Source organism: Dipodomys merriami, unplaced genomic scaffold (assembly GCF_024711535.1).
Source record: "Dipodomys merriami isolate MVZ:Mamm:240054 unplaced genomic scaffold, mDipMer1.0.p SCAF_49, whole genome shotgun sequence".
Lineage (NCBI taxonomy): Eukaryota > Metazoa > Chordata > Mammalia > Rodentia > Heteromyidae > Dipodomys > Dipodomys merriami.
In genome coordinates, this window is record NW_027206057.1 from 990,684 (window position 1) to 1,113,394 (window position 122,711).

Consider the following 122,711-nt stretch of genomic DNA (forward strand, 5'->3'; position numbering starts at 1 on the left):
TCACAATAAAAAAACATTTAAAAAGTAAATATCTCTAGGAGAGTTTGTATAGTTATTTGTAGTTTTCAATATGCGTTCAGATTTTTTCTAATAACTATGCATGTATAGTTATTATGGACATTGCATGTCAACTCAATCCCAAAGTTCCAGTACCTATGCATATGTACGTACATGTGTGAACACATACCTTCCTCAAAGAAGGTATCTGTGAACTTTTAATTTTATTTGATTTTGATAGTCCACTTATGTTTGCCTTTAACTTCTTCAGTTTATTTTCTTCTTTTTTATTGTGACAATACCGTACAGAGAAGTTACAATTACATGGGCAAGATAACGAGTACATTTCTTATCAAGCATTGTTGCCTCCTCTTTGTTTCCCCTTCCCATCCCTTCCTATACTCCTCCCACTTCCCCCTACCTGATCCTCCCCCCTCCCCACCAAAGCTGTACAGTTCATTTTTCGACATAAGACTTGTACATCTCCTTGTTGCATTGGGTCCACCTGTATCCCTATTTAAATGATTTGTTTTTTCCCTTCCCCTCCACAAATTATACCAACATCAAATACAGTGAAAGCAGGGGTTATACTGTGGGGGAGGGACATACAAAGCAACAAAGAAATCATCTTATAGATATGTTAGAAACAATTGCATGAAAGAGAAAAAAATGTTTGAGTCCTTATCTTGGGGTTCATTCCCCTAACATCAACTTACCTGACCTTTTCTGCTTGACTCAGACATATACTAGTTATTGTGTCTACCTGATCCTCCATCTGTTCGCTGTGAGTTTCTACTTTTCCATTCACAATGTTTCCTTCTGATGGCCAGTGATAAAATGCAGGCTCAACATCTGATTTCCCCTGGTCATGAGGCATGCTTTTAAAATAATCTATTTTGTATTCTCCTCAGCATTAGGATAAGTCCATCCTTTGGTGGGGACAAACAATAATGGAATTCTAGGAAGTCATATTAGAAAACATCACTGTTTTGACTAATTTAAAATAGCAAATGAAAAACATCTAGACTATAATTGTCAGTTTATAAGGATGTAGGGTATCATTAAATGAGTTTAGTAGTTGTTTCATTGTACCAATTACTTTAGACATGTCTAATTTGTTTTTCCTTTTCATGTGCAATCTGTTGCTTTTAAAGTCAATGTAGACTGATATAGAGTGATGATTAATTGTGTGTCAGACCTTCATAGGCTGGACCATCTAAGTTGAAGTCGAAATACTAGGTTATGAAAGGTTCACATTTATGTCATAGCAATCCTGTCTGAACTGCTTAAAAAAGACACCATTACAGGCAGTTGATCATCTTAAACAGAATTATAGTCATAGCAAGTTAAATGTATTCATCTACCTACTGTGAGCTTATCCTGAGCTGGTGATTGAATAGTTAGAAAATAATCCATATTAAAACATCAGGAAAATTGCATTCAATTGATTTGAATCTTTCTTTGGTTATGCTATCTGGTCCCAAGGGAAAAAAAAAATCTGTCATAGTATCTCCTTTCAAGTTGTTCACATTTTAAAAGTACAAGTATATGATAACTCTTGGGGTTTCCTTTGTTCACATATTTGAGAGGCTGCCATTTGTCTCCATTTTTTTCACATAACTAGACAGAATATAAAAGCATCATAAAATTTATATGCCTCAGAAATGCACTAATTGTACCTTTTGACCAAATTAACTAATTGAAGTCTTCATATAGATCAAAATAATTAATGCTTTCAGTTTTCTGGGTACAAACTTGCTACACAACTAATTTTAAAAGTTGAATCATAGATATAAACCATCAGTTGAACATATAAAAGAGCAGGTAGCCATTTCTAAAGTATGTTTATAAAAATTACTGATCAAAACATCTGACAAATTTCCATTTTCTTTTTTATATGTATGTCCAGATTAACTGTGAGTGTAAATACTATTCAAACTGTATAACTCTGTTACTCCCTCAAGATAAAGGAAATATCTCCACTGGAATCCAATGACTTTAAAATTAAAAGGGGAAAGAAGAGTTTGTCTTAATAGTAATAACAATGTTGCATAGTTTTCAGATATGTTATCTGAGGTGATTGGAATCAAATATAAGAAAATACTAAAAATATCGGTGTTATGTAATGAGTTCTCAAATGAAGATTCCTCCAGGGAAATGATTTGTTGCTAGCAGTATTTTATGTGTTAATTTTAACCCAGATAAAAGATGTGATGGTTTCTTCATTCTCTACGGTAGTTGTATCTCGAAATGTATCTATATTCACATTTCATTAAAGAAATATATACATCAAGGTAAATACAAGTATTGAACCTAAACATTCATCTCATTTCTGCTTTTAAAAATTTAATATATAACCTAGTACAAGTGTCTCACACACTGTTAATTTCAAAGGCTGAGGTTGAATTCTTTATCAAGCCTAATCCAGGAAAAATAGTTCTCAAGACTCCTTCTTAAAAGCTGTATTGGAAGCTGGGTGCCAGTGGCTCACATCTGTACTCCTAGCTACTCAGGGGGCAGAGATATGAGGATTATGGATCAAGGCCAACCTGGACAGGAAAGTCTGGGAGATGCTTTCCTTCAATTAACCACCAAAAATCTAGAAGTGTAGCTGTGTTCAAGTGGAAGAGTACTAGTGTTGAGAAAAGAAGCTCAGGGAAAGTGCACAAACCCTGAGGACCAGGACCAGCACCAAATCAAACAAATAAAAATAACCAATATGAGAGTGCAGTGGCATTTGCCTGTCATCTCAGTTAGTAGGATGCTGAAACTGGAAGGATGGATCTCAGTTCCAGGCCAGCCTGGACAGAAAGCCCAACGGACTCCATCTCAACAGCAAAGCTGGGTGTGGTGTTGTGCACATTTCATCCCAGCTACTACAGGAAGCATAGAACAGGAATATCGTGGTCTGGGCACACACCCTGGCAGTAAGCTAGATCCTATCTCAAAAATAACCAATTCAATGGCAGAGTGCCTGCCTAGTAAGTGCAAGACCCAGAGTTCACTCCCTAGGACCCAATCCCAACAGCAACAACAACAAAAATAGCTATTATAAAAGTATACACAGTGTGCACAATTGTAGGGGCCAGCTATTTGGGAGACTGAAGCAGAAGAGTCACTTAATCCCTGGAGTTGGAGACTACTCTGAGCAACATAGACCTCAACATACATGTACATACAAACACACACATATATTAAAGTTATATTATGTAAAATGAAACCACTGAAATATCTTAATGATTGAGTCTCCCATATTTTTGAGAGTTGCATCAAGAAATATAATTCCTATTTATAGGATATTATTCATTGTAGATTAGGGCCCACCCTTTTTCTTTATTCGTAACTAAGTCCATATACACAGATCTGCTTTCTAACTAAGGTCAAACTTTAAGGTGTTGGGGCTGGGGCTACAATGTCAACATATGAATTTTGAGGAGAACTATTCAGTTCATATTGTTATGGTCCTTAGGTCACAGTTTTAAACATTCATTGAGTGATGGGACCATCCTTCTGTCTGAGACTTTAAAATATATAAAATTAAAAAGATTAGTAATCAAAAATGCAACAATGATTCCACTAACCAATTAAACAGCCCACTGCCAGCCAGGAATTCTAATTCTCAGTAGACACATTGAGTGAGACAGCCTTCATTCCATAAGCACAGATACAGAACTGATCATCTCTTATACAGAGTTCAGTCAGTTTCAATGTAGAAACTAACTTCTAAAAAGAGAGAGAAAAGTAAAAGGAAAAAATGCAAAATCTTCAGATTTTATTAACTAGGAAACTGTGAAGTCAACACCCATCCTGCATTCTATGGAATTATTCCAATGTTACTGGGGAAATATTACATCCTGTAAACTTCACTTTCAAATCTGAGTAAATGCTTCATATTTCTAGAGCAGTAAAACAAGTTATTTCATGATGAGAATCTATTATATGTAGAAATGTAATGCACCATTGTCTAGCTGTCAAACATGAAGAATGTCTAAGTATAGAATTTTTTTATTAAAGAAAATTGTTGGAAACAGTACAATTGTTGCTTTCCACATCCTCCGGATATCTTCCTGCTTACCTGCACTCTCAGTAGTCTACTTGCAGCCAAGCAAGAACTGAGGGCAAAGGTTTTAATTATCTCTCAACAAATTTGAGAGAAGGAAAACAGCAGGGAGTCACCCATGTGGAGGTGGAAGAAATCATCTCTGTTTGGGGGTGATGGTTCTTGAGAGCAAGTGGAAAGGCCCAATATGAGACAAAGAACAGGAGATAAGCAAAAGCTGTACCCTCTGGAAAATGGGTGGCTTCTGTATTTCATGTCTGAACTACATAGTAAACGTCATTATGTTTTTATGAGTTATCATAAATTTCTAATATGCTACACATACCTTAAAAGTCTTAAATACATTCCAGAGACACGTGCAACCATATAATCATCTCTTAATTATTCCTGTTAATGGGGCGGTAAAGATAACTCAGAATATCTTTTTAAGTATTATTTTAATTGAGCTGTGGATAACCTAGCACCAACATATAATATGAATAGTTGATGAGCAGTAAATAAAAAAAAAAGTACCACCTCAGGATTGCTATTGGGAGCTGTCACACTCAGTCTTTCTGGAAGTTTATACATAGTGTTGATGAAAACTAAAGAGATATAATGCCTCCCCAAATAAGTTAATGCATGAGGGAGTATGAAAGTTGAGAAATAGCTATTCCTAGAATCAAGTGTCTGAGAGACAAGGAAGTTAACAGGCAATCACTTGATTATCTGTCTCATAGAAAAGGAAAAAGGAATTTTCTAAGAACTTTTGATCTTCAAAGTCAGAAATTAACATAACATAAAGTTAAGACAGGAAGCAAACAAGGAGAACACCAGATGGCAAGCACCAACTGGCTTAGAATCAAGTGGCTCAAGAGCACAGGACCATTTCAAATTAAAGAGAAAAGAAGATTTAAAACACTGATTGATAGCAAATCTACCTGTTAATAATTTACTATGTGAAAATTTCCAAAAGAAAATTTCTATGCATTCATATGGAAAGGCCCATAATATCACTTAAATATTCACACACACGTTTTTAGTGTGTGACAAACCAATATTCTAAGCAAATACAAACATATGTATGCAGCATATATGATGGCAAATGACAAATTTACAGGCTACAGTCAGGGTAAAACCAAGAGCTGTTTGCCCTTTCCAGAATTAATCCTGTGGGCAGTTATGGGATTAGAGGAATGGCTATGACCTTTGTTTCTTTGGGTTTTTGTTTGTTTGTTTCTTCTGGTGATATTGTCACTTGAATTCAAGGCTTTGTGTTTTCTAGGCTGATGCAACATTGCTGAGCCACACTTCCAGCCCTTATTTTAACTTAATATTCTTAGAATTGGGTCTCACTTCCCAAGCCAGCAGTTGCTGTGATCTGCCTATTTTTAGGTTTCCAATTGTGACTGTTTTCACAGGAACATACCACCATATCCAGCTTGCCTCCATGAAGATGAAATTTCATGTACTTCTCTGCTTGGGCTTGCCAAGATACAAGACGCTTACAATTTCAGCCCTCCCTGTAACTTTGGATGACAAACATGTGCCACTGAGCCCAGCGATGGGTTAACAAGTATTGTACACTTTTCTGCCCAGACTGTGTTTGAACAGTGATCTTCCTGTTCTCAGTCTCCCAAGTAGCTAGGATAGTAAGTGTAAACCATCAATGCCCTGCTGCTCTGAGTTTTTCTGAAGACAGAAAGTAAGTTTATTCATCTTTGGAAATCCAGCACCTATTAATAGTGCTCAATACATAGTCACTACCCAATAGATGTTGATTAATTTTTAAATACCACAGATTAAAATTCAAATTATGTTAGCAACTTGTTCTGTTTTAAGGCAAATCTCAGTCACAAGATACAGAGAAGCTAAGTTTGTTGTTGTTGTTGTTTTTTTGGTTTTTTTTGGGTCCGGTCGTGGGGCCTGAACTCTGGGCCTGGGTGCTGTCCCTCAGCTCTTCAGCTCAAGGCTAGCGCTCTACCACTTGAGCCACAGAGCCGCTTCCGGCTTTTTTCTTTTTGCTTATGTGGTGCTGAGGAATCGAACCCAGGGTCTCAGGCATGCAAGGCAAGCGTTCTACCACTGAGCCACCTTCCCAGCCCCGAGAAGCTAAGTTTTGAATTGGGAGTCTTTATTGGAAAGTTAGTGGCTGAAGGTGGACTCTTGTCACAATGACCTGCAGCTCCTCCAATACACTTAACACTGTCAGAATACTGAGCCATGACAGCAGGTGAGGAAAGAAAGAGCAGAAAAACGATACCAACAAACCAGACAAACCCCAATGGAGAGTTAACGTGGGACGTCATGGTGACTGGAGGAAAGCCAGAAGACAGGAGACACAGGAACAGGAGGCATGTCGTAATGGCATCTGGCCTTAATAGTGTCAGGGTCAGGGGTCAAGGTCACAGGAAACGAGAGTCTCCCAAGTTCAAGGCATAGGACCCACAAGTCCAGTTACCTATCATCTAAATCCAGACCGCTGCTTCTAGGAATTCAGGCATACCCATCCCCTGGGAGATGGGACTTCACCTTCCTCTACTGTGAAGACAAGATGGCGCCAGTTAAACCTGATTTCCTATACACCACGTGGCTAAGATGGCATTAGCTAGACTTAGTCTCCCCATTTCAGTTCTGGGAACTTGAACGATTCAGTTCCTGTTCATTTGGTGATCTAGGAAAGAAACTGCCAGTTTCGATATTTGATTTGTTCCATGTGCATTGAAGTCCTCTTTTATGAACGAGACCTAAATGACTGCTATTAACAAAAGAAGTTGTTCTTTATATAAATGCCAAAATATTCCTCATCCTCACACTTGAAAGAACTTCCAATCATTGCAAATTAGTCCTAATTTTTTTCTACAGTCGTAACATATTTCTAACTATTGTTCATTATTTTACCCACTTTCTGTAATTCTAATTTTTATTATCTTTGCCTTAACTCTTGCCTTTCTGCATATCAATAAAATATTTACAGTGAAAAAGTTATTAAGTAGAAGAAAAGAATATAGTTGGTGTTTAGACTCAATTTTAACTTCAAGGTATGATTTTAACTCTACTTATTGAATCCAGACTCAGAGAAACATGAAGAAACTTTTCAGCATTATACAAAGAATTACTATGTCTGGATCATCACTAGCTCAGGAAACATGCTCATTTCTAATGCTTACATGACCAGAATCTCCAAACATCCATGTTCAGTGATTTAAATAAAGAAAAAAAGAAAAACTTAAGTCCTCAGGAGTTTCTTAATTTGTTTTCCACTCTGGTAATAGAAGTGTGCCAACAGGTGATACTCGGTCTCCTCCACTTCCTTTCTTTTCTATTGCAATAATGGACTTAATGAAAATATTATCTATAAAACTTAGTGTACTGTTGCTTAATGAGGGCTAAGATTGAGAGGATCACAGATCCAGGTTAGTCTGAGGTCAAATGTCCCCAAAATTCCATCTCAATAAGAAAAGCTGGGTTTAATGTGTATGATTGTCATCCAAGCTATGATGGGCAACAAAATAGGAGGATAGCAGGCCAGATGCATGCCAAGATGCATGCTTAAAAATACCACTGCTGCTGGGTGCCAGTGGCTTACACCTGTCATCATAGCTAGTCATGAAGCTGAGCGCTGAGGATCATCACTTGAAGCCAGTCCAGCAGGAAAGAAAGTCCATGAGGCTCTTATACTCAATTAACCACTCCAAGACCAGAAATGACGTGGTGGCTAAAAATGGTAGAGGTAGAACACTAGCCTTGAGCAAAAGAGCTTAGGTTCAGCACCCATGCCCTGAGTTCAAGCCCTACAACCAACCAAAGTGTGTGTGTGGGTGCAGGATGGGGGGAAGAACCACTGCTTAAGAAAGCTGGAGATGTGGCTCTAAATAAAATCTGCTGTGTATGCTTAGGCCTTGACTGCCAACCACAAAAAACTAATGAGCAACTGATAGAGACCACTCATAAGTTATAACTTTCTGATATAAATTTTCTAGAACATACATGAATTAATTTGCATGAGTTCCTTCAGGTTGTCTATATTTATAGAATCTCATCAGTTAAGGTCTTCAAATGCATTTGAAATTTCACATAAAAGGATGCATCACATTTGTATTTAATAAAATTAAAACCTTCCATTATTTTTCATTTTTATGTGTTCTCTATCCAGTGTGCTTTCTCAAATGTTTTGTAAGAATGAGGGTCATAGACAGGCTTTTCCACATTGTTAACAGTCAATAAATTACTCTCCAGTGTGAATTTGTTTGTGGTTTCCAAATACACTGGGCAATTGAGGACCTATAAACATGTATATACTTTTTCTTCTATGCCCTCAAAAAGTTGTGCAATCACTGACAGCTTTCTCATTGCTCACATATAATTTCTAGAATATTTCTGTTTTTCACAAGTGGAGAACTCCAAGTTTTCTCACGTTTTAGACTTACAGAGCTTCTCTCACTGAGTCTTTTTCAAATCTTCAAAGGAAAATGAGAGGTCTGGGAATATGGCTTAGTGGTAGAGTGCTTGCCTAGCATGCATGAAGCCCTGGGTTCGATTCCTCATTACCACTTACACAGAAAAAGCCAGAAGTGGCGCTGTAGCTCAAGTAGTAGAGCACTAGCCTTGAACAAAAAGAAGCTCAGGGACAGTGCTCTGAGGTCAAGCCCAGGACTGGGAAAGAGAAAGAAAGAAAGAAAGAAAGAAAGAAAGAAAGAAAGAAAGAAAGAAAGAAAGAAAGAAAAAAAGAAAGAAAGAAAGAAAGAAAGAAAGAAAGAAAGAAAGGAAGGAAGGAAGGAAGGAAGGAAGGAAGGAAGGGAAGAAGGGAAGAAAGAAAGAAGGGAAGACAGAAGGGAAGGAAGGAAAATGAGAGAAATGAAAGCTTACCACTTTGTTTTTTTATTTGTTTGTTTGTTTTTTTTTGGGGGGGGTGGAAGGTCCGGTCATGGGGCCTGAACTCTGGGCCTGGGAGCTGTCCCTCAGCTCTTCAGCTCAAGGCTAGCACTCTACCACTTGAGCCATAGCACCACTTCTGGCTTTTTTCTTTTTGCTTATGTGGTGCTGAGGAATCGAACCCAGGGCCTCAGGCATGCAAGGCAAGCACTCTACCACTGAGCCACCTTCCCAGCCCTTGGTTTTTTTTAAAGTTAAGTTCTTGCATATATTTGAAGGAAAGGGAGTACTTGAATGTTTTACCTACTGTATTGTTGACATTCATTTCTTTCCAGTGTGAGCCTTTCCAGGCATTTGAAAGGAGGCGCAACTGAAGGCTTTCCCACACTGCTTATGTTCATAGCGCTTCTTGCCAGTGAGACCTTTCATGTTTTTGAAAGAAACTGAAACAATGGAAGGTCTTGCCACACTGTTTATACTCATAAGGCTTCGCTCCAATGTGTATGTTTTCAAGTACTAGAACAGAACTAGAATAAAGACTCAGCCTTAATGTTGACATTGATGGGGGTTGATGAGAGTCCTTTCATAAATACAAAAGGAACTAGAACAAGCAAAGGATTTCCCACACTGTTTATATCCACAGAGCTTTCCCCCAGTGTAGTCTCTCATGAATTTGAAATGAACTGGGATAATCAAATTCTTTCCCTCATTCTTTATATCCACAAGGCCCATTTCTATTATGTATTACCACGTGTTTTCCAACGCTCCTTATGTTCCTTTTCAGTATTCTTGCATGTTTTGATAGGAAGTAGGAAATTGAAGGCTTTGTCACATTTCTATGTTATAGGGTTCTTCTTGACTGTGGACCCTTTCACTACTTCAGAAGGATGCGAGACAACTGAGGGTTTTACTGCATTGCTCAGACTTTTCTCTATAATAACGTCTATGTTTAAAATGTTTAATAATATCTGCAAGCTTTTCCATATGGTTTACACTCATATGATTTCTCTCCACAATTAGTTCTTCCATGGTTTCAAAATGAATCAAATTGACCACAAGTTTTTCCACATTCTTTGCATTTATGTAGTTTTTTTCTCCTGATGTATTATCCTGTGTCCTCTAATGGTTATATGATATGAAGACTTTACACATCCCTTACACTCTTGTGCATTTGACATGAATTTCAGAAGTTGAATGGTTTCCCACGTTCCTTATACTCCTACAATTTCTCTTCATATTTGTGGCACTCATCCAGTTCTTGCTTAGTATGAGATTATATGTACATTTTAACAGATGTAGGACACCTGTAAACTTTTCCATACACAGTGCATTCATAGTGTTTCACTCCAGGAATCTTCTAGTTCAGATCTGGAAACTAGATGGTTTCCCCACATTTCAGTCTCTCATTTATACGGCTTCTTACATAGCTCCACTGTTTTTGCACTAGTTTTCGAAATCCTGGTCTTTCCCCCTAGAGAGAAGTAAAGTGAGAGAACATTTCCTGTGTCCCATCTCTGCACATCCCATCCTTCCTAAGAATAACTTGCAATAACATCATCAAAGGCTAGCAAATCCATTTCCTGGCTCCCTGCTCTGCTCCCATAGATGGGCCCATGTTCCTGTGCCAGCTCAGTCCCTCCATTAATGGTAAGACTTCTACACTTCTGCTACTTAAATCCAAGTCAGTACTAGCATTTAAGGCATATTCAGTTGTCTTTCTGAGCATTACTTGTTACTAATGCACACTAAGGTCTTGCTCAGAATTTGGATAAACCTACTTGCCTTCACTGCTAAAGACAAAGATGCTGAGATAACACCAAAGAAGGCAAAAGGTAATAGTAGATTGTAGAAGTGATTATGTCTTACAAATTCTTTATGAAGAGGTGTTGATTTCTAAGTCCTACTCTAAAGTAATGACAACTTTGAAATAAAAACATTTATGTGTAAGCATGAAACAAAGAATTTGAAAAAGTTGAGAGGATTATTTGAAATTTTAAAAGCACTGAGTATATATTTTCATTTCATAACAGTTAAAAATAGGCCATGTGCTATGGCTTATACCTGTAATCCTAGCTACTCAGAAGGAGATCAGCAGGATTATATCGTAAGGCCAACCTAAGCAAAAACAAAACCAAGAAAAGTTCACAAGACCCCTTCTCAACCAATAGCTAGGTTTGTTGGTACACACCAACACACCTGTGATGTACCTGTCATCCCAGATACGTGAGAGTCAGAGACTGGGAAGATCACAATTCTAGGTCAGTCCAGGCAAAAACTTCATGAGATTCCCATTTCAACCGAAGAAGCTGCTTACCTGTCATCCCAAACATGGAAGGAAGCCTTAATAGTTGGATTGTGGTCCAGGCCTACCTGAGTAAAACAACAAGACCCTACCTTAAAAACAGCCAGTGCAAAAAGGGGCAGGGCATGGCATGGCAGCAGAGCACCTTCCCAGCAAATACTAAGCCTGAAGTTCAAACTCCAGTACCACACACAAAAAGAAAATTGTATGACTGATAAAAATAAAAGCAACCTCCACCATCTCTAGTTCCATTTTTCTTTTATATTAGAATAATTTCCCCAAAAGTATATTTCTAAAAGACAAACTATTCATAAAGCTTTACTTTGTTAGTTTTAAAGCATGTTTTGTTATGCTTAAAATGTTTTTGGGCTGGGTGCTGGTGGCTTACACCCGTAATCCTAGCTACTCAAGAGACTGAGATCCAAGGATCATGGTTCAAAGCCAGCCCAGGCAAGAAAGTCCATATTCTCTCATCTCCAATTAATCATAGAAAATGCTAGAAGTGGTGCTGTGGTTCCAAGTAGAGGAAACTAGCCTTAAGTGAAAAGGAGCTCAAGGACAGTGCCCAAGCCCAGAGTTTGAGCCCAAGGACTGGCAAAAATAATAAATAAATTAAGTAAGTAAGTAAGTTTTGTAAAGTTCACACTTCTTTTTTAATTTTTAATTTTTTTATTGTCAAGGTAATGTACAGAGGGGTTACAGTTACATAAGTAAGGTAATAAGTAAATTTTTGTCAAACTTGTTATCCCTTCCCTCATTTTTGTCCTACTTTCCCTTCCCCTATGTATAGATCATTTCCAACATATTGTCATGTGTATATTGCTATTGCATTGGTTCTTCCTTTGTCCTTTGTCTCACCAATCTGTTGTTCCCCTTCTCCTTCCCTTCCCTAATTCACATAAATGTGTATACAATACCAGGGTATCAAATACAGTGACAACAAGGGACAAACATACAAAAGTACATGACACAAGATTTTTATTTGTTGTTGTTGTTTTTAATGTACTATGTGATTTTTTTGTTTCTTTTAAGTTCATACTTCTTATACAGACACAATTTACTTCAATAAGTAATGATGGAGTATCTTCTATAGACAAGAGATATATCCACACCAGAGAAATCACAAAGAAGATGAACACACAGATTATACTCCATGAAAGACCTTAGAGCCGGGGGCCAGTGGCTCATGCCTTTAATCCTAGCTACTCAGGAGGCTGAGATGTGAGGATCATGGTTCAAAGCCTTCCCAGGCAGGAAAGTCCATAAGACTCTAATCTCCAATAAACCACTAGAAAACCGGAAGTGGTGCTGTGGCTCAAGTGGTAGAGTGCTAGCCTTGAGCTGAGGAACTGAGGAACAGCACCCAGGCCCAGAGTTCAAGCCCCACGACAGACAAAAAAAAAAAAAGACCTTAGAAAGAGTGGGTATTTGTACTGGGCTTATGGAAGGCTGGGTTATGAAGTCAAGTAAATGTCAAGTAAAGATTAAAGGAAAATGTATAAAAAACAGTTACTTTTATTATATCATCCATGCACTGTCGTTTTCTTTATAAGTTTTTATAGATTAATTTGATGTCTATATTGATGCTGCCAACTATTAATACATTGTAATTATATCACAAAAATAGCTGGCTTTACTATTTGGGGACAAAATTCCCCCAAAACAATAAATATTGAAATACTTTGCAATTCTCAACGTCACATAAAATTGTACTTTAAGTGCTATTTAAGTACATTTATTTTAGTATTCTTTCATTTTTATTTTACAAAATAATGTTTTAGTATAACATTTAATACATGTGTATGACATTCATATTTGCACACATTACTTCATTACTTCTATTACTTACCTCCGTTACTTGCTCCTCCTGATGGTTCTATTCCTCTTTCCTAAACATCCCTCCATCCACTTTCATGTCTTCATTTTTACATTCAATGTACATTTCACATATGAGAGAAAACATGGCATTTGTCTTTGTGAGCCTTGCTTATTTGGATTAACATGATGAGCTCCAGTTCTACGTATTTTCCTACAAAATAATAAATGACATAATTTCGTTCTTCTTCATGTCTGAATAATACTTCATTGTATATATGTCCCACCTTTTCTTTGTCCATTTCTGTGCTGACAGGCACATAGGTCTGTTTCATAACTTGGCTATGGCTTCACTGGTTTTTAACAAGGAAAAAAAAACATCTTATATCTCATTTAGTCCTGATAAATTATTATTTTTTAAAAATTACTAATGATTCATGGTGCACTTCACAAACTTGATTATTATATGTATAGATTCTGAAAGTAAACATAATAATAAGCTCTTGGCTTCTGCATAGACACAGCATCAAAATTATAGGATTGTTTAGGCTTCAGGTCAGGAGTGTAACTCAGACTCTTGCCCTAGAAAGCCAGGGACAAAGCTGTTAATAAAAATAAAAAACAATCACAGTAACAAAATTCCTCTCTCCCTACATGGGAATACATTGTGACTGGTTATTAGCCAGTCCTGAGAAGACAGATTTTGTTTATAAAATAAGAGGTCTAAAGAAACATAGGTCCCATGGTTTCCCTTATTTGCAATAGCTAGTATATGTCTGAGACAAGCAGAAATGGTCAGATAAGGTGATGTTAGGCGAAATGAACCCTAAGTTAAGGATTCAAATGTTTTTTCTTTCTTGCTATTGTGTCTAACATATTTATAAGATGATTTCTTTGTTGCTTTGTATGTCTCTCCCCCACGGTATAACCCCTGTTTTCACTGTATTTGATGCTGGTATAATTTGTGGAGGGGAAAGAAAAAACAAATAGTTTAAATAGGGATACAGGTGGACCCATTGCACCAATGATATGTACAAGATGTTATGTCGAAAATGAACTTTACAACTTTGGGGTGGGGGTAGGGGGGAGTGAAATGGGGGGAGGAGGGGAGGGTGGAGATGGGAAGGGGAAACAATGGAGGAGGCAACAATGCTTGATAAGAAATGCACTCATTACCTTGCCCATGTAATTGTAACCCCTCTGTACGGTATTGTCACAATAAAAAAAAAAAAAAAGTTCTTCAAATTTTACCCAAGTGGGAGGATAATCAATTTACTCTTTTGGAATATATGAATAATCTGTACTAGAGGCAAAGATTGATTTCTACTCACTGAAACAATCTCTAAATAGATAAACTTGGAATTTGCCAAATTTGTAGTTTGTCAGTTTTCTGAAAATATTTATCATTCTGAAGTTATAATAATTTTGAATATTTTATGCCAAGGTATAAAGACCCAAAAATCATGGTTATATGTCTGGCTTCCCCAAGCTAAGATCAAGTAACTTTAACAGGTTATTTCAATATAGGCTTAAATATTAAATAAGTTACTCAAGAAAAACTGATCTATGTGGCATTTAATATGTGGTTTTAATATTATTTGAGTATTGAGATACCTATTTTCAGTACTCTGTCTTTTAATATTAATGTTCAAAGCAAAGATTCTAGATGACATACATTGCTTGGGATGAGTGGAATTACAAAATAGGTGAAATTATTAGTGTTTTTTATGTTTATTTTTTGCATGTCATGGGGCTTGAACTCAGGACCTGGGTGCTGTCCCTGAGTTTTTGTGCTCAAGGCTAGCAGCACCATTTCCAGTTTTCTGATTAATTGGAGATAAGAATCTGATGGACTTTCCTGTCCTGGCTAGCTTCCAATTTCCATCCTCAAATCTCAGCTACCTTAGTAGCTAGGATTAGAGGTGTGAGCCACCAGTGCCTACCTTTAAAAAATATTTTTAAGTGAAAAAGAATGGGAAAAAGATCACATTTATGACATCTAAAATACCAGAGATCCCTTCAGGCTTATGATTAAAACCAGAGCTTGAGCTGCCCTCATTAGTTACCCAGCTGTCATGTAACCTGGTAGATATATCTCACATTTATTTCTAGGTCCATTGCAGACACAAGAGATAGAGACTGGAGTATGGGGTAATGCTCGATTAGAAAGATGGTCTGTATTTGGTTGTGGCTTTCACATATAGGATATTTCAGTATTCACAAATACTGCACAACCTGATAATTAAGGACTACTCCATGCATACAATTCTTAATCTCTCTCCCTCCTAAATTGATTATCACTAAAAGGCCCCCCTTTTTTATTTAACAAAATAACTTGTTTCCTTCAAAAATTTCTTTGCAAATAAAAATTAATGGCTTATATTCTAGAGGGAAACTAGCAAAGTTATCAATAAAGGCAGTCAATTATAACAATCTCCTTTTCCCAGAGATAGAATTTCTATCCACCAAGGCTAACAAGTATAGAGGAAGTCAGACAGAGATGATTGAAAGTTGATCCAAAAAATCTATGCCCATATCAAGGTATGCATCTTCTCTTTCTCTTTCCCATCTCCTGTCTCTACCTTCTCCCCCCCCACTCTCTCTCTCTTCCTCCCCCTTTCTCTCTTTTTCTTTTTTCCTCTCTCTCTCTCCCTTCCTCCCTTCCCCTTTCCCAGTTCTAAGTGTCTATCTTGATTTAATACTTTGAGCTGATCAGGTAAAACTGATTTCAGCAGAAATGAAGGAGAGCCTACTAAATTAGTGTTTTCAAAGTTCAATTTTCACACCAAAGAGGTTATTTAAACCTTTCCAAGTCTTGCCTTGCCAATTGAAATAATTATTTTTCTGCTTAATTTCTCTCAACTCAGAGGCAGATTTTTTTTATTGTGAAAATACAGTATAGAGGCATTACACTTACATGGGAAAGGTAATGAGTACATTTATTATCAAGCATTGTTGCCTCCTCCTTTGTTTCCCCTTCCCATCCCTTCCTATCTCCTCCCCCTACCCTCCAACCCCCAACCCCCAACCCCCCCCACCCCCCAGCCAAAGTTGTATAGTTCGTTTTTAGACGTAACGACTTGTACATCTCCTTGTTGCAATGGGTCCACCTGTATCCCTATTTAAATCATTTGTTTTTCCCTTCCCCTCCACAAATTATACCAGCATCAAATACAATGAAAGCAGGGGTTATAAGGTGGGGGGGGGGACATACAAAGCAAAAAAGAAATATCTTATAAATATGTTAGAAACAATCGCAAGAAAGAAAAAAACACTTGAATACTTATCTTGGGGTTCATTTTCACCTAACATCAACTTATCTGACCTTTTCTGCTTGTCTCAGACATATGCTAGTTATTGCAAATAAGGGAAACCATGGGACCTGTGTTTCTTTGGGCTTGGCTTACTTCACTTAATATAATTTTTTCCAAGTCTTTCCATTTCCTAACAAATGGGGCAATGTCATTCTTTCTGATGGAGGCATAGAATTCCATTGTGTATATATACACATTTTCTTGATTCATTCACCTACTGAGGGGTATCTGGGTTGGTTCCATATCTTAGCTAGGGTAAATAATGCTGCAATAAACATAGTTGTGCTGGTAGCCTTAGTGTGGTCTTGTTTGTGATCATCTGGGTGAATGCCCAAAAGTGGGATTGCTGGGTCATAGGGGAGCTCTATATGGAGTCTTTTGAGGAACCTCCATACTACTTTCCAAAGTGGTTGAACAAGTTTACACTCCCACCAACAATGCAATAAGGTTCAACAAATTATTTCCATCAATGAGGGAATGTTTAAATTTATATTCTAAAAATAATTCTGTAAATCAAATTGAATCATAAATTCTTTCATCCCCAGGAAGATTCACAAGAGTTCACATTGATGTTGTCAATAGTTTGCTTTCCAATGCAAAACTTTTGACAGTTAACATGGTAGGCTCAGAGGGTTTGGTTGGTAGTTTGTTTTTCTGTGATTAGTTTTGTTTATTTTCATCTTAAATAACTCAATAGAAATAACAAAATGTAAATAATGAACTACAAATCATCTCTTTGAATTGACTGATTCAATCATGAATGTAGTCAAATACAGTGCATGATGCTCATGTTGAGAATTAAATTTACTCATAAGTATGGGAGCTTAGGAATATAACTACACATACATACTGCCTATATAAAGCAAAATAGGTATATCATTAGTAATGCACCATTGTTGGTCAAGAAGGTAGTAATACTGGAGATGTTTAAGTAACCTGAAAATACAGTGTGCTTTTAAAAGCACTGAATACATGGAACTGTACAGAATAATATTTATCTTACTGAACAATGTGTAACAAGGTGTGGCTCTTGATACCACACCATAATTGTTATTTAGGTTTCTGAGCTTGTTCAGACACCTACCGTCACTTAAAAGTATCAGAAGAGAAGCCAGGCTGAATCATAGCAAGCTGCTACACAGCCAGCCAGAATATCAAATGGGTTGAACTGTCTTCCGGAGTTCCACTTTGCTTGGCCTTGCCTAGATGTTTCTGCCATATATGCTCTGCAAGTATACCCCCATGTACTTCCTCCCTATCAAACCAGGCTCCCTTCCTCCTCAGCATAGGCTGCTCCAGGAAATGATGGGACAGACTCACTTTCATGTACAAAGAGTTGGCAAACACTCATTTGTTAACATTCCTTAAATTTTAGCTAAGCAAAAAACAAGCAAGGAATAATTTTCTAATTTCAGGATCCAAAGGAAGGATTTTTGTTGGAAGGCAGAGAACAAGGATACTCTTCCTAGCATAAGGGATCGTAGGAGCTTGATAACTTCAAATTATTTTTTCAGAATTATTGTATCAAATGTGACCTTGTATCAGGTGAAACATAAAATGTAGCTGCTAGTATTTGCTTATATGGAGTAGCTGAATAGAAGTTCAATTTATGTCTTGGTAACTTTAGCTAGAATTACATATGCAACTCATTTTCTTCCTTTTCCTTAGTTTCCTCTAAATTACTATAGTGTGTGAAAAAATAAGATTGCTCACTGCAGATGGATAGGGATCTGGTGACCTTTCACTGCTCCTATTGCCTGTTTTACCCAGGCAATGCTGAAACAGGTTATGCCTTGTCTCATACACAGAAGAATTCAATTTTCTCATTAGAATATTAAGAAAAATGTCTAAGCAAGGAATATAATGTGAGACAAAGGACATGATGATTGCCATGAAATTAAGATTAAAGTTTCCAACTATCATAATGCTATTTGCTCAATCTTTAGAATAGAGCATTACTCCATCACTCAATCTCTTATCATTTGTGTCTGCAATGGACATAGAAATCAGTGTGAGAGGTTTCGTGGCATCTGGGTAACTAATGAGGGATGTTCACACCCTGGGGCAGCTCAAGATCTGGTTTTAATCATGAGCCTGAAGGTCACTAGCATTGTAGATTTCATGATGTGATGTAGGTTTCCCCCTATTCTTTTTCATTTATAAATACTTTCTAAAGCCGGGTGCTGGTGAGTCACGCCTCTAATCCTAGCTACTCAGGAGGATCCTAGCTACTCATCTGAGGATGGTAGCTTGAAGCCAGCCGGGACAGCAACTCTTATCTCCAATTAACCACAAGAAAACTTGAAGTGGTGCTGTGGTTCAGAGTGGTAGAGTGCTAGCCTTGAGCACAGAAGCTCAGGGACAGCACCCAGGTCCTGAGTTCAAGCACCATAACAAAAAAAATTCTATATTCTTGATTTCAATAATCTTCACTTACTGGCCACTCAATGATCCTTACTGTGTTACTCAAGAAAAGCCATATAAGTGGGCAAAGGAGGACAGTCATAGGAATAAATCAGAGATACCAAAGGCATCATCATGAAATACTTACAAGGAAATATAATTGTTGACTTTTCACTTGTGATTTTAGAGTTGCTCTCCACTTTTAAAAATCAAGTTTATTCTGTTTTATCTGATTAGCACTTGCTCTTATTTTGTAAGGCTGAAAATGTGTACCAAATACTTTGTAAGGTTGATGTTAAAGATTAAAGGCTACATTGCCACTTCAAGCTGTTTCAGTCTGATTATTTACCAACAAAAAATTTAAAAATTTATGGTCATTTGTTTGTCTACTTTTTAGAAGTTGAATCATTTAAAAATAACTATGTATAGAATTGAACAGGGAAACACATAAAGGCTCAAGAGAGTAACAACAATATTACTATAGGGCTAGTCTTTTTTATATTTCTCATTAGCATCAATTAGCTGTACAATGGGTTTCATTTTGTATCTTAATCAGACTCACTATCTCCTTCACTTTCCCCTCTCCCTTCCCAAATCAATGCCAACAAGCTTCATTGTTCCATTTTCACACATGTACATAATGTATTCTGCCTTTATGGCTGCTGTTGCTCAAATTCCTGTAATCAAGAAAAGAATAGGATAATCAGCCAGCCCTCTGTATCTGCATGTTCTTATCTGTGGATGTAGCCACAATTAAATTAAATAAAGAAGCCCTGCATTTGTTTTTTTTTTTTTTTGGCTGGTCATGGGACCTGAACTCTGGGCCTGGGCGCTGTCCCTCAGCTCTTCAGCTCAAGGCCAGCGCCCTACCACTTGAGCCACAGCACCACTTCCAGCTTTTTCTGCTTATGTGGTGCTAAGGAATCGAACCCAGGGCCTCATGCATGCAAGGCAAGCACTCTACCACTGAGCCACCTTCCCAGCCCCGAAGCCCTGCATTTGTATTGAACATGTATAGATAGATAGGTAGATAGATAGATAATTTTTCTTTGTTGTTCTCTCTCTCTCTCTCTCTCTCTCTCTCTCTCTCTCTCTCTCTCTCTATATATATATATATATATATATATATATATATATATATATACACACACACACACACACCATTGTTCTTAGGTACTTCATGATTTATAAGTCATCTTTAAGGCTTCATTGTCAAAGTAGCAGGCCTAAGAAGCCTATTCTTAGATGTTTATTTTTTTTCCAATTCTTTGTAGACAGAAGGGTTTAAGAGTCAAAAAAAATGACCAATTCTTAGGGAAAGAAGGGGGAGAAAAATGAAGGATTTAAATGAATGATTCTGTGTCCTTTGTTATAAAGCACAGTATGTTTAAAGTGAATGTATGTATACTTTAAATACACATACAAACTCTTAACTGATTTTTTGTTTTTGAGGCTATGTATACCAGTCTGGCTTTGGACTAGAAATCCTTCTGCCTCAGCCTCTCAAATGCTGAAATTGCAGGTTTGTGCCACCATGCCTGGCATGAACTGATGTTTTAAGTACTTCCTGTAAATAGTATGATTTAGAACTTTTTTAAATAAGATTTTTATGTACCACTAATCTCCATAATAAACCATCAAAAGCATAAGTGAATCAGAACAAAATCAGCTATTATTAAGTAAAGTGGCAGCCTTCCTTTCCTTCCCAGTGTGCCTACACACTCTACACAACACTGAGATAGGGGGTGGTGCCACCACCCAACTCTCAAACCACGAATGTGCTGGCACGGAGAGAAGCTACACAGCATGGAGCTAAAGGGAAATATTTGCTTTAGATGCCTTATTGACCTTTTAGACAAGTGAGGTAAGATCTGAATTCTTCATAACTTAACAGAAAAAGGGTCATTATCTATATTAATACTAGGATTTAGGATTATTATATTAATAATAATATTATTAATTATATTAATAATTATATATTATATTAATACTAGGATTTATAATAATTTATATTAATATTAGGATTCAGATTCTGTCTTATTATCTCAAACAAGAAAATTATTATGTCCACATGCCCAAACAAAAAGAGACAAAATGGCCTACCTTTTTTTGTGGGAGGATATTATGATCTCAATTAAATATAATGGATCAGAGTCTCATCACAAATGAATTACAAATCAAATCAGTTATTTTTCATCAGATATAGTTTATATACACATAATTATAATACTGAAATATATACACATAATTATAATTATATATACTTCCTTTTCTTGCTTCCTCCAAAATAATTTTTCAGAAGATTAAGAAATTAGCAGGGGGGAAATAATTCCTACTGTGTTAATTCAGTAAAATTAATTTTGTTTCGATGTGCCAAACTTTGCATGTAAAATTACAGACCAAATTATATAGACTACATTTAATTTTTTAAATTTTGCTGCATAAACATACTTTAATTGTAATTACATGATTTTTGACATTAATATATGCTGTTAGAATTTGAGGAATCATAAGGACTCATTTCCCAGTTCAATATCTGTATATCCACATGTACATTTCCACCTCCATAACTGCCTTTCAAACCCAAACTTTAATGAAATTACAGTAGAAATAGTGGTAAAATTGTCATTGGCAATAAGAGAATTAAGAACCAAAGTTCTGGCTCTTAATCAGAGGATGCTTCAACCTATAGCTGTAGGATAAACATTTAACACAAGGTATAGAGATTTATAGAAACAAAGGCAAAGGAAAATGTATCAAATCTAAAGGGTAACTGTGTAAGCTTTCATGATACTACATACCTCTAATCTCAGTTATTTGGGAGTCAGAGTCAGGAGTATCATAGTTCAAAGCTAGTCTGCGCAGATTTAAAGCAAAATCCTATCTGAGAAACAAGTTAAAAGCTAAAGAACTCACCAATCCTTTCACTCAAGTGGTAGAGCACTAACCTAGAAAGTTTAAGACCCTGAGTTAATCTCCTGTACTGCAAAATTAATTGATTACTACATTAAAATGTAATTGAACTCAGCAGTAGACTGACAGAGCTCAAGGGGAAAAAGAGCCAATTAGAAATATCACCTGACTGAGCATGGAGTGGTGCCCTAGAAACAATTTAGTACCTACCTGCCTTAATATTTCCATAGAATGTAAAAGATACTGCGTCCTCATTTGGGTGCTGTGAGAAAGATGAAGTTTCAACATGGAGTATATGGTTTGATGCCCAATGACACTGAAGAAAGAAGAAGGCTAAAAAAATAAATAAATAAAAACAAAAGACAAATGACAACACAGCAGACAAGACTCAAGGAACTCCCAAACATACCCAAAAGGAAACTGAGTTTCTTGTGAACACATTTTATTTGTTAATGGGAAGGACAGCCCCAGAAGGCTTGAAGAATATGAAGCACTGCAGTTACACTGTATTAACTAAAGCCCTCGACTTACAGATATGAGTTTCATTCCTTCTCAATGAATCAAAAACTTAATCATGACTGAGTAATTTTATAGAACTGTGACACATGACAACTTAGGAAATATGGAAAGGATCAAGAAGATAATTCACATGTTTTAAGTCCTACAAGGTTCCAAGTGTTTTATAAACACTGTGCACACTAAATGCATGAATACTGTTTTATCAAACAAGAAATTAGGGTACAAAGTTAACTCTCTTGCCCAGTACCACATGGTGTTTCTTATGCTTGAATGCACCCCTTTCATAAAAGTTTCATGAAAAATGTGTCCAAAATTCTGTATTAAAACATGTTGCTTTGGAATAGGTTATCAAAGAACCTTTCAATTATGGATAATCATCGTAAAAATACACTTATGTACAACAAATAATAATTGTAAATATTATCACTGAACTGAAGATACACACAAATGTAAACACAATCAAGAAAAATTCAATAAATTTCAATAAACTTTTGAAAAACATAATAATTCAGCCATCAATAAGAAGGTGCAACTATCATTTTTAAAATAAATAGAATGTGAGATTATTGGAACTCATTTTTAAGTTTGCTATCTATAACCACATTGAAAACACATATTCTTCATTTTTCATTGGCACCCAAATGTCTACAATGTATAATTGAGTTTTTGCAAAGCTTTGCCAAAATAGGTCAGCCTAAAAGATCAAAATTATGATCCCTTCATACTGTATAAAGCCATTATTTTTGGAACTAATTTCCTCTAAGATACTTCCTGCTTCCCAAGCATGTTCAACAAGTGTGAATAATCTTAGATCCTTGATGACATGATCTGATCCTTCTGACTCACGGTATACCTTATATCACATTTTTTAACAGATGTGTTACAATTGGCTCTCTTTATATCTCATGCTTCAAAAACAATTTCATATATTAAGTCCAGGAGACAAGCCTAAGTCTAAAAACAAATGAAGCCTTCCAAACAGGAATTTCCTTTATCTCAGAAACTGCAAAACTACTTTAAAAGATGTGATTTGGCAGTCTTCCAAGGACTACAATATTTGGACTGGGGAAAGGGAATGAATATATATGATTAAAAAATAGTCATGGGATAACTTTAGAAACTAGAGGTGGAGGGAAGCCTGAACTTTTTTGTTTTCCAATGGGAAAGAGCTTGTTGTGAAACTACAGAAACATGAGCTTTGTATAGCAAAATGGGAAATATCCTTCACAGTTTCTAAGAGAATGTTTTCTTTTTTTTTTCTTTCTTTCTTTTTTTTTTTTTTTTTTCGGTCATGGGGCCTGAACTCTGGGTCTGGGCGCTGTCCCTCAGCTCTTCAGCTCAAGGTTAGTGCTCTACCACTGGAGCCACAGTGCCACTTCCGGCTTATTCTGTTTATGTGGTGCTGAGGAATCGAACCCAGGGCCTCATGCTTGCAAGGCATGCACTCTACCGCTGAGCTACCTTCCCAGCCCCCTAAGAGAATGTTTTCGATTGCTTTTCATCTATTTTGTATTATCGTAGTATTCTCTGTGTTGCTTTATTACTGTTTTATTTCTAGCTTTAGAGGCCTTTGTCTAAATGTATCAGTTCAAATACATGGTGCCAGCAAAAGAAAGAAGAAAAAGAAAACTAAACTATAGGGGGTGGTATTTTTATTATTATAAAGATGATGTACAGAGGGGTTACAGTTTCATAAGGAGTACATTTCTTTTTTGACAATGTCACCCCTTCCTTCCCTCTCTCCCAGTTTTTCCCTCCAATTCCCACTCACAAATTGTATCATTCATTTTCAGCATAGTGTCTGACCAGTACCACTGCTGCAAACAACAGTGTTTTTCCCCCCTCACTATTCATTGCTGAGCCAGCAGTTTGCATGAGTTCCATGCCAGGGAAACCGGAAGGAAGCATGTGGCGAGGAGGGCTTGCACCAGGGCTCACATATGCCTGCAGGCATGGCGGCCTTCAAACTAAAGTGATTGCATGTCACTACTGGAAGTAGGTCTTACTGGCTCCAGCTGAAAAGAAAAAGGAGAGTGTGTTATACATGACCCTTTATCTTCTATCTAGAGAACAGAATGTATATTAAATAAGCTCATAGATGATATTTCATCATTTCATAAAACCCAATAGAGAAATTTTCAAAACATATAAAAATATAATAATATCTATGTACTATTAAGTTAGTTAAAAAGATAAAACTGTCCCCCTCCCCCTTGATACTAAATCTAACATGTCAGTGACTAAGTTGTTTTCTGTTTCAGGTGTGTTTGTTTTTGACCACTATGAGTCTGCAGTTCTTTCCGGCATTAAGGCCACTATCTGGTTCAGGTCACTGCCTGGGTCAGATACTGAGGGCCCCAAGCTTGCCAGGCCATGCAGGGTTGTGATTTCTCTTTGCCTTCTGCCAGTCAGAACACTTCCTGCAATTTTTTCCAACTGGGATTCTTTGTTGTTTTGCAAGTATTGACCAAAAGTGTCAAGATTGTTACCTCAAATCACAAAATATCTGTGCCCTTAAACAGAACATACACCATTTCTACAAGAGAAATAACAGAATTAATGGCAAATTTTGTTATATAGCCATTTCTTCCCAGGGAATGGTAGCTTCCTTGATAAAACAACTGAAGGAAAAACTTGATAATGTATTGGAGAATCAGGTCATTATAATTTGAATAAGACTGATAAATCAACAAACTGACACATCAAATTCACAACTCTTTTACATTAAGATAGAAATAACATTCTCACTTCACTGGCCCTCTCTCTCCTTTCCTCACATATGAGTCATTTATAAGAAACTTACAAATGTTTGTTTCCTCAAGTAAAATCTTCAGGACAGTTTTTTTCTTTTCACCAGAAAAGGCAGACGACTCTAATGTAAGATGAAGTTTCACGTGGAAACACAATGAAGTATCAAACCAGGAGCTAGCTCTAAATGAGATTTTGAAGTGTGCATGTTTTTTGCACACATCTTTTCCTAGTGCATTTTCTTACCTGCAATTTCCAATCCACTTGATACAACCCATTCCTTCCCTCCCAAATACTAGGAAGTATCATCTATTTCCTGTACACCACAGCCTTCTCCACAGCTACTCTAGAGGTGAGTATAAAATCACAGTACTGTTACAAGAATCATGCACACTGGAAAGGCAAAGAGAACAGATGTCCAGCATCATAGCAACTAAATACATTCAATATGATCTTATATACATTTTTTAACATTTGTTAACATATTTTGCCAAAGATACCAAGGATTTTTGCCAAAAAGTTGTCCAAAAGGAAACTAGTTTGATCACAGATACTCAAGGATTCTTAAGCCTGGCCTTAAATCTGTCTGAAAAGATTGCATGAAACAGGCTTAGGCTACATGACGTTTCCTCCTTGAGACTGCTCATATTAATGCCCACTTAATACAGAGAGGAAACAATCCCTTTGTCAGGTGTTCTTGAGTGAGAAACCATAATTACCACTTGCAATGGTGATAAATTACAGTGGCTTCCTTATACAGAAAAGACTGAAAGGCTTAGGTGGGTTATATATTAAAATAGTTGGATTAAAAATGTTTTGATTTATTATCCTGTTGTTTCTTTAATGCCACAAAATTTTTATTGCCTATTATTCAGTTGTTTTTGGTTACTGTTCATTTTCTGAAGTAGAAAGAATTTTTCTCAGTTCTTTAGTTATAGATAATCCTGAAATTCAATTTTGCTCTTTTTTAAGTGCTGTAATTAAAGGATAGAGCAGAACTCCAAAAATATTGTACCATTATAACTTTATTATCATAAAATGATAATAAAATGACTTTTACAAAGTCATTGTTTGTTGGGGAATTAAAACAGAGTGAACTTTTATTTTCTAGAATTATCTGGAGCTACTCTCTACACAGAGAATGTATTGAGTAGGCTAAGGAGTCCTGTATAATATTGTGGTCCAAAGAGTCTGACTAGATTTCTCAAATGATAAAATGTTAGTCAGTGACTGATAAATTATATAAAATTATACATGGTGGCAGATCTTAGCAATATATTTTTTATTGTGAGAATACCATACAGAGGAGTTACAATTACATGGGCAAGATAACGAGTACATTTCTTATAAAGCATTGTTGCCTCCTCATTGTTTCTTTTTCTGTCATTATCATTTAAAGTATAAAATATGTTCTGACTTACTCTTGCTGTACCAAACCTGGCCCACTAATTTTCAGCTCCTTTAGAGCACGGACCCTGTCTCTTATCTTACCACAGAACAAGTCTTACACACCACGATCATATAACTAGTTTTACAATTCCTAGTGATAAATCCATATTTCCATCTAATACTGTAGATCTTCTACATGCACTTCCTTTGACATTTCTTATATGTGTCTGCTAAAAGTAAATTATTTCTACTTTTATATGCTATATTTTATTTATATTTTTAATGAATGCACTCTCAGAATGTTTTAAATCAAGATCTGACATGGATTCTTTAAGAGTTTGAAAAAATATAATGTGGCTAATCTGATGGGTATTATGAATTAGGTCAGTTCACATTTAATGAGGTGGAATAAAACATAGACTTGAAAAGATTGGATATGTTACATATCTGTAACTCTAAATTATATGTTAGATATTCTCATTTAAGATTCTATATTTCTTACCTTCTGTTCTAATTTCCTACATTTTTAGGTATTTAAGCAACATGTTATATCATCATTTAATTACAATTCATGAATTTTCTATTGAATTTTATTTTATGAAAATATTTATATATGTTTTTCCTATTTTTGCAGCTCTAGTGGTAAGGCTAATTCTTCATATCTATTCATAATGTGTTAAACATTATTCTTGAACTGCCATGTCTTCTTATTGTCAGTAAATAGACATACTTTATAATAATCACTAATTCAGAAAGACATACAAATTGAACTGGACGGTATCCATTATTTTGTTTATATAAACAATCTAAGATACATTTTTTAAAATTTTTTGTTGGTTGCGGGGGCTGAACTCAGGGCCTGCGTGCTGTCCCTCAGCTCTTCAGCTCAAGGCTAGCTAGCGCCCTACCACTTGAGCCACAGTGTCACTTCCCACTTTTTTTCTGCTTATGTGGTTCTGAGGAATCGAAGCCAGAGCCTCATGAATGCAGGGCAAGCACTCTACCACTGAGCCAACTTCCCAACCTTAAGATACATTATTTTATTAAGATAATTTGACTTGGTTCAGAATTCCATATTTTATTTATTTACACTATAATTTTATTATATCTTTCTATTTTGAAATTGCTTTCCATTTGACAAAGGTAATAAAAGTAGAATGACATTAAAGTCTAACATGATGTTCAGCACTTAGTAAAAGCTCAAAAATATATTTGAGTTAATGAGTACTGTTACATTAAATACGCTAACAGAAATTCATAGTAGAAAAATTATTGAGCTGTTTTCCCCAAAATTAAAAACTGTTTCTGTGAAGCCAGGCATGCCTTAATCTCAGCACTGGGGAGACTAAGGCAGGAGAATTAGGGGATTGAGTTCAACCTAGGTTACATTGTGAAGCTTTGTTATAAGGAATAAACAACAACACACTCTGAAAATAATATAAAAATGCACATTTAAAAATTATATTTGAAGATGGGTTAATATTTTACTATAATAATAGGAGCTTATTGGTATCAATTGTCTCTTTGCTATTCTCTTCTCACCTAACCTTTCCATGAGCACTTGATACCACCATAGCACCTGCAGGAAAGAAGAATTTCTGAGACGAGATGATGCTCCTATTGTGACAGGCTGGTTAATTAGCACCATCTCTAACTATTCCAAGTAAGTCTTTTCAGTTTAAAGCAGCATATGGATAGTGAACTCAGTTTGATTTCGACTCATCTTCCTTGATAGAAAGAATGAATTTCTGCTGTTTGGGTTACTAATTTGAAAATTAGTAGCTTAAGGAGAAAAGGAAAGGAGGAAAGCAGGAAGGGAGAGAATGAAGGAACAAAAGATGATAGGAAGGGAAGGAAGGAAAATAATATTGAGAATTTTCATAAAGGTGAAATAAACATATAAACTCTAGATAAGTTCTCAAAGTGATTTTATATAATTTAAGCTATTTAAAGTGTAATTTTGTTGTTGTCATTAAATATTCAAAAATATATGATATACATTTCAAACTAGTTTGTTGTTTTTGAGATTTCTAAAATGAGTTTCGTTGCTTCAATTAACAACCTGTACTTTGAAATTTAAGAATCCAAGAAGAAAAAAGTGAAATCCATTTGTGTGGAAAATATAGTTAAAAATGAAAACAATACTTATTTTAAGAGTAATTTCAAGAGTAATTATTAATAGCTTCTGATATGAACTGTTTTTTTGGTTGTGGGGTTTGAACTCTGGGGCCTGGGTGCTGTCCCTGAGCTCTTCAGCTCAAGGTGCACTCTGCCACTTGAGCCACAGTACCACTTCCGGTTTTCTGGTGGTTTATTGGAGATAAGTGTTTCATGGACTTCCCTGTCCAGGCTAGCTTTGAACCATGATCCTCAGATCTCAGCCTCCTGAGTAGCTAGAATTACAGGATTGAGCCACCAGCGCCTGGCCTTGATATGATTAATTTTAAACTGTGGGTCAATCCAACATATTTAATTATAATTCTTTTAACTATCATTTATTGAAATCTATTATATGTCAGATTCTGTAGTAGGCATTTGGGAATACTGGAACAGACTAGACAGATGTAAATCTCTGCCACAGTCTTATGTTCCAAAAGGAGAAAACAGAAATTAACATATATATCATATGTTGTTGTAAGGTGATAAAAGTAACATAAAAATGAAAGGAAGAAGGAGATACTCAGAAAAATCACTAAGGAAAAGCTTACATTTGAATGAAAAGCTGAATACACATTTATATTCATCCACAGTCTAGACATTTCGAGTGAAGTGACACTTATTTTACAAAACAACACAAAGGGCAACTCTTCCATTAAGGTGGCATCACCCAGCTTTTGACCAGCTGGCAAAAGCCAATGAATGGTATCCTGTGAAGCCTTCCTAGACTCATGACTCTCAGGCAGAATTAATCACCTCTCCTTTGGCTGCTGACTCTTCATTATGCACGGACACACCAGGCTTTCCTCCCTAGTAAATTGTAGGCTCCTTGAGGTTTTATTTGGTTCTCTTTCTACCTTCATAGTCCAAAGACCTACTCATTCTAGATATTGTTTGGGTGATATGGGCACTGAAGCTTTTCACTCAAGGCTAATGCTCTACACTTAGGCCACCCTTTCAGTCCCGCATTTTGTCATTAATTAAAGTCTATCAAACTTTTCTGCTTGGGCTACTTTTGAAACATCAGACTTCTGAGAAGCTAGGATGATAGGCATAAGCCACTGGCACCTGGCTGACATACATTTAAAACAACAACTATATACAATTGTATAGTTAAGAGACATCAATAGTAAACACAACTGTCAAATAAACATCTCACTATCCAGTCAGTTCTCACTTATAATTTTTTTCAAGGACTTCCCATGGCCTAAAATGTACAGAGACAACAACCAGGCATGAAGCTCTACAGCAGTGGAGCTTCACCCAGTTTCTCTCGTCTTCACTCCCCTAAACCACACCTGCCTCGTCTCCTTTAAAAACCATGCCTTTGCCTCCCTGTAGAGGCCATGCCCTCTACCTGAAGGCTGTTGTTCACCTTCTATATTTCTAGTTTCATTTCAACTTTTTTCCTGAAAAGCTTTCCTGCATTTCCTTAGGAAGAGTTATCTATCCTCTGCGCTCCTTTATTTCCATGTGTTGGCTATAATATTTATTACAATGTGCTATAATTGTTTCTTTATCTGCCTTCTCCATTGGATGGAAGGTTTTTGAAAATAAGGAACATTTTTATCATTTTTGTACCATCAGTGGGTAGCAACAGTACCAAACTGCTGTTAATAAATCTCAGTTGAATAGATTTTAAATGCTTGCTTACATTCAATGAAACACTACTACCCGAGATATTCAAAAACAAATCTACAGTGTACTTTCTCCCATGTACTATTCTGTATATGAAGTAAGTGGCTTATTTTTTTATTGGCGTTGTTCTTAGATTATTTTGTTGCTTGATTGTTTTGAGACAAAACAAACTTCCTGTATAGCCTTAAACTCACTATTATAACCCAGACCTGTAATTCTTCTTCCTTTATCTTCCAAGTGTTGAGATTACAGTTGGCACCACCATAACATTTTCAAAAGAATACAAAGCTAAACAAGTAAACCATGTATGTAGTATGCTCTATCTCATATGGCTTTAAAATCTTTAAATACATTCAGTATTAACAATGGGAATAACTAACTAGGAATTGTTATGCAAATAGCTCTAACTGGGAATAATTTTGATCCTTATGAGTCATTTGGTAATGTCTACAACTATTTTGAGTTGCCCAAACTTGGAAGTTGGGGCTGCTACTGGCACCTAGTGGGTAAAGGCCAGGAATGCAGCAAAACATCTACAAAGCATAGAACATCCACCACAACAAAGAATTACTGGCCGCAAATGTCAATAGTACTTAGGTTAAAACTCTGACCTAACTCTTTTATATCAAGAAACTATTATTTTACAAGTTACTATAATGCCATTGGAAGTTATAATGAGCTCTTATGTAGCTATGACTGTTTCACTAGTCAGCTTGTAGGAACGCACAACTTCTAAAGGGAACTATAAAACATTGTACTATGACCTAAGGGAACTATCAATCCCAGGAAAAGTGGAGGGCTGGGTTTTGTGTTCTATAATTGATCAATAGCAATTTGAACCCTGCTAAAATAATTAGATAACATAGTCAATCTCAGAAACATTTTGATGAATTATTAATGAGCATTAAAGTAGTAATGCTGATAAAAATGGATGATGACTATGGAAAGAATCACTAGACTACTTAGCAACCAGATTACCAACCTTTGTAACATTTTAGGGTTTGCATACACAAGTAGGATAGTTTAACAAATCATGTTAATACAAACCTATAGTACTTGGAGCAGCTAAGGCAGGAAGACCTAGAGTTCAATGGCAGCTTGGGCACAAAAACAAAAAACAGAATAAGATAGATTACAAACAGGAAATGGCCAGGCAGAGTGGCTAACGCCTGTAATCCTCATTACTTAGGAGGCTGAAATCTGAGGATCTCAGTTCAAAGCCAGCTCAGGTAGAAAAGTTCATGAGATTCTTACCTGCAATTACCCACCAAAAAGCTGAAAGTGGAGCTGTGGATCAAATGGTGGAGTGCTAGTCTTGAGCAAAAAAGCTCAGTGCCTAGGCCTTGAGTTTAATCCCCCCCCCCCCCACAAATATATAACCAGGAATTAGTGCCAAGCATGGTGATCATTCCTATAATCCCAGCACTAGGTGGCTAAAGCAACGGGGCCATGAGTCCAAGGGCAGCCTGTGCTACCTAGAGAGACCTTGTCTCAAAAAAAATGAAGCCAAGAAAAAAGTCAGAAAATACATCAACATAGAATCAGAAAATGTGAAAATTACTTACATACTCTGGCCCCCAAATATAGGTCAATAATTCGGTGAGAGTAGGGATACTACACATTTAGCTACTTTATGCTTATGACAAAACATTACTTCCATCTCCAGTTTCTTACTGACTATATTTTGGTGACCTATAGGTGAGCTTCATTTAGATTTATCTTTGACATGTATACACTTAACATTTCAAAAGATAAGCTGACCATTTGTCATTTTTCCCATAACAAGATGATAATGCCTATGTTCTTTTCAGTAGTATAACCCAAATTATGAGTATCTTGGGCCACAACTTAATTATCTCCCATTTTACTCTCTTACTCTTCAGCATTAATATCCAACATTCACGTGATCTGGATAATTCAATGGTTTTTGGATTTCATCACTTGCTCCATGCATTCCCCTTTATTCACTACCTTATTGAAAGTTCTTTTTTTTCCAAAAGATTTATTCTCTGACTGCAACCTCAAGTAGTCTCTTTGGTGTCTCCCTCACACCAAGTGACTCACATAAGTGTCATTTATAATAGTAACCACACAATAATACTAATGACAATTCTAGGCTGCTATAACTTGAGGGTTTACAACTCGAGTAAGATTGCCTGTATTCCACTTCAGTATATTAACTCACTCAAAATTTAATATCCATACCTTATGACATAGCTACTATGATTATCCTCATTTTATGAATGAGAAAGTTCAAGTGTAGAAATTGGAAATTATTTGCCCTAGATCACACATCTAGAAAGCACTGAGCCAGGATTCAGTCCCAGTCAGTGCAGCTTTATTGGTTAAGCCCTTAACTCCTTAGTATGCTACCCCATATACTCCTGTTTCTTATCACCAAGTATTTGGCAAGTCCTCTGTCCATTCCAGAAGGTGATACTCTGTATACTGACTATACAATCAGCTCAGTTTCTCTTGCAGTTTCACTCTTCCACATGCAGCTAGTTACCTTTGTTTTAATTTACATAGTAATGAATTATTTTACTCTACTTATGTGGTAGTGAATTGGTTTGCAATTGTTCTCAAGTAGTTCATTTGTTTTTATTTTGTCTCTTTATTTGGTTTAAGTTCTTTTAACCTAACACTAAAGAGTTTCTAAAGAGCTTTTCAAAGATTCTTATTATACTACATTCTCCCAAGTACTTCTTATAGTACCACTGAGTATTAAGTACTTTAAGAGTACTCTTTTACTTACACAAAAATTCTTTACAAATATAATAATAAATGTAAGTGACTAATTCTAAGTCCAGTATTTTTATTTACAATATTACTTTCTAGAATTTAGTTATTAATGGTGGGCCACGGTCCAAAACATATCAGAAAAATCTCAGAAATAATTCATAAGGATTAAATGGAACACAGTTCTCAGTAGCATGAAGAATGCTTAAACTATTCCATTCTGTATCACCTAAGATGTGAATCACTCTCTGGTCCATAGTATCCACATTGTAGGTCTAGTTTGTTATTCACTAGTAGTCAGTTTGGTTGTCACACACACTATCATGCCATTGCAGTGCTTACATAGATATCAGCATTAACCTTAGTTTTAGGTACATTAGAGATCTCCAGAGGCAGTCGGGAGACTGTTGTACTATGATGAATTCAAAAACTAAGTTGGAGACCCATAACAGCATTTCCTAAGAGATAATCAGAACCAGCTAGATTTTCAGATCCTGAAGATGATTTTTTAAAAAAATCTTTAAGCTAAATTTGTTAATGCCAAAGATTTGAGGGGAGGAAAATAACAGACTTTTTTTCAGCTAATATAACTGGAGGAAAGTTTCAGAATACCGCCCAGGTGAGGACATAAAACTTCCCAATACTTTAACTGAGATTATAATTAAGATTGGACATCTTCAGAAGTGAAGTTTTACTGTCCAGTTTATACAAATTCTTGCATTTTAGCAAGAATCTTGGGGCGAATGGATTAACCCCTTGTTCCAAAAACTATCAATATCACAACGGTAGCATCCTTTGGAAACTCCATTACCATTCAGAAATCTTTAAGTGGACTGACAGTTCCAACAAGTCTTTGGTTTGACTTGTCCATTTGCAGAAAATGAAAGTATAAGAAGTTTAAATCAATAAATATAAGCTCAGCCTATGTTCACTGCAGTTTGCAATTTGCCTGACTAGTGTAACTACAACAGAACTGGCTCATTTAGGCAGTTTATTTGTCAATGAATGGGTTCATAAATTTTCATCCATTTACATGACAGTAATAATAGCAATATCTACATATTGTATTAATATAATGAGGTGGTTCAAAATGTCTCTCTCACATGGTAACTGGTGGCTATTGCCTCCAGGTACTTCACTCAAGCTGAGGCCAAGTAGTAAAATTCGTGAAACTCTTCTTTTTTGTGTGTGCTTACACTGGAGCTTGAACTCAGGGGCTTGCGCTCTTGCTTGACATTTTCCTCAAGGCTGGTACTCTACCACTTGGGCCACATCTCTACCTCTGACCTTTTTGTGGTTAATTGCAGAAAACAGTTTCATGGAATTGTTTGTCCACGCTGGCTTTCAACATTGATCCTCAAATATCAGCCTCCTAAGTATCAAGGAATACAAGAGTCAGCCTGGCATGAAGTCCTTTTTAACCTAATACAGGCTGCAGTGGCATGAGCCTGTCATACATGAAGCCTAGATTAAAATGATCACAGTTCCAGGACAGCATGGGAAAGAAAAACATGAGATTCCATTTGAGTTGAGAGAAGGTGGGCATTGTGATATGCATCTGCCATTCCAGCTCTGACAGGAAGCTTAAAATAAGCAAGGGATGATCCAGGCATGTTGCTGGGCAGGAAGCTAGATTAAATCTTAAAAAAAAAAACAAACTAGCTCAAATAAGGTCTGAACGCATAGCTGAATGGTACAAAATCTGCCTAGCCATTATGAGGCCCTGAGTTCCAACCCCAACAGCACCACTACCAACCACAAAAGTATCTCTCTAGATCAGACTGTCTGAATACACATACCTGCTCATACGGTAAAGAGGAAAATAAATGCTGTCCATTTAGAATCATATGATACATATTAAGTGCTCTACAAATCTTAGCTATCTTGCGTGTCCTACTCTAAACCAGTCAACTAACCTTAACACAACTGACATTTGATATATTGATTTCTTTGTAGTGGAGGGCTGTCAGCACATTGTAAGATGTTTAGTATTTTCACAGCCTCTACCCATCAGATCTCAGTAGCATTTTCCCAGTCATAACAAACATGAGTCAGAAGCAAAATCATCCCTGGTTGATAGGCACTGCATTGAACTGTCCTTTTTACAAATAACTACTGATTCATTAAAATAATCTAACAAGCGTGCTAATTGCATATCTTCTATTTTACATATAAAAAAACTGAAATTCAGATATATTACCACCTTTCCAAGGTGACCCAACTTCCCCAGGTTCAGCTGATTCCATACTTTTGACTTAATTACCAAGTCTCTAATATAAGTGATGGTTGTTTACATGCCTTCCTTTGGTTTCTCTCTACCTTTAGGCAGAGGGTGTAGGACCCACAGAGGATAATAGTGAGTAATTCTTACCTCTCCAGAGTTTTGAGATGACCTCAGAAGTCTTCATTTTATGCCCATGAGCTTTAAACCACAACATGATTATTCAAGGCAAGTTTTGGTACATCCTACCTGGGATGGGTTAATAGGCAAAATATCATTATCATGAAAATATGGTCAGTCATATGATTTAAAATGGATAAGGGACCATCTTAAGTCTTCCCTCTTGGGAAGAGGGATGTTCTCTCACTCAGTTTTCTTTTGTTTCTACAAACAACTTATCTCTGGCCTTCACCAAAGCTCTTCCATGTCATAGAATGTCCCTCTCTGTATGCAAATCTTGTTCCTACAGCATCCTGCCAACAGGTCATTCTTCTACAATTAGTAAATTCCTGCCCCTGCAACTCTTCACTATCTACATATTTGCTGAATGAACGCCTGTTTCTCTGAGCTTCTCAGCCATATGTCTTCCTTTTCTGGGTCTCTTAGTTAAAATCCTGGCACCTCTTTCAGGCCCAGATTAGCTGAAGCTTCTGAACAACGCATTCTCACAAAGCATTTGCCTCACCAAAGCCCTTCTATTTTAAGATGTTACAGTCCTTATAGTCTATCTCATACCACCTGTATCTTACTTTAAATTCTCTGGTGTCTTCTGGAGTCTCATGTTTCTCAAATGGATCATCATTATAATGCCCTGTTGCATGCTAGTACTATACCTTAATGCTTATGAATGTGCCAAAGAATGTCCTCAATGCATCCTTATATATGGACTGCATTGTCCAGCTGCTGCTAGGAATAGGTGGAATACTTCAAAGAAAAATGTTCCTTTCTCTGATATTATCTTTATATCTTGGGTGCTATCCAATATGAGGTTACCTCATATTCACTGCTACTTGGAAATAGCACCACCAGTACACCTGCTTTTTGTCAACTCATTTCCAACTAGGTCCCTGTACTGACACTTAGCTTTCAAGTCCTTAGTCTCTTTTTCTTATCAGCACACCTTGCCTTACTCCTGCACCATGGTCTTTGGCATTGACTTTCTTCCTTGGGTGTACACACAAATCACTATGCTGATGTCGGCTCTTAATGGCCTTTTTGTACTGGCATCTTTGAAGATGGAAATTATGACATCATCTAATCCAATGATTCCCAAACATAACTAAAGATAAGATCACTAGCAAGCCTATGAAACATTCCAGCACCTAGGCCTTGCTCCAAACCTACAGGAATCTAATTAGAATGTTCAAAAAGGCCTAGGAGCTAGAGTAACTAACATTCATCCTAGGTGATTCTTATGAGAAGATGACCAAGGGCATACTAATGTAAGTCAGTGGCCAATATTTTACCAAGTGATCCAGTAAGATATTCAGGTTTAGTCTCCAGTGTAAATTTAAGTATATTGGGAAAAGAGACTATTTTAGAGAATTAGCAGCATTCTTCCTTACCAATTCCTATTTTCTAGCTATTAATATAGGGAATTATACTACTATACCACTAATATACAAAGTAGCTATTTTATATTGGACTATCTACACAAAATCTCACAACTTTAATTTTGCCACTTACAAGCTTTTGAAAGGGAGAGTGGACCAGATCTCTAGTAATTTTCTTTTGTGGGTATTTATTAGAATTACTTACAGAAATTTTAAAACATACCATCTCCAAGAATTGTATTTTATTTGAGCCAAAGTAATTAAGATTAAAATAAAATGAACGGGTAATTGTAAAGATTCCTTCCAGCTCTGAAATAACTCTTTGATTTAATGATTATATCATTAAAAAATTCCTGTGTCACCTGGAACTGGTGGCTCACACTGTAATCCTAGCTACTTCTGCTATCTGAGGATCACAGTTTCTAGCCAGCTCAGACAGGAATGTCCATGAGACTTTTATCTCCAATAAAGTAACAAAAAGCTGGAAGTTGAGCTGTGGCCTAAAAGAAAGTGTTCAATTTGAGCAGAAAGCTCAAAGACAGTGCTCAGGTCCTGAGTTCAAGCCACAGAACCTGTATTCGTGCAGGCACGTGCATGCTACAATCACACACACACACACACACACACACACACACACACACACACACACACATACCCATGTCAATGCTAGACACTTATTTTATGGATAATGTGCTCTTTTATTTTACTTTTTCAATATCATGTTTTAGACAGTTGATGCTCATGTGGCAAAGACAATAATTCTCAACTGTTTTATGAGTCACAGTAACATGTAAAAATATTTGAGAATGCAATGAAGTTATAAAATCTATAGGCTGAAAGACATTAAAGGCAATAGCCAACTACTAATTAAACAAAGATGGGCACATAATTATCCATTTCTCCAATGTTTCAAGTAATATTTATTGTTGAATGTCTTCTATCTAGCAGCTCCTGTGCTAATTACTATGGATATGTCAATGAATTAACAAAATATTACAAATCTTCTTGGAAAGATAAACATAAGGCCATATTACAAACATGATATCGACCAAGAAGAAATACAGGGAGCTATAGCATATGTAAAACCTACTCTATTCAGAAAAGGCATGTAGGAGCAAGTGGTATTTGGGATAAAACCTAAAAATTGAATTGGAATTAAATTTGTGTCTGGACCAGAATGGAGAGCATATTGCAACAGAGACTGAGATGGAAAGAGCTTGAGGAATATGAGAAATCAAAAGAACTCAAAAAGACCTGGAATTTCTAAGTGAAGGGAAAAAATAGTACAAGTGAGAACCATGTAGGATCAAGTAAGAATGTTCAGCATTTACTTCAAGAGCACTGAAGTATGGACTGTTTTAAGCAAGGTGCTACAGTGAAGACTTACATGCTTAAAGGTTCCCATGGTGCTGGAGTGTAGAGATGCCTGAGTGAGAAGAGAGAAAACAGGCTGTTCCAATAGTCAAAAGAATTAAAGAGTAGAATAATGGCAGCAGAGATGAGAAAAGGCCAGTATACTCAAGATATCCATTTTAGTAAACTCAGAAGACCCTGTGTTCCATAGGCAAAAGATGAGAAACATAAAAAAAATCAACATTTCATATTTAACTGAGTTGATGCTTATGCTGTTTACTGATAAGGGAACCTGAAAGAGAGCTTCCATTTTCAGTGGGAAAATGATAGGTTCAGTGACTGGTTCACACTTAGCATGAAAATGTATGTAAGTTAAACACTAAAGAACATGAGATGTTCTGTTGGGAATGGAAACTAGTGGGAAGAGGGTGGGTGAACATAGAGGGAAAAGAAGGTGAATATGGTTAAGTATTGTGTGTGTGTTTGTGTATGTGTGTGTGTGTGTGTGTGTGTGTGTGTGTGTGTGTGTGAAAATAGGACAATTAAACCTGATGTAATTGTTTTAAGAAAGAGGAAAGAAGAATAACAAAGAGGGTAAGTTGATTCAGGGGAAATTGTATACAATTATGGAAACATGAAAATGAAACATCCTTGTAAAGCAATATATTCTAATAGAATCCTTTATAAAACCTAAATGAGAAACGTAACACCTGTGAGTTAACCTAGTAGAGATCTTGAGTAAAACTTGGGCTTGAGACTCAAAAGAGAGAACTAGGATAAATTTACAAATTGTGAGTTTTCAGAATATAAGCAATCATGGAAGTCACCGAAGATGAATGATATTACCTACTATATGCTGGGAGTATAGACATCTCTGTGGCTATCTATTCACGGTGGCATACATCCCAATACATACAATTATGTATGTACCAGGCTAGAATTTTAGTTCAGATGACATGAACACTGCACTGGAAATTCTTATTATAGATCATGGTAGGTATGTCCCATGTTTGTCCTCCCCTTTAGAGGTTTATCTGCCAATTCAACCCACTTTGTTCTAAAACACACACACACACACACACACACACACACACACACACACATACACACACATACACACACACACAAAGGGAACTTCAATGAAAAGTATCTTTTAACCAACTTACTAAGAAATTTAACTTAAATTTTAAAGTGAAATATACAAATGAATATCACAATATTTTAAATGTCATTGATCAAAACAATTCAAGGAGCAAATTGCATATTTTTGCTGTTACTCTCATGATAAGGTGAACTTTATAGTTTACACATCTGTGATCACAAAGCCCAAGCTTACTATTAGGTCCGTGCCACACATAAAGAAGTCCAATGTCTAAGGGGTTCTTGGGACATGATTTACTTTTAAAATGTACTTTGTGAAAAAAATGCTCTTTTAAAACATAAAGAGCATTGCATTAAATACCTCACTTCTCTGTTTGACGGTTCAGGTGACAGCATAATTTAACTATTAACCTAATGAAGACTGACGTTTCTGAGGTTTGATCTTTGTTATTTCTCTTCTTTCCTCCCATGCTTTTACTTTCTTCCATCAGTTTTTCATCCACTTATTCTTCCCTTTCTTCATTCCTTGTCTCCCTTTTCTCTCCTGTTTTCTTTAATTTCCCCTTTGTTCTCCATAGTTTTTTCCCTTGAAGCTTTGATGGAATGAGACAGTAGATACATATAAACCTAAATACCACATACAACATTGTATGTTTTGCAAAGCACTGTTATAAAACTATACTGTTAACACTGTTAACACTAGAAATGGATTACTTTGTATTAATCATCTTATCCAATGTACTCATTTTACAAATCAAAAAAGAAAAATTTCAATTCTACTGATGTATGTGAAAAACATCTTAAAGTTTATTTGACCATGAAGTTAGATTTCATACAAGAATGACAGATCTCCATTTTATTAGTTTACTGGGTCAGCGGGCCTAGAACTGATTGACTTAGTAGTTGCCTGATAGCCTATATGGTAATAGGCCTTTGAAATACAGTAAGTCTGAATTGAGATGTGCCATAAGTGTAAAATACATAGCAAATTTTGAAGACAGAATTTAAAATGTGAAAATATCTCATGATTTTTATATTTATTACATGGTGAAATAGTATTTTGAATATGTTGGGTTCAATAAAACATATTATTTAAACTAATTTTATGTGTTTCTGCTTACTTTGCAATGTAGCTACTGAAAAAAATTTAATATATATTTTTATTGTAAAGATACTGTGCAAAGGGGTTACAGTTACATGAGTAAGGTAAGAAATTTTAAATATGTAAGTCACATTTTTTAATTTCTTATAAGTTTACAGAACAGGATAGGATGTTTCTGACAAATGGTATAATGTTATTAAGTTTGGTTAGGTTACATTTCAGACCTTTGAAAATTCCTAAGTTCATCTACTATTGATAAAGAAAAGAATTCACCTACCAAAAAAGTGGATTATTCTTGGAGGATATTAAGAATATACTGTCATAGATAAGTACTGCTCCAAAATGCAATGGTCTGTCCAAAGTCATGTAGCTTATTAGTTCAGAAGTTCTACCAGGTTCTAGGACTATTCACTTGCTCATTGGCATTTTCTCAGAGAATCCATGGCCAAAATTATAAAGTGTGTCTGTGTCTGTGTGTGCTGGTCCTGGGGCTTGAACTCAGCACCTGGCACTGTCACTAAGCTCTTTTACTCAAGGTTAATACCCTACTGCTTGAACCACAGCTTGATTTCTGGCTTTTTAGTAGTTAATTGGAGATTCTCACAGACTTCTTCCCAGGCTGTCTTCAAACTGCAATCCTCAGATTTCAATCTACGGAGTAACTAGGATTACAGGTGTGGGCCACCAGTGCCTGGCTATGAAATAGTTTTCAATGGCTGAAAAACTGGTTTTAGTGAAATTCAACAAGTATTTGAGTACCTAATAATAGGTATTCAATAGGTATTTTGCTAGGTAGTAGTTACTGGAAGGATTTCAGTTGTGGGGGCTGAACTCTGGGCCTGGTGCTATCCCTCAGCTCTTCAGCTCAAAGCTAGTGCTCTACCACTTGAACCACAGCACCACTTCCGGCTTTTTTCTGCTTATGTGGTGGTGAGGAATCAAACCTAGGGCCTCATGCATGGGAGGCAAGCACTCTACCACTGAGCCAACTTCCTAGCCCAGAAGGATTAAATTTTATAATTTTAATATCATATGAACTTTGCTTGCGTTCTAAATAAAAACAAGTACTTTCATCATATTTCCTTCTATTCGTAATTTAAGTTGACCATAACTATGAAAGGGCTAAGGTCCCTTAATTCTAAAATTCTAAGCCACATATTTTAATCATGTGAAAAAAGTGGTTAAAGTTTCTGTTAATTAATAGATGAGCATATTTCATAACTAAAATGTGAACATTTTTATCTGTGTGTTGGTGGTTCACCCTTGTAATCCTTGCTATTCAGAGAGCAGAGATATGAGGACTGCAGTTTGAAGCCAACATGGGCAGAAAAGTCTAAGCTCTAAGCCAGAAGTGGGACTGTAGCTCAAATGGTAGAGCACTAGCTTTGAGCACAAAAGCTCAGGGGCAATCCAGGACCAGCACACACACACACACACACACACACACACACACACACACACACACACACACACACACACACACACACACACACACACACACACACACTGAAATTTTTAATAAAAATTTGTTAAATGCTATTGTTAATCTAAAACATAAGTTTTGGCCAACATGTTGGTACACAGCTAGCTAAAAAGGACCACAGGTGTGCATACGCTCAAGTGGTAGAGTACCTGATTATCAAATACAAGAGCATGAGCTCAATCCATAGTACTGTAGAAAAGAAACAAGCAAAAACAAAACGACCAAAAAAAAAAACCCAAAACAAAAACCCAACCACTTTGACTTCTACAAATATGCTTTAAAACCATTCTCAAAAATTTTCCCAGGGCTGGGAAGGTGGCTCAGTGGTAGAGTGCTTGCCTTGCATGCTTGAGGTCCTGGGTTTTCCAGCAGAAAAAGCTGGAAGTGGCACTCTGGCTCAAGTGGTAGAGCGCTAGCCTTGAGCTGAAGAGTTGAGGGACAGAACACAGGCCCAGAGTTCAGGGCCCACAACCAAAAGAAAGAGAAAAAAAGAAAAAGAAAAAAAATTCTCAAAGCTTTTCTTTTAATTAAAAAGAAAAGTCAATTCTGAATCTAAACCTCTAACTTTTTTTTTTTTTTTGGGTCCAGTCGTGGGGCCTGAACTCTGGGCCTGGGCGCTGTCCCTCAGCTCTTCAGCTCAAGGCTAGCGCTCTACCACTTGAGCCACAGCGCCACTTCAGGCTTTTTTGTTTTTGCTTATGTGGTGCTGAGGAATCGAACCCAGAGCCTCAGGCATGCAAGGCAAGAGCTCTACCACTGAGCCACCTTCCCAGCCCTAAACCTCTAACTTTTAACTATTTTAAAGAAATATAGAAGGCATTCTTAAATTCTGTAAAATAATCTTGTTACTTATCAAATACATTATGAAAGTGAAATAAGAAATTAAAGAAGGTATTAGGGATGGAGAAGCCCTACCTATTTAAAGAGTTAAGTACCACGTAAAATAATCTGAGATAACCAAGAAAATATGGAATATAATTTTGACATATTAATACATTATAATTTTAGCATAATTATTATAGTTATAATTTTAATTATTGTGTCACTATATATTTATGTTAAATAACATAACATTATTGTATTTTATAAAAATTCCTTATTTTTTAAATGCATAATTAATTTTTAAAGACACAATGAGGTGCTTGGGTGAATTTTGAGGATTGAGGGAGAGGAAAACTAGGTGGAGATATCTATGAAATAATCCAATAATTGATAATTATTGAAGCTGAGCTGAGAATATATTCATTATCCTCTTTCTGTTTTTGTATGTGTTTGAAAGTTTTAAGAGGGGACACCAAATGCCTACTAAAATGAAAAGCTAATGCTTGGAAGCAAATGGGAGTGGTATATTTTTCAAAATGTAATCCAATGACCATATGCCTCTTCTCCACTTCCAGAATAATCTCCAAAACACAGGCTTCTTGAAAATCTATAACTTCTGGTAATGGAACTTGGGTATATAGCTGGGTATTTCAACTGTACACTAAATTTTTGAGAACTGTGTTTTCTGGCTACAACACTGGGAAAGAAAGATCTTATAGTTTTCAACCGTGTCTGTAGAGATTAACTGGATCTCAAAGAGCTATTATTGTGTGTGTGTGTGTGTGTGTGTGTGTGTGTGTGTGTGTGTGTGTGTGTGTGTGTGTGTGTGTGTGTGTGTGTGTGTGATTAGGTCCTGGGGCTTGAACCCAGGACCTGGGCACCGTCTTTGAGATTTTGTGCTCAAGGTTAGTGTTCTACTACTCAAGCCACAGCTCCGCTTGCAGCTTTTTGATGTTTAATTGGAGCAAAGAGTCTTGTGGACTTTTCTACTTGGGCTGGCTTCGGACTGAGATCATCAGATCCCAGAGCAAAAAGGGCTGGGGGAATGGCTCAGGCGGTAGAGCTCCAGCATAGCAAGTGTAAAAACCCTGAGTTCAAACTCCAGGTCACCAAGTTAAAAACAAACAAAAAAAAATAGTTAAGCAGTATTTTAATAAGGAATTGTTAAGACGGCGATGTTAGACGCAGAACTGATTAATGCCTTACAGAATAAATTACCAACTGTAAATGTAGAGGTTCTACCCCATAGAAGTTGCAGGCATCTCTATACGGTAAGTCCACAAACTTACCTTCGTCCTCTCTCTACATCTAACCCCCCTAGACTGCGTGGTGAAGTAGCCTCATCATTCCAGGACAAAGCAAAACCAGCACCTGGCTTTCCAGTAATCTCTTTTGGGTACTTCCAAAGTTCAGGACTTTTTAAATTCACAGAAATTGCCCATACTGCCTGGGGTATGTGCTTCAACACTTTCCACTCGGCTGGGGTCCGCATTTACGTCTATTTTTCATCCTGGACACGTGGTAAAGTGACTGCACGTGTGACATCCCTGCCTCAGTTTCCGACTTTGCCCAGATAATAGGGGTACTTTGCTACTATTCCCCACATTTACCCCTACGAGGCGCTTGCAACATCGTCGTTTACTTGGTTGTTAGGCTTTGAGAAAAACCCCAAGAACTTCTACATCCGCTCCGCCAGAGGACGCCTCTCAGATCCCGCCACTGCAACTACCCGAGCTCTCTTGCCCTGAGCAGCAGTACGCATGTGCAGTAGCATTGCGGCGGCCAGAGCCGGTCTGCGCAGGCGTCCAGTAGGCTCGCGGACTCTTGGGAAGGGGGCGGAGTGGGGGAGCCTTGCGGAGGACGCGCGCGGGGAGCCTCACTGTGCGCCGTCGGTCTTGATTTTGCTGGGTGTGGAGATGCCCGGCGGCGGGGCGGCCCGCGACGACGGCGCTGCGCTCGTCTCCAGCGATCGCTCCACCGCACAGAAGGAGGATCTTAGCAGCAGGGTGAGTGGGAAAAGCCACCGGAAGGCGGAAAGCCGGGGCCTGGCGCGTGGAGCCGGGCCGCACCCCCGCTCGGCCCTGCTGCTTTCCCTTCTCTGGGAAACTAGTTGCGCTGAAGGAGGCTCAGAAGCGTGCCCGGGGTTAGACCCAAGTGGCTTGGGGCCAGCTCTGCTTTTAACCCTTTTTTTTCTTTTTAAACCGCCTGCCTCACCTCATCACCCTCCCACCCCCCGCCACCTAGTAAGCAGGCCCAGCAGCGTCACTGACAGCCGTGTGCGTGTGTGTGTGTGTGTGTGTGTGTGTGTGTGTGTGTGTGTGTGTGTGTGTGTGTGTGTGTGTGTATCTGTCTGTCAGTCAGTCGGTCTGTCTGTGTCTTTTGAAAATAGGTAGATTCTTAGGTTGCCCATTTAGGCCTGTCTCTAATTTAAAAGTAACAGTAAAAGGAGCTTTGAAACCTTCTGATTTAAGGAGTTTTTCTTTATCTCAATAGATTAAAGAACAAAAAATTGTTGTGGATGAACTTTCTAACCTGAAGAAGAATAGGGTAAGTCATTAGAGAAATTCTGAAGTATGTGGGAGGCCTGGTTATTTATATTAAACTGTTAAAGGTATTAGAATTAGATCGTGTATGTCACAATTCAGTAGATTTCAGCACCTTGGTTATTCAATTGGAAAAGTGAAACGTCCTAATTTGGGGGTTCTTTTTTGTTTGTTTTGTATGTCAATACTGGGACAAGAACTCAGGGCTCCAAGCTATCATTTGGCTTTTTTAACCAAGGAAGGCACTCTACAACTTGAATCACATTTTTGTGTTCAGTTGCTTATTATGTAACTAAATCTCTCAGTTGAAGATGTCTTTCCCTACTGTCTACCATTGACATAATCTTTGAAACAAATGTTGCTTATTGTACTTTATTATTTGGTAGCTGTAATTCTAATGATACTATTTAATACTTGATTTTGATGGTTTTGTTTTGAAATAAATGAAAGTGAAGTGAAACTATTCCTTTAAGTGATTTGCATAATATTGATCGAAAAGATTTTCTTTCACCTTGTTCCCAGAATTTAGGTAAACTTTAGTGCTTATTTAGTGATATTTCTATCAATATATTCATAAATAAGCGTGCCTCTGCTTCATGTGTAGCTTTACTGAGAAAACTACATTTTAAAGTTCAGTAAGAGACTGGGAATGTGTCTTGGTAGGTGCTTGCGTAGCATGCTTCTGGGTTCAGTTTCTCAGTACCACATAAATAGAAAAAGCTGGAAGTGGTGCTGTGGCTCAAGTTGTAGAATGCCAGCCTTGAGCAAAAGTAGTTCAGGGACAGTGCCCAAGCCCTGAGTTCAAGCCCCAGGACTACCAATATAAAATAAACTTCAGAAAGAAATTAAAAGGTTCATTAAAACCTTTTTAAATTATCTGGTTAACAAAGTTTAGATATTTATGTTAGATATTTATGTTAGAAGATAAGCAAAATTACTGAGATTTTTTTCCAAAGGGCAAATTGGTGAAGATACCAAAGTTGTATTAACATTTTGGCCTAGTATTTCTATTTATAGTAATTGATACTTAAGGAAGCAATTGTGAATGTGTATAAAAATTTACTTACAAAGTTATTCATCAAAAAATCAGTTTACAATAGTGAAGAATTGGTAATTCTCAAAATGCCTAAAATTTTGAGGTCAGAGTAGGCTCTGTTTATGCAGTAATGTAAAAGAATCTATTAATAAGGAAAATATTCTAAGTACATTGCTCATCTATAAAAGTAAATTACAAGCTTTTAGGTTGATAGACTTTGTGTTTGTGTTCTGTTTCTAGGGCTTGAACTCAGGGCCTAGGCAATGACCCTGAGATTTTTTGCTCAAGGCTCCTGCTCTACCACTTGAGCCAGAGCTCCACTTCTTTTTGGTTATTATAGAGTCTCACAGAATTTACTGCTCTGGCTGGCTTTGAATCTTCAAATCTCAGACACCTGAGTAGCTAGGATTTACAGGCATCAACTACCTGCACCTGGTGGTAGATTTTTTTTTATTGTTTAAAATAATATTATGTGAAGAGGGAAGAATGAGTTTTACCATGGTGCTACCTTGTAGCAGTTTCTGAGAGGTAGAATAATGGTTGATCTTTTTTTATTTCTATGTATTTACTGAACATATTCTGGACATACATTCCAGGAGTCAAGAACTAAGAATAATAGGAGAGTTTTGACATATGCTACTTCTTAGATCAAATCCTGATATTAGCCTAAATTATCTTTTGCAGAAAGTATATAGGCAACAACAAAACAGCAACATATTCTTTCTTGCAGACCGAACAGAAATGCTTTCTGAAAGAAAAAGTAAGTATTATATATGGAATAGGATAGAAAATCTTTCTGTGGAAATTCATAGTTTTACCTCGGTTGAAGTGTATCTGAATGTTTATATATCTGAAATTAGTGCAGTGATTTTCTTCAAGTTCAGACTTTCAAAGATAAGTCTGCTATTAAAAGAATCTGTTAGAGAGCAATAATAATGTGATTAAGAGTTTGACAGAAGTAGGGGGAAAAAGTCATTTCATTTTCTACTTTGTGACAGTGAAATAGATTGAGATCTTGTAAGATTTAAAGATTGTAGGTAAAGAGCTTGGCCAAGTGTCTGCACAGAAGTAAGTACTCAATGAATGGAAATTATCTCTAAACGATTAATTTTGTCAGTCAATTGTAGATTATTATTGACACTAGTAATACATGTACATATTCATATGCTATGATTTTATATATATACTATATTGTCCTATGATTTACTGAGAAAAAGTTCACAAATTTTTGTTTTACTTACATTTTTTTTCTTTCTCCCTTCCACAGATATCTTGGACGAACTAAAAAAAGAATACCAAGAAATAGAAAACTTGGAGAAGACCCAAATCAAGAAATAGTCACCCTCGTTTCACATAACAATGTGTGGCATTTGTTGTTCTGTAAGCTTTTCTGCTGAGCATTTTAGTAAAGATTTGAAAGAAGATTTACTCTATAATCTTAAGCGACGGGGACCCAATAGTGGTAAACAGTTGTTAAAATCTGATGCTGACTACCAGTGTTTATTCTCTGGTCATGTCCTTCACTTGAGAGGCATTTTGACTGTTCAGCCAATGGAAGATGAAAGAGGCAATGTATTCCTGTGGAATGGAGAAGTCTTCAGTGGAATAAAGGTTGAAGCTGAAGAGAATGATACTCAAATTATGTTTAATAAACTTTGTGCTTCTGAGAATGAATCTGATATCTTGTCACTCTTCTCAGAAGTCCAAGGTCCTTGGTCTTTTATATATTATCAAGCCTCTAGTCATTACTTATGGTTTGGTAGGGACTTTTTTGGTCGCCGGAGCTTACTTTGGCATTTTAGCAATATGGGCAAGAATTTCTGCCTCTCTTCAGTTGGCACCCAAACATCTGGAGTAGCAAATCAGTGGCAAGAGGTTCCAGCATCTGGAATTTTCAAAATTGATCTCAAATCTACTGCCATTTCTGGGTGTGTGATTTTAAAATTGTATCCTTGGAAATATATTTCTGAAGAGAATGTTATGGAAAAATATGTTAATAGCCTGACTCAAATTTCAGCAGAGTTACCAACATTTGTATCAGTGGTAGTAAATGAAGCCAGACTCTATCTTGAAAATCCCATTGTCCCCTTAAATATGATGTTACCTGAAGCTGAAGTGGAAATGCAGTGCAAGAACAATTCCAGCATTTCACCTACAAGAGATACACTTAAGGTCTTTCTTACAGATCAACACATGAAAAAAGTAGTTCAACAATTCATTGATGTCTTGAGTATTGCAGTCAAAAGACGTGTCTTGTATTTAGCCAGAGACAAAAATCTGGCACCAAAAGAAGTTTTGCAAACTAGTAATAGGAAAGCAAATGTTGCTGTACTGTTTTCTGGAGGCATTGATTCCATGGTGATTGCAACCCTTGCTGATCGTCATATTCCTATAGATGAGTCAATTGATCTCCTCAATGTGGCTTTTATGACTAAGGAAAAGAACAAACCAACTAGTTTTCATGAAGAAAGGAGTAAAACCAAATATCTCTGTGAAGTACTCTCTGAAGGAGTCTCTAACAATGATGATAGTTCTTACAATGTACCAGATAGGATTACAGGAAGAGCTGGACTAAAGGAACTACAGACTGTTAATCCTTCTCGAATTTGGAATTTTATTGAAATTAATGTTTCTCTGGAAGAACTACAGAAACTGAGAAGAACTCAAATACGTCACTTAGTTCAGCCTTTGGGTACAGTTTTGGATGATAGCATTGGCTGTGCAGTCTGGTTTGCTTCTAGAGGAATTGGTTGGCTAGTGACACAGGATGACGTGAAATCATATCAGAGTAGTGCAAAGGTAGTTTTCTGCTCAAAAGAAATTCCAAGGCGGGCTGGGAAGGTGGCTCAGTGGTAGCGCGCTTGCCTTGCATGCATGAGGCCCTGGGTTCGATTCCTCAGCACCACATAAGCAAAAAGAAAAAAAAGAAATTCCAAGGCCTAATTTTGACCAAAATCTTTTAAAATATAAAATTAGAAATATAGCCTGTTTTAGCTGCATTTAAATTACAATGTATCTGTGACTCCTTAAAAAAACAGCATGTTTTACTGATTTCTGACCTTGGGGTTTTCTCCAAAATACTTTGGATTATAATTTTAACACTTTTGTCTTAATTTTTTTTGCACAAGTTATATATACTTAGTTACATATAGTTGTATAGTTATGTTTTTACATGGATTTTTTTTTAACACTTAACACATTTCTAGGTAATTCTTACTGGAATTGGTGCTGATGAACAACTTGCAGGTTATTCTCGTCATCGTATTCGTTTTCAGACACTGGGTTTGGAAGGACTGAATAAGGAAATAGCAATGGAACTGGGTCGAATTTCTTCTAGGAATCTTGGTCGTGATGATAGAGTTATTGGTGATCATGGCAAAGAAGCAAGGTAATTCTGATTACTTGGGTGCAGATGTTTTAGTAAAAACAGAAGATTACCCGCTAGGTATGATGCACACCTTTCATCTCCACATTGGGGAGGCTGAAGCATGAGGATCAAAAGTTTGAGGCCAGTCTGTACTACATAGCATGGTCAAGGCCAGCTTGGGTTACAAACTGAGACCTATCTGAGGAGAAGACCTTACACATACACCAAGAAAAATCAGGGCCTGGGCTCTGTCCCTGAGCTTTTCTGTGCTCAAGGCTAGCACTCTATCACTTAAGCCACAACACCATTTCTGGCTTTTTCTGAGAGTCCCTTGGACTTTCCTGCCTGGGCTGGCTTTGAACTGTGATCCTCATATCTCAGTCTGCTGAGTAGTTAGAGTTACTGGTGGTGAGCCACCAGCACTTGGCTCAGTATGAGCCACCTTCACTTGGCCCAAAGAGTATAAAAGACTTCAAAGTTCTTGTTTGTTTGTTGTCCCACTTTGAGGATTATTCATGTAAATAATGGGAATAAAAACAATATATTGTCTTTCTAATCACCCAGAAGCAAAGCTGAGATAACAAGTGGAGCAGTTGTTACTCAAAGCTCATTCTTAAAGAAGTGTCTTGTCAGTAATGTTCCAAGGTGATACAATAGCATAATTGTGCTCAAGATGAAAAAAGACTGTAAAACTGAAATAATGTAATTCCAAGAGAAAATTTTATACTGGGGTTAGAACTAAAGGCTTTGTATTTTCTTGTCAGGCACTCTCCAGCTTAAGACACACCTCCAGCCATTTTTGCTCTGGTTAGTTTTAAGATATGGTGTAGCTTTTGCTTCTGTTTTACAATTTCTGCCATACCTGGATGACAGCGGTGCACTACCACATATAAGATTCTTGTTGTTTTTCCTTAAATATTGTCTTGTGAACTTTTTTCTCCAAGATGACCTGGAAATGTAGCCTCACATGTAGCTTAAATGACAGGTGCTCACACCATGTGCAGCTTTGGTTAAGATGTCATGTGAACTTTTTGCCTCATCTCGCAGTTCTCCCAAATCAGCCTTGTAAATAGCTAAGATTACAGGACAACCACCAGCACCAAGCTACGAGATGATATTTAAAAGGGTTTCATTTCATTTCGTTTCTTTAAGTAAGTCACAGCTTTCTCTAGAGTTAGAGAATATGGTTCTGTCTCTATAGACATTTCTGCCTTATATCTATACTTATTTGGTGGTTTCAGTACTAGATTCCCTTCGTCTATCTTTCTCTTATGTGTGTGTACCTTAGTGGCAACACTATAGGGTCCATAAAATTGATGGTGCACACCTGTAAAGGCTGAGATTTTGGGATTGTGGTTCAAAGCCAGCCTAGGCAGGAAAATCCATGAGAATTTTATTTCCAATTAACCAGCAAAAAGCCAAAAATAGAGCTGAAGCTCAAGTAGTAGAGCACCATCTTGGGGAAAAAAACAAAACAAACAAAACAAAAAAGCTCAGGGATGGTGCCCAGATCCTGAGTTCAAAACCCAATATCCACCAAAAAAAAAAAAAAAAAAAATTAAAAACCCCACAAAGCTAGATACTACTTCTGGGGCTAGATCTGAGAGTAGACATGTTCCACAAGATGAGGTGTTTACAGACAGGAAATAGTACTCATTCTAACCGGGCTCTGTCCAAGTCTTAAAATAATTGTGATTCACTCATGGCTTAAAATATAGCCAGCCACTGGTGGATCACACCTGTAATCCTAGCTACTCAGGTGGCTGAGATTTGAGGATCACAGTCCAAAGACAACCCAGCCAGAAAAGCCTTCATGAGACTTATCTCCAATTAATCATTCCAAAGTTGGGTGTGGAGCTGTGGCTTAAAGTAGTAGAGCACTAGCCTTGAGCAAAAGAGCTCAGGGTCAGTGCCCAGGCCCTGAGTTCAAGACTCACAATCAACCAGGAAAAAAAAAAATGAGTACCAATTGCCACAACAGGGTATTGTAGGTGAACCTCATTGCAGTTGTTGGAGCATCATAATACCCTTAATTCCCTCCATCTCTGGAAGTCATTCTTGTCTCTAGTTCAGACCTTTGTCCTTTCCACTAGATCATGGTTGCTGTTACACAATTTTTGTTGTTACATTGCCACTCATGTAAAGTTTTGAGTACTATTGTCATTTTTGTTTTTACTTTTTGTCTGGGATATTTTAGGCAAACACTCTGTTAAGCCATGCTCCTGGTCTTTTTCATTTGTATTTGTTTTTGAGATAGGGTCTGGATAATTTTGTCCAGACTGAATTCAAAGTCAAGATTGTCCTGCCTTTACATCCAAATTACAGGCATATAGTATACCACACCATATTTGGCTCTTCTATTATAATTTTTGAGATTTCACTGTAAATATGTAACTAATATTTTACTAATCTATATATTCTTTTCTCTTTGAAATATTGAAAAAAGAAGTGATAGGGAAAATGAAAGAAATTGAATTTATTATTTCAGCTATGTCAAAAGGAAAGCAGTTAATACCCTCATGAAAATATGTTATACTCAGACAAAAATGTATATGAAGAGTTTTAAAACAGCTAATACAGAATTGTGATATAACAAACACACTTACAGTAGTTAGATCTAAGTAAAGTATTCTTCTATCTTGGCATCCATAGTAACAGTTATTTATTTGGATTAGTCTGTTTGCCTTTGCAGTTTATTTTTTTTTGGGTCTGGTTGTGGGGCCTGAACTCTGGGCCTGGGCGCTGTCCCTCAGCTCTTCAGCTCAAGGCTAGTGCTCTACCACTTGAGCCACAGCACCACTTCCGGCTTTTTTCTTTTTGCTTATGTGGTGCTGAGGAATCGAACCCAGGGCCTCATGCATGGCAAGGCAAGCGCTCTACCACTGAGCCACCTTCCCAGCCCTTTGCAGTTTATTTTTATATGATATCTTTGGTAACAAATGCCTTTATCATTCTCAGCTTTTCTACTTGAGCTAAAATCTATAGGAATGGGAGAAGGAATGATAAGAATATTGTAAAAAGGAAAAAAAATAGAAGACCTAGAATTTTGTGGAGAAAATTAAAAGATGAAAATATTTGATAGAAAGTCATTTTTAAAAAATTAAGACTTTTGTTTTAGCATATCAATTTGTTACTGATTGGACAATTTAAATGTAAAAACAGCCAGGTACCAGTAGCTCATGCCTATAATCCTAGCTACTTGAGAAAGTGAAAATGGGAAGATTGTGATTTGAGGCCCATCTCAGCAGAAGAGTTTATATGACTCCTCAACTGATAGCTGGTCACAATGGTATATGCTTGTCATCCCAAACTAGGCTGAGATTGGGAAGATTATGGTTCCAGGCCAATCCAAACAGAAGAATCAATAAGACCATACATATCCATGGAGGGGGTGGGGTGCAAGGCACAATGGCTTTTACCTATGAACTCAGTGCTGATGGTAGCTTAAAATTAGGTGGATTATCACATAGGGGCACTAAAAGCGGGAAGCAGACTCTATCCTAAAATTAACCATGGAAAGACTGGGCTGGAGGCATGGCTCAATGGTATGTACGAGAGGTTCTGAGTTCAAACTCTAGTACTGCCCCCTCCCCATTTTTATGTGTAATTAAATAATTTTTTTTTGTTGTTCGTGGGGTTGAACAATTTTAATACTGTAAGTTAGTGTTTAGTAAGTTCATGATTATAGACTTTGCTAAACTGTTTTAATGTTCAGTTTTTTGGACCTGATAAGGATTTGATGCAGTTAGATTAATTAAGATCATACTTGTTCCCAAGATACCTTGGAAAACAATTTGAAATTGTTTCTTGATTTACTTATTGAGACTTAATTTGTTTTGCAGCATATGTATTAACCTTTCTATGTTACAAAGAACTTTTTTCATGTGATTCAATTGTGGCCATAAAGTATGTAAATAAGCATAAACAGATTTAATATTTATATAGTGACTACATATCTATTTATTTTACAGATTTCCTTTTCTGGATGAAAATGTTGTCTCCTTCCTAAATGCCCTACCAATTTGGGAAAAGGCAAATTTGACTTTACCCCGTGGGATTGGTGAAAAACTACTTCTACGTCTAGCAGCTGTGGAACTTGGTCTTACAGCCTCTGCTGTTCTGCCAAAGCGGGCCATGCAGTTTGGATCCAGAATTGCAAAAATGGAAAAAAAAAATGAAAAAGCATCTGATAAATGTGGAAGGCTCCATATTTCTTAGAAAGCCTTTCTTTTGAAAGGATATTAAATAATATGATCTCACATTATTGAAATAAAAATAAAGTACTGTCTTATTATTATATAATGTGATGGCAGTATCCTGCTACTTAAGATAATCCCTTTTAAGCCATACTGAAGCTACTTCTGGAGCATTAATCCTACACAGCATAGGATGTAAAAGACCATGTGTTTATATAAAGAGTTGGAATCTGTTTCTAGGACGTAAAGTACTTTGGGCTGGAGACTAATCTGTATTAAAAACTTTTGAAAGAAGCTTTCGTGAGTTTCTGGGTTTTGTAACATGGAGGTTCTAGGAGGCAGCATGCACAGTAGACATAGAAGCTGTCTGCCATTCCACCCTAAAGTACATTGTCCTATGCATCGCCTTCTCCTGGCTTATATCCTGGCTTATATTTAATAGAAAGTCATTTTTAAAAAATTAAGATTGTTGGGGCTGGGAAGGTGGCTCAGTGGTAGAGCGCTTGCTTTGCGTGCATGAGGCCCTGGGTTCAATTCCTCAGCACCACGTAAGCAAAAGAAAAAAAGCCGGGAGTGGCACTGTGGCTCAAGTGGTAGAGTGCTATCCTTGAGCTGAAGAGCTGAGGGACAGCGCCCAGAGTTCAGGCCCCACATCAATTTATAACAAGCCAGCAAATATATTTCCTTGAGTTCTGTAAGCCTTTCTAGAAAATTATCAAAACTGAAGAAGGCTTTTGGAGTCCCCTCCCCCCAATGTGTAGCTTGTTTGTTAGAAGCTACAACTTGTAATTGACATCAGAAGTAGAGGCTGTCTTGTGGGACTAAATCCATAATTTGTGGGATCTTACAGTGGGTAGGTAGAATCAGAATTAAAATTGAATTAAGTTATTGAACACCTGAGTGATAATCTAAGTTGGAGAATTGAATGTACATCTGGTGTCAGAAGTCTTGTGGGAAAGTAGAGAAACTGCTTTTCCCACACTAACTCTCATTATGGTAGTTACCCTCAAAAACTCAATTTTCTGTTATCATTGGGTACCTTGGTTTAGACAGGCCTTGTTTGTAGAACAGGTTTTGAAAAGCTAAACAATTTACAGTTCATATTCCTGAGCAACATGTGGTATTTTTGTCTTAGTAAGTTTGCCTTAGCACATCAGAAACTTAACAACTTGTAAATACTTAATTTCACAAATCTTCACATACTCCTCCATGTCAGGTCTAATACAATTCCTAATAAGCTTCCTCATTTCTGAAATTGACCCAGAGTACCCTTACCATTTCCAGTTGCAACTATCCTAGCCGTTAGCTGGCTACCACCATCTTAGACCAATATTTAAGGATAAGGGACCTATCCCTCGTGAGCTTTAGTTTGGTACCCACACCTCTTGTTCTCTATTGAGTTTTGTTCTGTTAATCAAGATACTTTACTGTCACTTCATCCTTACCTGCTAGTGGTCCCTAACCCTCAAGAGCTACTTCAATTCTTTGCTTAGATAGCTGTTTTTCCTCTACCAGGCTCAGTTTAAAAACTCAGGACTGAGGCCATGGCTGAAGTGATAGAGTACTTGTCTAGCAAGCTCTAAGCTCAGAACTCAATTACCAGTACAAAAAAAGAAATGATTGAATAGTTGCTTTCTTAGGAAGCCATTAGAGCTTCCACTTATCACATTAACAAATATACATGTATGGTTATCTGCTTAACTATAATCTCAAGGGTTAGCATCTCAAGCTTCTAGCACAGTACCTGGCTCATAATTGGTATTCCATAAATGTTCATTGGACAGATGATGAACAAAGGGTTCCAATTTGGAATTCCCTCAAAGCCTGTCTCTCACTTCTGCCATTCTTTTTATTTTAACAGAAACAAGGCCTCAGCATGATGCTGAATTGAGTTCTAGAGCTTAGGGGGTCTCATCAATATGGCAGAAATGTAAGCACTAGCAAATGACCATGAGGCCATTTGTGTATTAAGTGAGACCACAGCTATATAGATGTTCCTCTGGCCTCATCTCCAGTGTGTGCAAGCCCAACCAAAGGGCAAGAGAACCAAGGGCTTTGACCTGCTTCAGAGGAGCAACAGGTGTCCAAGATCAGGCAGACAGTTTTCAGAGGGCAAGCAGACCCAGGAAAGCCATTCAGAATCTTCCTGCAGAATCTCCCTCTCTCTGTGGAGGGCTTGACCAAGTGTCAAGGTCCAGAAAGAAGATATACTTGGACAGTACTACCTCAAGCTTCTGAGGATACTCAGGACATGAAGAATATGACTTCTTTGTAAAGTAGGCTTCTCTCATTTCCTTGTCCTTTCCCATGTCCATAGCAGATGCCACCTGGTTGTAGCCATGGGTGTTGAGCTTGAATTTAGACTCACCAGGTTCTGAGTCTGAAAGTTGTTTAACCTCAGACATGTCCTGTACTCTGTCAGTCTAAAGTCTGTCAGCATAAAGTCTATAAAGTGGGCAAAATACCACCTATCTAGTATCCAATGCCCAGACCAGCAGCCTCTGCATCTTTATAAAAGTTCTCTGACCCCAGGCCAGTTAACAGTAGCAGAAACTCCAGTGGCATCCAACAGTGTATGTTTTAACAAGTCTCAAGTGAATTGATACAGGCTAAATTTTGAGAATCGCTGTATGATGGAGGCCAATTTAATGAAATAAGAAATGTTATAATTTTTTAAATATTTTAAAAATATTTGGGTCCACAGAACCTGAGGGCTGGGCTGGGCATTTAGCTCAGTCATATAGTGCTTGTTGAGAATCTGGGTTGGCTCCTTAGATAGGGAAAATTTTTTTAAGGAAACAAACTGAAGGTTCAGTAGTATTTTTTTTTTTTTTTTTGGTGGTCGTGGGGCTTGAACTCTGGGCCTGAGCACTGTCACTCAGCTCTTCAGCTCAAGGCAAGCACTCTACCACTTGAGCTACAGTGCCACTTCTGGTTTTCTGGTGTTTTATTGGAAATAAGAGTTTCACAGACTTTCCTGCCCGGGCTGGCTTTGAACCACCATCCTCATATCTCAGCCTCCTGAGTAGCTAGGATTACAGGCGGGAGCCACCAGCGCCTGGCTTCAGTAGTATTTTCATTTTTTTAAAGCAGGTCCTTCTCCACTTCATCCTTCATCTTTCTGTCTCTGCCTCTTTCTGTTGGCAGTACTGGGAATTGAACTCAGCACCTTGTGCTTGCTAGACAGCAGACATATCACTACAGCCATGCCTCTTAACCCAAGTCTTCATTCTGTTAACTTAAAAAAAAATAAGATATATACAAAACTAAACAAAAAAATACACAGAACAGTATATGTTTAGTAGTACCTTTCTATATATAAACTCAGTCTTTTTCCTGACATTCTCATGAGTTTCTTAACACTTGACACATTCTGAGACAAACATGTCTACCATCTCATGAGGCAATATAATCTATAGAACCACCCATAAAATAAATCTGGTTCTGTCAGAACTATTTTTTTAAATAAGTTTTTTGTTGTGAAAATACTGTACAGAAGGGTTACAATCACATGAGCAAGGTCATGAGTACATTTCTTATCAAGGATTGTTGCCTCCTCCTTTGATTTTCCCCTACCATACCTTTCTTCCCATATCCACAACTACATTCCCTCCCCTTCCCCACCCCTGCCTAAATTGTAAAGTTCCAGAACTATTTTTATGCAGCAAATAATTGTACTTTTCAATATTTTCTTATATTGGAAAAGCAGAACATGATGGATACTAAAGGTTTTACAATTTTAGTTCAATTCAGATTTCTGCTTTTTCATGATATAATTATTTTAAAAATTGAAAAAAGAAGGTTGACTATGAAAAGATGAACTTTAGAGAGATGAACTTTAGAGATATATCTATTCCTAGGGAAATCTAGCTTCTTTACCACAGTAAATTTTATTATTTGTCTTTTCACTTTTATTTGTTGCAGAAACTTCACCAAGGAACTAGGTTTAATCAGAAATGATAAGGTTGCCCAAAAAAGGAGTACCTAGACTTGATCAAGTTCAAGATGAAGAAACTTATCTGGAAAATTTAGCAATACAGAGAAATGCTTCTGCTTTATTTGAAAAATATGATCGGAGTGAAGTACAAGAATTACTAGCTACGGCACTAGTTAGTTGGTTATCTTCCAAAGAGGATGTTCGCTTCCAACTAGACAGCCCTTGTGGACTAATGAGTCAAATGAATACAGTAGGCTTCTCTACTGCAATTCTACTGACTCCTGTGGATCCTTCTGCCCTCTTAGACTATAGAGAAGTCCATCAGATCATAAGAGAGTTGGCTGTTGGGATTTATTGCTTAAATCAAATACCTTCCATCAGTTTAGAAGCTAATTATGATCAGAGTTCTTCTTGTCATTTGCCTCCTGCCTATTATGATACTAGAATTGGCCAGATTCTAATCCATATTGACTATATGCTGAAAGCACTGTGGCATGGAATATACATGCCCAAAGAGAAAAGAACCAGATTCTCTGAATTGTGGCGGACCATTATGGACATTGATCCAGATGGGAAGCCTCAAACAACTAAAGATGTTTTTGCAGAATTTAGTTCAGCAGGTAAGAGAACTTAAACACTTTTTATTTTCATTACAAGTCACTTTAATATTTAAAGGCAATTTACCTGCAGTTTATATAGCTATCATTTCTTATTATAAATTTCTAAATATTGCCATCATTTCTAAAGATTTTTCATTTCTTAAATTTTTTATTATCTTTAATAAGTTGTATAAGGGAAGTGCCATTTAGCAAAGCAGGTTATAAATACAAGGCTTCTGATCAATTCACCTCTTCAACACTTCACCCCTCCTTTGACCCATCCCTTCCCTTACTTTTCTTAACTTTGTGGTATATACAATAAATTCTTGACTTCATTTTCCCTCCCTTCGTCCATTCATTCCTCTACACCTCTCCCTTTGGCCCCACCACCCTTCTTGAAAGTACCTATTTCTTGGTGCTTATGTTGTAAGAAAACAGGCAGTAAGATGTTGGAGAAGGGGCTGGGAATGTGGCTCAGTGGTAGAGTGCTTGTCTCCCATGCATGAGACCTTGAGTTCGATTCCTCAGCACCATATAAGCAGAAAAGGCCAGAAGTGGCACTGTGGCTTAAGTGGTAGAGCTCTCGCCTTGAACTGAAGAGCTGAGGCCAGGCCAATAGTTCAAGCCCCATGACCAACAAAAAAAAATGTCCCATGGTACCTTTACAGCAAGCTCAGTGGACAGTGGAGAATGGGGTGTGAAATGAGACATTTGTGCCCTGTATACTGCCCATTGCTTTCACTGATCTCATACATCCAATAATTTTCTAAATTGGATTCCATAGTTTGGGGCACAGTTTAAAAAACAAATCTCACTTTTTTATAAATCTGTGTTGGAATTTCATTTGACTAGAGGAGAGAGTTTCATGATAGGTTTTAACAAACTGAGAATGGATGTTCTCCAGTTCTTCAGAAATTAAATATCACTCAGATGGTTACATTCTTGGCAATTCTGAGAACAAAGCCATTGATTTGTATGATGACATATTAATTGGTTATATATAATGTGTTAGACATTCAAAAATATATTTTCACATTTTATATAGTGTTAATACTGTTTATTAATTGACACAAGAAATGAAAAATATTTTTCCTAGTTAGCCAGATTTCTGTTAGCTATATGTTGTTATTGAAGATTTTATTGGTAAATTAGTTGGAAATAACTACTTTTATCTGTATTGGACATATAATTGAGGAGAAAAATATTTAGAGAAAAAAATCCCTTTATTTGTCAGTGTAGAGCTAGTTACTAGAAAAAAAATACCTTGAGGGCTGGGAAGGTGGCTCAGTGGTAGAGCGCTTGCCTTGCATGCATGAGGCCCTGGGTTCGATTCCTCAGCACCACATAAGCAAAAAAAGCCGGAAGTGGTGCTGTGGCTCAAGTGGTAGAGCACTAGCCTTGAGCTGAAGAGCTGAGGGGCAGTGCCCAGACCCAGAGTTCAGGCACCATGACTGGCAAAAAAAAAAAAAAACTGTGAAAAGCTCATTTGTTGTCTCTTCTCAACAAAACATAGAATAATTATCATCATTAGAGCATCAAATATAATTAATATGGTAATGTAATTTCATATAGTTGTTGCCTTATTGTTTCCTTTATAATTCATTGTAAAACAAAAAACATAATTTATAAAGCACACCTATTTAAAACATTAATTTAAAAATATTCATTGAACTAGGAACCTATAATTCTAGCTCAAGAGAGGGATTTAATAACTGTTTTTGTTTTTTGTTGTTGTATTTTTTCTTTTTTGAGTCCGGTTGTAGGGCCTGAACTCTGGGCCTGGGCACTGTCCCTCAGCTCTTCAGCTCAAGGCTAGCACTCTACCACTTGAGTCACAACGCCACTTCCAGCTTTTTTCTTTTTTCTTATGCGGTGCTGAGGAATCAAACCCAGGGCCTCATGCATGCAAGGCAAGTGCTCTACCACTGAGCCACCTTCCCAGCCCGGATTTAATACTTGTTAAGAGAGGAGCAGTCCTTCAGAAAAAGCATCACAGATACTTTCATATTATAAGGTATCATGACAAATGTAGGCCTCCTAAAGTTTCGTGTACATCAAAGTTTTGAACTTTCTTTTTAAAAAAAATCCAATGATGTTTGTTTGTCCAATTTTGACATCCATGGTAAAAATAAAACATCTGTTGTACCATTTTTTAAGAAAAAATATACCACGTGTTATAATTATTTCCAACCTTTTAAGAACTTAAAAAAAAATGTCAGTGGAAAATGTATCCATTCAGGATGATATACATAGGTACAAAGACTACAATTAAGTAGCCATATCCAGCAGAGGGAAGTGCTATCTCTAGTCTACATACCACTGAACATTTTGAATCTCAGGATTAGAAACATAGAGGTGTTGGTTTGTTTTCTATACTACTAACTGAACCCGTGCCTTTCCCTGGATGCTGTGATTTTTCTCTATGAAGGTTTGGTTGATATTACAAAGGATCCAGACTTTAGTGGAATCTATGATGAAGATATGAATGAAGATCCAACATATGATCCCAATAGCCCTGAAGAAAAGGCTGTATTTATGAAATACGCTGAGCATATTATGCTAAAGATGACATTCAGTACCACACAAGTTCAACAGCATGAAAATATCTTCATATTTGAAACAGCATACTGGCTTACTAATGCTATAAAATATACTCAGGATTATCTTGATATTTGTACCTACCAAAGACTACAGCAAAGATTGTATCTTCAAAAAAAGGTTATTCAAAAACATTTTGAGAAGAAGAAAGAAATCAGAATAGGGATAGGCTATCTAAAGTTAATATGTTTTTTGATTCCATTTTTACTGAGTTTAAAAAGGAAGATGAAAGTTCCATATTTAAACAGTCTACTTCAGCCTTTTTCAGGTAAGAATGTCACCAAAATCAAATGTATAACTACGTATTAAATGAATAATTCATAATTTCTAGTATGTTGGTCCAGTAAGGTAATTTACCTATAAGCTGTGAAAATAATAAAATACAATCTGATGTTTCCAATATAATGAACTCTTTTGTTTTATATATCTAGTACTTTACATATATTTATGCCAGTTATAAAAGTTACTGGAAAAGTTCTAAGTAAACAGAGAAGTATGCTATATTTATGATGGGTACTGTGAATATAGTAAAATTTCATTAGAATTTAGTGTTCAAAGACATAGCATATTTTGTTTAAAGTTTACAAATGGAATCTTTTTTTTTTTTTTTTTGGTCGTGGGGCTTGAACTCTGGTCAGGCTAGTGCTCTACCACTTGAGCCACAGTGCCACTTCCGGTTTTCTAGTGGCTTATTGGAGATGAATCTCACAGACTTTCCTGCCTAGCCTGGCTTTGAATCATGATACTCAGATCTCATCCCTGAGTAGCTAGGATTACAAGCATGAACCACCAGTGCCCGGCTAAATGGAATCATTTTTGATTTCTGAAAACAAAGATTGAAATATCTGTAAAACTAAAGTAAAAGAAGGCTCTGTGTGTGTGTGTGTGTGTGTGTGTGTGTGTGTGTGTGTGTGTGTCTGTCTGTCTGTCTGTCTGTCTGTGTCTGTGTCTGTGTCTGTGTCTGTGTCTGCCTGTCCGTGTGTGTGTATGAATGTGCGTGCTCCCACACTGACACCGAGACTTGAACTCAAGGCCACGGCACTATCTCTAAGCTTCTTTTGCTCAAGCCTAACACTTTACCACTTGACACACAAGTCCACTCCCACCTTTTTTTGGGGGGGTGGGAGAAGGTAGTTTATTGGAGATAAGAATGTCAGAGACTTTCAAAGCTGGCTATGAACCACAGTCCTCAGATCTCACTTTCCTGAGTAGATAAGCCACAAGTACCTGGTTAGAAGGCCTTTACATTGTTAAAAACAAATAGAGCAATGTAAGAGAAACTACCTTCAATTTAAAGGTAACAAAATAAGGACTTGTTTGTAAAGAATCTTTGTTGTTGTTAACAGTACTAAGGTTTGAATTCGGGACTTTACATTTACTAAGTTGGTGCTCTATCGTTTAAGCCATGCCTTCATCCCTACCATTTGCTAGTTATTTTAGAAATGGAGTTCAGGTGACTTTTCTTCCTGGGCTGCCTACAACCATAGTTCTACAGATCTCAGTCTCCTGAATACCTAGAATTACAGGTATGAGTTACTGGAACCCAGCTGTTCACATAAAATTTGATAGAACTTCATGCAAACACTGTGTTACTCAGATTATTACACAGTTCATATATTGTCATTAGTGTCCAAGCATGTAATAATATAATAAGATTTCTATTTAGATGGAATTTTGGGTAGAAAGTTTAGAAATCATTTAGTGAAAAGTTGTGTCATAAGATAAAGATGATAAAGATTTTTCATGTTTGTGAGCTATATAAAATGTAAACATGTTGAAATGTGCTTGCTTTATGGGGCAGGATGAATTAAACTGGGAGAGCCTTATGTGAGAAGAACATTATTTCTGTATTTTATTACGTAAACTATTGGAACTAAAATGTTAATAGTTGTATTTAGGTCGTGAGATTAGGGTGTTGTATTATACTTTGCACTTTCAGATACCACTTATATTTCTCAAAATACATTATGTACCTTACGTTAGTGACATCTACCAACTATTCAAAATGCTGAACATTATCTTTGCTAGACTTTTAGAAATTATTATTAGTTTTTTGTGTGTGCTGTTCTTCAACTCAGGGCCTTGACACTGTCCCTAAACTTTTGTGTTAAAGCCAGCAGCTACACTTCAAGTCCCAGATCCAGTTTATAGTCAATCAGAGATAAGAGTCTCACAGACTTTACTGCCCAGGCTGGCTTTGAATTGCAACCCTTAGATCTCAGCCTCCTGAGTAGGTAGCTAGGATTAAAGGCATGAGCCATCAGCACTCAGCCTAGAAAATTTTTTTTTTAAATTAAGTTGTATGTGTGGTTTCATTACAGAAATATGGTCTGGTTATTTTACTTAAATGAGAGATAACGACTTGTTTCTTTTTCATGTCTTTTTATACACACTAACTCATACATTTTAATTCATTTAACTAGCTTTTCTAAGACACATAATTGCAGCTCTTTTCTCATATTATGAGATAAATATGTCTTAAATTCATTCCTAGAATAATATTTTGATTATGCATTTTAAATGTCTTACAGTAAGCTTCAGAAATACTAAAAATTTATTATATGAACACCTTATTCATTATTTGTATGTATACATACTAAGAGTATGGATGATTCAATAGGCAGTAATTGCCAATATTTAAATTCCAAGATTGTTTTAGTTTGTATACATGAATGAGAATTTAGATATCCAAAATATGATTGTATATGTGCTGTTAACTTTTTAAAATAAAATTTTGTTTTCATTTTTTGAGATGACAAGGTCAAGACAGAGCGGGAACTTCCTCCATTTGTTTATGGAAAAGATTTTAAGTGCCAGAATTTTCACTACAAAGAAAATCAATATTTTCATGTTCATGGAGGAATTGAATTTGATATCAGCACACCTCCAATTGAGAATGCTTTGGAAGATTTTAAGGTTTAAATTATTTTTATTCCAGGATGGTTCGGCCTTCTACATCTCTTTTTCATTCTGCTTTGTTGTTGGAAATCGTTCCTATTGGTACAGGCATTATGTAACTTTCAAGGAGATTATTCTTATACCTCACTATTCATCTTAACTTACATTACCTTAACATACATAAATTCAATGCAACTGTATCTATAAGATGTGTTGGATGCCAAAGATGAAGAGATAAATAAGCTAGGTATAGCTGTCTTCCTCACAGAATTTAGAGATTTCCAATGAGGCATATTTGTCCTAGAATAGTTGATCATGCACTTTATACGGGTATAATTTAGCAATGTAGATTAAAGCCTGAAAATGTACATTGGTCTAGGATTTGTGTTTTCAGACATTTATCTAAGGAAACAGTCTGATAAGTTTTTAAGTAATTATTGCACAGCACTATGCATATCATTGAAAGGAACATGTATATTCAATAGAGGCTGATGAAATAAATTATGGCATATATACACAATGAAATGATAATGACAAATATCTATGTACATCAGGCAGTAAGATCATTAGTCAGGGCTAGCCTGGGCCAGATAGTGAGATCACCACTTATATAAAAAAGAATGAAGAAAGGGAGAAGGGAGGGAACATGGAATGAAGAAAGAGAAGGAGGAGGGAAAAAGAGAAGGAAGGAAGGAAAAGATGAAAGAAGAGATAAAGGAAAGAAATTCCTGAACATTTAGTATAGCTCATCAATTTCCCTTCAATTTCTAGCATTTGGATATACTTTTGTATAAACATCATATCTCAATTGTCATTGCTTTTCTATCTAGTCTATATTATATACAGTTTTTCTATGTTTTTTCAACTTTAGTCTCATAATAGGGATTAGATGTAGTCACGATCAGGATTTTCCAGGATTTTGTATTGAAAATTGCCATGTATGTGTATAAAATTTCATTTAAAGGAAATTTTGTAATTTCTTTAAATTTGTTTAAAGATATGTTTAGTAATATAATTCATATTTTAGAACAACATACAAAAAATACAGGATTGTGCTACTAAGACATTTGCAGAAGATTCAGGATATAAAGAACATTACTCAATACCAGTCATGGAATTAAACGGAAAGAGGTAAGGAGCTTTCAGTAATTATCCACACTAGCCACACTTGTTGAATGGGTGAAAGTAGCCTTTAGTATATATTTGCCTTTATGGGGAGGGGTGGCAGGTAGAAAGAATTATATCACATCCTCAAATGAAAGTGAACAGGTTCTCAAACTAATTCCATCCACACACTGAGACCTATTGTCTCATAAGCTTGGAATTGAAGTGAACGTTAAAGAAGGGAAGGTTTGGACTTTTCACTCCTTACAGTAGTTCTTTATGGCCTTTCCTGTAACTGACCTAGCAGGCCTCATTTTTCTCCTTCGGCAAATGGTAAAGAGTTTTCTTAGATAGAGAATTACAAGGTCATTTTCCAGAAATTAGTTTAATGGAGCAAATCTCTAAGACCTCCTAAGAATACGAGTCAAGATCCATAGGAGAAGGGAACAACTGTCACAAATACTGCATTTACAGTAAAAACAAGCTGCATTTAGAGAAGAAACCCAGGAAACTGACAGCATCAGTGGCTGAAGTACTCACTTTTGAAATCTGTGTGGGAAAATACTCATTGGGAGGCAGGAGAGGAGGAAGGCCAGTTTTTATTGTGGTGACAAACAACCCTATAGAGCAGAATAATTCTTAAGTTTCATACTGCTTCCATTGAATAGTGATAGAGGCCCTGCAGGATTTGTGCAAGTATCTCTCCCACACCACCCCTTGTCCAGGGACTTGGTGGGTTGGTTTGGAGGTGCAGTTCCATAAGCCATTGCTGTAATAAGAGCCAAGGAACTATTACCCAACATATCATTCTAGACTCAAGGTAAACTAACCCCAAGAAAGTAAATGTTGACAAAGAATAAGAGAAGAGGAAGCACACAGTTAAAAGATAAACTTGAGACTCCTTCACCCAGAATTTGAACCAGTGGCTATTTGGTGTGCCCCAATCTCTGGCGTGGCATAGAGTCAAATCATCAGTAAGAAGACATTTCTATGTATGATTTGATTAGTCATAGTTGGTAAGTATGTTACTGCCACATTTACAATCAAGTACAATTTAAACCACAATTCTGTATTTGGTTACTATGGGGAAAAAACAAGTTTTGTTAGCATAGAAAAAATAGTATATCACTTCAAAGTTAGAAAAGTCTTTTTTTTCTTATTTTTTATAGCTACTACGTGATCTGTTTTGATCTTGAAATATTTTATCAGCAACTATATAAGACACAATGGTGGGGAGCTATAAATGAGATAGTGAACACTCTGAGAATGAAAAGACTTCCCCTTACAGAAGCTCAATTACATGAACAATTTAAGAAGAAATTTGGTTTCAAAAAATCTATGAAATGCAAGGTATGTCAGTGACTATCACATAATTTAGTGTACGAAGTTTTATATGATCAAGCATATGTCTGTATGTTTTGAACAAATAGTTTATAGGTTAACTAAAACCTTCAATGTAAAAGAAAACTTCCACACTTTAATAACTGAGGGTACAGTTCTATTTATGATTCTTTATCAGTAAACACAAACTATTAGTGAACTGGTTAATCATAACGAGACCTAATACTTACTGACTTCTTATATTGTATGGAAAGTAGTATTATAAATCTGATTCTACATACAAAAAGTTTGTAACTGGAAGAGCTTGGCTTCAGTCCTAGGATTGAAACCTAAAGGAGCAAACGTATTATCCTGAACCAAATTTTACATCTGTTTAACATACCTTGACTTAACTGCTTGTGGGACTGATCAGATATGCTCACTAACTTGCCTTCTGTTTATTTTAATAAGAATACATTCAAATTTAGTAATATTCAATTTTTTGAATGTTTTTATTATCTAAATAGTTGTACAAAGGAGTTGTCATTCAACAAAGCAACATGCTTAAATTTAAATAGTAGTCTGAATGTCTATAACAAGAATGTAACATTTTAAATTTATTCTTTATTATTGTCTTTAAGTAGTTGTACAAAGGAGTTGCCATTCAGTAAAGCAGTTTATGAATACAATATATCCTGATCAATGTCACTCCTCTCAACATCCTCACCCATCTATCCCCATCTACCCCTTCAGTCATATTTCTTAATTTTGTAGGATATACATCAAGTTGTTTTTTTTTTTTTTTGTCGGTCGTGGGGCTTGAACTCTGGGCCTGGGCGCTGTCCTTCAGCTCTTCAGCTCAAGGCGAGCTCTCTACCACTTGAGCTACAGCGCCACTTCCGGTTTTCTGGTGGTTTATTGGAGATAGGAGTCTCACGGTCTCTCCTGTCCCGGCTGGCTTTGAACCACGATCCTCAGATCTCAGCCTCCTGAGTAGCTAGGATTACAGGCGTGAGCCACCAGCGCCCGGCTTATACATCAAGTTTGACTGCATTCTTCCCCCAATCTCCTCTTCATTTGTTTACCTCTTTCCCCTTGATCCTTCCCCACCCCTTTTGTGTACCCACTTCTTGGTGTTTTACCTCTCCATCTTGAGACCTGGAGCAAAGAAATTCCTAAATAAACTACATTGCACTTAAGTTAGCAATGATCACCATCTACTTTTAAAGGATATTAGAAAAGTCATTTGTTGTACTAGGTGCCTCATGCACTCTATGGGTATAATTTAGCAATGTAGATTAAAACGTGAAAATGTACATTGGTCTAGGATTTATGTTTTCAGACATTTATCTAAGGAACAGTCTGATAAGTTTTCAAGTAATTATTGCACAGCATTATGCATATTATTGAAAGGAGCTTGTATATTCAGTAGAGATTGATGAAATAAATTATGGCATATCTATACAATGAAACATAATGATGTATATCTATATATTTATATATTATTAAAAATGAAGAAATAGGGGCTGGGAAGTTGGCTCAGTGGTAGAGCGCTTGCCTTGCATGCCTGAGGCCCTGGGTTTGATTCCTCAGCACCACATAAGCAAAAAGAAAAAATCTGGAAGTGGAGCTGTGACTCAAGTGGTAGAGTGCTAGCCTTGAGCTGAAGAGCTGGGGGACAGTCCCCAGGCCCAGAATTCAGGCCCCACTACCGAAACCCCAAAAAACAAATGAAGAAATAAAAACAAAATATTTATCTACTCTTTAAATTGTATATAAAGAAATTTATAAAATTTACCTTAAAAACTGAAAAGTCCCAAATATATATATATTTTTAAGTTCCATGGTTTTATTTTGTTTTGTTCTTAGTTATTTGTGTTTTGTGTGTGTGCCGGTCCTGGAGCTTTGCTGGTCCTGGAGCTTTAACTCGGGGACTGGGCACTGTCCCTGAACTCTTTTACTCAAGGCTAGTACTTTACCACTTGAGATACAGCTCCACTTCCAGGTTTTTGGAGATTAATTGGAGATAGAGTGTCATGGACTTTCCTGCCTAGGATGGCTTCAAACTTCCATCCTTACGTCTTAGCCTCTTGAGTAGCTATGGTCCTGGGCCTAAGCCACAATCACCTAGCTTAAAATTTTATAGCTCTAAGAACTTTAAGCATTGTCCAATGAGCAACTTTCCACCTAGGTTTTGTGAATAGATGTCATGTGATTATGTTAATATACCACATCTTTTTATTTTAAAAACTAACTCTGGCCTTCTTAATAATTTTAGAGTATTCCATTTGGTATGAAGTCTGCTGTTGAAAGAGGCTTATCTGCTGTTTTTCATACATTTGGCCGTAAAACCTCAAGCTCATCAATCAATGTTTCAGATGAAGCAGGCTATACTATTTTCCATCATGCAGCTCTACACAACAGAGTTTCTGTTATATGTCAACTGTGCAATGCTAACTTCAATGTCAACCAGAGACGCTTTATTATGTTCAGCCAAGGTATCATTACGTTTTTCAACCAATTTTTTCCTGTTTTCTCCTTATTTAACATTAAGAATTAAGCTTGTGTCAGGCACTGGTTGTTCAGATCTGTAATACTGCCTACTTAGGAGGCTGAGATCTGAGGACTGCTATTGCCAGGAAAGTATGTGAGATTTATTTCTCCAGTTAACTACCAGAAAACTGGAAGTGCACTGTAGCTCAAAGTGGCTGAGTGCTGCTGCTATTCTTGAGCAAAAAGAGTTCAGGGACAGCTCCCAGGCCCCTAGTTCAAGCCCCACCCACTGCAAAAGAAAAAAAAAACAATTAATGTTGATTTGTACAGCAAATTAAAATTTGTTGTTGGTGTTTTTAGCAAAGTGGAGAGTTTTTATTTCACTTAAGAGGGCTCTTTTTAGCTTAAGTATGATTTGTTGCTAGCTTACATATTATTAAATTTGCTTGTATCTCATTTGAATGTAAGCTTTATCAATAACAAGGATCTAGCTGGGCGCCGGTGGCTCACGCCTGTAATCCAAGTTACTCAGAAGGCTGAGATCTGAGGATCTCAGTTCAAAGCCAGCCCAGGCAGGAAAGTCCGTGAGACTCTTATCTCCAATAAACCACTAGAAAACCGGAAGTGGTACTGTGGCTCAAGCAGTAGAGTGCTCGCCTTGAGCTGAAGAGCACAGGGATTGCGCCCGAGCCCAGAATTCAAGCCCCATGACTGAACAACAACAACAACAAAAAAGCAAGGATCTGTTTTACTTTGTCAATATCCTAGTATCCAGAAGAAAGCTTGACATTAGTAGTTGACCAGGAAGTATTTGAATATATGGACAAATGACTACAGGACAACATTTGATTAACACTAGCATTATTAAAAATACTAATGCATTGTAGAAATTCAGAGAAAAGAGAAAGAAATATGACCATGACCATCAGCTCTCAGAACATTCTTAGCCTTATTCCAAAGTTCTCAATGAGGGACTAGTTTCTTTATATAAAATATACTAAAATTACATTTAGTAAGATGAATACACTAATAGTCAAAATATTCATAATTATATTTAATAACACTAGTTCATTCTTGTAGTATAATTTTAAAGATTAATAGCTTCCTACAAAGATAGTTTCAGATTTAAAGAGCTATTTGTTTAAGCTGAACATGGCAGGACAACCCTGTAATACCATTACTTGAGGCTGAGAAAGGATTGTGAGTTCAAGGCCAGCTTGGGCTATATAGTATGACCTGTCTTGAAAAGCAAAAAAAAAAAGAAAAAGTCCAGTCATTTCTTAGTATTAAAAATGCATATTGATTTTTGTATTTTTGTACCTACTAGAATATCTTCAACTTGCCCAAGAAATAATTTGAAAAGGAAACTATAGATTCCCCCATAACTATAAAGGAAACTAGAGGTATATTATTGGGAATGGGTAGCACAACAATAATGATGATAAGAAAGGGTGATTTTTTTATATTTTAATGAAGACAGCTACCTTAAGATAATGATTAAAACTTCTCACATACCAAAATAAAATTTCATGCTTTTCTATTTGTTGATAATGGTAGATTTGAAGTTTGGGAAATGTTCAACTCTACTGCCATTTTATAGTTTAAAAACCACAAAATTATCCCAACACTGAGTTTTGAACAGCAATGTTCAATGTTTCCAGGCAATGTTTCCAGGCCTATGGTGGTATGTGGTATCAGTTGCATGCAGTAGTTAGTAGACTAACAGTCTCAGTACTCTTTCATGTAATTCAGACATATTCTACACATAGCCATTTTATTCTATTCGTATGAGGCTTTAGGGCTCATGTAGGAAACATTTTATCAATCATGCTTCTTATGGGTCTTTTCTTTATACAACAGATTCATCCAAAGTGGACATGAAAAGAGAAAGAAATGGTAAGACATGAGTAAAATATTCAGTGTATTTTAAAAAAGTTATTGTGTATACTGAGGCTTTGCTTATAGCATGTCATCTGAAAATTCCTTGTTGCTTGAGATAATAACTATTTATTGATATTCTTCTAGGATTTTCTTTCATTTTTTAAATACATAATTTGCTATACCTCTTAATTTTTACAAATTCAATCCCCAAAATGTCTCTGTCATATATGATGTTACACTTAAAAGATAAACATATGCATAACCATGTCTGGGATTATATGTGTGTGTTAAAGGGTAAACATTGAATATGTGAATCAAAATCGCAAAACCAAACTCAGTAAAACTATTGAATAATAAGGAGAAAGGGCTGGGGAATGTGAGAATAGGTGAGGGGGGGGGGGTCAATCTGATTAAAGTACCATGGGAAAGCCTCTTTGAATAAAAGACATGCACTTTAACAAAAACTAATATTAGGAAGATGGAACATATCATCTGGGGTGTGTGGGGGGAGGGAAGAACAGAGAGTGAAGGAGGATGAATATAGGCAAAATACTTCATGTGACTAATGTATGAAAATGAAACAATGAAATCTATTGAGATTGATTTGGGAAAATGGGGATGAAGAAGAGTAACAAGGTGAGTCTAACAAGGGGAGTTTGATCCAGGTATATTTATGCATATAGAGACATGTCAAAATGAAATGCCTTTGTAAAGCTAATTGACACTAGTTTTTAAAAAATCAGTTACAGGGGCTAGGAAGTTGGCTTAGTGGTAGAGTGCTTGCCTCGTGTACATAAGGCCCTGGGTCCGATTCCTCAGCACCACATAAGCAGAAAAAAGCCGGAAGTGGCACTGTGGCTCAAGTGGTAGGACACTAGCCTTGAGCTGAAGAGCTGAGAGACAGCGCCCAGGCCCAGAGTTCAGCCCCCACAACCAACAGTTAATAAAATGTAGCTTTATTGGAGTAATCGTGGGGTCCGTACTAAGTGGGGAGGAAACAAAAAATTTTCGAGAGACTGTACTTTCATTTCTGAATAATTAAAGTAAAATTTATAGAGAAAATACTCTAAAATGGAGAGAGAAAGGGATCAACTTGAATTGGCCACCTTACATTAGTAGGTAGACATGGCAAAGCTGATATGACATCAGTGAACCTGATTTCATTTTCCTCACTTCACCAATCTCTTGCTGTTGCTTCCCATTGACAGATACTGTTAAGAAGCCACTAGTGGGTCCCACTGGCATTTTTAACTCATTAATAAACTATAAGAAAAATCTTATAATTAAGGTTTTCTTATCCCATTAATGCTTTTGTTGGTTTCTACTCCATTAAGTTATGATTCTCTGTATTCATCTGACTCTCAGTTTGGGGGCATTAGGTCTCCATGTGACCTAACTTCCCTGGTAAATCTAAATAAGGGTTGTTGATATTACAATAGGTAAGTTTTACAAAATTGATTATTAGGGTAGAATAGTGACTTCTGAATTCCTAACATTCCAGACCAGAAATAGGAAGAATAAGTAAAAAAAATTAAATATGTAGATTTAGGTTAGATAGTATAGATACCAAAGGCTATGAAAAAAAGATCGTTAAACAAGTAGAAGGTCATTTAAAGTTTATGAGTTGAGAGAGATTTAAGGAAAAAAAGTCCTTAACTTAAGAACTACCATTTAAGATGATGTAGGAAGGAAAGTCAGTTAGTATTTAAGAAAAAGAAGATGTCAGAAAGCAGGAATGGCCCAAGATAACTTGCATAATGCATGATCCAGATCAGAGAGACTTGAACGTGAAAGAGCACTACTGAAAATTATGCTAGAGTAATAGGTACTGACCAGCACTTTCCATGGTAACCTGCAATATGTAATCACCTTACATTCCAGGAGTTACAAGAAACCCAAACAGAGTAGGTTTGGTTGGAGGTGGGTTCATGGAAGGGAGCTGACCTAGTTGAAGTAGTTGTAAAAGTTAATCTGGAGCCGGTGGTTTCTGTCACTGTTCTTCAAAATCCATTGAGAAGCCACTGAAGAGTTATTGAGAAGGGCAACAAGGCAGATATTAATTGGGAGTTGATTATGGCTTGGATTACAGTAGTGGTGGCTGTTGTAGAGATAGCTTCTTGAGATACATAAACTTGGTGATAGACTGGTTATGGAGAAATGAAGAGAGGTATCAATAATATTCCAGGTCTCTGGATTGTAGAACTGAAAAGACCGTGATGTATTTCACAGATTTAGTAAGCAATCAAAGAAGACCAAGTTTGGAGGAAGAAAAATGGTTCAATTGTATGTTAAGCTCTATGTGACATATAATAATGATGAAATCAATCCATAGTTCAGGGACGGTATTATATATAATATTGGGAATAATCAATTTATAGCTGAGAAATGAAGCCACTGAGAAGATAGAAAAACCTAAGCTAGAACTTTAATGTTCTTTTGGGCATAGAAACAATGAGAAAGTCCCCAAAGAAGGCTGAGGAGTATCCATTGAGTTAGGAGAAAATAGTGTGATATCACAAAAACCAAGGGGAGTAACTATTTTAAGTAGGAATAGTGCCCATCATATAAAATACTTTTTTTTTTTGTCAGTAGTAGGGCTTAAACTTTGGGCCTGGGCACTATCCCTGAGCTCTTCAGCTCAAGGCGAGCATTCTACCACTTGAGCCACAGCTCCACTTCCAGTTTTCTAGTGGTTAATTGGAGATAAGTCTCACAGATTTTCCTGCCCGGGCTAGCTTTGAACTGTGATCCTCAGATCTCAGCCTCCTGAGTAGCTATGATTATAGGTGTGAGCCACTGGGCACTGGGCTTAATTACTCTTGAGAGGTAAGTAAGATGAGACTTCTAAAATACTCACTGGATTTATTAACAGAGGCCTTTTTATAAGTGTGTTTTTTTTCAAAATCCAAATGATATCGCCTAAATATCTGGATAAAATAGAAAATAATTTAAACAACAAATGGCTTATTTTATCAGAATATTTTATATTATCTGTCTTAAAATATTTAATATTTTCAATGTTACTGATTTTTTTTCATGTAAACTAGTATGACATTATAATGGTAAGCCATCCTGAGTTAAGCAAATATAGGTTTGCCTGAATAAATTCTTTAAGTGCTTATTTTGCAGATTAAAGCAAGTCCTACTCGGACTGGCTATAAACCATGATCCTCAGATCTCAGCCTCTTGAGTGGTTAAGATTACAGATGAGAGCCACCAGTGCCTGGCCACACAGGTATTTTTTAAGGAACACTAGTTCTTTGACCACTTCAATAATTGTCCATCATTTCCAGGTCCAACACCTCTACACCTGGCTGCACAGGCTTGCTCCTTAGAAGCAACCATCTGTCTACTCTGTTTCAAAGCTGATTACACTCTTTCTGAAAAAAGAGGCTGGATGCCAATTCACTTTGCAGCTTTCTATGACAATATCTGTATCCTCATTGCTCTTTGTAGAAAAGAACCTAGTTTATTAGAGGCTGAAGCAACAGCTGAGTAAGTCATTATTTGTAAGAATATAAATTTTTAGAGCTGGGGGTATGACTCAAGTGTTGAAGCATTTATGTAGTAAGTGCAAGGCCTGAGTTCAAACCCTAGAAACATGTTCATATACATGATACACACACACATGCACACACGTACACACACTCATAGCTTTGCTCACACATTGACATAGTTGTATGGCAGAAGATAGAAAACATAATAATATACTTGAGCAGCACCATATGCTGAACCTAGAGACCTAAAGACCTCACTATCCACATAGAATATAGTACAATTTTTAGATAAACCATTAGTTTCTGCCACAATGAAGAAACTGGGATTTGTAATAAGATATGAAATGTGAAGAAATGAGTTGACTACTACTACTTGAGCTTCATTTTTGTTACTTGTAAAATAGATTGATAAGATTTGCCTTCATTTTTCATTCACTCAGAGTTATTATAGGGAATAAACAGAATAGCATATTTTAAGAACTTGGTACAACATCGAATTCCAAAGAAATCATAATAAACACAATAATTTGGGAAAGAGGATAGGCACCAATACTATGAAGAGCTAGGGGGGCAAATCTATTTACATGGGGAATACAGAGGATGAAAACTCCAATGGAAGGAAGGCAATGGTATAAATCAAGAGTTCTTCCAACAGTACTTTCAAGAGTTTTACAAAAAGTATGATACCATAGGTATGCTCAAATCCTATTGTAATGTGTTCCTTGATGTTTAGGAATCAGTGTACTCCACTGTTACTTGCTGCAACTTCAGGAGCACTGGACACTATTCAATATCTCTTTTCTCTTGGTGCTAACTGGAGAAAAACGGATACCAAAGGAAATAATATAATTCACTTGTCAGTGCTAACTTTTCACACAGAGATACTAAAGTATATAATAGAGTTAGATATTCCTGAGCTCCCAGTTTGGAAAACTTTGGTGGGTGAGTATGGAACTCATGATTTCTTTGTAAATAAATTTTCTGATTATTATTTGTTTAACTATTGATACTTAACTAATATATAGAAGTAAAATCATGCATATTTTAAGCATTAAAATAACTGAAATAAGTTGAGTTAAAATAAGAAATAGAAATACAATATACACAATGGAATTCTATGCCTCCATCAGAAAGAATGACATTGCCCCATTTGTTAGGAAATGGAAAAACTTGGAAAAAATTATATTAAGTGAAGTAAGCCAGGCACAAAGAAACACAAGTCCCATGGTTTCCCTTATTTGCAATATCTAGTATATGTATGAGTCAAGTGGAAAAAGTCAGATAATGTGATGTTAGGAAAATGAACCCTTAGATAGGTATTTTAATGTTTTTTTTTCTTTCATGCATGTGTTTCTAACGCATTTATAAGATTCTTTGTTGCTTTGTATGTCCCTCCCCCACAGTATAACCCCCGCTTTCAATATATTTGATGTCAGTATAACTTGTGGAGGAGATGGGGAAAAACAAGTCGTTTAAGGATTCAGGTGGACCTGTTGCAACAATGAGAAGTACAAATTGTCATGTCAAAAACGAGCTTTACAATGTCGGTGGGGGGGGAAGGATTGGGTGGGGGGGAGGGGGGAGGCTGGGAAGGGAGGTGAAGGGTAAACAAAGGAGGAGGCTGCAATGCTTGGTAAGAAATGTATGCATTATCCTGCCCATGTAATTGTAACCCCTCTGTACAGTATGTTCACAAATAAAATTAAAAAAAAGAAAAAAGAAAAGAAATAGAAATACAGATAATAAAGAGCTATATTTTTGAATGCAAAAGTAGCTTTCTTTGATTTTTTTTCATACAATACTGGGGATTGAGCAGAGGCCTTTGTACATCCTAGGCAAGCATTTTTGTTTTTAAAACAGCATTTTACAACAATTTTGAAAAGAAATTTTAATTTATTAATTTTGAAAAATAGAGCCATAATGACAAAGACAGCTTGATACTAGTACAAAAACAGACCTGAAGACCAATGGAATAGAATAGAAGATCCAGAAATAAAATCACAATCTTACAGGCAGCTGATATTTGACAAAGGAGCCAAAGACATACAGTGGAAGAATCACAGCCTCTTCAACTACTGGTACTGGGAAAACTGGGCAGCCACATGCAGAAAACTAAAAGTGGACCCCAGCCTATCACCATGCACCAACATCAACTCAAAATGGATTAAAGACCTTAACATCAAACCTGAAACTGTGAAACTACTGCAGGACAGAGTAGGAGAGACACTTGAACATAGGAAGAACTTCCTGAACAAAGTTCCAGGGTCACAACAAATTGGAGAGAGACTCGACAAATGGGGCTACCTTAAAAAGTTTCTGCACAGCTGAAGACATAGCAACCAAACTAGAAAGATAGACAACTAACTGGGAAAAATATTTACCAGCAATATATCAGACAAGGGATTAATATCCAGTATATATAGAGAACTCAAGAAACTAATTCCTCCCAAACCCAACAAACCAATTACTAAATGGGCAAGAGAACTAAAGAGAGACTTCTCAGAAGAAGAGCTAAAAATGGCAAAGAAACATATAAGTGTTCACCATCCCTGGTTGTAAAGGAAATGCAAATAATGACAACCCTGAGATACCACCTTACCCCAGTCAGAATGGCCCACATCCTCAAGTCAGCCAATGGCAAATGCTGGAGGGGTGTGGAGAAAGAGGAACCCTATTACACTGCTGGTGGGAATGTACACTTACACAACCACTTTGGAAAGCAGTCTGGAGGGTCCTCAGAAAGCTAAATATTGACCTCCCCTATACCACTTCTAGGCATCTATCCTGAATAACAGGAACCAGAATGTAAGGACACATGTACCTCCATGTTTGTTGCAGCACTGTTCACAATAGCCAGGATATGTAAACAACCCAGATTCCCCACTACAGATGAATGGATCCAAAAATTGTGGTACCTATATACAATGGAATATTATTCAGCCATTAGAAAGGACAAATAATGGCAATCTCAGGGAAATGGATGGAACTAGAAGAAATCATGTTGAGTGAGGTAAGCCAAGAGCAAAGAGACAAATGGCATATGGTCTCCCTGCTAAGTTGATGTTAAATCCAAAACAAAGTAAACAAGACTTGAGAAACAGAGGACCTCTACTCATCTGATCGAATCATTACTAAATAACCCCATGCTGCTGATCACATATAGGGTACATTTGAGGGAAACTAGGAGGAGGACACAGAAACAGGAAAATGAGAAAACATAACAGTGGAACACATCAGCTGCACTGGACATCGATCAAAACGAAGCAACTCAATGGTAGCAATGGGAGGTAAGGAAGAGAAGGAAAGAGGGAACAGCTGACACTAAGCAAAAGGAAAGAAATGTACATATCACCCGATGTGGAAGAAATAACTGTATTGTCAAAGTTCATGGAACTCATAAACTTTATTGACCACGATAAAGACAATTTGCCCCATGAAGATTAGAATGTGTTTGTGACTTTAACAAAGTATCACTATCCCATAATACTGTGAAATTTATGTAATCACTTAATCACAATTAAAAAAAATGAAAAACCCCCAGCATTTTACCACCTTCTTGCCTGGTGGCATCACATTGAACTTTGGTTCTCCTTATGCCTCCATTTACCATTTCCATGCCAATAGGCTAAGTTTTCATTTTTAAGTTAAAATTAGTGGCTCATGATCCAAACCGTATTTTACATATCTCAAATTTATTTTTATTTTCCAACTTCCTCCAAAGTCAAAACATCCTCTCCATCGAAAAAGTGTGATTAAAAAAATAAAGGAGCAAGTTAAATTTCAAGTGGAATAGATTTCTTCGTTTCTTTTTTCTTTGGGGGCGGGGGTCCGGTCATGGGGCCTGAACTCTGGGCCTGGGCGCTGTCCTTCAGCTCTTCAGCTCAAGGCTAGCGCTCTACCACTTGAGCCACAGCGCCACTTCCAGCTTTTTTCTTTTTGATTATGTGGTGCTGAGGAATCGAACCCAGGGCATCTGGCATGCAAGGCATGCACTCTACCACTGAGCCACCTTCCCAGCCTTTCTTCCAGTTTCTTATTTCCTAATTTTAGAAGTAAATTTAGTCATTTCTTCATATTTGGATAAATGCTCTGTGACTGCTTGAGATTTTCCACCCACATTTTTATTCAGAAATTTTATAAGAAATTTGTATCTAGAAATTTTATGAGTAAGGAATTACTAAGCCATTGAAGTTACACACCTAATTTTATTCCAACCATGGGAAAGTTGGAACACCTCTAGGACTCACACCATAAAATCCTCAAAAAGGATTGAGAACTGGAGGTGACAAACATAAAAGTTCTCCATAGATCCTAACCAGGAAAGATGTAAAGATACTGAAGCTAGAAATATCTCTGAAAAATGGAAGGAAGAAGGAGTCAGGAAGCTGAGAGGAAAGCAGAAGGAATTTCAAGGGTGACAGCAAAGGGACATTCCAGATAGAACTATTTCCAGCCTACAAGGAAAAGGTAGAAGAAATGTCACAAAGTGTAAAGAAAACTAGATGGAATTTAAAAAGGAAAATATTATTTCCAATAAAAAGAAAAGTGACAAAAATGAAACACAACAGTACAGTATAGGACTCAGCTATGAATGATATTTGTACAGGCATCATAAGTACTGAATATTGATTTTACTCAAAAGATAAATGTGCAGTGGGAAGCAAGAGGAAATAGCAGAACAGTGCTGAAAGAACTAGTTTCCAAAACACCAGATCAACAATGTCTGAGCCAATACAGCAAAATATATGTATGCAGATTTATGAGGTAAGTAAATCACAGAAGATAAAGGGGAAAGTGCCCAGAGTGCTCATTTCTGGACAACTGAACCCAGAAAGCAAAGAGGGTAGAGCTGGAAACAATTTACTACAGGCCTTTTAGTAACATTGAAGCATAAAGTACAATCTAAAACAAAAAGAAAAGCTTTGGAGATTGAGAACCTATTTTTTTCCCAACCACTCATTGTAGGATCATTTAAGATCTTCAATCTTATTCTACTGGTTCTAAATATTCAGAAGACTAAATATTTTGCACATACCAGGTCCATGAGATATTGGAAAAATTCTTCAATGTTTATATGTGTATATATCATTATATCTTAATCTCCTTAGGAGGAACTGATAAGACCATCCTATTATTTTTAAATAGATTTAGTTATTGCAAATGCCTGTTTAATAGTAGAGAATTCTGACTCCTAACAAGAATATTCTTAATGGCAGAAACCATTCACAATGGCCATTGCTTCCTATAGCCATTGTTGGGAAGTCCAACAATGACATAAACACAACTATAAATAACATCTAGCCCACTGCTGTGCCCTAAACTCTGGAATTGTTTTGTTCCTCCTCATATTGCCCATTTTTACTATGGGTATAAAAAATAGAAGTTTCAGGGGCTGGGAAGGTGGCTCAGTGGTAGAGCGCTTGCCTTGCATGCCTGAGGCCCTGAGTTCGATTCCTCAGCACCACATAAGCAAAAAAAAAAGCTGGAAGTGGTGCTGTGGCTCAAGTGGTAGAGCGCTAGCCTTGAGCTGAAGAGCTGAGGGACAGTACCCAAGCCCAGAGTTCAGGCCCCATGACTGGACCCCCCCCCCCAAAAAAAATAGAAGTTTCCAGGATTAGCCCTTGGAGTGGAAGCTGAATTTTAAGAGTTTTATAGAATAATCTAGCTAAGATAAAATCTTGACAAATATGGTCATACAGTAGTTGAATAAATAAATGAAGAATAGTAACAGGAATGGACTTTTCTCAGTTCAAAGGTATGGTTGAGAAACATGCATATGTGTATTATCTTCTGTTTGGATTACAAATTCGTCCCAGATTTTAAACATATTTTTTCATACTCAATAAATGAGTGAAACTTCATGTCTAACTTGATGGTTATTAAAAATGTATTAATGATAATGAAGTGTACTTTTCCATCTTTGAAATCCCACACACAATTTATATTCAGAATATATTTTAGGAAGGAGAGAGATGCACTATTTGCATTTGTGTCCAGCCAGTCTAAGTTACTTAGGCCAAAGAAAGAATTTAAGGATTAGTTTTTCATTAGCTATACACAGGATAAACCTTCATAGATGTATTTTTGGCTTTCTTTAATTATAAGTAATACCTAAGATAATGAAATCATGAAATGAAAAGGTTTTTGTGTGTGTTGTTTGTTTCTTGTGTGGCTCACAGGCTTAGAAGTTTGTCTTTAATTGGCTGTCTTCATTGCGTTTAGGCCTGTAGTGAGGTAGTATACTATAGCAGGAGACTGTAGCAGAAGTCCATTCACCTTTAGGTATGGAAAATACAGAAACAGGAAAATGAGAGGGTATAGTCCCACAATCCCCTTCAAGCTCATGACTCTATCACCAAAAATATTCTATAAGGTTCCACCTTTTAAAGGTTTCACTATCTCCCAACATAATATGCTTAGGTAGGTAACTACCTACCTTTGAGGGACATTTCAGATTAAAATTATAGCATATATAAATCTGTTCATCACCTCACCGAGGGGCATGCCCAGAGGGAATGTAATGCATGCAGTTTTAGCAGTCAAGGTGATACTCTCAACTGTTGAGTTGAAATAAAACTATTAATGAATCCTTTACCTCTTGCTAAGTTACAGCTTGTTTTTTTTCCTGTTGAATACTTGCCAGAAATGTTACAATGTGAAAATTTTAAACGAAGAATGATGGCTGTCATGTCCTTAGAAGTAATTTGCTTAGCGAAAGATGAATACTGGAAATGTATTTTGGATGCAGGTAATGCAAATCTATTAACTGTGTTTTTATTATTCCACTTTAAATTGAGCTAAATAATACTTGGGGCTAATCACTTTAATGCATATTTTCTTTTTTCATTTAATTTATTAATATTTTTATGATTCTGCCTTGTTTACCTTATGTATGGTGTATTCATGTATATATCTTCAGGAGGGTTGGGGGGTACAGACATCAGGGGAAAAAGGGTGAAAAAGTACAGAAGTGGAGCTCACTGGACACTGGTTAAAGAACTATAAAGCTTGTGGGTGGAGATGGAAGGGAGGGACTGGGAGAGAATGAGGGAACAGAAGGCACTGCACAAAAGAATGTACTCTTAACCTGATTCATGTAAATGTAATCCTTCTGTACATTACCTCTATAATAACAAAGTAATTTTAAAAAATTAAAAGGACATATTTGTAACATATACTTTACAAACTAATAACACATAATTGTAAGAAAAGGCAAAACCGTAAAATTAATGGATAGAGTTCATGAAAAAGAAGACAAAATGGCTGAGAGCATACCCAAATTGTTAATGCATATTTTCTTTTTTTCTTTTAAGAATATTTATTTTTACTGAGATATAATTCACATCCATAAAATTACTTCTTCAAAGTATGTGATTCATAGAGTTGTACAACCATTATCATTATCTAATTCCAGAACATTTTTATCACCCCCGCAAAAACCAGTATCCTACTAGTATTCACTTTCCATTCCTCTGTCTCCCCAGTGACTACTCTCCTACTTTCTCTCTCTTTTTTTTTTTTATTGTGAGAATACCGTACAGAGAAATTACAATTACATGGGCAAGATAACGAGTACACTTCTTATCAAGCATTGTTGCCTCCTCCTTGTTTCCCCTTCCCATCCCTTCCCATACTCCTACCCTCCCCCATCCGATCCTCCCTCCCAACCCCCACCAAAGTTGTTAAGTTCGTTTTTCGACATAACGACTTGTTCCTTCTTTCTTTTCTTCTTTTCTTCCTTCCCCCCTCCCTCCATTCTTCTCTTTTGGTGCTAGGATTAATTTACAGCTTTATGTAAAGCACACATTCTACCACTCAGCTATAACCCCAGACCTAAACTGTATATTTTTTAATCTTAGATATTTATTTATTTTTTATATTTTTATTGTAAAGAGTCTGTATAGAGGGGTTACAGTTACATGAGTAAGGTAATGAGTACATTTCCTAACGAGCATTGTTACCCCTTCCTTTGTTTTCCCCTTACCATCCCTTCTCTCCCCACCTCCCCCCTTCTCCTTCCCCACCCCGAAAGGTATAAAGTTCGTTTTCAACAGTGTTTTGTACATCTCATTGTTACAATGGGTCAACCTGTATCCTTATTTCAGCTTTTTGTTATTTCCCTTCCCCTTCCCAAATTAGAAAAATGTATATACAACAGATGCTGGAGGGGATGTGACCAAAAGGGAACCCTACTGCATTATTGGTGGGAGTGTAAACTTGTTCAACCTATTTGGAAAGCAGTATGGAGGTCCTCAAAAACTACACATAGAGCTCCCCTATAGCCCAGTAAACTATATTTTTAAAAGAAACTTTTTAGTTGATGCTAAGCTTCAATTTTCTCTTAAATCAGTTCCTGTGTCTGTCAACACTTTATTTTATTTTCTATGTGAAATCTGTGCAGGATTAAAAAACTAGAAATTTTACATAATTTTTCTATTTCCCTAAAGCTTTGCAAACTTAAAAGTTGATAGTAAATCGCTTTACTATACCATTTCCATGTCTATATTTATTTAAAAATTATCCTTAGTCTTCATTTGCAAATTTTATTTTTAAATTAAAAAATAGCAGAGTAAATGTCAGGCCAGCTTTGTAATTAGTTATGTATTTAGAACATAAACTAATCATTTAACTTATTTAATCTAGTTTCCTCATTAGTGAAGTGGTTCAATTTTACTGTCCAATGCCATTGTCAAAACAACTTTCTGAAATTGTGACTGTTCAATATGGTAGCCACTACTTTAATAAAATATTGAGTACATGTAAGATGCACTAGTTAAGTAGTATCAAATGAACAAATTAACTTTATTTGCCTAATGTCCCCTAATTTTTTCTAAAACCAAGTTCTGAAAGCCCCATTTCTCAAAAAAGTGAACCATAGATTTACATGATTAAGGATGACTCATTTTCAGTAGCTAAACATACAAAAGCTTTACTTATACCAAGTATATTTTCCAGCACTTATGTGTGTTCTGTAATATGCTCTTTTCTATTTTAATTGAATTGATATAATATGATGATATCTAGTTGAAGCCAAAATTTCCATTTCCACCAAAGTGAATTATTTCCAACTTTCAACTAGTTACAATTAATGAGGCTAATGCTGCATCTTACCAGATTCAGTACTTTTATTTTTCACTTGATGGCATAAGGATAAAGTATTATAAAATAATACTTTAAAATGATAAAATAGGGGCTGGGAAGGTAGCTCAGTGGTAGAGTGCTTGCCTTGCAGGCATGAGGCCCTGGGTTCAATTCCTCAGTGCCACATAAGCAGAAAAAGCTGGAAGTGGCGCTATGGCTCAAGTGGTAGAGTGCTAGCCTTGAGCTGAAGAGCTGAGGGACAGCGCCCAGGCCCTGAGTTCAGGCCCTATGACCAGCAAAAATAAAATAAAATAATAAAATAATTGTACAGAAATGGCCACAGAAAACTGGTGCAATAATCAAAGCTTAACTGTACCATGTTGTAACTCTGTGTGTGTGTGTGGGGGGGGGTGTCTACAATCCCAGCACTTAAAAGGCTGAAGCAAGAGAATTGTGAGTTTGAAGTCAGCACATGTTATTCAAACAAAAATAATTTACCAATGATATTAAAATGATAGTGATATTAAAATGATAATGATAGTATAGGGCTACTAATATATAGTGTATAATAGTGCTATGTGAAATCAAATGCATAAACAATGAGAACTTCCTATAATATAGATAAGACAGAAAAATATAGTCACAAAATTTCACATAATTATATTTTATATAATTGTCTATATTGCAATACTGATATTATTTAAAAATTGATTACCAATTATTCCAAATAATTCATGATCATTGTCTTTTCTTTACAGGCACCATTCCTGCCTTAGTCAATCTATTAAAAAGTAATAGAATTAAACTGCAGTGCAAAACTGTTGGGTTATTGAGTAATATCTCAACCCATGAAAGTATAGTGCATGCTTTGGTAGAAGCAGGAGGCATTCAAGCTCTGATCAAGTTGTTGGCTATTGATGAGCCTGAACTGCATTCCCGCTGTGCTGTTATTCTGTATGACATTGCTCACTATGAAAACAAGGATGTTATTGCTGAATATGTGAGTTGTCTTATAGAACATTGTTTTTGATTAAAAGTAATTCCATCATATACAACATAGAAAACTAATGACTCATGACATTATACATTTGCAAATCTTTCAAGGATAAACAAGAAAAGGGGATGTATGTAGGATAGTGAAAAATACTTCACTTAGAAGGAAACATTTGGGTTAGGAATGTAACTCAGTGATAGCATATCCAGTGAGGGCTGCTCTTGTTTCTAAGATGGCACTTTGTTGTGTATGCATGTGGCAGAAGGTGGAAGGATCAAGAGGTTCCATGTAGGGAACTATTAAGCCAATCTGGAAAATCAGGAAAGGGCTAAGAAATTGGAATACTACTTCATCAGTACTCATAAGGATGGGAACTGGACCTTGAAAAGGTCAAACAGGCCAGGCAAGATAAATGTCTAAGTTGACTGGACCCTAAAATGTCTAAGTTACAGTTGACTGGACACTATGAAGCTTGAAACAATGGGAATAAGATAAATGTCTTAAGTTACATTGTAGATTTCAAAATTATTCACCCTTTCCCCACTGCCCCCTAACAATAAGGGAGTTAGTTATTACTGTGTACACAAACTGTCTCATGTCAACGATTGTAGCCACATAATAAACTGATACCTTGTTTTCTGCATGTACCTATAACGATCTTCCCTGTACTGAACTAAATCAGTAGTCTTGCTTAAAGGAACTCAGGGTTCAAGGGCCAGTGGGCCTTGTACCCCCTGTCCCTCACATGATCAACTCTCTCTCTGGTCTCATTTCTTCGGCTCTGGTATCCTCTTGTGCTGGACCGGATTGTGGAGAGCAACAGTCCAGTTACTACTCGCCAGGTTTTTTATAGGGTCCCTAATTTTTATAGGATCCCATGACTTTATCACCTCCTATTTGGCCCTACCTGCTAATATTATCACAAAGGAGTTAAAGTTCCTAGGTAAGAACTTTGGAAGAACATATATATTCTAACCATAATGCCATTCTTCATCTTTCATAAATTTTTCCTATTTTTTCTTATATTTGGGCAGATTCTGTGCTAATTCCCTCTTGAATATTACTCATATTATTTGGGTTCTTTGTGAGTCGGTATTTGAAGAAATACATATGTAAGAGAGTCTTGGCACATGTTCTGGCTTAGACAGACTTTCTCCTTTTTCTTCCTTAATTTTGTTATTATGCATCATACAAAATAATTTGTTTCATTATAACATTTCATAGTTGCATACTATGTACATTTTAACCATATTTACCTCCTTTTCTCCTTCCTCCCACTGTCTTCTTCACCACAAAATAGTCCGTGGAAGACTGTATATTCTTACTCTAGAGTTGAGTTCTTCTACCTTTACTCTTACCTAGAAACAGAAATGAATGTTGCATAGTCAGTAAACTGACTCTCCCTTATAAAATGAAATTTCTTCTCTTCCCCTTTACCTCACCAGCGGACTTTTATCCAAACATATCTTGCAGGTATAACTCCTTGATCATACTTGCTTTTGATGCTTTTTTGTTAATTAAACTTCATGCTACACTGGCCCTACTGCCATCTTGAATACCTAATCCTATTGTTTCAAGCACAGAATTATGCCCCCCTTTCCTTCCACTCAAGCAAGTCACTTGACTGGAGAAATTGGGCTCTTCCAGCATTTTCTGTGGTCACTGGCAATAGCAGATCTGTTAGTCATCTCTGTTAGCTTTTTGTCCACATTACTTATGGTTCAACATTGGGATATCTCCTAGATTTACTGAAAATATTATTTCATGTTTTCTTATTTTCTGTAATGTTCTTGCATTGTTTTGTTGGTAGGGAGAAATACCATTTTTACTTCATTAAATAAAAAGAAAATTATATTCTTAGTAAACATAATATTGTGTGTTGGGCAAATATAATTAGCAATTACAAGTGTACTGTCCAAAGATGCAAACATTTCCAAATGGAGAAACTTGTTTAATCTTGCTGTACTTCTTAGATAATTATTAAATGTTATAGTAATGTGCAACAGATATTTTTAATTATGCTTACTGAATACTTACCTTAAGTGAAAGTATAAGACTTTCTCGGAGTTGTATTTATTTATAGGCAATTGTTCTTTCTTAAATAAGCAGGCATTTACAATAAGAATGATTCTAGGCTGTGTTTTTAAATAAGGGCTGCATTTATATTCAATAAATTAAAGTGTAATTACTGTTCTTTTATTTTTAGAATGGAATTCCAGCTCTGATAAATCTCTTGGACTCAGATATAGAAAATGTGCTGATAAATGTAATGAACTGCATACGAGTATTATGTATGGGAAATGAAAAAAATCAAAAAGCAATGATAGAACATAAAGGCATCCAACACCTTATCAGATTCTTGAGTTCTGATTCTGGTGAGCATTAACCTCTGACTTTTTAAAATAACCAGATGTATTATGTGAAGCAAGGGTAGATTTGGACTTGTTCTATGCAAACATTTGTCCAGAATTTGTTTGCAAATAGACTTAACAATATCTAAACACTTTAGTGGGTTTATAAAAAAAGATCCTCAAAACATCCTTTAAAGTATCTAATATATGAATGGAACTATGGCATGAGCAATGAAAGTAATGCAAAGAATTGTATTTCCAGGGGGATAGGTGTCTCCTCATGTGAATTAGATAGATAGATAGATAGATAGATAGATAGATAGATAGATAGATAGATAGATAGATAGATAGATACATACATACATACATACATACATACATACATACATACATACGTACATACATACATACATATATACATACATACATACATACATACATTCAAACATACATAGACAAGAGATAGATATATAGGTAGATGGTTGGTAGCTGTTTTGCAAATTATGTAGAGTTCATATGTGATGTTATACATTTAATGCCAAATTTCAATGTAATCATGAGCTATTAGACTAAATATCAATTTCTAATATATACCCCACTACCAAAACATTGTTTCTACAGCTATTAAAAATAGCTTTAGAAAGAATAATTTCCAGTGGCAATATATATCTGCATATGATTTAACTTTAAGAAGAGAAAAAAATAGCCAAAAGGCATGCTTCTTTTTCCTACACAGTTTAATATCTCCTCTGAATTGAAGGTGGGGAACTTTACTTTCTGTGTTGGTGTAGGATACTAGATAAGAAAAAGAATGTTTCACTCGCACTCTCTTAAGTTTATGCAACTAATTGTCTTAACATTACAAGTGCTATTAATCTTTATAAAAGCAACACTAATCACTCAACCTTCTCTAAATTAAGAAAGTAAATTAATTACTTATTGACTTATTTCCCCTTTAAGTTACTCTGATTATCACTTATGATAAAGTCTACATTTCTAGCATTGACTATAATGACTTCAAACTTCTACTTAGAGTTTCCTGTCATCTGCTGTCATCTATCACTTTCTTTCAAATATTTTTGAAACTATTAAATTTATTGATTATTTTATTTTGATCCACAAAGTTCAGGACCTTGTTTTGTTGATTCATCACCATAGCCCCAATGCCTCCAATAGTTTTTTTGCACACAATGACTACTCAATAAAAGGCTGATAAATAAATAATTGAATTACTAGATGAAGAAAAAATTCTCAACAAAAGTGATTAATGAACTTGACATAAATTGATTTAAAGTGAGTATACCAGATGAGAGATATAGCTCAACATTAGAGTGATTGTCCTAGCATTTGTAAGACTGTAGGTTCAATCTCAAGCATTACCAAAAAAAAGTGAGTATACAAATTGATATAGTGTTTTATATAGAGTAAATTAACCTTAATAGATGTTATATTAAAATGCTGTATTGTACCATCTGAAAGATATTGCTGATGTAAATTTTGTTTTTAGAAATGCTATACTGATATTCTACATATTTAAAGATCTACAATGCAGGGGAAAACTAAAACTAAAACAATAACCTAATTGTATTTTAAGTAAAGTGATTTTCCCAAACAGATTGGGAAAAAAATAGTATAGGTAACTTTTGAACACAGGTTTTATCTATGTATTCTTCTAGGGGTAAAAAAAAATAGATCTTGAATTCCAAAGAATTTTGTATTCATAGGGAAATGGGTGAACCTGTGTTATATTTATTGAAAGACTAAAAATATTTGAAAAAAAACATGGATATTGTTGGGTTTCCTACTGTGAAAAAATGTGCGGGGTGCATGCAAGAATGATGATGAACCCTATGGAGTTGAATTGGAATTGGAAATGTCTAGAAGCAATTACATGTTAGTAACAATGAGAACAGCCATCATGTGAATCTTAGTGTCTAAGTATCATTTCTCATTAAAATAAACTCTCATTGAAGAGTCAGGGCAGGGTCAGAGGAGGTATGCATTGAATCAAGAACATGTATATATGACAAAAGGTAGGAAAATGCTTTTTTTTTTTTAGAAAAAAATGTGGAAGCATAGCTCAAGGATACAGGAACCATCTGAAGGGGATCTTGCTGGTCAAATACTCAACAATTTGAGCACAATGTAAAAAAATTAATAGATTATAATGCATTTAATAAAGTAAAAATTCACGTCTTCATCTTCATAAGATATGGATTTTTGGATAAACAGAGAAACAAAGAGTAAGAGGGTACTCTTCTTTATAGTGGAATGCTAATAAATGTAAAAGGTGTGATAGATTCAGAAAACTAATATTTTGAAAACACAATATTAAAGATTGTCTCAGGTAAAATATAAATAGTTGTTCAGTCTTGAAGACAAATTTTGATAAGGAACAGAATGTTTTTGTGGTTTAAAGTATCTTGTGTTCCTTATCAGTTGCAAAGGGAAAATACAGTAAAGACACTAGTGATTAAAATTAACACTACCAGTGAGGGATGCAAGGATATCAAGTAACTCTACATGAGTTATCCCCCAAAGAACATAATGCCATTTAAAAATATTCTAGTTCAAAGTGCATATCATGAATCAAAAATGATTATTAACCCAACCCCAATTAAGGAATATTCTCTAAAATAAATAATCCAATATTGATTTAAAAAGTCTAAGTCATCTGGGTGCTGATGGCTAATGCATGTAGTCCTAGATACTGAGATTGAAAGAACAGCAAGTTGCAACCAGCTCCAGCAGAAAAGTTTGTGAAACCCTCTTCTCAACAGATAGCTGCTGGAGATGGTGGTAGACACCTGTTATCCTAGCTATGTCGATGGCTGAGATTGAGAGGATCACAATTCCAGACAGACAAGACTACACTGTAGCACAGGTCTGTCATCCCTAGGGAGTCATAATTGGTGGATTGAAGTTCTGGAATGTGCTTGGGGGAGGAAATGACACCCTACTCAAAAATAGCCAATCCAGAAAAGGTCAGGAATTTTGGCTCAGTGATAAGAGTACCTGCCTAGCAAATGCAAGGTGCTGTTAAACTATTGCATATACTAACTGCCCTGCAGTTACATAAAAGCTTTGTTCTTAGGAAAGTACATACTGATATATTAAGAAGATATGGCATATGTGTTCAATGTTCTCTAAAACTTAGAAAAATTATAGTTTATGTATTTATTATGTATATTATAGTATTATGTATAGATGAATAGCTATAAATCATGGTTAATATAAATTTTATAAATAAGAATATATATCAATATAAATATGACATTTATAAAAGTGTAAGTGTACAGGAAATTTCTGATTCATTATCAGAACTTTACTGTAGGTTTTAAGAAGAAAAAAATGCAAAGTTAATAAGCATACAGGAAGATATTCAGACTTATCAGTAAAGAAAAGTACAAAATTATATGACCACCATTTTTGCCTATCAAATTAACACTATAAGTTTTTTGTTTTTGTTTTTGTTTTGTTTTTGTTTTCTGTTTTTTGGTGGTGGGGCCTGAACCTGGGCACTGTCCCTGCGCTCTTCAGCTCAAGGCTAGCACTCTACCACTTGAGCCACAGCACCACTCTGGCTTTTTCTGCTTCTGTGATGCTGAGGAATCAAACCCAGCCCTCATGCATGCTATAAGTATTTTTTATTTAAACAAAAGCTAGATTTTATTGAAGCAGAAGTGATTACAAAAATACCTTTCCAATGGAAACTGAGGTGGGGCAGTATGACCAGTCAAGTGCCTGCCTATTTATTTTTATGATAATGCATACAAAAAAGGCACAAAACATTGATACTCTACATATAGAAACACTATTAATGTTTTTGAAAAGCAATTTATTTAAATGGATATATTGAGTCATTCCTGTAATTCCTGAGACCATACAAAATAAAGAAATACCTTATGTACTAAGAAGATTTCTTTGGGAATTATATCAAGAAATGGAAATTTTGAAATAACAGATCTTTCAAGATGTTAGGGGAAAATAAGAATAAACTCATGAATGGAATATTTTATAAACATTGATATAAAAGAATGGGATATTTTAATGGTAAGTAAAAATGAAGAATATTGCTTTTGGAATATGTTTATATTGAAAATGACTATAATTATCTAAATCTACCTATCTATCTACAAATGAAATAATGAATGAGAATAAACCTAAAGTTCGACTGGGTTTAGGTGGTGAATTTGGATAGTTTTGTTTCTCATTTCTATTTTGACTTTCTGAGTTTTCCACAAGTTTTATATACTTTTGATTTTGTAATGTGGGAAACTAATGATAGGTCGTACCTGATACTTTTACTTCCTAAACGACTAATTTGACTTGTTCTTGGGTTCATCTGAAGATGTGTTGAAGGCTGTATCTTCTGCTACAATTGCTGAGGTTGGGCGTAACAACGCGAAGGTTCAGGATGCCTTAGCTACGCAAGGAGCAATTCCTCCCCTCGTTGCCCTTTTCAAAGGGAAGCAACTAAGTGTTCAAGTGAAAGGTGCGATGGCTGTGGAGTCACTGGCAAATCACAATTATTCAATACAGAAGGAATTTCTGGAAAGAAACCTAACTAAATACCTTTTAAAACTCCTAAAGGTAGGAATTTTTTTTATCATTGCTGGCTGATTTTTTTTTTAGAGGATTTAATTCTATTTTGGATTTTGTTTAGTGAATAGAGAACCAAAACTAATGAATAAATATTTTGCAAACACCTTCCCCCAAGTCTTCAATAAATATTCATTTAATGAATGGAATCTTTTCTAAAACAGGCATTTCAAATAGATGTTAAAGAACAAGGAGCCATAGCCCTTTGGGCCTTGGCAGGACAAACTCTGAAACAACAAAAGTATATGGCAGAACAGATTGGATACAACTTTATAATAAATATGCTTTTGTCATCATCAGCTAAAATGCAGTATGTGGGTACGTTATTTTCTATACATTAATCTACACAAAGTTAAAGACACTGGAATATCATACCCGTCTCTTACCTTTCTTTACCAGGAGGTGAAGCAGTCATAGCTCTAAGTAAGGACAGCAGGATGCATCAAAATCAGATCTGTGAAGGGAATGGAATTGCTCCTCTGGTTCGCTTACTAAGAATTAGTAGGATAGCAGAAGGCACACTCCTCAGTGTCATCAGAGCAATCGGATCCATTTGTCTTGGTTTGTACACATTCTCAATTTCTTAAATATAGGTAAGAAAAAAAGGAATTAGATAAACAGAAATCAATCTCTTTCTCTCCATTCCCACTGTTAAGAGCCCTAAACCATATTTAATGTTTCAGAAGTTTATAAACAAACTCTAAAGACCTTGGTGAGTAAAATTAGTATAATTACAAATTTCAAATTTGTCTTTCTCTTGAACTCTTGAGAGAATGGAAAATTATGACATAAGCATCCTCACTCATCTTTTAAGAGAAAACATTATGTTTTTAAAAAATTATTGAGGTTGGGGCTGGGAAGGTGGTCAGTGGTAGAGGGCTTACCTTGAATGCAAGAGCCCTGGGTTTGATTCCTCAGCACCACATAAGCAGAAAAAGCCGGAAGTGGCTCTGTGGCTCACTAGCCTTGAGCTGAAGATCTGAGGGAAGCACCCAGGCCCAGAGTTCAGGCCCCATGACTGGCAAAAAAAAAAAAAAAAAAAAAAAAAAAAAAAAAAAAAAAAAAAAAAAATGAGGCTGTGTATTTTTGAAGAATTTCTAATGCTAGCATACTTTTTCTGATTCCATTCTCTTCACACAATAATTTCTTGTTTATAAAGTGGCCTTTGTTGCAAAGGAATTGGCTTTTGTGGCATACCTGAAGATGTGGAATTTTTAATGAATGACATGCCAAATAATGTTTTCTTTCTAATCCTTGTGAAAACATGAGACTGGCTGTAGACTGCTTCTTGAGGATGACAGAAAAAGATGACTTTTTTCTAGGTCAACGTATTTTCTTTAGTCTGGCTAAAGTAACAGGAATTAGCTTCTATTTATTTCTCTTATGAATACTACTTGTAGAAATTCATTAACAATTTTAAGGAAAACACGCACAGAAAACATTTTCATTTTTTAGGTACTGGTATGGAATAAAATATAGTTTTCTCTAAAATTTTAGTAAATGATAACACTTGTACAAAGTTGTCCAATACACATACATCCATATCCACACATTTTCTTTTCATTAGTTTACTTCAAAGCTGTTCAGTAAAAAAAGGTCTAGCAGTAAAAAAGGAAAATTAAGTGCATATGTTACTTCTTTTCTGCTTAAACTTCTCCAGATAGTAATATGTGGGTGGCTTCAGAGAAGCTGAGTCTTGTATTTACACATAAGTATGTAAACCCACTATATTTATATATATATATATGTATATATATATGTATATAGTGCCATTTATTGGGAAAATAAATATGTTGTTTTAATCTCCAAAAGAGATTACTTGAATTTTCCATTGGTATTAGTCCTACAACTTAAAGGAGTGTGTTATAAGTCGAAGATTATCTTTTTAGCACATGTCACTTAAAGAATCAAGAAATTTTGATTCAATAATTACTTTAGCAATTTTGTAGAAATAAAATATTTTATTGAAAAATAGTAATGATAAACTTAACACCACTGCACAATTATTTCTTCAGTAAGTGCTAGCTATTATTATTCTTTGATAAATATATCAATTTTTAAATTTATTTCCTGGGTATTTATTAGAAGACCACCCACAACTCTATAATAAATTTTTCATGTTTATTTAACACTTTATAAAGTTAACAGGACTATATGATAGTGTTATTATAGCATTTCCTTTTGTAATGTACTAACCATATTAACCTTAGGATGCTCTGTCAAACTGTACCAAGCTGCATTTGACTTTACATTTACAAGCTTGGAACATATTACTTCATTGGTATATGGACTTTTACAGGTGTAGCCCATACAAGCAATCCTGTTAGCCAACAATATATTGTAGAGGAAAATGCCCTTCCAGTACTTATACAACTACTAAGAAAACACCCTTCACCTAATATTAAGGTATTTATCAGGGTTTACATTTTTCCTCATATAGTAAAAGTAACATAAATATAATTTTAAGAGAAATTTGTATCTTTCTGAAAGTGCACAACCATAGTCTTTTTAAACCAAATCCTAAAAGTTGTAAACAATAACTACAAAGTTAGCTGTGAATGTTACTAAAATATTCAAATATGATGATAAAGGCTTATGTCCTTACTCCTTTTTTTTAATGTGGAAGTTTTAGCAAGTAGGCATTTTAGTAAAAACATGACAAAACATAGAAAAAGAAATAATTCCTGCTCCCCAGACAGGGAGTGGGAGTTATGTCCTGACTCTTTAAAGACACATTTCCCTTAGATATTTGATTGTTTATTTCCTGAGATACTTAGTACTAAAACTGGGTGGGGATAGTGGGCATGTGAACTTGCATGACACCCAGAGATATAAGTGAATGTTCTCAATGCTATACACCAAAGCACCCTGAGGGAGGTGGAAGAAGGGGTGGCTGGCAGCCATAGCCTTTTCCGAGCTGGATATTACAAAGAATTATTACAAGTGTTGAAAAGTTATTCATATTTCATTTACTTCTAGTAAAATGCCCTTAATCATATGATTTTCATTTCATATAAGTTCAAATCCTTTTCCTTGGGCTTCAGAAATTCAGGAAATCTGTAGTTACTGAGGGAAGGAATTTTTATAATGAAAACATTTTTCTTCTCAAAATGAAAGAGGAAATTAAGAGGAAAATAGAGAAAAAAATTACAGAAAAACATGATAGTAAAACAGCAATTTTTCTTTTTAACAAATTTCCTTGTTTTAAAAGTCAGAAAAAATGTCATAAGTTATGTGGGTTTTTTTCTGACTATGAAAGACCAGATTCCATCAGGATAACAAAAAGAACAACATGAACTGCAATCATTTGGTTGGTTTGAATTATAAATAATATAAATATATTATATTTCTATTACATATATTATATTTATATTATTTATAATTACAAATAATTTATAATTAATTATAATATATAATATTTATATTATAAATAATATAAATATATAAATAAATATATATTTTCTAAGTATAAGTAAATTTCATGACAATGGGAAAATGCCATATAGAAAAACATTGCATTGTGAAATGTGTACTTTGCTGTCAAAACACTTCTATCACATTCATCTGTACTTCAGTATGTATTTTCAGTGGATTTTGAAACATCAAAAATGGAATATGAACATCCTTTTTTCTTCTTTTATTCTTTTTTCCAGTTTTCCTTCCTTCCTTCCTTCCTTCCTTCCTTCCTTCCTTCCTTCCTTTCCTCTTTCTTCCCTCTCTCTCCTCCTCCTCCTTCCTTCCCTTCTTCCTTCTTCCTCCTCTGTCTCTTTTCTGTCTGCTCTCTCTCAGCTAACTATGGGCTACATCTAAAGCCCTACATAAATATTTTTCAATATTTTCTCTCACAATAAGATTCTAAAATGGACAAAATATTTCACAACATTTCAATAATTATGTTTTCCAAATTCATAGTATTTTTCTATAAGTTCATAGTGTAGCATTTAAAAAAATATATATTTAGTATCAATCATACTCAAGGTTCATCTTAATAGGCTTAAGAAAGGAAATTATTTCAAAACTTGAAGTTCTACTTCAAAGGCTTTCTTTAAATTAGGAATTTCATTAAAGCCTTGAAACTCAATAGTTCACAAACAATGTTAAACCAATGTTTTAAATCAATGTTATAAAATTTAGCTATAAAGAGATGCAGCTATTACACTTAGGATTAGGAAGGTATCTCCTTATAATGTCCTGCTCATTCTTCTGGGTGTTCTCAGAAATGGACCACCATGTCTGTCCCTGCACACACAGAAGACTCCTTCCCAGTTCTTAAAAATGATGAGTGAAGGAGGGCACTGTTGGCTCACGCCTGTAATCCTACCTACTCAGGAGGCTGAGATCTGAGGATCATGGTTCAAAACCAGTCCAGGTAGCAAAATCCATGAGACACTCTAACCACCCAAAACCCCAAAGTGTTGCTGTGCTCAAAGTGGTGGAACACTAGCCCTAAGCAGAAGAGCTCATATACAGCACCCAGGCCCTAAGTTCAAACACCAGGACCAAAAAAAAAAGATGAATGATGTACCTCCAGAAGTGGTGTTACTCTATAACTCTTTAAACACTGGTCAGGCGACTGGAATCAAGTTATATGTTAGCTAACATCTTTCCACAATATATCACTATGCGTTTCTATATAATGGAATATGTCATTTGAAAACAATAAGTGAAAAATAATTTCTAAAAACTACTTATTTAGGTTGAAGTGGCATTCTCTTTGGCATGCATTGTCCTAGGGAATGCTTCCTTGCAGAATGAATTACAACAATCTGAAGGATTTAAGTATTCTGATGTCCTTGATCTTCTTCACTCATCAGATAAGGTAATACCTTTACAAAACATTAGCATTCCTTTAGAAGAAAATGGTTTTTAGAGAATCCAGTCAAATGATCAAGTTCTTCATTACATGGTCCAATACATTATTTAAGAAATGTAAAATATCAGTGTTGTAAAAAGATTTTTTGTTATTATATATGTACATATAAATATATATTACTATATTATCATTAAAAGTTTTTACTACTAGAAAGGTAAGAGCATTTAGGGCAATAAAAGAGATTGCCATGGGCCAGATACCCATGGCTCATGACTGTATTCCTAGCTACTCAGGAGGCTGACATCTGTAGATTGCAGTTCAAAGCCAGCCCAGGCAAGATAGTCCTTGAGACACTTATCTCCTGTTAATGACCAGAAAACTGGAAGCGGTGTTATGGCTCAAAGTGGTAGAGTACTATCCTTGAGTGAAAAATCTCAGAGACAGTACCCAGTCCTTGAGTTCAAGCCCCATTGCTGATCAAAAAAGGTGGTTATATTTAAGAATGAATTATTTTCGCAAACAAAAATTTTGCTTTCAAGTTTAACCACTGTTAAGCTTATTTTTATTTTTACTTAACTTTTTATTATTAGTTTATATTATACAAAATAGTGGGTTTCATTATGGCATTTTCATACTTGAATATTGTATACCTCCCAATAACCCCTCCTGGTGGTTCCCTTCCTACTCCCAAATAGTCCCCTTTTTAAAATTAAGATTCCATATAGACGAGGAAATGTGATATTCTTTCTAAGTCTACTTATTTCATTTAATGTGATAATCTCCAGTTCTTTTCCTGTAAAATAACATGGCTTAATTCTTCTTTATAGGTGAATAATATTACATGGAGTATGTGTGCCATATTTTTATTGCCTATGTATTGGTTGATGGACACATAGGCAGATTCTATAGTTAGACTATTGTAGATAGTGCTGCAATAAATATCAGTTTCCAAGTATCTCTATTACATGATAATTACATTCCTGTAGGTATATATTCACAAAAGGTGTAGCTGGATCATATTGTAGTTCTATATATAGTATTTTGAATAATATGCATACTGTTTTTATAGTGGATACATTAATTTACATTTCTACCAACAGAGCATTGACATTAATATTTGGTGGTGTTTCTTTTCTTGATGATAATCATTCTGTTTGGGGTAAGATAGAATCTCTGTAGAGATTTTTTATTTTCACTTTCCCAGTAGCTAAGTATATTGAACATTTTTTTCATGTACTTATTGGCCATACTTCTTTTTTTTTCAGACTTCAGTTACTTTAATTTTTTTATTTTAATTTTTATTTTTTGTGAACACACTGTACAGAGGAGTTACAATTACATGGGCACGTTAATGCGTACATTTCTTAGCAAGCATTGCAGCGTCCTCCTTTGTTTACCCTTCACATCCCTTCCCAGCCTCCTCCCCACCCCCCACCTAATCCTCCCCCCGTCCCCCTGCACCAGCATTGTAAAGCTCATTTTCGACATGACAACTTGTACTTCTCATTGTTGCAACAGGTCGACCTGTATCCTTAAACGACTTGCTTTTCCCCATCTCCTCCACAAGTTATACTGACATCAAATATAGTGAAAGCAGGGGTTATACTGCGGGGGAGGGACATACAAAGCAACAAAGAGATAATCTTATAAATGCGTTAGAAACAGATGCATGAAAGAAAAAAAACATTAAAATAAATATCTAAGGGTTCATTTTCCTAACATCACATTATCTGACCTTTTCTGCTTGACTCATACAAATACTAGATATTGCAAATAACGGGAACCATGGGACCTATGTTTCTTTGGACCTGGCTTACATCACTTAATATAATTTTTCCAAGTTTTTCCATTTCCTAACAAATGGGGCAATGTCATTCTTTCTGATAGAGGCATAGAATTCCATTGTGTATATATACCACATTTTCTTGATCCATTCATCTACTGAGGGGCATCTGGGTTGGTTCCATATCTTAGCTATGGTAAATAAGGCTGCAATAAACATAGTTGTGCTGGTAGCTTTAGTGTGGTCTTGTTTGTAAACATTTGGGTAAATGCCCAAAAGTGGGATTGCTGGGTCATAGGGGAGTTCTATGTGAAGTCTTTTGAGGAACCTCCATACTGCTTTCCAAAGTGGTTGAACAAGTTTACATTCCCACCAACAATGAAGTAAGGTTCTCTTCTGTCCACATCCCCTCCAGCATCTGTTGTTGTTAGAGTTCTTGATTTTTGCCATTCTAACTGGAGTGAGGTGGTATCTCAATGTTGTTTTGATTTGCATTGCTTTTATGGCTAGGGAGGTTGAGCATTTCTTCATGTGTCTATTGGCCATCCTTCTTTCTTCTTCAGAGAAGTTTCTCTTTAAGTCTTTAGCCCACTTATTTATTGGACAGTTGTTTCTTCGAGGATTTGTTGTTGGGGGATTTAATTTTTTGAGTTCCAAGTATATTTTAGATATGAGACCCGTGTCTGTTGTATGGCTAGTGAAGATCTTCTCCCAATCCGTGGGCTTTCTATTGATCTTGCTAGCTATGTCCTTTGCCATGCAGAAGCTCTGCAACTTCATGCAATCCCATTTGTCCAAACTTTCTTTGATTTGTTGTGTTTCTGGGTCTCTATTCAGAAAATTTTGGCCTGAGCCAAGGAGACATAGGGTTTCTCCTATTCCATCCTGTAATGTTTTCAGAGTGTCTGCTTTGACTTCGAGGTCTTTGATCCATTTGGAGTTGATTCTGGTGCAGGGTGATATATAGGGATCTAGCTTTAGTTTTCTACAAGTAGTTAACCAATTTTGCCAGCACCATTTACTGAAGAGGCTGTCTTTGTTCCATTCTATTGTTTTAGCTCCCTTATCGAAGATTAGATGGCTATAGGTCTGTAGGTTCATTTCTGGGTTTTCAATTCTATTCCATTGGTCCTGAGGTCTATTCTTATGCCAATACCAAGCTGTTTTGATTACTATGGCTTTATAGTAGAGTTTGAAATTTGGTACTGATATTCCTCCAGCAGTGTTCTTTCCGTTGAGGAGCGTTTTTGCTATTCGGGGTCTTTTATTGTTCCATATGAATTATTGGATTGCCTCTTCTATTTCCTTGAAGAATGGGGTTGGAATTTTGATAGGTATCGCATTGAATTTGTAGATAGCCTTGGGAAGTATTGCCATTTTCACGATGTTAATCTTTCCAATCCAGGAGCATGGAAAGTTTTGCCATTTTCTAAGTTCTGTTTTAATTTCCTTTTTCAAGATTTTAAAGTTTTCATCATAGAGATCCTTCACTTCTTTGGTTAAGTTAATTCCTAGGTATTTTATTTTTTGTGGGGCTATTACAAATGGAGTTGCTTTCCTAATTTCAGCCACACTTTTCTCATTGTTGGCATACAGAAAAGCCATTGATTTTTGGGGGTTAATTTTATACCCTGCTACTTTGCCAAAATTTTGAATCAGCTTTGAGTAATTTGGGAGTGGAGTCTATGGGATTCTTTAAATACAAGATCATGTCATCTGCAAAGAGGGAGAGTTTTATTTCTTCTTTCCCTATTTGGATCCCCTTTATGTCTGCATCTTGTCTTATTGCTGTAGCTAGGCATTGTAATACTAGATTGAAGAGAAGTGGAGAGAGTGGACATCCTTGTCTTGTTCCTGAGTTAAGAGGAAATGGCTTTAGTTTTTCACAATTAAGTATAATGCTGGGTGTAGGTTTGTCATATACAGCCTTTATTGTATTGAGGAATGTTCGATGGATTCCTAATTTTTCCAAAACCTTCATCATAAAGGGGTGTTGGATCTTGTCGAATGCTTTTTCTGCATCTATTGAAATAACCATGTGGTTCTTATTCTTGCTTCTGTTGATGTGATGAATAATATTAATTGATTTGCGTATATTGAACCAGCTTTGCATCCCTGAAATGAATCCTGTTTGATCATGGTGTATGATTTTTTTTTTTTTTTTTGTCGGTCATGGGGCTTGAACTCTGGGCCTGGGCGCTGTCCCTCAGCTCTTCAGCTCAAGGCGAGCGCTCTACCACTTGAGCTACAGCGCCACTTCCGGTTTTCTGGTGGTTTATTGGAGATAGGAGTCTCACGGTCTCTCCTGCCCGGGCTGGCTTTGAACTGCGATCCTGAGATCTCAGCCTCCTGAGTAGCTAGGATTACAGGCGTGAGCCACCAGCGCCCGGCATGGTGTATGATTTTTTGGATGAATTGTTGAAGTCGATTGGCCAAAATTTTGTTGAGAAGTTTTACATCTATGTTCATCAAAGAAATGGGTCTATAGTTCTCTTTCTTTGATGAGTCCCTGCCTGGTTTTGGGATGAGAGTTATGATGGCTTTATAGAATGTATTCGGTAGTGAACTTTCTCTTTCAATTTCATTGAAGAGTTGGAGGAATATTGGTGTGAGCTCTGCTTTGAAGGCCTTGTAGAATCCCGCTGTAAAACCATCTGGTACTGGACTTTTCTTAGCTGGAAGGTCTCTTATTGTTGTTTCTATTTCAATGCTTGATATGGGCCTGTTAAGCTGGTTTAATTCATCTTGGTTAAGTTTTGGCATGTCAATATTTGTTAGGAAAAGGTCCATTTCTGTCAAGTTCTCAAACTTATTAGCATAAAGTTTTGAGAAGTGTTCCCTTATAATGTTCTGAATCTTGGTTGTTTCCGTGGTGATGTTTCCATTCTCATCTCTGAGTTTATTTATTTGGGTATGTTCTCTTCTTTTTTTTAAATAAGATTTGCTAAGGGTCTGTCAATTTTGTTAATTTTTTCGAAGAACCAACTCTTTGTTTTGTTGATTCTTTCTATAGTTTTTTGGATTCTAATTCATTTAATTCTGATTTAATTTTAATTATTTCTTTCTGTCTACTGGATTGGGGTTTATCTTGCTGCTCTTTTTCAAGGAGGTTTAGATGTGTCATTAAATTGTTGGTTTCAGATCTCTCCAATTTGTTGATGTAGGAGCTCAGAGCTATAAACTTGCCTCTGAGTACTGCCTTCGCTGTGTCCCAGAGGAGCTGGTAATTTGTGTGTTCATTTTTGTTGAATAGCATGAACATTTTAATTTCCTTTCCAATCTCTTCCATGACCCACTCGTGATTCAGCAGTGTGTTGTTCAGCCTGTATGTGATACCGGACTTTCTTTGGTGGCTTTTGGTATTGAGTTCTAATTTTATTCCCTTGTGGTCAGAGAGAATGCAAGGTATAACTTCAATGTTTCTGAATTTAGACAAGTTTGCTTTGTGGACTAAAATGTGGTCTATTTTAGAAAACGTTCCATGTGCTGCTGAGAAAAATGTGTATTCTGATGCTGCTGGGTGAAGTGTTTGGTAGATATATGTTAAATCTAGTTGATCTATGCAGCTGTTTAGATTTGTGGTTTCTCTGTTGAGTTTTTGCCGAGTTGATCTATCTAGTGGGGAGAGTGGTGTGTTAAAATCCTCAACAATTAATGTCTTTGGATCTATATGGGATTTGAGGGAAAGTAGTGTTTCTTGGATAAATTTGGGTGCTCCATTGTTTGGTGAGTAGATATTTAGAATTGTAGTATCCTCCTGAAGGAGAGATCCCTTAATTAGTATGTAGCGACCTTCTTAATCTCTTCTCACGAATTTTAATTTGAAGTCTATTTTGTCTGATATTAGGATTGCAACTCCCACCTGTTTATGGGGGCTGTTTGCTTGGTAGATTTTGTTCCAGCCTTTAACATTGAAAATGTGTTTGTTTTTACGGGCAAGATGTGACTCCTGAAGGCAGCAGATAGAAGGGTCTTGTTTTTTAATCCAACTAGACAGTCTATTTCGCTTAATTGGAGAGTTCAGTCCATTAACGTTAAGAGATAGTACTGAGAGGTATTTGGGAGTTCCTGCCATGTTGTCCACCTTCTTGGGGGCTGCGAAAACTGGGTTCTTCCTATGGTTCTTGGATTCTCAGTTTGGGTGCAGTTTCTTGGCCTTTATTGTGGTCTTGTTGGATTTCTAGGTGTAGGACATCTTTAAGAATCTTTTGTAGGGCTGGTTTGGTGGAGATGTATTGTTTCAATTTTTCTTTGCTATGGAAGGTTTTTATTTGGCCTTCAGTTATGAAGGAGAGTTTAGCTGGGTACAGTATTCTTGGTTGATAGTTGTTTGTTTTTAGGGCATGGCATACATCATTCCAGGCTATTCTTGCTTCGATTTTCTCTGCTGAGAAATCTGAGGTGATTCTAATTGGTTTCCCTTTATAGGTGATTAATCTTTTCTCCTTGACAGCTTTAAGGATCTTTTCCTTGGTCTGAGTTGATCCTGTGTGGATTATAATGTGATGGTGGCATGTCCTATTCTGGTCTATTTGGGGGTCTAAAAGCTTCTTGTATCTGAATAGGCCTATCTTTTTGCATGTTTGGGAAGTTCTCTGCTAGGATCCTGTTAAACAAATTTCCTAGGCCATTAACTTCTGTTTCTAGGTGTTCCTCTACACCCATTATCCTTAGATTAGGCCTTCTGATGGTGTCTTCCAAGTGTTGGATAGATCTATCATATTTCTTGGACTTGTCTTGGATGGTTGTATGTTCTTTCTCTATAATATCTAGGCTGTCTTCAATCCCTGAGATTCGATCTTCTGCATGGTCTAACCTGCTGTCAAGACTTTCTACTTTGTTTTTTATCTCTTTTCCTTCTAATTGGTCAGCTTTGATGGCTTCAAATTCTTTGTTGAAGCTTTGTTTTAGATCTTGTATGAACTTCTTTACTTCTTTAATTTGGTGTTCAGTGTTTATTCTCAAATCACTTAGTTGATTGGCTATGGTTTCCTTGGCCTCCCATTCCTTCTGTTGGGTTCCATTCAGCATTCCCTTTGTGGTCTCCCTGACTTCCTTCAGCTCTTTGTTAATGGATTCCATGAATGCCTTTAGTGATCTTTGTGTATTCTCTTCCTGCTCTCTCAATTCCTCTATTACTCGTTGATTAGCTTCCTCCTGTTCGTGGGATTCCTGTAGTTCTCTTTGATTGTTCTCAGCCTGTTCATGCCATTCCTGCCTTTCTCTTTGAGTATTCTCAAGCTGCTCATGCAAATCCTGTATCAGTTTTTGAGTAGCTTCCTCACGCTTATGATATTCCTGTATAAACTTTTGGATTTCCTCCTCTCTCTCCCTATCATGCTCATACAGAGTTCTTTTTATGCTTTCAATCTTTTCATTTATCATGTTTGCCAGCAGTGTTTGTAGAGCTATTTGGGAATTCTCCTCTGGATTATTCATTATCTGTTCTGTCCCCTGATTATCAAGATTGGGAATTGAGATACCCGGATTTGCCATTTTTCTTGTGTTTTTCTGGCTTACTCTGCCCATTTGAGATGAAAATAGCACCAGTTTTGTGCTAGAACACCATCTTAAGGCAAGTATCAACCAAAGTCTGAATTTGCACAGTCAATAGTCTACAGATACAATCTAGTTCAACAGATACATCTATTCAACATCAAACAACTATATGTTAATGGGCTACAAACCACAAAGAAGAATTTGGAAGACCAGAAATTATTAGGGTTAGGGAGAGATGTGGGTAAAAAATAGGAATAGATTGATATGGGGAGGCTCAGGGAGAGTTAACTAAGTCCTAATCTCAAAGCAGGAAATAGGTTGGGTAGGATGAAAGTAGAGAGAGAAAAAAAAGATGAAAGGGAAAGGGAAAAGAAAAGGGACCAGAAAAAATAGAAAAGTAAAAATCAATAAAATCATGTAGATTTCATAACAATCTATTTAGAGAAGAACGTGAATATATTGAGAGAAGGGGAGAGATATAAAGGAGATGTGAAAAACTTAAAAATAAAAATGCTTAAAATATTATATAGGTATAAAGAGGTAGTACTGCTATTAAGGAATTTAAGTCTTAGAGGTTTTGAATTGAGTAATAAATTTGTGGTTTAAGTGTGTACACAATGGGGGATAGGGTCTAATAGTCAACTATGGGTTTATCTGAGGATGTGCAGGACAAGAATTAAGTCACATAAAGAAGAATGAAAGAGAGGAGATGGTGAAAAGGATAAGATAGGAAGAAAAAAAAGATGAGAAGTTCAGTAGAGCTAAACAAAAAACAAAAAGATAATTAAAAAAGAAAAAAAGAGAAAGAAAACAAAAAAAGAAAGAAAAACACACACTCATGTATCCCTAAAATAAAAATTATAAGAGGAAAAAAAAGTTTCTGGAAAACAATTTTTTTTCAAAAAAGGCAAAAATTAAAGATTAAAAAAAGTTTTAGAAAAGAAAAATTTTTTTATATAAGGTACCAAAAAATAAAAAATAAAAAAAGAAGAAGAAGAAGAAAAAAAAAGTTCTTTGATTTTTTTGGGAGGGGTGGGAAAAATCCTGTATCTCCCTTGTGTCCGTAACCAGCTCTTGTTGGAGTCTCTGGTCTGCTTGTGGTCCTGTGGCTTGGTTGGTTTCTTAAGTCAGTTTGTTTCAACAGGCAGAAAAATGCTCTGCTTTACCCAGGATTTGGCGATCCTCCTCCCAGGCTAGTTCAAAGCTACTGCTTTGAGTATCACAAAAGAGGGGGATGCAGTGATGAGGCTAGGTTCTGGGTAGAGTTGAGGCCTTTCAACAGACAGTAGCTTTTCCCGGGGGCTAGTTTGTGAAAAACTCACAGAGCCCAGCCTGGAGCCATTCTCAGGGTTTCTGTTTACAGATTTTTCAATTGCTTGTAGAGGGTGCTAGAGGGACGGGCAGCCTCTGGCTCTGATTACCCAGTGAAGCAAGCCACACCTAGGGCTGGCGCCCAAGCTGGGTGACTTTTCCCTGGGTGGAGCTGAGTCTGGCAGGTCACACTGCCATTAAGTTCTTGTTACCTGCTAAATGACTCCTTTTATTCCAAGGCCTGAGTTGGAGCTAGCAGCTCCTCTGAGCTTTGTCGGTATCCAAGATGGAGATCTCTGGTACTGGGCGGGGGAGGGAGGGGTGGCCTTCCCTCCTCTGCTCCCTGCGAAGGGTGAGGACGTCAGGCTTCTACTCATGCCGAGTCTTGGTTCCTGGGTCGTCTCTGGTCTGCGAACTGTAGGATGAAGATGTCCGCTCCTTGTGGGTTCTTGCTGGTGTTGAGTAGAATCCGCTCGCCTGCTGCATCTGGCTCCTTCGTCCTGGACTTTCTGTGGCTCAGGTATGGCGTCTGCACTCGCCCGCTGCCACAGCTGCCGCCGTCACCGCGGCGGCTGCTGGCAAGAGCTCAGAAGTGTCTCCTTGCCTGGGTTCCCCCTCTCTGGCCTAACTCTCTGTCCTTTGATGGCACACTTGGTGTGATTATCTGGCTTAGGACTGTTCACTGGAACTCTAAAACTGCTTTCTATGCGAGAGCCTGATTAGACTCCAGCTTCTCCTCCACCATCTTCCCAGAACCTCTTGGCCATACTTCTTGATAAGTATCTGTTCTAGTAATTTGCCCATTTGTTGATTAAATAACTCATTCTCTTGGTGTTTCATTGTTTTGAGCTCTTTTTTTTTTTTTTTTTTTTTTTTGGTTGGTCGTGGGGCTTGAACTCTGGGCTTGGGCGCTATCCCCGTGCTCTTCAGCTCAAGGCAAGCACTCTACCACTTGAGCCACAGCTCCACTTCTGGTTTTCTAGTGGTTTATTGGAGATAAGAGTCTCACGGACTTTCCTTTCTGGGCTGGCTTTGAACCGCGATTCTCAGATCTCAGCCTCCTGAGTAGCTAGGATTACAGGCATGAGCCACCGACATCCGGCTTTGTTTTGAGCTCTTTATATACCTTGAGTATTAAATCCCTGACAGGAATAGTTGGCAAAATTTTTTCTCCCATTGTAGGTACCTGTTAATTGGTTGTTTTTTTTTTTTTTTCCTTCCGAAAGGCTAATGGATAATTGCTTCTCTTGCTGTACAGAAGCTTTTTACTTTGTTTCAATTCCATTGTTCAATTCTTGTTCTTATTTTCTGAGTTGTTAGAGCCCTGTTAGCCATTACCTATACCTATATCTCAGTGTCTTCCACAGGAGTCCTGTTGCAGGCCTTACAGTGAAGCCATTTTGCATTAGTTTTCATATAGAGTAAGAGATATGGATCAGACTTGAATTTTCTATCCATGGATATACAGATTTACTTCCAAAGCTCTTTTCTCTAACGTTGATTTTTAATACCTTTGTTGAAAATAAAGTGTCTGTAAAGTACAGTGATGTGGGTTTGTTTGTTTCTGTTTTGTTTTTCAGTTCCAGGACTCTCACTAGTTTTTAATTTGCTCAGCTTATGGTCTGTTACTTGGGCCATGTCTTAAGCCTAGGCCTGCTCTGTCTTTTGCTGGTAAATATTTTTGTTTTTCTGATCCTGGGGTTTGAACTCAGAGCCTGAGCACTGTCCTTGAGCTTTTTTTGCTCAAGGCTAGTGCTTTAGCATTTGAGACGCAGCTTCATTTCTGACTTTTTTCTGGTTACTTGGAGATAAGTGTCTCACAGACTTTCTTGGTTGGGATGCCTTTGAACCACAATTCTCAGAGCTCAACTTCCCAAGTAGCTAAGATTACAGTGAGCACTCAGCAATGGCAGAAATTTTTGAGATGGAGTCTCAAGGCCTTTTCTGCCTAGGATGGCTTTAAACTATAATCCTCTGGATCTTAGCCTCCTTTGTAGTTCATAGTTATGATTGTAGGTGGGAGCCACTAGTCTTTGTGACTGTTTCTGTGCCAGTGCTAGGATATTTTTGTTACTATGGATCTATAGTAAAACTTAAAGTTGGGTATTATAGTATTTCTAGTGCTTTAACTTTTTTTCTTTGATGTTTCATAATTCTCATTGTAAAGATCTTTCACTTTCTTGGTTAGAAACCTTGGTTGGAAATTGCGGAGGTGAAAGATTTTAGATATAGGTTTATAATGTTAAGGTAAATTTATGTCCTTTCAATCCTCAGTCATCACTTCCTATCAACACTCCAACTATTTGTGATAAAGAAGTAACCTTTTTCCCACCCTAGAATCTGTGTGGGTTATGTTTTTTAATTGAAATAAATTTAAGACTATTTGTAAAAGTCTTTGAGAATATTCTGGTAAATCCTCCATTTAGCTCAACTGAAAAATTAACACTGGTCTTGTAGCAATAATACTGATAAAATTTAAACCAGGTGACAGTGGCTCACACCTGTAATCCTAGCTCCTCAGGAGGCTGAGATCTGAGGATCATGGTTCAAAGTCAGCCTGGGAAGGAAAGTCCATGAGACTCTTATTTCCAATTAACTTCTAGAAAACCACAAGTGGTGCTGTGGCTCTGAGAGGTAGAGCACTAGCCCTTGAACACAAAAGTTCAGGGACAGTATCCAAACCCTTAGTTCAAGCTCCATGACAGACCAAAAAAAAAATGATACATTTTATAAATCTTATTGCATTTTTCCATTTTCTCCCTCGTGCCCATTTTCTATACCAGAATCCAATCCAGGATCTCACATTGAGTTATCACATCTTTTTAGTATCTAGTTCATGATGTCTTGTTATTTTATGTCTTTTATGATCTTGACATGTTTGATGAGTCCAGGTCAGTTATTTTATAGATTATCTCTCAATTTGACTTGATCTGATGTTTTTTCATGTTTAAGTTATATTTTTGGCAAGAATATCTTGGAAGCAATGTGGAAGTTCACAACTTTTTCCAGTACATTATATGTTTTAGTTTACCCCACTTACTTTGTTAAGTACATTTTAAATATGAAAGAACTACTTACCTCATAGGGGCAGTTAGGTTGGATCTAGAATGTTCCTTGAAAGCTCATGTGTTGAATGCTTGCTCCTAGCTAATAGTGCTATTGGGAGGTGGTAGAACCTTTAGGAGGTGAGGCCTAAAGTTGGAGGCAGTAAGTCATTGTACTATACCCTTGAAGGGCATTCCTCTGCCTATATCCTAGCCACCACTTGGTGAGTAACAGTGTTCTGCCACTAGGCAGAACTGCTTCATCTCAGTCCCTGAAGATTTTGACTGTGGAATAGAAACCTCTGAGACCATGAGCCAAAATAGAACTTTATCTCAGGTATTTGTTCATGGTGATGTACAACTAACACCAGGGTACATTAAGATTATGTGAACCATTGTGGTTCTTAATTAAATCTACAATGGGATATTTGTAAGAATTAGAAGAGGAAGTTATATTTAGGAACCAAATATGTAAATGAATAAATAGATATCTTATTGATGATGACAAAAGTACAATAAAAGTTGTCAGTTAACCTAGATTCTGGAAAAAACTCTTAGCTATATTGATGTTACCTACATGGAAATAAAATAAGTTATTCTTTATTCTTTTTTTAATGTTGTATACTAGAATAAAGACTTAATGTAGACTTGCAGTGATAATGCAGGAGTAAAACCTACAGGGAAAAGTAATGAGAATGGGTTGAGTCCAAACGTACTTCTCTCATGCCCTCCTACCCAAGTTAGATTCATAAGGCTTGTTCCTTTGGCACATTTTTCCATTACCATTCTTCCTACTAGGTTCAAGGTTCTATCTAGCTATCAGCTAATCCATTCTTTCTCCGTGACTGAGGTCTAGTTCCTTAATCCTTTAACTATACTGAATACCATTTCTCTTGCCTAGAGCCAAGTGATTACTGTGTGTATAATGTTTATAATTTTATAAATTTATAATTTTTATTATAAAATTTATATATGGATAAATATATCTAATACATAGATTAGTGAACTTAAATATTACTTAGCCAAGTTTCAGCAATGATTGACCCATTTTTTTCCTTATATTACATTTTAAAAAATCCCCAGGCATCACACCATTTGATTTATAAATGTTTCAGTGTATACATAACAGCATTTTAGTATGCTTAGTAATAGAATAAAATTTACTGATTGGGTTGATTAATTAATGAGTTATCTGTGTTATATGCTACAGTGTTGAAATTAAAATTAGTTTTGTTTTAATATGAAAAATACAATTTAGTATTCAAATTTTATTTTTACATTTCTAGAAGTTCTATTATACTTGTACAACTTAGTTGGCTTTTGATGTTTGCTAGTCTAAAAAACGTTAAAGTGGAGATAATTCTACAATGCATAAAATGCAATGTATGGTATAGTATAAAATAAGGTTTTTTTGTTATAGTTTGTTTTGAGATGGGGTCTCTTTCTCTTTTTTTCCTTTTTTTTCTTTTTTTTCTTTTTTTTTTAATTTAATTTAATTTTATTTGAGAACATACTGTACAGAGGGGCTACAATTACATGGGCAGGATAATGCATACATTTCTTACCAAGCATTGCAGCCTCCTCCTTTGTTTACCCTTCACCTCCCTTCCCAGCCTCCCCCCTCCCCCACCCAATTATACCCCCCTCCCCCCCCACACACCGACATTGTAAAGTTGGTTTTGACATGACATTTTGTACTTCTCATTGTTGCAACAGGTCCACCTGAATCCTTAAACGACTTGTTTGTCCCCATCTCCTCCACATGTTATACTGACATCAAATATAGTGAAAGCAGGGGTTACACTGTGGGGGAGGGACATACAAAGCAACAAAGAAATAATCTTATAAATGCGTTAGAAACACATGCATGAAAGAAACGAAAAAATTAAAATACATATTTAAGGGTTCATTTTCCTAACATCACATTATCTGACCTTTTCCACTTGACTCATACCTATACTAGATATTGCAAATAAGGTCGTGGGGCTTGAACTCTGGGCTTGGGCGCTGTCCCTGGGCTCTTCAGCTCAAGGTAAGCTCTCTACCGTTTGAGCCACAGTGCCACTTCTGGTTTTCTGGTGGCTTATTGGATATAAGAGTCTCATGGAATTTCCTGCCTGGGTTGGCTCTGAACCATCATCCTCAGATCTAAGCCTCTTCATAGCTAGGATTACAAGTGTGAGCCACCAATGCCTGGTGAGATGGGGGTCTCTATCTATGTAGTCCAAGATGGCCTGAAACTTTTGAGTCTCCTGCCCAGCATCCTGAGTGGTGGGATTATAGCATGTACCACCACACACAGCTACCAGTGAAGTTTTAATTCATCAATTGCACTTTGCAATCTTGAAATGAAACTAAATTTGTTGAAATAAAAATAAATAAAAGGTAAATAAAAGTATTGCTTCCTCCTACTATTCAGGTATTCATTTGAATTATAAGTAATCTAACATTTTCTTTGAAAAATTCAAAAAATGTTCTCTTTTTTCCTTTCTACCACATAGTCAGTTCTCTATTTTCACATGCTCAATAACATTTCTGTTTGTAGACAAAATAACTGTTTCTCCAATAATGCCATATTTATTCCTGGTGTTAGGGATGTAATATATTTAAATAGGTAAACATTCAAAAACATGTCATGTTCAGTATCATGATAAATGAATTAAGTTAAAGATAATATTTCTTCTATTTTAGGATATTTGCTTAAGAGCAGGCTATGCATTGACCCTTTTTGCTTTCAATAATCGCTTCCAACAATACTTAATTTTGGAAAGTGGAATGATGACCATATCTATTTTTGAACCTTTTCTTCAATCAAAAGTTGAAACTGAGAAGGCAATGGCAGCATTTCAGGTATAATATTGTCATTTCAAGTTGACAAATGTCTCTTTTGTGAAAAAAATTTTTTTGGTCAGTCGTGGGGCTTGAATTCTGGGCCTGGGCGCTGTTCCTCAGCTCTTCAGCTCAAGGCTAGTGCTTTACCACTTGAGCCACAGTGTCACTTCCTAATGAGAAAGTTTAAATTGAGAGGTATAGAAAAGTGTCTATTTACAAAATTTAGTGCTTTGAACATCAGCCCTTTATCTCATAAAAAAATCCATGAGGATTTCTTATTTACTGGAATTTTATCAGTTTACCTTGGCAATTCATCTGATATGTATAACTAACTGGGGAGATTAATAGGCAGGTAGTTTTATTTTTCATCACTCCATATTATAAGGGTCTAGGTAAAGAGATAACCTACATTAGTGTCTAAGCCAGGGTTCCCTCCCTCCCTCCCTCCCTCCCTCCCTTCCTTCCTTCCTTCCTTCTCTGGCAGTAGTCAGGTTTAAACTCCAGGCCATATGCCTAATGTAGCTTGAGCTACATCTCCAGCTCCACTTTTTTGTTGATTATTTTGGAGATGGATTCTCACAGACTTTTCTGTCTCAATTGGCTTTAAAACAATCTTCTGGGTAACTCAGTCTCCTAAGTAGCTATTACTACAGGCATGTGCCAGCAATGTGTGTGTGTGTGTGTGTGTGTGTGTGTGTGTGTGTGTGTGTGTGTGTGTGTGTGTGTTTCTTCTTTGTCTTATTCTCACTTGTCAATCTTAAAAGCTTTAGAAGTATTTTACAGGAACCTATACTTCGAGACTACAAAAGGTGCAAATATTTTGAAAAGAATAATATGGTCTATTATGGTCACTGCTATGAGCAGTTAGGAATAAGTACTCTTAACTCAATGCTACCACTCACTTCTCTCTTTTTTTACCCAATACCTGTATCTTCCTAAGAAGTGCCCCCTTGATCATAAAAAATAAGCTGAAAAGAAAATGTTCAATGATTGTATGTTTTGTTTTTATTTTTAGATTGTTGTATTAGCTAAGGTTATTATAGATGTGGATCACATTGCTTTGTGTGCAAGAGGTGTGACTATTTTAGTTAATAGTCTGTTCTCACATAATACTTCAACTATTATATTGACAGGTAAGAAATTATGAAGCTAATTATTTTTATAAAACTATTTTCAATGTTTTTAGTTTGTAGTCTGAGCAATAATGAAATAATAAGGCTAGTACCTTGTTACACATCTTGAATCAAGTTAATCTACATTAAACTTCAGAGTAAGTCTACAGAGAATAGTGGGCCTCCACTCAGCATCCTGAAATAGAACACAGCAATTGTGAACACAGTCTTTTTGTTTTCATAGTTCCTCTTTCAATCACTTGTTTTTCTAGAATATAAAATGAGCATTAAATTGTATACTACCATGAACAAATAATGGTGACAGATTACAATGACATACCTCTGGTCTGATTTCCTTTAGGTGTATATTTTGCTACCATTTAAAGGCTCAAGTAGTAGAATGTTTGTCTGGCAAGCACAAAGTCCTGAGTTCAATCCAGTACTTCCAGAAAAAAAAAATCTTTATATTGCTATGTCACACAGCAGAAAAATGGTCCAACAGTGCTAATATGTCACTACATTTACTTTATACCTAACTTTTCTGCTCACACAAATTATTTAACTGATTTGATATATCACTAAAAGCAACACAATAATGACAGTCAGTAGTGCCACTATTATATGTGTGTGTGTGTGTGTGTGTGTGTGTGTATGAGAGAGAGAGAGAGAGAGAGAGAGAGAGAGAGAGAGAGAGAGAGAGAGAGAGAGAGAGAGAGAGAGAGAGAGAGAGAGAGAGCGCCACAGCACCATTTCTGGTTTTCTGGTGGTTAATTGGAGATAAGGATCTCAGGGATGTTCCTGCCCGGCTGGTTTTGAACCATGATCCTCAGATCTCAGCCTCCTGAATAGCTAGAATTACAGGTGTGAGCCATGGTGCCCAGCTTATATTTGTTTTTGATTACTATAATAAAGAATATTTGTATTTTAACTGAATTGGATCACTGCAGGCAGCAAAGGAAACTACTTACTGCACTATAGAATTACATTTTTTATGGAGTAAATTTGCATGGAAAAGAGGAAAAGTAAAGCAAAAGAAAAACTTTCCTGAAGCAAACTAGTTAAGAAAAACATATTTAAAAGAAATTATTAAACATTTTCATCAAAATAACACTATTGCCCATGACCTAAAAAGAATAACATTATTGATTCAAAGTCACAGTAATTCTCTGACTCTGATAAAATGATTGTTGTGTACCTAAATTTTGCTCCACAAATTCTTTTGTCTAAGAAATGATATGGCATGTGAGGCCAGGTGCTGGTGGCTCACACTGTAATCCTAGCTGCTCAAGAGGCTGAGATCTGAGGGATCACGACTCAAAGCCAACCTTGGCAGAAAAGTCCCCATCAGACTCTTATCTCTAATTAACCACTTAAAAACAGGAAATGGCACTGTGGTGCAAGTTGTAGAGTACTAGTCATGGGCACCAATAGGCTCAGGGAAGTGCCTAGGCCCTGAGTTCAAGCCCTGTAACCAAAAAAAAAAAAAAAAAGTTCAGGTATGTGAGACATACCTATAATCCCAGCACTCGTGTGGTTAATGCAGGAAAATAGAGTGTGAGGCCATCCTGAGCTACATCAGGAGGCCATACCAAAAAACAAAACAACTAAAAAGAAATAACATACTTGCTTTCAAATTCTCTCAATCTGGAGAGGAGAATTTAATCTAAAAAAGTACTGGACCTTCTCTGCACTTAGAGTCATATGAATCCAGAGGCACATGCACATTTGGGCTCTCAGGCCAGGCCTCAATGATCCAAGTTCCATGAAGCGAGCCTCCTAAAACAGGTTCAGAAGCACACGTTTCTCTGAGACTGGAGTTCCTGTTGCCAAGTGGTCTGTTTTCCTATGTGTAACGCTTATTTATTTTCTATTAAAAGTTTTTACTCCTATTCTTTTGGAATAATAAACCAAGTTCTTCTTAGTTTTAGGTTCTATACCCCCTCAGTTTCCCATTTCTTACTTTCCATCTTTTAATCTTTTTTTTTTTTTTTTTTTTTTACCTTTTTTGAGTGGTTGCCTTTAGACAACTTTTCCTTTAGAACAGTGCTTTCTATTCTGTTAGTTAATCTCTGAACAAACTTAATCTCTGAACAAAGTAGCCACAAACATAGAACTACATTAATATTTTAAAAACAAATGAAACCAAATTAAGTTGGTATCTGCAAATTAATTATTTTAATTACAGTCCCATAACATTTTCCCCTCTATGACAAAAAGTTCAATGATTTTTAAACTTCAATAAGCGATATATTGATTTTAATCTCATAAAGTCATTAGAACTTCAGAAAGGACATATTGTATTTTCTTAATTATAACTCAATAGTTACATTCACTCTCACTTTAAGAACCCTTAAAAACCTTAAAACAAAATATATTTTGAAGCCACAAGAAAAAGTACACTATCTGATTTTTAAAAAGTGAAATTGTCACATAAACTTGCTTAACCTTTACTATATGAAATGGAAAAGCAAACCATAGTTTTAGGGAATGTTCACTCTAAATTTACATATACATGTTCTTTCTTACTGTGTCTTCTTGTAACTCTTTTTAATGCTATGTACAAGTGAACAAGAGCACAAAGTATCAGTTTCTTATTTGATATGACCACTCTCCCTCATTTTTTAATTTATAGGTAACTTAATAGCTAGCCTGGCTCATTCTAGAGCTGGTATTCCAGAAGCATTTACCACAATGGGAACGGTCCAACAACTCTGCTACCACTTGTACTCAGGAAGAGAAGAGGTAAACACAGAACTAATTATAAAATTCAGTATCTACCTTTGGTAATATGGAATAATTTCAGTTGATTATTACATAACACAGATCATGATGCTAACTCAAAACTTAGACAATTTTTAAAATTTATTTCTCAATAAAGTTTCTAGTATTAATTAACCACATATGACACCCACAATTCTGATTCCCACAAAAAGTACACATATGCCTTAACTCTGAGATTTTTCTTGGATTTGATTTATACAAGCAGTACAAAACAACTATACTTAAAGATTTTAAAAGAAATATTTGTCCAAATTAGTCATTGAATGAAAAAACCAAAAACTATGAACTAATGGTCTTCTTAATGTATGATCTAAGTCAGTATTCAAATACATACATTGATGATACAGAAATTTGTAATTAAAGTATAAAATATTTTATAAAACTGATTATTGAGGTGGGTATAGTGGCAATCTATAATTCCAGTCACTCTGGGAGTTGAGGTAGAAGGATTGAAAGCATGACAGCAGCGTGGGCAAGTTAGTGAGATCATATATCAAACAAAGGCTGGGATATACAGCTCAGTAATAAAGCATATACATAACATGAGCCCTCCATGTTATTAGACTTGGAACATCAGAAAGGGACCCAGTTTCTTGGGATTTTCCTTTTCTACAGGCTTTGGGGACTATCAACAAGATCTTGCTCTACATCATGACTCCTTTTATTAAGTGTCAGCAAGCAAGGATGTGATATTAACATCCAAGCCATCATTCTCTTTAAGCACCATGTCACTGAATTTGCTCTCCAGTACCACAAAGCAAACAATAACAACAAAATAATTTTGGTTACTTTGTGCTCTAAGACATTTGTATAATTTGAAATGAATGAATGAAAGAGGAACACCAAAGGGCAGTTGTTGTTGTTATTGTTTTCTTTTTAATCTTCCAAGCAAAGTTGGAGGATGTAGGATATCTATGAAAGAGGCCATGCTGACCTCTGCAGTGGTTAGCTTGCAAGTGTTTCTTTATTCTCTTAAGGTCTAAAGCAGTATGTTTTTAACTGTAGGGTGTATTGGAATCATCTGAAGGGCCATAGATTGTTGGGCCCCATTTCCAGAATTCTTGATTCAGTACATCTAAAGAGGGCCCCAAACTCTGTATCTAAGTTCTTAGCAGCAGAAGCTAAGGATGTAGAAGCTACACATTGAAAAGAATCACAAGTTTAAGGTGTAGAAGACTTAGGGACATAGAGAGCATTGGGATGCCATTATCAACCCTTTGGTATCCTGATAATCCTGATTCATGATCATTTTATGAAAAATTTTAATCTTCCAATTACCAACTTCCTAGAGTATACCTTAAACATATTATCAACCTAATGTATGTAGAGTCATAAGCAAAGAAATGTGTACTTCATCTAAAGAAAGAAAACTATTTTTTCTAGAGCTCTGTAGCCTCATCCTGTGATTCTTTGTTCTTTATCAATGGAACATAGTACTTTATATTTATAGCTATTGTTGACCTCCTTTTTCACCTACAGTTTCCTTCCTGGTTTCCTATGACAATTACCTGAGCAATTTTGAGAAAATCTCAAGTCCAGGTTATGCCCTAGAATAACTAAGGGAGTTTTTCTAGAGGTAGAACCCAATCATAATAATTGTCAATGCTTTCCAAATAATGTACAGCCAAGTTTGCAATCATCTAAGCAGAGTAGTTCAGTACTGTAATAGTATCATTAGGGGTGCTGAGGTAGGGGGACTGAAAGTCCCTCACTTGTATGGCACACACACACACACACACACACACACACACACACGGATTGTGAAAACTACTAGAAATCAATGACAGTTGACCGTCCTCTAAAAATTGCTTTCATCTGAAGATTGCCATTTGTTTACATACTATCTACAGAGACTCCCATGAAGTAGCCATTTAAAGCCTAGAATTAGAAAATTTAAGAAAGCCCATTAAGAATTGTTTGTCCTTTATTTAGGTTCGTACAGCTTGTTCCTGTGCACTTGGCTACTTAACTTACAATGCAAATGCTTTCCGTATCCTGTTAAAAGAATGTAGGAATAAACCTAAACAGTTCCTTCGTCTAACAAATAATATCAGCAGAGATGCAAAGATTAACCCAGCATTTTTAAAGGAATTTCAAATGCAAGAAATGGTGGGACTTCCTTCTTTAAGGTATTGTGTCTTCATTGGAATTGCAGTAAGGAAATTATTATTAAAGATTTTATGTAAGTTTAAGGAAGATCAACCATGGAGTAATATCCTTGATATGACTATACCTGCTGTGTACAAAAGGGTAAACTTCACTTTAAATGTCCATTATTACGGTCTATTTATTCTTATTTATGCATGAATGCATTTATGTATGTATGTATGTACATATGTAGTTGTTTTCTAATGCCAACTACCTACTGTCCTTTTATTACCAACAGTCTTTGCTTCAAGGTACACAGCAGGTTTATTTCAAAGCTTAATATTGACTATTAAGTGTTTCTTCCCATTTTAATTTTACATTCCTCTAACAAGGAAAAAAGCTCAAGTTATCTGAAGCCACAATTAGTCAGGCTATAAAAATTTGTGGGTTTAACTCTTTCTGCTGTGTACAAACATCTACAAAGCAGATGTACAAGGGACTATTTTATACTAAACACACACAGAGACTGCTTATTATGAATCAGGTTACAAAGTAAGGATAAGGTTAAGGAAGGACTACTTTGTCTGAAAAATCTTTCCATTTCTAGAGTTCTAGTTCATGTTTTTTTCTCCCTCAAATTGACTGGAGGAGTAAAATCTCAACATAAGCTTCAAAGTCCTATCTCTGTGATAGAAGACCTCCTGGGGAGGAAGTAAACACTGAGAAGGATGACTGCCCCTCTTTTTTTTTGGGTCTGGTCGTGGGGCCTGAACTCTGGGCCTGGGCGCTGTCTCTCAGCTCTTCAGCTCAAGGCTAGCACTCTACCACTTGAGCCACAGTGCCACTTCCAGCTTTTTTCTTTTTCTGTTTATGTGGTGCTGAGGAATCGAACCCACGGCCTCATGCCACCTTCCCAGCCCCACTGCCCCACTCTTCACCAGGACAATCAAAATAATGTGTATTGCCAGTGGGAATGACAGTGAGCTGAATTCCCTAAAGTGTTTCTTCTGGAGACAGAGAACTCAGGCTCTTCCTCATACTTCAGTAGTTAATTTTTTAAAAGGCCCTCCTCTTCCTGATTGAGAAGGCAAGAGAAGGAAGCCATCTGTACAGCCACATCTGAGACCATAACAGAATCCCTGAAGTTTGGAAACCCTTAAGAGTGGACAAAAACTACTGTTATCATCAGGACATAGAACATCTAATGAGACTGGAACCATATGTCAAATTATCTGGGAAAACACTGAGGAATTCAAGGAGCTTCAAGGCCAGCTATGGTCATGTGCATGATAACTGTGAGGAAGAACCAGCCCAACTGGCCCACTGGGGTGGCCCTCACTGGGGGTGTGCCCATCCATCATAGGATGGGCATACTACCACTCAAATTAAGTACCCCGAGTTTAGTAGGCCTGTTGTGTGTGCCACAATGCTGGCAAAATGTCCAGAACATAGATGAGGAGGGAGAAGATGAAGTAGATTAGCCAAACCTGTAAGGAGCAGTAGAAGGAACAATAGAATCGAGAGACAAAGCTCCCCATAACCAGAAAAGCAATCCCTGGAGTCCATTTTGGAAAAAGTCTAAGAGACATTCTTTACGAATTAGATGGTATTAAAGAATAAGGTTGAGCATAGACTCCCCAAAAGCATTCTCCAAACCACCTTCTGGAGAGGGCCTATGAAACACATATTTGGTTTAAGCACAAGCCAACATTCCCAAAGAAATGAAGAGTGCAAAACCAAGTTTCATGAGTCCTGATGGTGCTAGTGTTGGGTGGATGTGGAAAATGTTCTTGAAGCAAGCCTAAAAGGAGGGCATGGGTGAACTACCTTCCAGCCAGTCAGGGAGTACATCATATGGATGTCATTCCTCATCTTTCCTAAATCTTACACATGAACTCCTCCATCTTCTCCATGACATGATGGGCCAGCAGTGGAAACATCTCTTCTTCCTAGAGCACTAGGCATGTTTGCTATTCACCTAGACTTAGGGTGACATTTACCCACTTGCAGCATGTTTTCCTTCAGTCTCAGTGCAGTGAGCTCCATTGCAAGCTTCCCTGGGACAGGTAGGAGTCCCACTACCCTATGACAGTACAGATCCTTTGTGGAAAGATAACTGGCTGGTAACCCAAGCTTCCAAAAAGGATGGAGTCTCTCCAGATCCAAAAGGCAGAACTCTCTTAGTGATGGAAAATACTAAAGTCCATAGATTGTCTACCAGCCTCCACTCCAACACCAAAGTTATTGGGCAATGTCATGGTGACCTGTGGATTATTTGCTTCCTTCAATCCTATATTGTTAAGCCCCTGGAAAGTCTTAACTTCCCTAAAATAATTGGCCCTTGATTTCCTCTGATAGAAAGTTTAGTTTGCTTATATTTAACACCTTTATTAGGTGTAAGTGTCCTCATTTGGTTTTCTTTGCTTATGTTACAACACGTGTTAGGATAAATTCCTCACACCTTATGTGGTTTTAGCGTATAGAAGCTTAGAAGCTTTGTGCTAGCTGCATTCCTGGCTGCTGGTCTTTGAGACGTCTACCAGCAGTCCACAACTCTCCAATAAAGACTCCCAATTCAGCCTCTTAAGTGCTGGCTTCTCTGTTTCTCATGACTTGAGTTCTCTTACAACAACATTTATCAAATTTAAGTATAAAGATGAAAACATCTTTAAAGTCACTTTAATTCCCAGAAACAGCCTAATCCTATATAAGCCATGGAATCTAAAATTTAAATTCTTATAATTGATGTTAAATAACTTTCATTGGCTCAAAAATTAATTTATGATGTTAAGTAGTATTTTACATAGTCATTTGAAGCCCTAATAGAAACTCTGGGAATTGGAAAACATGCTAATTTCTCAAATCTGTTTTCTTCAAAACAAAACTTGTGTCTCTTCTTGTAATCTCTTTGAGCAGATTTAATGTTTCAGCTGCTTGGATTGAGTAAATAAGTGACTGAATATAAAATACCTGTAGTTTGCATACCTATAATATGTGTAGTTTCACATATGTCTGAAAAGGGCCATTAGGCCCTGGATGGATGCCTAATTAAGTACCTGAAATAAATAGGTCTTCATATGTTTTTCTGGGTATACTTTGTCTTCAATAATTTTATCATTTGATTTAAAATCTTTTCCTTTTTTAGTCTGGAGAAGAACGGAGGACCATCAATAATTCCTGTCTTTAAAAAAGGTAACTTTTTTGTTTAATTTGAGGTATCTTCTAATACTAACATTTTATAATTCTGTGTTCCAATCTCAAAATCTGAAATGTGGAGGCAACTATAAAACAATTTCTCTGTACATTTAATGTACCTAAAACACTTCCCCATTTACAAGCCTCATTTCTTACTAACCATAATATGAATCTCTTTTTTTTTTATTGTGAAAATACCGTACAGAGGGGTTACAATTACATGGGCGAGATAATGAGTACATTTCATATCAAGCATTGTTGTCTCCTTCTTTGTTTCCCCTTCCTATCCCTTCCTGGGAAGTTCGTTTTTCCACATAATGACTTGTACATGTCATTGTTGCAATGGGTCTGCCTGTATCCCTATTTAAATGATTTGTTTATTCCCTTCCCCTACACAAATTATACCAAAATATTATCTCTTGTTAGAAATGTCTGTCTTTTGCTTTTCTGCAGCTGAGCATGAAGAAAGTTGTTAAACATGTAACTAGGACTTATTTAGCTATACATTTTAGAGCACAGAACACATTCATAATTTATTCATAATTCACATATAATTTTGTACATAGTTGGTAGATGCAAAGTTGATCTTATAAGGAAATTTTTAAATCTTGATCTTATGTTACTCATTCCTATTACTAGACATTGAATAAAGAACTTAATTTACTTATTAACTTCATGTATATGCTTGCTCATCTATTAAGCTTAGAGTAGGACAAAACCAGTTTGACGATATTGTCCTATAGTTGAAATCAAGCACAGAACTATTCAGAACATTCACTGAAGTCAAGATGAGTATTGGACTCAGAAACAGCAAGGGAGAGAATAGAGACAGTAAAATGAGAGAAGGAACTTTATTTACTCTCTTTCCTAAACCTATTTAATACATTATTTTAGAGATAAGAAAAAGATGTTAAGAATGGGTATATAGGGTATATTTCTGAATATGAGTAGAAGACTGCATTTATCTTTAGCTCTTTAGTATGAGTTACACACACACACACACATCTGTCCTTTTTTTCACTTAATACTGATTTCTAAACAGTGTTGGTACAGTATTCTAAACAGTATAGAACAATAATCTGTATCATTACTGACATAGATTGAGTGGCTTATATTTTATCAGGCCCAAAATTTTAAGATATTGATGGAGCTTTTATAGGCTTGTGATAGTATAAGAAAAAATAAGGACAATATAGGCACTTTTATGATAAAATTAATGTTATGCCATTTCAAATTTGACAACAGGAAAATATGATAATCACACAAAATTGTATAATGTATCAATGGAAAACATATGGTCTTAGTTTTAGGAATTTATAGATGGGGCATCCTTGGTGAAACAAGAGCAAGTCACATTTAAACCATACTTTCATGTTGTTTAACAACTTATTGCTATACTTGGCTGGAAAAAAGCATAAAAATGCGTTAAAACTTCTCTTTCGTGTTAAAATACCATTTATTTATTTTTTATAAAATCACGTATAAAGAATTGGAAAATCATGGGCCTCACAATTTTTTGGCGTTTAACATCTGTAAGTTATGAATCTGATTTTTAAAGTATATTTTAGTTATGTAAACAAAATAGGGAGTAATAAGACTATACCTATAATCTTAACACCTAAGAGACATTTAACTGTGGCCTTCTAATTTTTAGGAAAAGAACATCGAAGGAAAGCAAAACCTAAAATTCAACCAAAAGACTCTTTGACTTTAATACCTCCTGTGACTAACTTCATGGGACTCTTCAGAAAAACAAAAAAGACCATTGTCTCCCATAACATTTTCTCTTTTTCATCTGGGATGTCATCAGATATCATAAATGTATCAAGGCCAAGAATAGTAGTTTTAAGTAGACTTGGGCAACATGAACATGGATCTTACCCAGAGCCTACCGAAGGCCAATAAAAAAGCATTTCAGTATGAAAGGATATCTGAGCAATATTTTTGTATCTTTTTATTTTAATCTTTAATAACATAATGGGATAAAGTTTTTTGAGTGGAAGTTGTTTTTTTTTTTTTTTTTTTGCTTTTTTTTTGTTTTTGTTTTTTTGGGTCCGGTAGTGGGGCCTGAACTCTGGGTCTGGGTGCTGTCCCTCAGCTCTTCAGCTCAAGGCTAGCACTCTACCACTTGAGCCACAGCGCCACTTCCGGCTTTTTTTCTTTTTGCTTATGTGGTGCTGAGGAATCAAACTCAGGGCCTCATGCATAGAAGGCAAGTGCTCTACCACTGAGCCACCTCCCCAACCCCAAATGGAAGTTCTTGATATTGATGCTAAATAGATTTTCCTTGGCACGTTTTCTGGAATTAATAGCAAGTCAGCTATTGTTTCAAAAAAATAAGTAGAATTTTTGTAGTAGAATGCCTGTACTTGATTTCATTAAGATTTATCAACTGAAGACCAATACCAGTGGCTCACACCTATAATTCTAGCTACTTAGAAGTAGGATTATGTTTTGAGCCATCAGGGGAGAAAAACTCACAAAACTGTTCCATCTTAACAGAGAAAGGTAAGTGTGGTGGTGCATACTCAGCTACCATTGGAATGCATAAACAGATGGATAGTGGTACACACCAGACTGAGGAAAGAGGGAAACTAAAATATAAAAATATAAAATAAAACCAGAACAAAAAAAGGCTGGAGGTGTGGCTCAAGCAGGAGAGGATCTGTTTAGCAAGGGTAAAATCTGGAGTTCAAATATAGTATGGCCAAAATACAAAACAAAACAAACTGACATGAGTAGTATAACTAATAAATAATGAGAGTTAGGAACATTTTTTAAAATTGGTATGATTAAAGAGGATTTAAAGAAGTATACATTAGTGCTATTTAATGATAAATATTACAAATGTGTGAGGCTTCTAAAACTGAAATGTGTGCCTGAAATATTTATTTAAAATGAAATTTGAAATCATTGCCTATCTGACACACAATATGGGGGGAAAATGTAGCCAGGCACTGGTGGTTCATACCTGTAATCTTTAGCTATTCAGGAGGCTGAGATCTGAAGATCCCAGTTTGAAGCCAGCCCAGGCAGGAAAGTCTGTATGACTCTTATCTAATAAACTACTCAGAAAAAAGCTGGAAGGGGTACTGTGGCTCAAATGGTAGAGCATTAGCCTTGAACACAAAGAGGCTCAGGGCAGTGCCCAGGCCCTGAGTTCAAGCCCCAGGACTGGCCAAAAAAAAAAAATCCAAAAAACAAAAAACTTAGCTGCCAGTGTTAAACATCCTCCATTATTTAAACAAAGTGTGTTTAGTTTGTAGCTAGAAA

At 36.3% G+C, this 122,711-nt stretch overlaps 3 protein-coding genes and 1 long non-coding RNA gene across 5 annotated transcripts; 3 read left to right on the forward strand and 1 right to left on the reverse strand.

The window, feature by feature from the left end:
• Nucleotides 1–23,857: 23,857 nt before the first annotated feature.
• LOC138809194 (uncharacterized) lies at nucleotides 23,858–44,144 on the reverse strand. Its single transcript, XR_011366745.1, has 3 exons — nucleotides 44,094–44,144; nucleotides 35,220–35,318; nucleotides 23,858–24,192 (listed from the first exon to the last, which is right to left on the reverse strand). It is a non-coding gene; the product is annotated as an uncharacterized lncRNA (long non-coding RNA).
• A 171-nt stretch (nucleotides 44,145–44,315) lies between these two features.
• Asdurf (ASNSD1 upstream open reading frame) lies at nucleotides 44,316–47,417 on the forward strand. The gene is made up of 4 exons (XM_069995631.1): nucleotides 44,316–44,489; nucleotides 44,977–45,030; nucleotides 46,747–46,822; nucleotides 47,330–47,417. The coding sequence occupies exons 1-4, from the start codon at nucleotides 44,400–44,402 to the stop codon at nucleotides 47,398–47,400; spliced, it is 291 nt and encodes a 96-aa protein (XP_069851732.1). The 5' UTR covers nucleotides 44,316–44,399; the 3' UTR covers nucleotides 47,401–47,417.
• Nucleotides 47,418–47,421: 4 nt separating this feature from the next.
• On the forward strand, nucleotides 47,422–53,913 carry Asnsd1 (asparagine synthetase domain containing 1). Of its 2 annotated transcripts, none has more exons than XM_069995629.1 (3): nucleotides 47,422–48,861; nucleotides 49,269–49,450; nucleotides 53,401–53,913. In XM_069995629.1, exons 1-3 carry the CDS (start codon nucleotides 47,422–47,424, stop codon nucleotides 53,645–53,647), a joined length of 1,869 nt encoding a protein of 622 aa, XP_069851730.1. In that variant the 3' UTR covers nucleotides 53,648–53,913. The 2 variants fall into 2 exon arrangements, with proteins under 2 accessions (XP_069851730.1, XP_069851731.1); XM_069995630.1 differs by having other exon boundaries at nucleotides 49,338–49,450.
• A 1,564-nt stretch (nucleotides 53,914–55,477) lies between these two features.
• Nucleotides 55,478–121,343, forward strand: Ankar (ankyrin and armadillo repeat containing). The gene is made up of 24 exons (XM_069995839.1): nucleotides 55,478–55,901; nucleotides 57,550–58,182; nucleotides 60,590–61,027; nucleotides 63,512–63,675; nucleotides 64,685–64,788; nucleotides 65,931–66,111; nucleotides 68,360–68,579; nucleotides 70,435–70,470; nucleotides 73,749–73,950; nucleotides 74,686–74,894; nucleotides 80,596–80,700; nucleotides 83,792–84,033; nucleotides 86,234–86,402; nucleotides 90,730–90,971; nucleotides 91,145–91,298; nucleotides 91,380–91,541; nucleotides 93,280–93,386; nucleotides 95,677–95,799; nucleotides 110,122–110,280; nucleotides 111,278–111,395; nucleotides 114,007–114,116; nucleotides 116,088–116,284; nucleotides 119,389–119,435; nucleotides 121,093–121,343. Exons 2-24 carry the CDS (start codon nucleotides 57,582–57,584, stop codon nucleotides 121,341–121,343), a joined length of 4,341 nt encoding a protein of 1,446 aa, XP_069851940.1. The 5' UTR covers nucleotides 55,478–55,901; nucleotides 57,550–57,581.
• The last annotated feature ends 1,368 nt before the right edge of the window (nucleotides 121,344–122,711 follow it).

Coding starts and splice junctions, on each gene's coding strand:
- Asdurf (XM_069995631.1), top strand. CDS start 44,400: ATGCCCGGCGGCGGGGCGGCCCGCGACGACGGCGCTGCGCTCGTCTCC. Junction 45,031..46,746: donor CTAACCTGAAGAAGAATAGG/GTAAGTCATTAG, acceptor TATCTTTTGCAG/AAAGTATATAGGCAACAACA. Junction 46,823..47,329: donor AATGCTTTCTGAAAGAAAAA/GTAAGTATTATA, acceptor TCCCTTCCACAG/ATATCTTGGACGAACTAAAA.
- Asnsd1 (XM_069995629.1), top strand. CDS start 47,422: ATGTGTGGCATTTGTTGTTCTGTAAGCTTTTCTGCTGAGCATTTTAGT. Junction 48,862..49,268: donor CATATCAGAGTAGTGCAAAG/GTAGTTTTCTGC, acceptor ACACATTTCTAG/GTAATTCTTACTGGAATTGG. Junction 49,451..53,400: donor GATCATGGCAAAGAAGCAAG/GTAATTCTGATT, acceptor TTTATTTTACAG/ATTTCCTTTTCTGGATGAAA.
- Ankar (XM_069995839.1), top strand. CDS start 57,582: ATGATAAGGTTGCCCAAAAAAGGAGTACCTAGACTTGATCAAGTTCAA. Junction 58,183..60,589: donor TGCAGAATTTAGTTCAGCAG/GTAAGAGAACTT, acceptor TTCTCTATGAAG/GTTTGGTTGATATTACAAAG. Junction 70,471..73,748: donor CATGAAAAGAGAAAGAAATG/GTAAGACATGAG, acceptor CATCATTTCCAG/GTCCAACACCTCTACACCTG.